General features: G+C 39.2%; 4 protein-coding genes across 6 annotated transcripts; all 4 read right to left on the bottom strand.

Annotated features, from left to right (window-relative positions):
* Window positions 1-8,644: 8,644 nt before the first annotated feature.
* On the bottom strand, window positions 8,645-16,171 carry LOC127653279 (ADP-ribosylation factor-like protein 6-interacting protein 1). Its single transcript, XM_052139920.1, has 6 exons — window positions 16,014-16,171; window positions 14,988-15,121; window positions 13,658-13,777; window positions 11,359-11,476; window positions 11,009-11,093; window positions 8,645-8,809 (listed from the first exon to the last, which is right to left on the bottom strand). The coding sequence occupies exons 1-6, from the start codon at window positions 16,047-16,049 to the stop codon at window positions 8,691-8,693; spliced, it is 612 nt and encodes a 203-aa protein (XP_051995880.1). The 5' UTR covers window positions 16,050-16,171; the 3' UTR covers window positions 8,645-8,690.
* Window positions 16,172-17,144: 973 nt separating this feature from the next.
* Window positions 17,145-67,872, bottom strand: LOC127652545 (serine/threonine-protein kinase SMG1). 3 transcript variants are annotated; one of them, XM_052138724.1, is made up of 62 exons: window positions 67,648-67,872; window positions 63,777-63,925; window positions 63,207-63,359; window positions 61,242-61,378; window positions 61,082-61,140; window positions 60,630-60,843; window positions 60,400-60,525; window positions 60,040-60,112; window positions 59,858-59,955; window positions 59,602-59,772; window positions 58,922-59,143; window positions 58,404-58,505; window positions 58,055-58,324; window positions 57,321-57,451; window positions 56,790-56,951; window positions 55,376-55,494; window positions 53,797-53,884; window positions 53,555-53,656; window positions 53,287-53,442; window positions 52,642-52,841; window positions 50,907-51,103; window positions 50,558-50,719; window positions 50,304-50,458; window positions 49,600-49,736; window positions 47,989-48,190; window positions 47,779-47,888; window positions 47,525-47,669; window positions 47,275-47,434; window positions 46,785-46,905; window positions 46,447-46,689; window positions 41,536-41,805; window positions 41,102-41,246; window positions 40,779-40,917; window positions 40,082-40,303; window positions 39,809-39,989; window positions 39,154-39,315; window positions 38,775-38,995; window positions 38,169-38,323; window positions 37,812-38,034; window positions 36,183-36,429; window positions 29,350-29,579; window positions 28,258-28,506; window positions 28,035-28,173; window positions 27,840-27,949; window positions 27,516-27,734; window positions 27,126-27,319; window positions 26,819-26,991; window positions 26,396-26,675; window positions 25,454-25,726; window positions 25,040-25,274; window positions 24,719-24,945; window positions 24,469-24,625; window positions 24,072-24,261; window positions 23,375-23,847; window positions 23,111-23,248; window positions 20,375-20,707; window positions 20,023-20,250; window positions 19,722-19,933; window positions 19,367-19,467; window positions 19,108-19,284; window positions 18,591-18,697; window positions 17,145-18,490 (listed from the first exon to the last, which is right to left on the bottom strand). In XM_052138724.1, the coding sequence occupies exons 1-62, from the start codon at window positions 67,722-67,724 to the stop codon at window positions 18,413-18,415; spliced, it is 10,929 nt and encodes a 3,642-aa protein (XP_051994684.1). In that variant the 5' UTR covers window positions 67,725-67,872; the 3' UTR covers window positions 17,145-18,412. The 3 variants fall into 3 exon arrangements, with proteins under 3 accessions (XP_051994684.1, XP_051994685.1, XP_051994686.1); XM_052138725.1 differs by having other exon boundaries at window positions 53,287-53,430; XM_052138726.1 differs by having other exon boundaries at window positions 53,287-53,427.
* A 10,145-nt stretch (window positions 67,873-78,017) lies between these two features.
* LOC127652556 (synaptotagmin-17-like) lies at window positions 78,018-97,850 on the bottom strand. The gene is made up of 8 exons (XM_052138749.1): window positions 97,782-97,850; window positions 95,145-95,162; window positions 93,785-93,933; window positions 91,693-91,844; window positions 90,415-91,031; window positions 89,074-89,194; window positions 88,786-88,941; window positions 78,018-83,445 (listed from the first exon to the last, which is right to left on the bottom strand). The coding sequence occupies exons 1-8, from the start codon at window positions 97,794-97,796 to the stop codon at window positions 83,249-83,251; spliced, it is 1,425 nt and encodes a 474-aa protein (XP_051994709.1). The 5' UTR covers window positions 97,797-97,850; the 3' UTR covers window positions 78,018-83,248.
* A 3,361-nt stretch (window positions 97,851-101,211) lies between these two features.
* On the bottom strand, window positions 101,212-105,055 carry LOC127652554 (inositol 1,4,5-trisphosphate receptor-interacting protein-like 2). The gene has a single exon (XM_052138748.1). The coding sequence runs from the start codon at window positions 104,857-104,859 to the stop codon at window positions 103,384-103,386; it is 1,476 nt and encodes a 491-aa protein (XP_051994708.1). The 5' UTR covers window positions 104,860-105,055; the 3' UTR covers window positions 101,212-103,383.
* Between the last annotated feature and the right edge of the window lie 11,336 nt (window positions 105,056-116,391).

Here is a 116,391-nt window from a genome sequence, read left to right as displayed (position 1 = left end):
GGAAATTAAGTTAACACAATAAAACAATTCAAAACGAATGGAGAGGGACGGCAGGAGTCTGCGCCAGATTAAAGTTTTCACTCTCGTTTCCACTCTCTGGTGCACTCTCCGAATAAACCACCCAGAGCTCTTTTACCTGCGGGCAACCAAACAAATATCAGAGGAGAAAAGAGGGTAAATAACAATAATATAAATAAAATTTGTAGAGGGACCTATAAGTTCGAGAATGTAACACCCCATCCTTAAAAGGCAAGCCCCAAATGAGAGTTTAGGGGATGCGAGACAATGCATCCACAACAATACTGTCCAATACTTTTTTGTATTTGATGTCCAGGACGCACTCTTGCAAAACAAGAGACCAGTGCATTAAACACTGATTCGAATAAACAAAGCTGGATAAAAACAACAAATTGTTATGATCGGTAAACACCATGATTGCGAAGGAACTACAGCCGAGATAAACTTCTAAAGTCAGTACTAAATCCAAAGCCTCTTTTTGTAATTCATTTGATTCTGTAATTCATTTGACTGGGCAGATATTTCTTGGAAAAATAGGAAACAGGATGATCAATGCTGAATTCATCCTGCTGTAATCAAACAGCTCTTACACCAGTTGAACATGCATCCACATCTAACTTAAATGGTTTGGCAAAATTTGGGGTTGCCAAAACATCAGTTCTGAAGAGGAGATATTTGCAGCAACACAATCGGGTACACGCAAATTTTGTATTTGCTCTAAGGAGGTTAATTTGTGGCAAAGCAATGGTGGAATATTGTTTACAAAAGCCATGGTAATGCCCAACCATACTTAAAAACCAGCATAACTCGTGTTTGGTACAAGGGACAGGAACACTCAAAATAGCAGACACTTTCTCCTGTACAGGACACACTTGACCTACCTGCTTTCTGAGATGCATTACAACCGATTTGCCGAAGGGGAGAGCTACCTACCTCAATGTCATGAAACAAGACATTAGTACAAGATGGAATATCAGTCAACAGTTCTGTGGAAAAAGTAAGTGTACCCTTGGATTTAATAAGTGGTTGATCCTCCTTCGGCAGCAATAAACTCAACCTAGCCTTTCTGGTAGCTGCAGATTATACCTGGTCAGAAGGAATTGTTGTTTATTGGAAAGGCCTCTTCAGCATTGTTTAGGGTCATTTTCCTGCTGCATCACCCAACTTGTACTGAGATATCTTGATAAGTTTGGGAATTAATTTTTCCCTTGATGATGCTCCCTCACTCTAACTTCACCATTAGGATGATGATTTCATGTTTCAAGCTGTGCCCTTTTTATGCCTTATGTAGTACTTTGTGGTCTCCCCAAACAATTCAACCATAGTTTCATCAGTCTACAAAACATTTTCCCAGTAGTACTGTGGAGTGTCAAGGTGGTCTGTGGCAACCTTAAGGCATGCAGCAATGTTCGAAAAGCAGCGGCTTCTTTTGTGGTGTCCTGCCATGGACATCATGCCCGTTTAATTTATTCTGTATAGTAGACTCCTGAATAGAGATGATAACCAGTTCCAGTGATTCCTTCAAGTCATAAGCTGTCATACTAGGGTTCCTTTTTAACTCATTGAGCATTCTTCTGTGACCTTTGTGTCATCTTGGCTGGACGGTTACTTTTTGGGAGAGTATCCACAGTAATAATTTGCCAGATGACTAAACTCTTCAATATGGAAGCCGTTGATTGCAGATTAAAAAAGAATGAAGAAATAAATGATCAAATTAATTTAAAATAAAAATGTGAATAAGTCAATTTATAAATGGACAAATAAAAATACACATTTGAATGTTTATTTAATTCATGTTTAAAAATGTAATTATATTAACAATAAAATTGTGCATTGATAAATGACATGTTAAAAAATAAAAACAAAATAATTAATGAGTGCAACAAAAATCCATCTTCCAAACCATGTCTTTACTCAAATACACTTTCATAAACCTACAATAATTATATTATAAATATTTTAGAGCTGTTGGGATGGATTTCGTGGGAAATTGCATACATAATTTATTCGCCTGTGTGTGTTGACTTCATATCCATACACAGAGAAAATAAAAACGGCTACTGTAGCACATATGTGGGAGTAGCTGAAGCTGAAAGTTTGTTGTCACAACGAACGAGAAAAACGGACCATGGATCATTAAAAATGGCAAACCTCCAGGGAATCACTTAGTTAAAACAAAGAAACCCCAAACAGAGCAGTCTACAAGCAAAAAGTGAAAGCGAACAAGTCCGTAATAAAACCTGAATCAACATTGGCTTGGCTTTTCAGAGGAGGTGACAACTCTGAGATCTTAAAGGATTTAAAAGTGACTGTTAGATAATTTTGTCATCCAATGTATTTAATTTATTTGTTGATCTGCAATCCCCGTCTCGATACGGCTCAGCTGAGAGAAGAAAGAAATGACACAGACACTCAAAGGTATCAAAACCCTCTTCAACGTTTATTGTTTCAGCATTCTGTTATGTGGTCCAGAAAAACAACATTCCACTGGACCCCCACCAATGAAATAGTTCTTTACCTTATATGGGGGTGACATACATGTTTGAGCTACATGTGAAACGTGAGAGTAGAGAAAAGAAACAGATTCTTAAGAACATCTTTAGAACAGGGAGCAGCTGCAGCTACCCCCAACAAAAGAAGTTTAAAAGAGGCCTTCATTATTCCACATTACATCACCAGAGAAGTTGTTGAGAAGCATTAATTATTCCACAGTGACCCAGAGATGGCGTTTTTCTTACTCAACAGATAAGACATTTTATCGATATGGTTTATGTATAATTGTGTAATCACACACACACACAGATGTGTGTGTGTGTAGTGAAATACAAATAATTAAACCGTAATCTGTGCAGAACTTTTCACTTCCTAGCACACGTATTTTCTTTACAATGGCAATAATGTATATAAATAAATCCTTTAGTCCTAGGCTTGCCAAATACAAGTGAGTGAAAGGATGTTGACCACAGTTGGTAACAATGACTATCTATAAATTAGTTACTACTGTGGTCTGTTTGGCCATAATATCCTGCAGTTATAAAAACTTTACAACGCTTGACCTTATCAGACTAGCAATCATTATGTCTAATGTTAACAAACGTTGCCTATCTTTCGTAATTTATTTCAAAATGTTTACAATAAGTCAAAACAACAGCATAATATATGGCACTTATCTGCTCCGATGACGTTTTCAGATATACGTCTTTTACTTTCATTCGTTATGTATTTGTTCATTCTCTCCGATAAGATGTCCTGTATTCTTGTGTACACCGTTGGTACAACCACAAACAAAATAATGTTCAAAAATGTACGTAGTGTAGCTTTAAAATGTAATTAAATGTAATGAGAATGACACCGGACCTCCAGGCTGCAGCGGCTGCGAGATCCTTTCTGAAGTGAACACTTCTCTGTGCTGCCTTCCAGTTATTCATCCATTTCATATGGCTTTACTCCAGACATGGGCAGCTTATTTAACATGCTCCGGGTTGCCAGATAAGAGATACCTCCCTACCATACATACATCATTCGCCTGTATGTGTTGACTTCATATCCATACACAGAGAAAATAAAAACGTGTTCCCTTTCTAGTTCTCGCTTTCCACTTTGAACAAATTTAGCGATTTCTAGAGCAATAATCTGCTCGAGGAAAAGCGTGACACAGCCACTCTGTGTCCATTCTTGAGGCTGCAAGTGCTGTTTGATGCTAATAGGTTTGTGAGCTTTAATAAAATTCAAACATAGATCTCAGGATTGTTGACAAATCAGCAAAAGCGAGAGACGAATATGTATTTTTATTTGTGTAATTTAGAAATTTTGTCTCGCACCTGTATGATAATCTAACTCCAAGTCATAATTTATTAAAGTCATGCAGCCTGTTTTATTCAGTTGTGTGCTTAACGGAAAGCCCCGCATCGTGACACTTTCAGTGCATAAACGGGTACTGTTTTGAGAAGAAAATAAGTAATCTGGCCCGTTTTGCGACAAACATAAAAGTTCTATAATTTTGTATTTTTGTTTTTAAATTAAAACATACCCCTGATGTAGAGCATGCTAAATTGAATAATAAATTACCAGGGAAGTAGAGATGGTAAATAAATAATTTATAATTATGCTCAGCCTTTCTAATGCTTGGTAGAAAGTTATATACTTTGTAGACTTTAGGCAATTGCAGAATAATCCCACCAGTGACATGCACTTCAGAAAATTGAGTACACAACAATTTCTGGACTTAAAATATACAATAACCAGATCAATGCAGAACATTGCATCTCAAAAGGAGTACAATGTGGCCCCCCCAATGTGTGCGGAGTTGTGAGGATTTTTACTGGTGTTGGAGCAATTGGAGCTGGAGGGAGGTCGTTTGGTGCATAAGCCCCTGCTTAATACAGACAAAGCGTCTAAATTCAGGTGGTCCTTCCGAAATCTATGGTTTCGTATGTTCTAAAAATTTTACATAATTCTTCAACAGGTGGCCATTTGGGTATCCAAAAATGCAGGCGAAGGTGAGGGACTGATTTTATTGGCCTGGTTGGTTTGGGGACGTGAAAGAGCTTTCTTTCCCGGCAAGACAAGACGGCAATCACAAAAGCGCATCAGCGTTGCCATGTTTTTAGCCTGGAAGATGAATGATTTTATATTGAAAACTTGCCAGTTGTTCATCGGGCCAACTGTCCCCCCAACCCTTTAAAATTATGAAGTCACCTCTGAGAACTATGGTTTGTCTGCAATATAAACTCTCTTCTGAGCAAATAATGCTTAAAATATTTGGTAAATATCACTAAACCAAACCAATTATTTTTCTGTAGTCGCATACATATGTTCTTGTTTAGTCATGCCCGACTAGTGTATGCCACAGCCTGCTCTAATCCATCCGTCTCCTGTGACAGAACCGCAGCAATGCATGTGTCTCTCGCATCGGTGTCAAGGATTAATGGCTTGTGTGGGTTGGGATAAGCAAGAACAGGCATCAGAGCTGCTTTAAGCTGCAGGAACACCCGCTGACAATCATCGTTCCATCTAAAGTTTCGCCCTTTTTCCTTAAGGCAGTGCAACAGCCGGGCTATTTTGACAAACCCCTTAATAAACTAACAATTCTCAAATTGATTTCTTGGTACTGATCACTCTCTCACAGCAAGATCTGCACACACACCCTCACCAGATATAACGTGGCCCAGATACTGAAACTGGGTGACAAACAGCACACATTTGGATGGCTTAACTTTCAAATTGCCATGGCGCAGCTTGCAAAGGACATCCAGCCATTGAAGATGTTCCTCAAATGTCCTGCCAAAGACAGTAATATTGTATAAATAGACTAGGCAAGAGGTCCACTGCAAATCCGCAAACACCAAATCCATAAGGGGCTAAAAAGTACTTGGTGCATTGCACAACCTGAAGCTTAAAACATTAAATTCAAATAACCCTTGCCATGTTATAAAACACAGTTTTATGCCTGTCTCTGGGATCCACCTCAATCTGCCTTAGTTGCATCATTTAAACTGCTTATAATTAACACATAACTGAAGGGTTCCGTCTTTTTTTCATACGGGGACGACTGGAGCTACCCACGAACTACACAACAGCTGTATAATGTAATTTACCTGCATGTCTCTAATATAATCAGACACTTCACCTTGTAAATGAAGAGGGACACGACACAGAGGCTTAATGGGCTTAGCATCACCGGTGTCAATCTGATGCCACCCCAAATCCACGTCGTTTTGGCTGAAAATTTAAAGATTTTAATATAAAAGCTCTCATTATAGCTTGCATACACCTTCAAAACACCTTCTCATGTAGGCTTGACCGATCTAAAAATGTAACAACAGAAATCTCTGTACTCATGGAAGCTCCCTCCCCACATGCAAAATGTGCAGTGCTGGGGGGCCTGCAGGCCAGTTTGAGACCCACTGTTCTAATGCACTCGTGATTCAAACCTCACTATGAGGAGGAACAGAGATATCTATGTAAACAACCACATCACAAGGTTCCTCGCCCTTACCAGTAATAGACAGAAGGGGTATTTGTTTTCCCATCAGCTGACAGCTCTTATCATCCAAATTAATAATGGTTGCAGATATTTACAAAACAAATCGATGCCATGCAGAATTTCTTGTAGCTCTAACTCTGCCACAAGAAACTCTTCAATCACGGCCAATTAATCAAATTGGCAAACAGCTTGCCAGTGTCCCAAAATCAACATGCTCCCCATATTTGACACCCTAACTGTGCCCTCTGGGGTTTGAGCTGCGACCCACCATTTACAATAGTCAACCATTTCTGTGTAGGAATTATTGAAACTTGAAACTGTATATACTAAAAGTTTTACATCAAATTCACCTGAATTTCTTTGAAAAGGAGATGAGGCCATATGAAAAAGATGCTCTTGACTCAGGGCAGGCATTTGGCCTACAGTGCCTGCCCCCTCCAGTTTCCCTGCAAATAACGGCAGTCTCTCCTAACATGCCGATCACACCCACCCAATGAGGGTTGCACATGTCTACCCCCCATTCCTGCGCCAATGGATTATTTTTATCGGGTACCGCTTTTACTAAACTTGGAACTACCATGCGCAATTGTTGTATGGACTTTTGTAATGAAAATCATTATGGAGCGCATCCACCTTATCCTCTGTCCAGGAACAATGTAAATCACACACTTTGGCATCAGAGGGAACCATGCACTGTTCTACCCCTGAATAAGATCAGATTCCTCTGCAATGTCATTGGCTTAATACTATGCAGTTGAATATTTGTCTTTCCATTGCCTACATGTGCTATAAAGTGGTGTCTGGCTAGTAAATCTTGGGTATCAGCTCCGACTGAAGAATACGTTTTTGTTTCTAGCCTCTGCAGAGCATTGCCAAACTCGCGCAATGTTTCATTTGGCATGTTAGAAAAGCTTATAGGTTTCCACTCTGCAGTCTTACATGGCTCAAAACATTTACACAAAGCATCTTTCAATAAAGCATAACAATGTTTGGCCTCTATGCCAAAGTTCATTGGTTTCTCCCACGTGTCAACTGTACAATGGCATTTTTAAACTTGATTGTCAAATGAAAAAGAAAAGCCAAAGCAAAACGAAAAACATTGGCAAATAGATGAAAAAAAGCAACCGTCAAATGATTGAGTTAAAGCAATTGCCAAATGCTTCTTTAAAATGCTAATTAAAGATGCATTTGTATCGGTAACCAGCTGTGCTGTGTCCTCACTTCCCTGGTCTCAAGAGGCGCTCTAGTGACTGATGCTAGTGGCTGTAGCATATAGCCAGAAACTAATTAGCAGATCCAGGCTACTTCTATTTAAATGAATGGGAGAAATTGGAATGCCCAACCAAGAAGCTTTAGCGCCCAACAGTCAACGGATGTAGTTCCCATCTTTCATGTAAAACAGCCTATCACCTTTTAGATACAGACATTGCCTGTCAATCAACTCCTCCAGAATGCACATGCACATTAGCCTCCCAAGAGCATTCCAAAGGTGGTCACCAGTGACCTCGCTAGAAAAACTTGACTTCGGTCTCCTCATTAGCGTGCCTGCCTCCCATACCAGAGACACTGGTTCGAATCCTGCTCGGAACGGGTCGAGCTGGACCAGTAACACTTTTAAAAATGACTTATTAACGTGCTGTTATATTTAAGTGCATTTTAAACATTAAATACACAATTAATTAATGCACAATCACATTTTTCAATGTGAATTAAACATTTAAATATTTGTCATTTATCAATTGGTTTATCCTCATTTTTATTTTCAAATTAATAGATTGATATCTTAATACAGATATCAATCTTTATACATAAATTCCAATAATTCCAAATGGTTCACACATTTTTTTCTTGCCATTGTATAATAAACACAGCAGCGACCAAAATTAGGTTTGAATAATAGTTTATTGTTGTGAACAAACACAAAAGATAAAATGACGGTTTAAAGGACACAGAAAAGACAAACTTAAGACAAGCCAGTGAAAACAATGAAATACAAGGAGAGAAAATGAACATGTATATTTACAGCTCAACAACAGGTGTTGGATTGGGAAGTTGCTAGAGCTATGAAGTCTACACAGCACTAGTACAGCAGTATGGGTCCAAGTTCCCCTACACAAACAAGCTTCTCACTCCAGTTGCTTCTGTTTTTCCAGTGCAATTTTCAGAACAGTGTGCAAATACATGTTTCCAAGCCGTCCAGAGGAAAAACAGGCTACATTTGGACTTCTCATAATGTGTTCTGTGCCTGATTGATTAAAATAAATGTAGTTTATTAGTTCAGCTCAGTAGTTGCCTTGCTGTCTTGGACTGCAAAAAATGGACTGCAAGCAATAAATCAGTCTTTAAATGCACAGACTTGACACATTTACAATGACATGCAAATACAAGGATGCAAGGCCGCTGAACTGAATGCATCAGTGTTGGAAAAAATGCTTCTGCCAATCATGGTGTTAAAAGATGGAAAACGCATCATTTAAACTGAAATTTAAAAACCAAAACAAAATTATGTGAAGTGATATCTGCAAACATTTAAGCCAGTTATAGGCTATTTTCACTTTATCCGCAATCAGTTACTGCAGGAGCTTTGAGTTGGTCTTCAGGTTGACTGCTGATAAGCAGGGGGAGATGATTAATGGTGTAATTGTTTAAACCTTTACTTTTGACTTGCATTTCAAAGCTTTTTCTTTTACTCATTCTTCTTCTCCTTCTGTTTGAGAAGCTTGTTGATCTCTCGTTTTACCATGCCAGCATATTTGGTAATGATGCCATGTTGGTTTAGTCCAGGCAGAAGCAGAAGGAAGCTCACTGTGAAATACAAGAGAAACGAACAGACAATTAATCAGTTCTTGTCTAATTACTAATTAAAGGGCTCAGTACATTGCAAAAGTTTGAAAAAGTTAAGTCTACCCAGTTCAGCTGCTCATACGTGGCACAAATGCTTCAGAGTTTTACAATAAAGTGTAGTCTTTTGAAGGGTTATATTATGTGAATTGTGCCATTGGACATTTCAATAGGCAAAAAGTGCCTTAAAGAAATTATAATACTCTGCCAATACTGGGTTGGCAGTCTGGCACAGTGGAGAAACATTGCCATTTTACAATCTGGTGACAGTAAGATCAAGATCACTGACTTTGGATTGTTGTGCCTTTACACAACCTCCAAGTGATCTAAATGACAAATGTACTGAAGTGGCCAAAAATAAAACAATTGAAACAGGGGAATTATCTCATTATTAAATATTTTTCTCCATAATTATTGGCCCCCTTTTATTCAATACTTTTTGCAACCTCCCTTTGCCAAGATAGCAGTTCTGAGTCTTGTAATGCCAATGAGGTTGGAAAACACCTGGCAAGGGATCTGAGTCTATGTTGGTGGACTCTCCTCTTCAGTTCACCCCACTTATTTTCTATGGGGTTCAGGTAAGGGGACTGGGATGGTCATGGCAGAACCTTGAGTTGTGGTCAATGAACCATTTGTGTGTTGATTTTGATGTTTGTTTTGTATCATTGTCCTGCTGGAAAATCCAACCAGGGCCCATTGTACGTTTTCTGGCAGAGGCAGTCAGGTTTAGATTTTTTAACTATAATGCCATGTATCCGAACAAGATGTCTAGGACCTCTGGCAGAAAAACAGCCCCACAACATTCAAGATGCAGCACCACATTTATCCGTGGGCATTGGGAACTTAATCTCTGTGTACGCCAAACACATCTCTTTTGTTTGCTGCGAAAAAGCTCTTGTTTTTTGTTTCATCTGACCATAGAACCCGATCACATTTGAAGTTCCAGTAGTGTCTGGCAAACTGAAGATGCTTGAGTTTGTTGTTGGATGAGAACGGAGGCTTTTCTTCTTTAAAACCTCCCCAAACGACTTGTGATGTAGGTGATGTCTGATTTTTTTTTTTTAAATTGTACAGTAGACTTTGACCCCAAAAGCCAACTAATTTCTGCAATTCTCCAGCTGTGATCCTTGGAGATTCTTTGGCCACTTGAACTAATCATCCTCACAGTGCATGGAGACAATATAGACACACGTCCTTTTCCAGGCCAATTCTTAACATCTCCCGTTGATTGGAACTTCTTAATTATTGCCCTGATGGTGGAAATGGGCATTTTCAATGTTTTCGCTATTTTCTTATAGCCACTTCCCATTTTGTGAAGCTCGATGACCTTTTGCCACACATCAGAACTATATTCTTAGAATTTCTAGAGGTGCCAATAATTGTGGCCAACGCGTTTGAGAAATTATTTTTTTTATTAATGAGATATTTCCCCTCTTTCAATTAAAAGGTTAGATTTTTGTGAATTATTTGAATGAAAGATCAAAAGGATAAATTTTTTCACAGCCTTCTTTGCTCATTATTACCAAGGGTGCCATTATTTTTGGCCACTATTTTACACCTGACACCAACCTTTGAAAAAGTGTTTCCTTAAAGTAGAGAAGACAAGCACTCAATTCCTACAAACACAATCTTGTGCACAGGAAAGTAGTGGTAGCATATTTCATGACCTAAATACAATGGCCTCTTTGAGTCGCCTAGTCAGGTTGCACACTACCATTAGCACACTTGACACAGTAAATGTGTTTCATGTGATAGATGGTACAGATTTAATCATCTATGTTGAGAATCACAACCATGTGCTTGATACAGCAAATTGTTCCATGACTGTGACTCCTACAGCCATTCAGTTGAGCATTTTCAAATAAATAGAAGTTGCACATAAATAAACAATACCTGATATTTTATGTTGACCTGGTTAAAAGAAACCTTTACAGACAAAACTTCTTACAAAATATGATATGCAGTAGACCCTGCCTGAAAGGTAACTTTCAGGAACCAGACTGAGATTTTAAAATCAACATAGATTTGCAATGTTTTAACAGTGTATTGCCTAATGTTATATGTAATCCCCGGGGGCCATTCAGAAAGGGAATTTTTTTTTTCATGATGTTACAAGTTTGCTTAACTCAGTAAACCTTTAGCCCAGATAAACAGTGTACATACCAATCAGGTAGGTGAGGAAAAGGTTGTGGACTTGTTGTCCAATCCAGGCCACAGCCACAAGACTGCTGATCACAGAGAGGAAATACTGTAGAGAAGTAAAACAAACGTGTTACATAGAGGCATATGGTGTTTGCATATTTTTGCAGAAGTTACATGATGTAATGGAAAGACAAGGGCGGGGCTCATTTTTGTTTGCTCCAACTGCTGAGTAACTGTGATAAGAAAGCAAACACAGTGGTCCGAAATGGCAGTTGGAAAACAACTTATGAGTCACTTGTGAGTTGCTCAGATGTGCAACAATGAAGGTGTTGTTCATGTCATGAAATGTGTGAAATATAGTTGCCATGTACCATTTTAGGCTTTTCTTCCTTCAGGGCAAACAGACGTTTCCACCAGCCGAGCACACGGCGCTGGGTCTTTACAAGGTTCCCACAAATCTCATGGAAACGCTGCTGCTGTTCTGTGGTCCTGTGCAGGGACAATAAAACACAGAAAACATGTTTAACATTGCCTTTATGCTCTATATGCAAGGAATAAATGTACATTCAGCTAATCATTATTGCAAAATAAGTTGCGGGGTACTGCATAAACTTGTCAGGAGTTATTCTGCGATTATGATCAGTTGACAGTATATTATACTGCTTATTGCACAGATATTAATCAGTTAAATAAATAAGGAATGCACAAATTAGAACATTTGTAGCAGATACCGATAAAAACACTATACGCCGTCCATTTTAACCAAAGGAACAAAAACCTCTTAATTTCTGTATTATGGATAATGCCGTCCAGACCGCTAGAGGGCGTGGCTTGCTCATACAGCGTTGGCTTAAGTGCTGAATGCAGATGATATGGATTCAGTAATCACGGAAGGCTATATTACGATTTCAATATTAATTAAAAACCATGCGGCATTAAATGGATATCACATCGATGTCTCAGAAGTCTCCTGTTTTTAAAGCGAGATTGTTTCCCTTATGTAGCTAATTGGTAAGTGATGCTTTCACAACGGTCACCTCCATTTAGGTTGCAGTCAGATCCTTTTTGCCAGTCAACCATTGTACACAGTCACAGGGCAGCCCATATAATATGCTCGTATAAGTGCCGGTACGGTGCCCTGTTCCCTGTTCCCATGGAATTCTCCCTATCAGATGACGAAATACTCAGGGAGACCCTCCATCTGCACCAATGTTCTCAAAGTGTGTGTGTATAAGCTAAAATTGCGTAACGCTTAAATTATAAAAAAAAAAGTAGAAGAAAAAAAAAGTAATACAGGAAAAATGAAAGTAGCACATCTATGAAATTATACAGTTTGGCTGTCATGTCATTATACAAAAATATTTTCAGATTAAGTGCTTTTCTCACTTGAAATTGTTAACCAATGGTCATCCTTAACTCTGGGTAAATGAAAACCTGGGTTATCTTGTCTCATGTTTCACACCTTTCATATTTTACACTGGGTTAATAATCAATCCTGGGTATTAATGTTCTGAGGTTTCACACTGTACATTCTTAAACCCTAGTGCTGGGTCAAACAATTATTGGACGAATTGTTAAAAAATTACAAGTTTGAAATGTTAAAAGCAGGGTTAAAAAACCATAACCTGGGGTGAAATCCCTATAATAAACTCAGAATTATAAAATGGATAGTTACGACTCTGAACTGATTGGATGAGCCTTTAATGCCATTTTAAAATGACTAAATTTAAACCTCTGACCACACATTCTATCCACCTTTTACCTGGATGCTGAAGTGCCCCCTGATTCTCACTGTAAACCTGTTTTCATTTTCCAGTCTCCAGTTTTCACTCACTTTGGCACATATTCTTATGTAATGTTTTGTGTATTAAATCTGTGTAATACACCATGCAAACATAATGAATGTTAACAAAATATTTAACAATACTTATGCACAAGAAATGCACTGAAACAATTATATTTAAATTGACCCAGTCTACATTTGCAGAGGCAATCTGCATCCATCTGTGCTTAGGCACTGCATTTTATTTCTGACCATATTTAAGGTTAAGCCTAAAGTCCACAGGACACTGCCAGACTCTAAAATAAACACCCAGCTCTGATCTAGACTTGCTCTGCAAAATAGGAGGTCCGTAGCAAGAACTCTTGGTGTTGCAGTGTCTCTGCAGAGTATAGCCTGGATCAGAACAGCAGATATCTGCTGAGTCAAACCAGCACTGTGCCTGACACTGGACACACAGCAGCAACTGCAACATGTCACTCAAGACTCTGGATCCAAAAATAGAGCAACGGAAATTGCCGGGGAAGACAGACTAAAACAAAACCAGAAAGGGCAAGAATGTGCATGCTGTGCAAATACCAATGCATGTTCTATGTAAGGGGATCACACGGGTTGAAATTCATTAGACTGTGAGAGGAAGACTTCTGAAGGCAAAAGTGCCACTCAATGTTAAACGCACAAGCAGTCCCTTCTCAAAAAAAAAACCACTGAAAGTGAATACTGACTGAAGCGAACATCTCATTTTGTGTTCCACAGAAGAAAGTCAGTTATATAGGTTTGGAACAACATGAGGATGAGAAAATGATGAAGTTTCATTTTGGGGTGAACTATCACTTTAGGCCCTGCTTTCAACAACAGTATCTTATGAAATGCCTTTTCCTTTCACCCACCATTTGTTGGAACCAAAGACACGGGGGGCAAGAGTGGGCACCAGGTAATCAGCCAGACACAGTATCATTACAATGCAGGATAAACCAGTAAGCACAGAAGGGTCCAAGTAGTAGACCAGCCTGCCAAAAACAGAAGACAAAACACTCTTACATTCATCTGATAATGTGTACGGTCAACAAATAACATCACAATGGAGTGATTTATGGTTACTTGATGCATGATTTACTGGCTATTCCTGAAAATGAATGGGGGTGGGTTGAATTTGTTCTCTTTACTTTAAAACTTCACTCAAACATCAAGTAATACTTTTAAACATTGCACACTTCAGCCATAAGAAATGTTAAAATTCGATATCTCATATTCCAGGTTAATATGCAGAGACAAAATTAAGGATGTAATTTGTGGGTTGCTTTCCCCAAAAAGTTATTTACAAAATTACTCGATGGTTCAAATGGTTATTGAAGCATCCTGCCGGACACAGCAACATTGGCGTTAAAAAACATTTAATCTGGAACTATCTGTTTGTTTGAAAAATGGAAGACACAGGGAGTGTTCCTGAAACATGCTTGCAAACAATAATTTTTGCAATTTGTTTGGAGATGCTAGTGGCACAGTTTAACTTGTTTAGCAATTTTAGATTAAAGGTTTCCTATAGATTATGTAAGAAACAAAGTGATAACATGCTAAATAGATTAGCCTAAATTATAAGGTTAAAATACATCTCACTGAGCACATATTTAGGAACTCTGTGGTCCTAATAAAGCACCTGACATGGTCTTCAGCCCATTTGCCACAAGGTTTGACATGTTGTGCATTTCATTGAAGTGCTTTTCTGCTCACTACAATTGTAGAGTGGTTATCAGAGTTACCGTAGTCTTTCTGTCAGCTCAAACCTGTCTGGCCATTCTCTGTTGTCAACTCTTATCAACAAGGCGTTTTAATCAGAACTGCCACTCACTGGATGTTTTTGGCACCATTCTGAGTAAACACTACAGAGTGTTGTGTGTGAAAATACTAGGAGATCAGCAGAAACAGAAATACTCAAACCAACCCATAAGGAAATGCATTTTTCCCCATTCTGATGGTTGATGTGAACATAAACTGAAGCTCCTGAGCAGTATCTGCAAGTTATGCACTAATGCCACACAACTGACTGATTAGATAATTGCATAAATAAGTAGATGTTCAGGTGAACCTAATAAAGTGCTCATTGAGTGTGTGTCACTGGAAAATAAGAATTTGTGTTGTGTAATTACCTCAAATCTGTGTGGGGAAAAAGGCAAGAAAATTATGATAAAGATAATCTGCAATAATGAACTACAGACTCACGTGAAGAGGATTGTGGTGGCACCCACTAATACTCCAGGGTACCATGGCCTGTCCCACCTCAGAAACTTATCTCCAGCCAGGATGACCTCTCCCCATGCTTGCAAGTGTTCTTCCAGCTGACTTGTTTCTTGAGCCTACATTAACGTTTCACAGTCAATGACACAATAAGAACAATGAATTCTGTTTCGACAGATGCCATTGCATTATATAAAGGAGTGTCATGAAGTCTTAGGATGGGCACATCCAACTGGATTGACGGGAATTTTAAATCGATGCTGAAACGAAATGGTAGTTGATATATATACACACACACTAGTTAAATATTTATAATGTAAAAGGGAGAGAAAACTAGAGAACACATGATTTTAAGACTGATATCTTCTGCTGATATGATTTTCTGCGAAATCTTGTATAACTGCTAACCAGTAGGCCAGCTCAGGCACTTCCTTTATCAGGGACACGGGTGAGATAATAACGTAATTTAGATTTTAAAATGCATAAAACATCAGAGCTCTTTGTAGTTTAACGTATAATTTTTTTGAGATCTATCAAATCAAAAGACGCATAAAAGAGTGTGTTATAAACATTATTTTCGAAGGCTGTTTTACCACGTTGACCTCCAGCAAAGCTGGAGCTATTTTGCAAGTTCAAGTATTTATCAAAGCTTTAATATCTAAAAATCTAAACACGAAGATGCAAGTTATGCGCTGGGAAAACAGAAGACAACCATTTGAGAGTAATCCGTAACGTTAGCAGTTAGCATGCTAACATGCCTTTTCACCCAATTAATTTCGGTGCTGTGTTTACGAATCGTTATTAGCCGTATACACCATTATTATTTACAAATAATAGACCGCTCAATCTACATGTATCGATACCATGTCTTTTTAAAATGTGGTCAAGAGCAGCACACGATTGTGTAGCATAAAGAAAATGAGCCCATTTCATGCACACACTCGGTCTGATTGAAAATATACTTCGACATAAGAGGAACAAGTGTGAAAGCAATGCTAATAGGCTACTTACCAACAGATTTGCGCTTTTGTTGTCGCCCTCAGACATGGTTTAGGCTGGAGTTATTCAGGATTTATGCCTTTGAGAAAGCACGGTTAAATGAACACGTCCCTCCTCCGCTGCGGCGGTCTGTAGATGTCCGTTATGTTCAGGATGTATTTATTTGAAACTCAATGCAGTGGTTCATGGGAAATGTAGTTGACGTCAAAAACAATGGGGGAAACATTGAGGGATTGATTACATATTGACGACAAATAATTAAACATTGATTGATGTTCCAGATTTGTTCAAACAGATGGGGTGACTTTTAGGGACCACTTGATCACAAGTGTGCATACTCATTATTATTATGTTACATCATACAGAGAAATTAAACAGACTTTGCTTCAGCTATTTGGACTATTCAAATTTGAAAGCAGAAAATCATGCATTCAACTCAATGTGATGCATAAATCATGCTCATAAACAAAATGCTTAACTCTGGTTTAAAGGAATATTCCAGGTTCAATACAAGTTTAGCTCAATTGAAAGGAGTTGTAGCATAGTATTGATGGGCACAAAACTTATAGACTTGTTCCTCCCTCAAAACAAACAATAAAAAGTGCAAAAATCTGGGTTACAGTGAGGCACTCATAATGGAATTGAATGGGGCCAAAACATATTAGCTGTTTCACCAGTATAACCACCAGACAAAACATGTTAACACTTTTTGTCATAAAATCACTTAACTTTACACAGAAAAGGTTAGCATCAAATTTTACAACTTTGTTGCCATTAAGACTTAATGCCATAAACCCTGAAATGACCACACAACGATTTAAACAGAAGAATGAAAGTGCTTTTATAAAGTTGTAAGCTTCACATTTCTGGTCCCAATCACTTCCATTGTAAGTGCCTCACTGTAATCTTGATTTTTTTTTTTTTAAGGGACAAGTTATTGATTTTAGTAGTAATCAACATTATGACAGAATAAGTTTGTCTGAGCTTAACCCAGAATATTCCTTTAACCTCGTGTTAAGGCCTCTTTTAACCCTGGATTATGAAGCTCCAAGACTTGCTTCAGTGTGAACTACTGGCCCAGGGTAAAGCATTTACAGTGTTAAACATGGAACAAAAAAAAAAAACAACCCAGGATTACTTTAACCTAAATATAAGAGAATCAGGCAATTCATGAACAAAGACAGAAATCCAAGCAAATGCTTGTAAGAACACCAAAACTTTTTAATTATGTGTTTATTTGACCAACAAAATGGAGTAAAACCATTAAGACAACAATTTAACCATCACCACATCACTATTCCAATACTTATTTCTCCCACTAAAAATGTAAAACTAGGTCAAGATCAGTAAAACGCAAGCTTTAATTGGGACATGTATCAGAACTGATACACTTCCACAGGCAAGTCAAAAAAGGAAAAATCTAGACAAAATCCATAGTAAAGAAGGGAGATAGAATCAACAATACTCAAACAAGATTAGAGATGCAAAAGAAAAAAAAAAACATTTAGAAACTGATTTGCACATCTCACCATATCAAGTCTGGGCCTCATTTCAGCATTCAACTTTCTAAAGGAACAAATCAAAGAGACCTCAGACTGAGCACTTACCAATTCAAAGCACATTATTCATTGTGCCAAACATTCAAAAACATACAAGTAAATGTTCCCAAAGCCACTTCATAATTTGCCTTTTTCTTGTGAAATCTTTGCATGACATTAGTGAAGGTGTAAAAAGTTTTTCAGCATTTTCCTATATATACTTAAGGGGAAAAGGGTTTTTTTGTGGTTAAGCACTCTAAGGTCTGCCACAGGCCTTCTGACGTTGAATGGAGTCCCTTGAGCCTTCTGGTTACACAGCCCTCCATACCTGCTTCAGAAGAACACAGCTTAGCTTTATCTCGGTGCCTGACCCCGAACCATCCAAAAACATAGTCCTGAGGATCCCACAATGACTGGATCACCCTTCCTTCCACTCTCTCACAAGTGTAGTCTAAAAACTGCCTAATTAATGCAGACCTCTGCTCTAAGACTGGGAGTTGGTTAAACTGTCTCCCGCAAATTTTCCTGCGGAAAATCCTATTAATTTTGATAGTTGACAGATGTTTATGGTTGTTGATACAGGGGTTGGTGGGGGGGGGGTAGTTCAAGTGGTGTGCCATGGCCCCCCACCCCGCCACCCCATCTTGGAGAACTACCCACAAATCTCAAGGAGACAGATGCAGACCCATTTCTTTGTGTAAGCTGGATCGCCTGATGCAGCTGTGCTACTACTGGGATCCGGTGTGGGCCCGGGGGAGGGTCTCTACACACCCCCTTTCCCGCATGGTGCTCTGTGGCTCCATTGCCCCAGACCCAGTGGATTTTGGTGGATTTCTAACCTCGCTGGACCAAAGTGATCTCCAAGGATCCCGTTCACACCCATGCAGTCCATCCTTCGTACAACTGTGCCAGGTTGTCCACATTTGTAGCCTCCTTGATGACATAATCCACCTGAGAAAGAGTGTGAAAACAATTAAGCTTAAAAAAAAACAACAACAAAAAAGCCATAAGTTATAAATCTCAAGAGGGAACACTTTTTAAAATGACGTACCTGCTCGGTGACACTCATTCTCCTGTTAGGTTCCACATCTCTCCCTTCCAGTTTGGCTTTCACTCTCTTCCACACACTAACTGCATAAGAATTCCTCTCTTGAACAGCTAAGGGAATATTGTTGGACAGTTACCGTCAGTTGTTACTAACAGAAAAGTTATTTCAAACTTCAACGTCAAGATATACTAAACATCCCATAGCCCAAAACATTGAAAATAAAGCCACTACTTTCCTAGGAGATAGTGGTTGTATATTATCCCAACAAACCATTGTCATGAGTACTAATTCTAAATTAATTGCTGACTAATAATACTTGTTTATTACCAATAGTTATTAATATGTAAAAAACTTGAGCAGAGTTAACAAGTATGAGAAAGCACTTTTGTAAAGACAGTTAATATACCTGCAAATTGTCCCTTTTAGGACAATCACAGCTTATCTAATGATCACAATCCCACATTTGAGAGCTTTTAACTGGAACATTGATAGGAAATCAGGGCATTTCATTAGGACTAACCTCTCCCAGTTTTAGGATCTCGCACAGCTCTTTTGGGGCTCGGGGCCAGTCCTTTACTGGTGATCATCAGAGTGCTGGGGGGAGTGTCCACCGGAGTCCCAAAGTTACGAGGAAGAGCTTTGCGGGCATTCTGAGACATGCAATCAGGCTGAGTTTTCAATCCACTGCAGCGCACTGCTGTAGTAAGAGATGTAAGAGTTCAATTAAACGGCACAGGAAAAAAATCCCCAAAAAACCCAAAGCAACATCTTAAACTCACCAGCAGCAAAGCTGGTCTGGACTGTGGAAGTGGGACTTGCACAGTCACTTCCTCTCTCAGTAACAAGGGGAGAGGCAAAGCCCACCAAGCCATTGTAGATGCTACAGAAAAATGAAAAGGCATTCTGAAATATACAAACCACTTCACAGAGTCTCACTATCAAAACATTAATGTAATTAAAAAGCAGCATTTGCGATGCCACACTGGTTTGTTATTAAAATAAACACAGTGTAGTAAAGTTACCCACAAACATTGTTCATTCTCCCAGGTAACCATATATTTTGCACATTTAATATAGATATATTAAGATCAATAAGCATAAAGGTATGCTTGAGAGCTTTTGGCGAATGCTCACCTCACGCTCTGCACCTTGAGTTCCTTCAATGTGGCAGGGATCTCCTGCAATAGCTCAACCTGATCTTGGCTGCAGGGTTGACCTGCTGCTTGCACAACAGTGAACAACACTATCTGTACATTGTCCTGCCATGCCTTGTATTCCGACAGGAACTGCCGCACACTGCCATCATAATTCACTTCCTCTCCCTCCGCAAGGGCATTTTCTTCATCCTGCCAAATTCAAATCCATCTAAAATTAGAGCCATATTTTTCCTCAGGATTGAGGTTTCCTAGATATTTAGCATTTGAACATTAAATACCTTTGCCATTGCACGCAAAAGGTGCTTCACATCAGCAAGCTGCCGATTGTGATTAGACAGAATGCCTTTAATGGTGTCCACCAGAAGCTGCAGAGACTCGGTCACTCTCTCCAGCTGTTGCTCTCTCTCCTCTTGCATGTCTCTCTGACTGGACATCTCCTGGGTGAGGTGATTCTGTGCAAAAACCAGCCACTCAGGACCACCAATGGACAGATCCATGGCAGGACTCTGCAAAGGCATGGTTCATGAATTTAAAGAGGTAGATTGACAATTCAATACAAAGCTGAACTTTCAATATTACTTAATTATACTTCATCAAAACTTGGCAAGTGAAACTGGGAGCAACACCAACCAGCCTGTGCAGCAGTTGAAGCTCCAGAGGTGAAACAGTGGTGCTGAACTGGGCAGCGTAAGAGCAGGTGGACTGGCATCGTTTAGCCAGTTCAAAAAGGGTGGCATCCATGTTCAAGGCTTCTGCTGTGCGGGTACGCAGGCCTTCAAAGTTGAGGATGGTGCTGCAGAGAAAAGTGACCTGGTTGGCACGCTGACTCTCCTTCATCACCAAGGCACGGCGCTCTGCTATAGTGGCCTCAAAGTCCTGCAGAACTGGAGCCAGGGCTGGGTTTGCACCACCAGCCCACTTCAGCCTCTGCTCTATGCTGCCCTCTAGAGCAGCCAATTTTTCCTGCAAAAGTTAAATCCCAGAGTGAAACAGTTAAAGGAATATTCTAGGGGGACAACTTTAGCTCTATCAACAGCATCCGTGTCATGTCAAATACCACAGAAAATAGTTTCAACTTGTCCTTCAGTAAAAATAAAATGCTCACTCTGGAATTCAAACAATGAAGGTATGATGGAGGGTTTAAAAGCACTTGCTTGAATTTTTCCCTAAAAACATTTATTTGACCTGTAGGATCTGAAGGATTGTATACACACTCAATGAGTATTGTTAGGAATACTATAATAATACTAGGTAGGGCCTCAATTCTTTGTGGCATGGATTCCACAAAATGTTGGAAACATTCCTTTGAAATTCTAGTCTATGTAGACATGACGGCATCAAGCAATTTCTGCAGATTTGTCAGCTGCACATTCATGCTGCGAATCTCCTGTTCTACCACATCCCAAAGGTGTTCTACTGAATTCAAATCCGGTGACTGGGAAGGACATTGAAGAACAGTGAACACATTGTCATTTTCATGAAACCAGTTTGAGATGACTTTTGCTTTGTGAAATGGTGGATTGTCATGCTGGAAGTAGTCATTAGATGATAGGTAAATTGTGGCCATGAAGGGATGTACATAGTCAGCAACAATACTCAAATAGGCCATCTGTGTGCCTCAGCAGAAATCAAGATTCAACCAACCAGGCTAAGTCTTTCCAGTCTTCAACTGTCCAGTTTTGGCCAGCTTGTGCTCACTGCTGCTTCAGCTTTCGGTTAATGGCTGACAGAAGTGGAACCAGATGTGGTCTGCTGTTGTAGCCCATCCGGCTCAAGGTTCAACATAGTGTGCATTCTGAGATGCTATTCTGCTCACTACAATTGTAGAGTGGTTATTTGAGTTACTGTAGTATTTCTGTCAGATCTAATCAGGCTGGCCATTCTCGGTGTACCTCTCTAATCAACAAGGTGTTTCTGCCCACAGCACTGCCACTCACTGGATGTTTTTTGCATCATTCTGAGCAAACTCTAGAGACTATTGTGCATGAAAACCTCAGGAGATCAGCAGTTACAGAAATACTCAAAGCAGCCCATCTGGCACCAACAATTATCCAATAATAATCACTCAAATATAATGTTTCCACATTTTGATGGTTGATGTGAACATTAATAGAAACTCCTGACCTGTATCTGCATGATTTTATGCACTGCTGCCACACAACCCATTGGTTAGATACTCGCACGATTGAGTAGGTGTACAGATGTACCTAATAAAGTGCTCAGTGAGTGTAATTTTACAGCAATTCTATCACAGTGTTATGCCTATACTTTCAAATGCAAAGACTAAACATGGTTCAGGGAACGAAAAGAAAATTAAACATTTAGCAGAACGTGACCAAAAACCGGAAAAGTGATTTTCAATTGTTCGAGTGAAAACATTATTTTTAAATGCTGGTAATGGTTATAACCAGTTAATTTTGTTCCGATTATTTTTTTTATGAGGCCAAAGGGTTAATCACAGTACATTTTTGTAACTACACTTCATATTGCCCGAAAAAATTAAACTTGTGCTTTGATCCTAAGGGAAACTGCTGCAACACACATTTCTTTGCCCAATTGCCTGTTGTGGATGTTCGTATTCTCTGAATGAAGAACTTTTTAACAACTATGTATTAATACAACAAACAGTATACCATGCATGGCTAATCCAGGAACAAGGAAAATATTATTAGAGGTAAAAAGTAAATTTCTCAGTTGTTTCCAAGTCTTCACTGAATTATTGTTAGTTATGATGCATTAATACAGATTTGATGCTGCCAGGTTTTGACTGAGAAATAAATCTGTAATGAAAATTATACTTAACTGTTAATTAACTGCTTATGATTTCTTTGCCGATTAATCCACTGCACAGGAAAAAAAACCTAATTGTTTATTTTTTCTTTTTTTGGTGAGGTAAGTGGCTTATTTTGGGCTTATTTTGGGCTTGTTTTATAAACCACGTTGCTTGTTTCTCTTGCAAAATCTGGCAGCACTGCGATTTGTATTTCACCCACCCCTTAGTGCAGAGTACTGTCATTTTAAAAAGCATGTTGTTAACAGTTTTGTTTAACTTTTATTTTGCTCTAAACGGTAACCTGGAAAGGAGACTTAGGAACTTCTGAACTGTAACGAAAAAATACTGTTTTTACTCAGAACTAACTGAAATGAATAACATTTAGTTTTTAATCCCTGTTCAAAAGTGTGATAATTGCATAATTTCAAAGGTTACTCTGGTGCTGTATGATCATTCTATAGACTTCTAAAGTTAATTATTGTGCAATGTTTTTCTTTTCCAAACTAAGGAACAAGCTGCAAATATTGTGCAAGTATAATAGGTACAATTAAAAGGCTTAATTCAAGTATTCTTAAAACATGCAAAGGTGTTACCTGGACACCAGCAATAGAAGCTTCGTCCTGACTGAGTTTGTAGAGCTTCTTCTTCATGTTGCTGAGGACGATGGTGCGAGGCGGGGGGCTAACCGTCATAGGCTGAGTTCTTGCACCAAGTATGTCCTCATGCTGCCACTAATAGGACAAATCAAGGGGTTACAACAGATGCCATAATGATGTGAATTGATCTGGATAAAAGGACACCTCAAATCTCTAAACAGTATGTTGACATACACACTAAAAGAAACTATGGGCTCTTACCTGGAACATAGCAATGTGCAGCTGAGTTCTCTGCAGGCTGACTTTACAGGCTTCGATGTTGACCTCCAGACGTCGGACCAGGTCCAGTTTTTTCCAGGCTGTGTCATAGGAGCTGGCCAGCACTGTAGCTCTGTTGAGCAGCAGTTGGGAGAGACGCCCTGCCTGCACCCCCTGCTCAACTGCTTTCTTACAAAGGTCATCCAGAGAGACTTTCCCCTCAGCACCAAAGTCCTTGGCCTCTACCTGGGCAATGAGATCCATTCCAAGGGCACTGAGAGTGCTGCAGATGGCCAGGCCTAGAGCCTGGGTAGGGAGGCCCATCAGCATCTGCCTCACAAAGTCTGCTGTGAAGGCTTTGATTGGCCGCGTCATCTGGTCCTCGCTGACCACAGTGGAGCCTCGATACAAAGGCTTCCCTATGGGGACTGGGCCATTAGAGGGTGGAGGCTCGTCAGTGGGTGTAGGGCAAGTTCCTGTAGAACAATGTGAGAAGGGTCCATGTCCGATCTAAAGCATCATATTACACTAAACATGCTAGTTGTTAGAACTACTGTATGTATATACATACATATATACACACACACACACATACACATGATGTACATTTTTGATTTGTATTCATATGTGCTGCTGCATTTTTAATTGTGAGTTACTTAAATAATTTATTGAAAGGAAAGTAAGTCCATTAGTGATTTACCAGAGAGTGTCTGAGCAAATGAGCTACACAGACAGAAGAAGTCTCTGATGGTTTGGAGTCTCCTCAGGAAGAAAATCTGCTCTAAGACCTGCCTTGACTCCACATTATCAAAGAAATGGACCTGAGTAGCTCTGGCCTCCCGGATCACATCCACCTTTCTCCAGGCAGCAGGCACATCCATAGAGTTAAGCTGCAGGGCAGAACAGGAATCATTTTAGTTCAATAATTTTTGGATTCTTTGAAAAAATAATAATAAAAAAAATGCAGGTTTACATGATATTTCAACTGCACAAGCAGGCTCAGCTAAACAGATATTCAATATTGTATTACACCTCTATCCCCTCAAGAAATTTAACTGATCTTATTAGCTAATAGATTCTACACGACAATGTTTTACCTTGTCTATCAGAAGTCCAAAGGCAGTCTCCAGCTGTGCAAACATGCCATCAAAAGCCACCAACAACATTTGACCAGCACTCATCTTTGGTGTTTCCTGAACAGAGTTCTCCATGCTGCGAGGCTGGATCAGTTCCGAGTACTGGGCCCGCAGAACCCTGACAAACACACACAATCACACAGTTAAGACCAAAGCGGCAATGCAGCTTAAATATGGCCAGTACAGCAAATACGTCTATTGTCCACGTTACCTGGTGACATCCAGATAGTGGTTGTCTGCATCCTCCTCTATACCCATGGCAGTGTTACGAAGGTGGGCCTGCAAAACCTCACCTAACCCCTGCAATGAAACTCCATCTGCACACTGATCAATAAGTGCATCCAGCTCTGCTAACATGGTCTCTAGCGTGCTCTCCCCCTTTAGCATATAGCGCAGAGCCTCTGGGAAGATAATCTGACGAAAGTTTGTGTTGAGCTCCTGCAAATAGGGAGGAGGAGATAAAGTGAAAAAGATGGACAAAAAATGAGGTCACTTACACAAATCATACCATTCAATGAAGGAAGCATTTTACCTGAAGGCAGGTATAGACGCCATTGGCCAGGTAGACAGCTTGTGAGGTTTCGGAAGGACTAAGGATGTCCAGGTCATGTGACAAGAGCTGGCACTGCTGCAACAGTTGCACGAGGCATGCAATGTTCCCACTCATACTGCAGAGCTCCTCCAAGAACCAGGCACCATCACGGGATGTCAGCTCCACCAGCTGCTCTCCTGCACTCGCTGCGGCTCCCTCCATCACCAGGTTACGTCTGTCAAAGCACAGAAACATTTAAAACCTAAAGAACTTTCAAAAAACAAGTTCTGGCATGGAAGATAGAAAAAATGTCAAGAACCTTTCTGATGATGAATTCAGGATTCCCACACCTTTTGACTGAGTTTTTCCAACATTTAAAATTGTACAGCTTTTTTTAAAGCCACAGATACAGACCTGGTGAGGGCACAGAGGGCAGAGACGATGATTCCAGCCAAACTGAAAGAGCCGAGCTCAGCGTCCTCATGCAGAAAGACTTTGATGCAGCGTTCAATCTCCTGCAGCTGCTCCTCACACACAGGCACACTGGCGCCCTCTGTCTTAAGACGCTCCACCTGCCGTAGAAGTCGAGTGTTGGTCTCTGCTGCGTTGTGCTGCAGCGCCATCTCGATGCTGGACAGGAACGGACACATGGCAGGAGGGGGCTGAGGGGCAAACTGCATTTCATACCTGAATGGTAAAAGAGACTTTTCTATAACTTAAGTCCTTTTAATGTGCATTTCTCAAATTATTATTTTACTGGCAATTTCACAAAAAAGTTTACACCATAACTGCAAGCTTAGGAGGTTAGGACCCTTTTCTGTAATAAATTATAACCAAGCATAGGTTTGGACACACGACTGAATTTGTAATTCTTTATTTTTTCTCCCCAATTTGGATGGCCCAATTCCCACTACTTAGTAGGTCCTCGTGGTGGCATGGTTACTCTAATACTTTCTGCAGCTTAGTATTTGTGCAATGCCATTTCGCAATTTCAGTCTTATCAAAATCCAATATGTATCATTGATGGATATCATACGGATGTCTCAAAGATCAAAGTCTACAAGTTTTTGCATTTTGGATGGTTTTCCCCTCGTCATTTAAGTGCTGCTTTCACAACAGTCACATCCACAATGAAGAGATGTCATGCCCATAACAATGTTTTTTCCCCACACGGGAACTCCTCCAAAACAATTTAAAAAGCAAAATCTTAACTATAATTTCTATAATTAAAGTCTCTACATAATTCCCATACTTCCATGTGTGCTATTTAGCAATAATGAAAGATGAGTAAGGTTGTCCAAGCTTGAGTGGTAGTGTACTTTTCTAACTGGAAACGCTAGTAGTTGTTGCACTCACTGGTGATAGATGTTCTGGCAGTGCTCCACGGTCATGTCACATACAAGCTCCTCCATCCACTGTTTCCAAGCGTGGACTCTATGCCTGTGCAACACTGCACAGGGGTACAGCAGGGCAACAGTGGCATAGCTGTGAAGATGCTCGAGACAACCACGCAGTTGCGAACGTCGCTGCTGTAAAAGAGCGCTCACCTCCGCCTCCAGAGCCTCACACTGGCTGATCAGGTGTGCCTGGCCTGCATTCTGCAGGAAGGAAGTAGCTGGCACATAGCTGGGAGGACCTTCAGTTTAAAAGGACCAAAACAACATTTTAGGGAGCTATACAATGGGTAAGCACTACTTGCCCTTCACTATTAATAAATCCCAGAGAATTCATAAAAAAATTAGTATTCTGAAAATGCATATTCCATTTAGAATTAAGTACCTAGATCAATAGGGCTACTGATCTCCTGCAGGAGGCTGGCAAGCTGGGTGGCCTCTAGACTGGCAAAGGCAGCCTGGTACTGAGAGATCCACTGATCAAGATCGGACAACTTCCCCTGAATGGCATCCTGTACAGTTCTCTGCCTGGACTGCAACTGAGTGTGCTCTGAGTACCTGTGGAGGGAATGGAAGAGGAGAAAGAATAAAAACCTGTAATCCATTCAATCAAATATAATCTATAAATCTTGTGTGCTTAATGATCAGGCAGCTGAGCCAAAAACTCAAACAGATCTCATTGTTCGGCTAACCTATGCTCCAGGGTGTGAACTGGATGATCTGCTCTGGTGTCAGCTCCCTCCAGGAACTCCATCTCCTCCAGCAGCTTGTGCTGCAATTTCTCAGCTTGTGTGAGCTGCTCCTGGATGCTTAGGTACTCATCCACAGCCTCCTCTACTCGTGGCAGTACACCGGTCATCTCGTCACGGTTTTTAAACCAGTTCACCTGAAAAACAAGAAAAATATTTGCTAGCAAACGCTTGCCAATTTTCTCAAACTTGTATACAAAAATTTTGTTACAAAGTTGCTGATGATGCAAGCTGTAGAAAAACATATGCAAATGTATTTTGTATATTAAAAGGCAATACTATGTTTAGCAGTGTTGTTTTCAGTTCTGTACTATATGCACTAGTATTTCTCACCTTAATCTCAGCTACACGGGAGGAAAAGAGGCTACGGGTGATGTCTCTCTCCATTTCTCTCTTGCTCTGCTTGTTCTCTGCCTGCTGTCCTCCTCCCCCATACACGGCCCCTGCAAACCCTACCTCCCCACCAGCTGTCCAATCCACCAAGGGGTCATAAACAAATGCCTCTAAGAGAGTCAAGAGTGTCTCTCTACCACGCCGCATTATCTGGATCACCTGATAATTCACAAGAAGGGAAGGAGACCAATTGAATTTGCACATATTTTCTAAATTGGTAGAGCATTGAATCAACAGGACAAAACTTAAAATGGCAATTCTCACCTGTTCACAGGAAAGTCTAAAGATGCCCTCCACTCCTGTGACCCCCAAAGCGGTCTCAATATTGTGTGTCATACGGAAAGGAACCTTCTCTGGAACTCTTAAGCTTTTTCCTGTGAGAATAATGTAACACTAAAATGTCTATGCAAATGAAACAGTTTAGACATATTTTGACGTAAACAAGCCCCCTAAACTCACCCTTTTCAAAACAGACATTGTAGTCAATGTGCACCACCTCGCCAGTCGTCATATCAATCAGCACGTTGTCAAGGTGACGATCGCCCAATCCAATAATATATCCCACCATTGACATCACAGCAGTGGATCTGGCATAAGACTAAACAGACACAACCATGTTTGGGTTAATTACAGCGCCATGCTTAAATTACACTTAATTTTGTCTCACAGTGGTTCCTCTGACCTGTGTGACACTCCACCACTCACTAGGGGTGGTACAGGAGCACCAGAGCTCCTTTGCCAGGAGGTTAGGGGGTGTGGCCTCCATCAGCTCCCGTAGCACATCTCTCATAATGCTGAGTGGCCAATCACGGCGTGATACATCCAAACTGAGACCGACAGCTTTCAAAGCAGGGCCGATCTTACTGTAGTACAGTTCACTGGGACGGGGGACCATGGGAAGGTTCTGGGGCTGCTGGAAGGAGTCCTGTGCCTAGTTGAAGGCACAATGTTAATTCTAATCTTCTTTTAAAATTCTTTATTTAAAAACCAAACTAAAAAACAGTTAGGTACCTAAACAATTAAAGAGATAGTTCACCCAAAAAATTCAATTGTTGTCATTTACACACCCTAATGTAGTTCCAAACCTGTAGAACTTTCTTCAGTGGAACACAAAAGGAGACGTTAGGTAGAATGACATCCTGAAGTCACCATTCACTTTGATTGTATAGAAAAAGTATACTATGAAAGTAAATGGTGACTGGGACTAATGTCTTTTTGTGTTCAACAAGGAAAGAATGTCATGCAAATTTGGAACAACATAATGGTAAATAAATGTATGGTTGACCTATCCCTTTAACAAAACTTGTTCACATTAACCAAGTGTGGCAAGCGAGGCGGGGCCAAGTGACAACGGGGCATAACGAGGCTGAAATGGACACCTGGGGGGTGAGGTAAAAAGCCGCAACCAGAGCAGCAGTCGGGAGAGACACAGAGAGAGACGCAAAAAAGCTGCGTGTGTGTGGTTGAGAGCTGCTTCTGAAGAGCAGAGTGACTGCATGTTCAGTGAGCTGAAAAGCCACTAGGGTGTGTGATGCTGAAAAGTGATGCGTCAATGGGAATACACTGAAGTGTGAAAATAAATGTTGTATGTTTGGTTGTGCACCTGGCTCCCGCTTCCTTCTTCTCAAATGAGCAGAGGTCTTTCACACAAAGTTAACCATAACCTAACAGGAAATGCATTATACAACTCGGCCATACAAGACAACCGTGTGTCATTGAAGACCACAGAGAATGTTTTTTTTACAAGTATATTCCCTTATTTTTCCACCCTCACCTTCTGAGCTTGAAGCACAGCCTCACGCTGCTGCCAGCGTTTGTACAGTCCGAATAGAGGAGTGGCTCCATCCACCCACTGGATGAGTCCTGATCTGGTGCCGAGTGGTGTGACCGAGTAGTGGCGGGCGTGGAACCGTGGGCTCTCCTTCTGATTCACCTTTGTGAACATGGTGTTGACTATGGACAAGAACTGCATAATCCTCTCATCCAAATGCAAGTCCTCCAGTCCTAAATCACAGAACACAAATTAATAAAGGTTTATAGACATTTTCACGGCTGTGAAAAGGCCAAAACACAGTAACTTCACATTTTGTCAATTAAGCTGATACCAAAATGGGTGTTCTTATGGTGCTTTTCCACTGTATGGTACAACTCGTCTCGACTCTGCTTGCTTTTTGGGGGTTTCCACTGTGGATAGCACCTGGTATTTTAGCCAAGCCAATATTAAATGTGAAGTCAAAAACCTGCAGATCACTGATTGGTCAGAGAGAATAGTCACTACCAGCGTCACTGGATTTTCAACATGGCACCCACTAGTTTTAAAGTTAGGTACAGCGATAGCAGTATCATTTGTTCACGTGACTTTCAAATTGTAAAAAGAAATGGTTGTGCGCAAAACCACGCCGTTGTTAATAAACGAGGTGCAGACGCTCCTCTCGTTAGTGATGAGTGAAACGAAAAAGTCTTTCAGGAAGTATCTCAGCTGTTGCCCGCACAGCTGAGACACTGCTACAACCAGACCTATCGACAGTATAGGGGAAAGTAAATTTTAAAAGTGACTACAGAACCATCATGAAAATGTGGAAGTGATTCAAGCAAATATCTACTATCTAGACCAGCAAGCAATGGGAGGGAGAGTGCCCTGGACTCCACGATGGAGGATGGTAGATTAACTCTATACTCCACTTGAAAGCTTCACTTTTAGTTGACCAGCTACTGGAAAGCTTGCTTCTAAAACAACCAGGCCAATTTAACTGTTACCCTTGTGTAAAATCACCATGCAACAACTGCTTTATGCAGCACAATGAGCTAGTAGCTAACAGCTAGCGGTCGTGTTATTGTTTTGTCACATTAAAGATGATGTCACGGCAGTAGAGGTGGCACAACTATGACGATCAGCCTACTGTATAATCCCACACATGTTGAGGCGGCACTAAACAGCAGTGGAAAAGCAAGCTCAGAAAAGCGAGTAGAGTCGAGCTGTAACGTGCAGTGAAAATGTGCCATTCTATTTTCTGCCTTATGACAGACAGATTTGGCTCAACTATGCTCAAAAATTGTGTGAAAATTCCAGTCAATACAATCTACAGTACAAAATGGGCAAAGTGTAGAGTAATACAAAGACAGACTGAATTATCTGCATTTTCAGGATAATGTCAAATCATTATTCATGGCATTTTAGGCACAATATTTCTTCATGTACATATCTAATTGGTGCATTATTGTGTGCAATTCCAACATATGGCTTGATATTCAAAAATGTTTAAAGCCAATTTTCTTAGTTAAGTGCTGACATACAGTGCATCCGGAAAGTATTCACAACACTTCACTTTTTCCACATTTTGTTATGTTACAACCTTATTCCAAAATGGATTAAATTCATTATTTTCTTAAAAGTTTTACAAACAATACCCCATAATGACAACGTGAAAGAAGTTTGTTTGAAATCTTTGCAAATTTAGTACTGTAGTAGCTTGCTTTGTAGGACTGCACATACATTAGGTAAAGTTCAAGTCAGAAGTTTACATGCACTTATGCTGAAGTCATTAAAACAAATGTTTTAAACACTCCACAGATTTCATATTAACAAACTATAGATTTGGAAAGTTTGAGAAAATCACAAAAACAAGTCTGGTTCAAACTTGGGAGCAATTCCCAAATGCCTGAACGTACCACGCTCATCTGTACAAACAATAGTATGCAAGTATAAACACCATGGGACCACGCAGCATCATACCGCTCAGAAAGGATACATTCTGTCTCCAAGAGATGAACATAGTTTGATGCGAAAAGTGCAAATCAATCCCAGAACAACAGCAAAGGACCTTGTGAAGATGCTGGAGGAATCATGTAGACAAGTATCTATATCCACAGTAAAATGAGTCCTATATCGACATAACTTGAAAGGCTGCTCGGCAAGGAAGAAGCTACTGCTCCAAAACCACCATAAAAAAACCAGAGTACAGTTTGCCAGTGCACATGGGGACAAAGATCTTACTTTGAGAAATGTCCTTTGGGCTGATTAAATAAAAATGGAACTTTTAGGCCATAATGAACATCGTTATGTTTGGATGAATAAAGGTGAGGCTTGCAAGCCAAACACCACCATCCTCACCATGAAGCATGGGGGTGGTAGCCAGAGGTTGACCGATATATCAGTTTTGCAGATTAATCAGCATCGATAACAGATTTCTGGAACTATAGGTTATCGGCAAAAATCCACAATGATAGTTCCCCCCCCCGTTGCGTCCACTGTCGTTATACAGTATTAGAGCAGCCTCTAGAGGCAAAATAAACACTGACGCCTTGTGCTGGTTGTTTTGACACCTGAGACTATACTCTGCATGGAGCAGAACACTTCAGATGTGGATTTAAAACATCAACAATGAAAACGTATAACGTAAACTACAGTACGTCATATCATTATAAAGTAATTAATTTGTTGACTAAATACTGTTGTTCTCTACTAATGCAGCATGTTTCCAAACAAGGCTGAGAGGACGCTAAAATTAAAGCTAACCTCAAGCTGTTAGAACAATGCGACAAAAATACACACGTCCTTCCCAAATGTTTAAATGTCACGATTGTTACCATCTTTTACCATCTATTTGCAGTAGTTTATATCCAGCTGGCCACATTTATGCATTTGTTAGCCAGCTAAGTTGCATATGAAAAGCTAGTGATGTGAGAAAGCAAATCAATATCTTCATGCAGCCAAGAGAAACGTATAAAATTGGAAACGCATCTAATTTCAATTAATATTTTTATCCTCACTGTAATACGATGACATCAGATAGATCACATTCTTGCACTAAAAAAAGGCTAGACACAGCGCAACAAATACAGTTTAACAGAAAGCAGGTGTCTCAATATGCTTTTTAATTAGACACATCTTCTAAAATAACAGCGCTCCTGCACAAGACGCTGAATAAACCAAAACAAAGGGAAACAAGGACATTCGTCTAGTGCGCGTTTACATACAAAAACAATTGGATTGTTGCAAAAGCGTTTGATGTGAACAGCCCCTTATGTGGAGTTCACATACAACGCAAATACAATTTTCGCCCCACTTTGCGCGCACGAGTTTGACCGCTGGAGGGGTTCACATACAATGCGAAGCTCGAGGAGAGGCTTCTACGACAACTTCTCTTTCCACCATCAACCATGGCTGATATCACAACAACTGCTACTCTGTATCTGTTGTGGAAGTCCCAGATACACCGGAAAACCAAACGGCATCATGTTTGGGTGCATGATATTATCCAATTATCCAAACATCAACATCAGACATCAAACAACATCAGCAAGATGGACAGCGCTGTTTTGTCACAGTATCAAATAATTTCCATATAGGCCTACGTTAAGCAAAAATATTTATTTGATTGCCGATTTTGCCTCTCTGTTTTCATCGTCCCTACATCAGTGGGAATAATGAGTCCGACATTTTGATGCGCACAGGAGATCGATGCGGGGCTACACGGTAGAAAGGAATAAACGCAAATCATCCTCCACCTGCAGCCTTGATTGGTTTTTGCTTTTAAGCAGGGTCAAAGCAGAAAACCCGCGCTCACATAAGTGGAGGTGAAGGTGATGAGGTGTTCATAGCCTTTCGAGAGGGGTGGGGAAACTCAGTCCTATACGTAAAGCAACGCAATATGATGCTTCAGTCACCTTAGTATTAAGAGAGCTAAAAATCTGGATTACTCCCTTTTGTGTTTGCAATTCTTTCGGCTGTCAAAAAATTCCAGTGGCTTGGCCATCAGACAAGAGTGCTTGGCCTCAATGTGATGCTGGAGCTTACAGGGTCTCATACTATCATATGCTAGAACCTCTTTGCAAATAACACACTTTGGCAGCGACGCACCATCGTCCACGCAGTGTCCACGAAAATTCCAACTTTAAATATTCGTTATCATACTTCCTCCGTTTCTGCTTGGCCCAGAATCTGCCTCCTCTCCAGTAGAATTTTGCATTGTAGACACTACAAAGTGATCCATTTTGCAACATGCATATGCATAACACAAACTTTAACTAAGCTAGCAGGACAGATGTGTACAGACGTGAACCCTTGTTTGTTATCCCCATGCTGTGCCTCCCCTGGGACTCTCTGGCAACCCCCAGTGGAGGTGCGCCTCACCAATTGAAAACCTCTGTTCTATGCAATAATATAATGGTGCTGAATGGTTTATGTATTTATTGCACCCTCTTGTGGACCAAGGAAACAATGTCAATTTAAAAATCAGCTGACATTAAAATTTTAATATTAGATCATATACATTAATATTTATTAATTAAAAAGTACAATACATTTTCATGGTTCAGTGAGTACTGTTTATTTTTGTAATAAAGTTCAGCACTATTGTGTGTTATTTTTTCCATCCAGTACAAATCAAAAAAATTATCGGTTGATGAATCTGTTATCGGCAGATACATCCCAAATTAGTTTTTGGTACAATCGGCTGACCTCTAGTGTAGGGTTGGGCGATGTCCCCTAAATTGGCAGTTGACGATGTTGACAGTAAAACATCGCGATGGATGATGATATCGTCGGTGGGGTGGGATTATATAATTTCATATAATTTTCAAAAATTATATGAAAAATTATAATTTCGTTATTTTACTAACCCAACTAATGACTCGTCGGCGCTTTATCAGTAGGTTGCACGACTCGTGAAGCATTTTTTTTTTAGCTTTCACTTAAGTGTTGTGCACTTTTTATTTTAATATATCTCTTTACATAAATACTATTTTCCACTTAAAAACTATAATTTCGTTATTTTACTCACTGATGAGCAAAAGGTTGAGGCAGAAATGACCATGTACCTGCAGGAAATGGCCATTGATGGGGAAGAGGACCCGCTGACTTGGTGGAAAATGAACGACAAAAGGTTTCCGTTCATGGCAAGATTAGCACGGAAATATCTGTGCATATGTGCTACCAATACTCCATCAGAGCGGGTCTTCAGCACAGTGGGTAGTGTAGTTACTCCAATCCGCAGCTTATTAAAACCAGATAAAGTGAATATGTTGGTATTTCTGGCCAGAAACATCGAAATTTAAACATGGTCTACAGTGAAAGATATTAGACTTCTTTACGCATTTTTCGCCAACCGTTGCAGAGCTATTCGATTTTGCATATTATTTTTTAAACGTTCATTTGTGTAGTTCATATGACCACTTTACAATATTTCAATAACATAATTTATTTTGTGGCCTGTGCTGAAGTTAATTGCGCTGCTAATTATAAGTGAAATGTTAATGCCGAGTTTCGATCTGAGTGTTGTTCCCGTTTTCTTGTTCTTTATTTGTTGTTCTTCTATGTTTTAATAAATGTGTGTTATTCATATTCACCTTGTTTCTTTCATTTGATTTGACATTATGGATTTATGGCCAAGGAAATTTTTCTTTAAAAGTATTAACCAGACAAAAGTTATTTGACGTTCGCTGGTCTGGGTTTATCTTAAACTGCTGCTTCAGTGTATACAAGAGCTATGTGACAATGAGCAAGATTTTCTGAGACACTACAACTACTAATAATTAATTAATAAAGGCTATTTTCTTGTAGCCTACAACATAAAATATTTTAATCTAAATGTACAGTGTAAGACATGTAAAAAAAAGACAAGAAGCTAACAATGTCAAGATCAATATTTGTGTAGCCTGCCTGACACGGTATTTTCACAGACTAACACGTCACGTCTCTGGCATATACTTAAAATAGCATATATGCATTAGTTATATTCTCAATTTAATTTACAGAGCAATCCCTGCAAAGTTTTTAGGTTAACTATAGAAGAGACTAGGATTAGTGAGTCACACTAGCAAGACTCGCAAAAGGGGGCGTGGCATCACGATGGTGGCTCTACATCGTGATGTTGGTCAGCCATCACGATGTACGATGATATCGTCCATCGGCACAACCCTACACTAGTGGCAACAATATGTTGTGGGGGTGCTTTAATGCACTTCACAAAATAGATGGCATCACAAGGAAGGAAAATTATGTAGCATATTGAAGCAACATCTCAAAAAATCTACCAGGAAGTTAAAGCTCGGTAGCAAATGGGTCTTCCAAATGGACAATTACCCCAATCATACCTCCAAAGTTGTGGCAAAACGGCTTAAGAACAACAAAGTCAAGGTATTGGAGTGACCATTACAAAGCCCTGACCTCAATAGAAAATTTGTGGGTAGAACTGAAAAAGCATGTGCGAGCAAGGAGGCCTACAAACCTGACTCAGATACACCAGTTCTGTCTGGAGGAATGGGCCAAATTTCCATCAACTTATTGTTAGAAACTAGTGGAAGGCTACATATGACCCAAGTTAAACAATTTAAAGGCAATGCTACCCAATACAAACAGTGTATGTAAACTTCTGACCCACTGGGAATGTGATCAAAGAAAAGCTGAAATAAATACTTCTATACTATTATTCTGACATTTCACATTCTTAAAATATAGTGATCGTAACGGACCTAAGACAAGGAATGTTTTCTACCATTAAATGTCAGGAATTGTGAAAAACTGAGTGTTAATGTATTTGGCCAAGGTGTATGTAAACTTCTGACTGTATGTAATGTCTTGGAAACATGCCCTTCACCATGTCCTACCTTTGAAGAGGTAAGGATAGTTTCTGCCATTAGAGCCAAGGAAGTAGAGTTTTTTGGGTTTAGTTTTAGTGGGTAGAATGGTGATGGTGTTGCCCACACTCTGGATGGTGACTGCATCAGTAGCAGACACCTCCCCTGGCAGTGCCATCTCAGTGTTTGTCATGGTAGCGAGGCGGGGGCTGATCTCATCCAGCCGCAGAAGGTAACTGGCTCGTTTTTGCGCCCTCTGCTGCAAGCTCAGCATGATCTGTGACCAGACCAGGTAGAATTACAAAATGCAGAGCATACATATCAGCATTTCCGAATTTCATCAGCATACATATGCATACAGCTGGTTTGACTAGGGATTGGTCACCAACAGGGTACGAAAGTAACATTGAACAGTGGCTGGTGAATGCCTAATTTTACCAGCCACATACATACATACATATACACATATATATACATATATATATATATATATATATATATATATATATATATATATATATATATATATATATAGCTGAGATCATTTACAACATTCTTATAGATGACACTATCCTTGCAAACGGTTTACAAACAACAATGAGCAGCAGAGTGCCATTGAACCTCTGAGCAAACTACAAATCAGATGAGCATCGATGACTTTTCTTTCATCTGTTGTGTTTCTTCAAGTGCCTGTCTTTTTGTCTAACAGCATTTCTTGCCATTTATCACTACGAGATGTCTTATGGGGTCGCCTGCCACAGTGGCGGGTAGACAAGCAAAACATCCCCGTTACTTCGCATGGAAAATGCTAATTTCATAGCATACGAAAATGCGAAAATCATACCCTGGTTGCAAAGGTTGATTAGTCATCCAACAACCAAATAGATAATTAGCAAGGTCAACTAGGCAATCTATTTTTTTTTATTACTTGAAATGTATTTAGAGGGGGCGCTTCAAGTAGCATGCTTTAGCTGTTAAACAGTTTACATGGTAAACCCCTATATGAAAATTTCTTTAAATGTACTTTTAAAGCATTACTGAAGAAGCTATAGATATGCACAGATGTTGTCACGTCTAGGGCTGGGTATCGTTCCAAAATTTTCGATATCAATAACGATACCTTGACTTCAATACCTGTTCCTAAATGATACTTTGGGTCGGAAAAAAAAAAAACTCTGCAAAAAACTAGAACAATGTTAGCAATGTTACTTACAACATTCTTTCTCTGCCCTGGAACTCAACCCATTTTCTGATACTATTGTTTTTCCTTGATGACTAAACACAGCCAATCACCAGCACTTTTAGATTTGGTCACATCTAGCATGCTTCATGCTTATCACTGATGTTGACGAGATGAATATTAATCGGTACTCGATTGTTTAGAGGCAATTTGGTCAGTGCCTAAAATGTATCGAACTAAATACCCAGCCCTAGTCCCATCTTGCACTGTTTTTCTAACGTCCCGCCACAAGCATTAAGTAAATTAATAATACTCCCCATCCCCCCAAAAAACATAACGTCATATGTAAGCAATTCTAAATGCATCCAAGCAGGGTCAGGTGAACCTAAAACCAGACCGATTAGTTAACTAGTTCTTCTAGCAACCCACAGATTAGTCAATTTTCAAAATATGTGGATTTGCACACTCCTTTTCCTGACCTGTTTGAAGGGCACCCAGCTGCTGGCAGGATTGGCTGGATTGAGAGGGTTTCTCAGCCTCTCAAGTGCATTGTGGATGGCCTGTCCGTATGTCTCATGAAACCATGCCTCATGAGGTGTCTCTGTTGCAGCAGCTGTGATGCTGCGAACGTGATCCAGTGCAAAAACCACAGGCTTCATCAGAGCTGAGTGTTTCTCTCTCATAATAGCCACCTTCTCATCTCTAATCAATAAACACACGAAAGTAGGGAATGAGAATTGAAATGATTGTTGAAGAAAAGTATGATTCATGGCCTCCAATGATGTTTGTATAAGCCTTGTCATAGTATTGGTTCCCCTGGCAGGGTTGTGACTCACTTGCGCAGAGTATTGTTGTTCTGGACCCTCTTCACCTCATCCTCCAGCTGTTGAATCCTGCGCAAGACGTGCATGTGTTGCTGCTGCAAGACTCCCAGCCAGAGCTCATCCCAGAGCAAAGTTACCCTCCTCAGCTCACCCACCAACATCTGCACCTGCACACACAAGAATCAACATACTGATTAAACAACTTTTTATTGAGGATTTAAGATGGACAGCAAAAATCAGACTTTTAGTGTACACAACTTAAATTTGTTCAGTTGTTATTAGTCGGAACAGCAAAAATGCATTTTATCTGATTTTTACAAACCTGATCCACACCACATCCATATGTGGTTGAGAATACACATATTTTTGCATACTCTTTGCACATATAGCCAACTAACTGACAATCACTATGCAGTGAAATGTTTTGGCACAGAATATGGATGAATGAGTAAATGCAGAAATGCTACATTAAAAGCAAGATGTTGTGAAAGACATGAGCACAGCAAAAGATTCCAGTTTTCCGTCCTCGCTTTTCATAATGTTATCTACTCTCAGTCTTAAACAAAGTCATCACAAAATCGGATGCTTAAAGAGACAGAAAAGTCCATTCTGCAATACCTGTAGCACCATGGTGGGTTTGGCAGCAGACAGCTTGTCTACAATCTTGCTGTAGCAGTCCTGCATCATTGCTTGGTCCTCACTAGAATACATCACCATCTCCTCCCCACGGCTACTCTCCTGAGAAGTTGGGCCACTGCCAGTCTCACTCTCTCCTCCACAAAGAGCCTCTCCCTGCATGTTACCCAGCAGGGTAGGCAGGGATGATGGCAGCTTATTACCTGACACGGGTGAATAGGTAAGAGCTTTCAGTACATTAGGTCATTAAAACAAACTATTTGTTTAAACTAAAACATTTGCACCAAATGTTTTGGATTAGATAACAGCATCCTAAATACAAAAGCCCTAACTGACAACTGAATGGAAGTACAGTAAGTACCTGCAGCCTGAGCCTCTCCCCCGAGAGAGATGGAGCCCACAATGGCTGGGTAGAGGATGAGGTGGGGCGAGTCTTGGGCCACCCTACACAGTAGGCTGCAGATGCTCTGGCGAATGTAGGCCTCAGGATGATTCAGCCTAGAGAATAACTGAGGGATGATACCTAGAGAGAAAATGGACAGTTCAACTATCTGACATACAACACTTCAATCATGTGACAAAAACATTGCTATAATTACCATCATGCTGAGGAAAATGTCCTGAATCTAAGATAAGTGGTCATTCAATATGTGGTGCTCAATGACCAATTTTTCAAACTTTACATTTGTATCCCCCCAATCCTTGGTATTTGGCTAAATTCACTGGATACCATTTACTGCCATGCATGGGCAAAACATAGCAATAACACATTTAGTCAAAATTGAGTTTTGCCAAAAATCAGGTCGGTCTTGTGAAAGACAGGCTCAACTATGCTTAGTTGTAGAGAACAGAGTGAGAAAACAAACATTCATACTAAAATAATGCGAAACGCAGTACTTCCAAGCCATTTTTCATGTTAGCATATTTTCTTCTATACAAGCTGTTATAAATTCCATGTGTTTTTAAGATTTATAGAGAATGGTGTTTGTTACGGTTTCAGATGTTCCTGTTCTTACCTCTCCAGGGTGCAGTGGGGGTGGATGCCAGACCGTGCTCCAGACTCTCTCTCAACTCCCCAGCGTGCTTCACCAGCAAACGCAACAGACGAAGGGTTGCCATGACAATTACATCATCGCTGCTCTGTTTGCTGCTCTGGTTGTTCAGGAGAAGCTTGGGATCATCTTCATCAATGGGCATCTGATGATCAGAACATCATGTCCCAAAGTCACAAAAACGACTTAAAACATGCACTTTTACTAGACAAATTTCTCCAGGAATAATTCTCTGACCTGTCCAGCATTGAGTTTAAGGAAGGTGAAGTATGCACTGCAGGAGACCCGGTACAGGCTGAAGATCCGATCAACCACTCGCCTCCACACCCCAATCAGCCCATCAGTCACACTTTCCTCTACCTCTGACAGCCATGGACAGGCACTTAGCAGCTGTCTGCCAATAACATCCACCATATCGTCCTCATCATCATCTTCATTCTGCAGAGCCATGTCCTCATCCTGCAGGAAGACAAAATATGATACAGATAAATAAACATCCACACACAGCAAGACAACACACCCACACACAACCCAGCAGGTACAGAATATAAACAACAACAGATAATCCATCAATACAGAGACAGACATGCAGAAACAATAAACTAGACCAATGGTTTTCAACCCATGGGCATCCTTGAAAGTACTACAGAATTTTCATGACATTTCTATCTATTTGAATGAACATCAAATATATGATTAAAAAATAATTATAATAATGTCAATTAATGTTTAACCAAAATTATCTCAGTGTTAACATAATCTAGCGAGTCGCTTGGTTGGCTGATAGTTAGGGTGGGGCTCTGTAAACCTCTGATCTAAACCCATAAAAAAAGACTCCCTTCTCCCCCCACTTAAGTCAGATGTAAAATGTAGCAATGAAACAATCTTGTGGAAATAAAAGCAAAAACCTGCATCAAACTACAAACTCTCTGACCTGAATTCCTGCTGGGCGACACATGGCCTGACCCAAAATGCTGAAAATGGTTTCCTTGTCCTCAACAATGGTGCCTGCTGGGAGCAACTCCTCAATTTCTTTCTTCTCACCAAGGAGCAGAGGGACCCCCTCTCCTTGGCTAATAGCACACAGAATAAAACAGCAGTTAGTTTATGAGAAACACAATGGTGGATTGTACAGTTTTAAATTCAAATGTTGCGTTTACATTGACTTAACAATTGTACGTTTCCTCTTCGACTTTAATTTTACATCAAAACAATTAATTCATTTTTGCTGACTAAATGAATCAGAGGAATAAATACCTTGCATTGTCAACAACCTTCCTGCCCCATCTGTACGCCCAGGTGGCCAGAGCAGCCCATGATTTTGCCACTTCAGGAGCCTGGGTAGTTGAAAGCTGGTACAGCTGCCCTAGGACAAAGTCTGGCTCCCCAACACCAACACTGACTGTAGACAAAAACAAACACAAACGTTTAATACACTTCAGATCATGACAGAGACACAAAGACAACACTAAAAGCCACTAGTACTGACATTGTTGCACTTAAAATAAATTATTTGTATTACTATTCATATTTATTTTCAACAGAATAAAACACCTAACACTGACTTTTCAGTGCTAGGCAATTTGCTTTATACACAGTTTAAGTTAAGGATAAAATCTGAACAAAATAAAAATCAACTAAATAAAAAACAAAGACATGCTGGTGGACTAAAGGGACTAGGCCTCTTTTACCTGTGGTCTCTGTAGTAATGTGTGGCATTCCCTGATCCTCTAGTGGCAGCTCCAAAAGGCCAGAGATGTTTCTGGAGAGGGTGGAGAGGCTGGTAGACCCAGAGTTCCTCTTCACCACTATTTTGAGTTGTGGTGTTAAATCCTTCCAGTCAGCCAAAAGCCACTTGCACAGAGTGAGCACAGAGCGACAGGCCGCACTCTCACACTTCCCAGAGTTACAGTAGGATAGTGCACAGGAGCTCAGCATTTCCATAGCTGATATGGATTGACCTAAAGACAGTGAGGAAGTGTTCACACATGGTCATGAATAATATTCTGTAAACATTCAAATAAGCCTTAGACTATGATTTGTTTCTTAAAAAAAAAAAAAGAAGCTAAACAAGTAAATCCAACCAAATGATTTGGCTGAGACCAACTATAGAGGGGACAAATATATACAGACACTGTAAGTACACTCACCTAAAGGATTATTAGGAACACCATTCTAATACTGTGTTTGACCCCCTTTCACCTTCAGAACTGCCTTAATTCTACGTGGCATTGATTCAACAGGGTGCTGAAAGCATTCTTTGGAAATGTTGGCCCATATTGATAGGATAGCATCTTGCAGTTGATGGAGATTTGTGGGATGCACATCCAGGGCACGAAGCTCCCGTTCCACCACATCCCAAAGATGCTCTATTGGGTTGAGATCTGGTGACTGTGGGGGCCATTTTAGTTCAATGAACTCATTGTCATGTTCAAGAAACCAATTTGAAATGATTCGAGCTTTGTGACATGGTGCATTATCCTGCTGGAAGTAGCCATCAGAGGATGGGTACATGGTGGCCATAAAGGGATGGACATGGTCAGAAACAATGCTCAGGTAGGCCGTGGCATTTAAGCGATGCCCAATTGGCACTAAGGGGCCTAAAGTGTGCCAAGAAAACATCCCCCACACCATTACACCACCACCACCAGCCTGCACAGTGGTAACAAGGCATGATGGATCCATGTTCTCATTCTGTTTACGCCAAATCCTGACTCTACCATCTGAATGTCTCAACAGAAATCGAGACTCATCAGACCAGGCAACATTTTTCCAGTCTTCAACTGTCCAATTTTGGTAAGCTCTTGCAAATTGTAGCCTCTTTTTCCTATTTGTAGTGGAGATGAGTGGTACCCGGTGGGGTCTTCTGCTGTTGTAGCCCATCCGCCTCAAGGTTGTGCGTGTTGTGGCTTCACAAATGCTTTGCTGCATACCTCGGTTGTAACGAGTGGTTATTTCAGGCAAAGTTGCTCTTCTATCAGCTTGAATCAGTCGGCCCATTCTCCTCTGACCTCTAGCATCAACAAGGCATTTTCGCCCACAGGACTTCCGCATACTGGATGCTTTTCCCTTTTCACACCATTCTATGTAAACCCTAGAAATGGTTGTGCATGAAAATCCTAGTAACTGAGCAGATTGTGAAATACTCAGACCGGCCCGTCTGGCACCAACAACCATGCCACGCTCAAAATTACTTAAATCACCTTTCTTTCCCATTCTGACATTCAGTTTGGAGTTCAGGAGATTGTCTTGACCAGGACCACACCCCTAAATGCATTGAAGCAACTGCCATGTGATTGGTTGATTAGATAATTGCATTAATGTGAAATTGAACAGGTGTTCCTAATAATCCTTTAGGTGAGTGTATATACACACATATATACATATACAGGTGCTATCATATAATTAGAATATCATCAAAAAGTTGATTTATTTCAGTAATTCCATTAAAAAAGTGAAACTTGGATAATGTATACATTCATTACAAACAGACTGACATATTTCAAGTGTTCATTCCTTTTAATTTTGATAATTATAACTGACAACTAATGAAAAACCCCAAAATCAGTATCTCAGAAAATTAGAATATTGTGAAAAGGTTCAATACTGAAGAAACGGGGTGCCACACTCTAATCAGCTAATTAACTCAAAACACCTGCAAAGGCCTTTAAATGGTCTCTCAGTCTAGTTCTGTAGGCTACACAATCATGGGGAAGACTGCTGACTTGACAGCTGTCCAAAAGACGACCATTGACACCTTGCACAAGGAGGGCAAGACACAAAAGGTCATTGCTAAAGAGGCTGGCTGTTCACAGAGCTCTGTGTCCAAGCACATTAATAGAGAGGCGAAGGGAAGGAAAAGATGTGGTAGAAAAAAGTGTACAAGCAATAGGTATAACCGCACTCTGGAGAGGATTGTGAAACAAAACCCATTCAAAAATGTGGGGGAGATTCACAAAGAGTGGACTGCAGCTGGAGTCAGTGCTTCAAGTACAACCACGCACAGACGTATGCAAGACATGGGTTTCAGCTGTCGCAATTCCTTGTGTCAAGCCACTCTTGAACAAGACACAGTGTCAGAAGCGTCTCGACTGGACTGCTGCTGAGTGGTCCAAAGTTATGTTCTCTGATGAAAGTAAATTTTGCATTTCCTTTGGAAATCAAGGTCCCAGAGTCTGGAGGAAGAGAGGCATAGAATCCACGTTGCTTGAAGTCCAGAGTTAAGTTTCCACAGTCAGTGATGGTTTGGGGTGCCATGTCATCAGCTGGTGTTGGTCCGCTGTGTTTTCTGAGGTCCAAGGTCAACACAGCAGTCTACCAGGAAATTTTAGAGCACTTCATGCTTCCTGCTGCTGACCAACTTTATGGAGATGCAGATTTCATTTTCCAACAGGACTTGGCACCTGCACAGAGTGCCAAAGCTACCAGTACCTGGTTTAAGGACCATGGTATCCCTGTTCTTAATTGGCCAGCAAACTCTCCTGACCTTAACCCTATAGAAAATCTATGGGGTATTGTGAAGAGGAAGATGCGATACGGCAGACCCAACAATGCAGAAGAAATGAAGGCCACTATCAGAGCAACCTGGGCTCTCATAACACCAGAGCAGTGCCACAGACTGATCGACTCCATGCCACGCCGCATTGCTGCAGTATTTCAGGCAAAAGGAGCCCCAACTAAGTATTGAGTGCTGTACATGCTCATACTTTTCAGTTGGCCAACATTTCTAAAAATCCTTTTTTTGTATTGGTCTTAAGTAATATTCTAATTTTCGGAGATACTGAATTTGGGATTTTCATTAGTTGTCAGTTTTAATAATCACAATTAAATGAAATAAACACTTGAAATATATCAGTCTGTGTGTAATGAATGAATATAATATCCAAGTTTCATTTTTTGAATGGAACTACTGAAATAAATAAACTTTTTGATGATATTCTAATTATATGACCAGCACCTGTATATATACAGTCAGGTCCATAAATATTGGGATATCGACACAATTCTAATCTTTTTGGCTCTATACACCACCACAATGGATTTGAAATGAAACAAACAAGATGTGCTTTAACTGCAGCTTTAATTTGAGGGTATTTACATCCAAATCAGGTGAATGGTGTAGGAATTACAACAGTTTGTATATGTGCCTCCCACTTTTTAAGGGACCTCTATACACCACTTTGTGGTGGTGTATAGAGCCAAAAAGATTAGAATTGTGTCGATGTCCTAATATTTATGGACCTGACTGTATATATGTGTGTTGTCAGTCGATTAAATATTTTAAAATCACGATTAAGTGCAGAAATTTCTGTCAAAATATACTTCCATCAAAATGCATTTATTTTCTTCTTAGGAAAGAAAACAAAATACGTAACAATACACAGGTCTGTGAAAAAGTATTTGCACCAATCCTGATTTCTTCTGTTTTTGTGTAACTACTAAATTCTTTCAAAATTTCTAACTAAATCTAACATAAAACAAAAAGGCAATATGAGAAAACAAAAATGAGTTTTATATAATAATGTTGCTTATTGAAGCAAAAAAGTTATCCAATACCAACTGGGCATATGGGAAAAAGTACTTGCCCCTTTAGTTACTAAATCCCCAAATCTATGAGACTGCATTCATAATGGGGTTCAGCTGGACTAGACATACCCAGGCCTGATTACTGCCAACCTTGTTCAATCAAATCAACACCTAAATATAACTTTTTCAGCAGCATGAAATTGGCTAAAAGGTCTCACCCAGTAGCACACAATGCCAAGGTCGAAATAAATTCCAATAAATTCCAAAAAAAAACCACAGAGTGAGCCATTATCTCCAAATGGAGAAATGGATTGATTTTCCCATGATGTCAAGCAAAGAGGCACTAAGTTTGAAGGTAGGCCTTGAAATAAATCCACAGGTACACCTCCAATTGACTCCATTTAGCCTATCAGAAGCCAATTGGCTAATTGCCTTAAGGCTTGACATAATTTTCGGAAATTTTCCAAGCTGCTTAAAGGCAAAGATAACTTGATGTAAACTTCTGACCCACTGGAATTGTGATATAGTCAATTAAAAGTGAAACAATCTGTAAAAATGTTTTGGAAAAATGACTTGTGTCATGCACAAAGTTGATGTCCTAAACGACTTGTCAAAACTATAGTTTGCTAATATAAAATCTATGGAGTGGTTAAATTAGTTTTAAAGACTTCTACCTAAGTGTATGTAAACTTCTGACTTCAACTGCATGCTGTGCTGGCTGATATGGTAGTCATTTGGACTTGTATTGATACCTTGGATGCCGCATCATGCGAAAGCATGAGGTTTTTGGTTACTGATGCCATTTTAGAAACATGCTATTCATTGTCAGCCATGATAATGAGAATTTATTTCTGTGAGGGTCCAAAAAATCTGGGGTTACAAAGATAACACTAGTATTCAGCAGGTCATCCCCCTTGAAACAGCCCAGAATCATGTAAAGTAAATCAGCGTTTATTTTGCTATTGATATTGCTGGATTCTTCACATGCACATGACTTAACATATTTTTCATTTCTTTAGGAGTAAAACGTTATAAAGACATCACTAAGTGCACCTTTAAGACTTATATTCACTCACCAGCAGCAAACAGAACTTTAGCCTTCTCAATCTCCAGCTCTGGTCCCCACTTCTCTCCCACAGTGCCTTCTAGTGACAGCTGCTTGAAGCGTTGCATCAGGTCCTGGCCTTCAGAGTCGTCTGATGGCTTGCTGCACTGGCCCAGCAGTCGTGTGGCCAGGGCGATATTACCTTGCTTACGAGCAAACTTCACTGCCGTAAGACAAAGCTCCATCAGATGAGAATCCACTGGAGCAGAGGAACCTGTTGGAAATATAAGAGTTAATGCAGGCTTTACAGAACACCGTCGCACCATATAACTCACACTATACACAGTACATAGAGGAAGGAGACCTTGCCTTTGAGTCTTTGGAAGAGCTGCCGCTGGAAAGCGGTGTATCGGAGAGCATGTAGCCATGGCTGAACATCCTGCTGCTTGCAAGAGCTCAAGGCTTCACTGAAAAGTGGAATTAGACAGTCCTACAGATAGCAAAAGAGACAGATAGAGATTTCTCAAATGAGTAAGAGCACATCTAATTATTTGTATGTACAAATTAATAAAGATGAATGAACTGTGGAGCAAATGGTTATATCACAGTGTGTTAATGAAGGTGCAGGTATGATCCGAGTGGGCGAGTGTTCATGGGATCGGTGGGGATAATGTTTATGTAGCTCAACTGGTAGAGAATGTTGCTAATAATGTCATTGGTCATGGACTTGATACTCAAGGAACATACTGATAAAATGTATACACTGAACCCATTACTTTTCACTACACAAAGTGAAGTGACTTTGAATAAGTATCTGTCAAAAGGATAAATGCAAGTGAATAAATGTGGCCACTCAGACCTCTGAGGGGTGTTGATTACAAAGGGAGTTCTCCAGAGAGTTGGCACAGTGCAGCTGTAGGGTGCTGAGAGTAGGTAGGGAGTCAGACAGGGTGAGAGTGGAGAGACGCAGGGGACCCAGAGAGATGCGACCAGTCTGCTTCAGGTACTTTACCAGCGTGCTGAAAGACAAGGCAATAAGGTCAACCACCATTAGCTTCAAACACTAATGACTTCCCACATGGAAAACATTACCGGCCTTATTTACTTACTCCGATGAGGCGAGAACCTTCTGGTCCTGTTCGTGATTGGTTGAGGTGATGGCTCCCACAGCACTTCTGAGCAGTTGTACCTCAATGGCTTTTTGAAGCTCTGAGGGGTCTGGACTCAACACAGCAGGCAGGAGCCTCTTCAGATCTGTCAACAACAGTGACCAAATTCATTCTGCATCAAATAACCACTGATCATAACAGCATGTTCAGCTATTCAGATGTTTACATATTGTTAATACAGGCTTTGATCATACCGATCTTGTCTTTGGTTGTAGAGTTGAGAAGGCCATAATCCTCCCCAGGCAACAACTCCAGCTGAGCACAACACTCTGCAAAATCCCCTTCCTCAAACCTGCTCAATGCTCTGGAGCACAAAGAGATTGACAAAAACAATCATTCAAAAGAAGAATTCACAATTCATCTAGAATCAGGTGAACTTCAGAAGCAGACTGTTTGCTGCATACCTGATGTAGTTAAAGTCTGTCTTGAGGTTCACACTGGAGATACTGCTGTTCTTTTTGAGGTTCATCATGCTGACCTGCCACTCCTGCACAGACTCCCAATCACTCAAAGCCACATAACACTCACACGCCTTATTAGCCAGAAAGCTCAGCACCTCTGGAGAACACTCACTGGGCTTTAACATAACAGTCTTTCTTCCATCTCCTATCAAAAAATCAGAACAATCAGCAACAGTCAACGTCACATAGTAATGTAGTGAGATAAACCTTATGCGAGGGATTAAAAGAATTCACCCATATATGAACATGTTCCTTATTGCCTCACCCTAATTCAAGTCATTATTCACTCTCAAATAATTTAATTATAAATAAAGTGCTTAAATAAAATATGGTGGCTACATCAATAACATCAAACTGTCACACATCTAGCCCAAAGACATCATTACTAGGCGGCCACCTCTGTCAAATGTCATGCCGCCCGGGCCGTCTACAAAACTCTGGTGAGTGTCTTCATGGAAAATAATAACCATTGCCACTCAGTGGATTGTCATTTGTAACTGCAAATCCCAGCGATAATAATAAAAAAATTCCATTGTTGAATAGTCACTTGATGTCATTTAACGCAACATGAGATCATATAAAACAAATGACACGCGAGACGAGAAGAGTGCTGCAGCTCGAGTGTCTGATAGAAACACAGATCACAGTTTGGCGATGTATCTTTATTTCATCCTTAATTAAAGTTCATATAATACGGGAACATGATATGTAAATAAGCACAAACTCCAAAACTGTCATTCTCTGTGCGGTCAGAGCTGTTCAACCAGTCGCGGAAGTGACCAAATCTGAGCGGGAGTAGAGACAGGAAGAGATATAAAGTTCTGCCTGCTGATGCGCACTAACACAGAGACGCTCGTCTCCCACCCCCGCTGTCTGCAGCTCGCAACAAGTTGCATCATTGATGAGATCAATCTTATGCGAAAAATAACACTAAAATGACAACAATAAAATGTGTGTGTATATTTATATATATTAGATTTTGGATAGACTAGATTGACAAATACTTATCAATAATACTCTTATGGTAAAAATTTCGACAGTTTTCATTGACTAAAACTACATTCAAATGCCCAAACTTTGTCAACTAAAACTTGACCAAAAAAAATAACTAGATATGATAAAAATTTGACACAGGACTAAGACTAAATAAAAAAACAGCTGACAAAACTAACACTAGTATTAAGTTGCCTGGTCATTAGGATTGTATTAATGCAAAGCCAACATTTACAGGTTTTTAACGTCACTTTTATGATCAGTATGGTACCACCTCCGCCTCATTTTGAGCCAAGAAAAACCCTGGACATGACGAGAACCATTGAGGTTTGATGTTATCAACGTAGCCACCATATTTGTGCTTTATTAGTGATTAAATTGTGAGTGAAAAACGTACATTTCCTTCTGTTCACCACAATGTGATTATATCACTTCATAAGACTTGAATTTGGCAAATTTTACATTATGCCAAATTATCACTGTGAACACTTTTCAAAAATTCACCATTTGAATTACAAAGAAGGTATTATTATTTAAGTGTAATTTTTGTAGACTCCTCACCGCTCATAGTGTGTTTTGGGCTAGAGGTGTTGGTGCCAGTGAGCTTGAGTAGGGAGGGATCAAATCCTTTAATGGAGCAGTCCATTCCTGTGACGGCACACAAATGCTCTTGGTACTCCAAAGCTGCCCTCTCAAATCTGGTTTTGAACACACAAAAATTCTCTTAAGGATAAAGATTATATGAATGGCTAACATGCTTCATGTCTCCAGGTACATTCACTCTCAGCCACTAAAAGCAATTCTCAATTCACTCTCTTTTGGTCAGCATAAGACAACTATAATGAAGATGACGGACACACAAAGAAAGAGTATTGGGAAAGTGTTAATATAAACCCTGCACTGAAGAGTTCTTAAAGAGAATGAGAACAGTTAATACCAGACAGAACATTTTTGGAAAGAATATTGTATACTTTACCTGTTTTCTGTTAGTTTTTACAAAATATTTAGATCTTTAAGGGGAGTCAAGTAATAATTTGTTTCACAAACCAGATAAAATATTATAGTCAAAAGATGTTTATTTTTTATTTTTCAAGGTCTAAATTAACAAATGGAATCGAGCCTCGAGTGACTGCATTTTCTTATCCTGACTGCCCACTCAACTCTCCTCTCGATGGTGGAACATGAACAACAACAAAAAAACATTTGACAAACTAGACAAATTGCAAAGAAAACTGGGTTCATTGTTTTTAGAAAAAATGACTTACTTTCCCTCTGCCTGAAGTGCCACTGAGCCCAGCCAGCACATGCTCTTGCCAGTGTTAGCAAGACTCCAGGCTGCCAGACCCTGTATGGCCTCAGGACATCGCAGCTCACACAATGCATCCACCAGCATGGTGATTGGCACCTCCATCTCTGGACCCTACATATCAACATCATTGGTGATTTAGTAATAGGTTTGGAGCAGTAGATGGATGTAATGTTGAGAAGAGAGATACACCGGTGAATAATTAAGTCCTACCTGTGCACTGCTATTTTTGATTTCAGTGAACAGGTCAAAGCCGTGACGGACTGTGACTGCCGGTTGACCAGAGAGAAGGCCTACCCTCATCAGAGCCAAACGAATTCTGGTGAGCCAGTCCTGGCACGTCTGTCGGTTTGTGTAAAAAAACGTTCTAATGCCCTAAATAAGGAGTGAGGAATGAGATGTCAAACAAAGTTGTGATGAAAGATTCTTAGATAACCTCTTATTTCATTGAAGATAAAAACATGTAATGTTGATGGCAAGCACCTAAAAAGCCATGAGACGGATAAGTTGGCACTTCACAATTTTAATGTCTAGGCTAGCTGCGTACATATGGAGGACAGACCTTTGGTGGTGCAGTTAGTGCGCTAGCGCAGCCTTCATAAGCGTTGTACATGAGTTTCTCAAGGTTCTCCAGGAACTGCAGTAGCAGTGCTAGGCGGAGCTGATTGGTATGGTGACCCTCATCACTCTCTCCTCCACTCCACTGGCTCAACTCCTGCTCCGTGTTTAAACTGTGAGCCGCCAGACTGCGGATCATACCTACACCAGCACAAGATAGTTGCTACATTGTATACTCACCGTTCAAGACAACCAACACTTGACAAAATCATTACAGACACATCCATCACCAACAAATGGAAATATATGTATATATGTATGTATGTACCGTAATTTCCGGACTATTGAGCGCACCTGAATATAAGCTGCACCCACTGATTTTTAAATAAAATATTATTTTAAACATAAATAAGCCGCACTTGTCTATAAGCCACAGGTGCCTACCGGTACATTGAAACAAATGAACTTTACTCAGGCTTTAACGAATCACGGCTTGTAACAAAAATAAATAGGCTTTAACGAAACACGGTGTGGCAGCGGGCGTGGTCAAGCGCCCATCCGGAGAGAAAAGCGGTAAGGCGCTTACACCTGAGCTAAATTATGTCTAACACCGGTGTCTAATTTCAGTAAGCATGGGGAGAGCGGCATAAAAGGCAGCAGCCACAGAGCTGAGAGAGTGACACACGTCAGTCTAGTGTTGGCGCATAGAAGAATTGAGAAACTTTATAAAATTGATTGTAAACATTGCTGTGGCCATTAAAAGCCTTACCTGGAGCGTCAAGTGCCCTGCTGAAAACTGTCACACTGGTGCCCGTGTGACAGTTTTCCCAAGAAGGACACGTGAAGCAGGGCACTTGAAATTAGACACCGGTGTTAGACATAATTTAGCGCAGGTGTAAGCGCCCTTACAGCTTTTCTCTCCGGACGGGCGCTTGACCACGCCCCCGCTGCCACACACGGCTTGTAATAAAACATTTGCAGTAAACAGTAGCCTACCAAGAAAGTCATTGGTCACTATCTTCCTCGTCCTGTGCACTGAAACCACTGAAGTCATCTCCTTCGGTGTCGGAGTTGAATAGCCTCAGATTTAGTTGTCTTTTTGCACTGAGTCAATTCCTCACGCTGCTGTTTCCAACGTCTTATCATCGACTCATTAAGACCAAGCTCCCGTGCAGCAGCCAGATCAATCGCCTTCAACTTGAAAGCAGCATCATATGCGTTTCTCCATGTCTTTGCCATGGTGAGGGTGACAAAATTACTACCGTAATCAGAATGATGGGAAGTTTGAGAACGCTCGATTTAATCTAAACAGTAAACAAAAACGTTGTTTTGACCTTAACCCGTTCGGCAATTTCATTGGTCTAATGAAGTGTGTTTTTTTAATTTTTTTATAAAATTTGAAAGCGGGAAAAATCCATATATTAAGCAGCGTCACTGTATAAGCCGCGAGGTTCAAAGCGTGGGAAAAAAGTTGCGGCTTATAGTCCGGAAATTACGGTATGTATGTATGTATGCATGCATGTATATAGTGGGCAACAGTGCTAGACAAGCGCTGAACATTTTCACAAACACTATACTGATGCTGTGAAAAATTATCAACCCAAGCACAAAATTAAGAAATCAAGCTTAAGATCACTGACTGACTACTTATCCATATTTGTTCCAACTCTTCTGATAATAAGAGTAATTCCAAAATGTATTAAACACAATTCCTATACTGAAAACAGCAGCTCACTAACCCTCTATGGTCTGGAAGGTGTCCTGGGCTCGCCCCAAAGGGGTGCGGAGCTTGGAGAGCACAGTGAACTGAGCAGCCTCCCACACCGCCCACTGCCACAGCACTGCTTCTGTTTTTAGAAGGGCACGAGGCACCATGGCCGAGTCTTTCTTCTCCAGCCGCTGACAGCTGTGGTATAGCCTCTCCAACCACGGCTCCTTACTGCAGATCCCATAACCAAACAATTAAATTAGAACAACCCAGAACACCTAAAAAAGTATTCTGCACACAGCTCAGAGTTCCAGACAAATTGCGAGTGAAAATTTAACCATAAGCCCCCCGTTTTTTTTTTTTTTTACCAAATGTACTCTGTATGTATAGTCAGAAGAAAAAACATCTTTATAGGTCTACTTAACCTCTAAAGAGAAAAAGCCCAGTATTGCATAGCAGTCATAGAGTGAATGCATCAACCGCCTGTGTAATAATGAAGTATACTTTGAAAGGTTAGACTGTAATCGCATGCTAGTCTTCATGTCATTTTCAAATACAAATAAAAAAGCAAAAAAACACACATGCACATGTGTTTATTTTTACCAAGGCGAGAATAAAGAAATGGAACTGTGCCAATCAGAGTGACTGTACACCGACGTCTCGGCCACCTACTCACCCCCCACGGTGGACAGTTCCATAGAGAATAAATCCAATGAGGTCAGAGAAGTCCTGTGGGTGGAAGGTGTTGCTAGGCACTTTGCTCATGTGTCGGCGGATGGCCAGAGAGATCTCCTTAATCTCAGAGTGAACATGGGCACTGCTGGGAGACAAGCTGAAAATGACCATAATATCAACTACAGATGGAGGTATAACTAGAACGTACATTTTCTCCCATGGTTTCTATTGTGTGGATTCTAGGCAGATAGGAGATAATCCTGGCTAACCTAAGTGCAACATGAATAGGAATGGATCTCAGCAATTTCCCGAAGGCCTGCCGCACTCGGACTGCAGAGTGGACTAGCTGAACTCGGCACACGTCCACACACCTGCACAGAGAGGGGACAGAACCAGTGCTGATCAGACAAGATGCTTCTCCCCAAGAGTAAGAGGAAGACAATTTTCAGCTCTAATAAATGTTCCTGCAGGAAGATGTGTCGAAAAGAGGAAAAAAAATGTGCGCAATTACCTCTGGAGAAGCTCTGTGGATAAGGAGGAAGACAGAACCTGGAGACTGTTGCAGGCCTGCAGACATATGGTGGGGTCCTCATTCAAAGCTTAAAAATAGGAAAACATGGACCGCACATGTTAATGTCCCTTCACAGAGTATTTATTCTCTTTATTGTTTATTCTTATGATGCTACAAAAATACCACTGAAATACTGACTATACTTATAGGCATAGTTAAAAACGTATGCATACAAGACTGTGTATTTACTGTGTAACTACATGATGTTCTGCAAAATTCCCACATTTGCTGCTACTGAGGTTGAGGTATGAGTAGGTTAGAGGTTAGAGTTACGTTTTGGGGTAAAGGTTGGGTTAGAGTTTAAGTTAACAGTGTAACTACAAATGTAATTAAATGTATGTAAATGTAATTACAATGCAACAACATGTATGTATATAATAAGTACATTGTATCAAATGGTTAAGTACATAGTAGTTAAGGCCACCTAATATAAAGCGAGTCCGGTATGCATTCTTTCATGGAGCACAAATTAGGTTATTTATAGCATAATGTTCAAGCTGCTCTTTTTTATACAATGACAGGGAATGGTGACGACAGCTGTCAAGTAAGACATTCAAGATATATAACTTCAGAGACTTTGATTATAATGGTCTTTTATGCTTTTTTTAAAGGGAAAGTTCACCCAAAAATTTTATAATTTCATCATTTATTCTTTCTTCTGCTGAACACAATCAAAGAGTTTTAGAAAAATATCTCTGTAGGTCCACACAATGCAAGTGAATGGTGGTCAGAACAGTGAAGGTTCAAAAAGCATATAAGGTCAGCATAAAAGTAATCCATTTGACTCCAGTGGTTAAATCAATTTCTTTAGAAGCGATACATGCGATGAAGATGAGAAAGACAAATATTCAAGACCCTTTTTACTATAAATTCTACTCTCTGCAAGGTAGGTGGCAATAGGCACAAAGAATGTGAATCACCAACAACAACAAGTAGTATGTGAAAATGAAAGTGGAGCTTTACAGTAAAATTTCTTTCATCTTGATCTGTTTCTCACTCACACCTATCACATTAATTCAGAAGACATGTATTTAAACACTGTAATATGGATTACATTTATGCTACCTTTACCTGCTTTTTTGACTTTAAGTTTAAAGCCAAGTTCTGTCCAACATTCACTTTTGTATGGACCTACAGAGCTGAGATTTTTTACCAAAAACTCTGTGTTCAGCAAAAGAATGAAAGCCATACACAAATGTGATGGCATAAGGGTGAGTAAATGATGAAATCATTTTCATTTTGGAGTAAACTAGATTATACCTTTAAAGTACACTTTTTTACTTTTTTGAGCTTGACAGCCCATGGTTGCCATTCACTTCTATTGTATAGAAGAGAGCTGCTCAGACATTCCGCTAAACTTCTTAGGTGTTCAATGGAATTAAGTCATATGGGTTTAGAATGAAATCGAGGTGAGTAAATGACAACAGACTTTTCATTTTGGGGTTATATATCCATTTAATGTTTTTGCCTTCATAAACTCAAATGTATAATATTAATAAAAACAGTGATTTTCACTCACAATTCACTAGCAACCCTTTGCAGAATTTTTTGAAGGATGGGAGTAAGAACAGGGGGGAGTACGTTTCAAATTTCTTCATCATCAGAGACACCTCAAAGGACCAAGTGAGTAACAGCTTCCTAAAAATGGATGTTAAAAAGACAGACAACCTTACTAGGGCTGGGCGATATTTACAAATTGTTTTATCGATAATCCCCTTAAAAACACTGTGATATCCGATTACATCGTCAACCCCCCTCCTGATGGTCGGTGCATTTTTTTTTGCTGTAAAAATGTAATTCATTTATTGAAATGTGAAAAACAAACAAAAGATATGTCTAAATTCAAATTAAACTAAACTAAAAAGTAATAAAATAACGAAGTGATCAAAAATCGTATTTAACCACCTCCCCAAATACAAACATTTACCACCTCAATGACTCCATTTGCCATGAAGCAAACATCAGTCAAGGATACCAGGTGAAAAATTACTAATAGCCTACAGATTAAGGACTAAAAACAATCATAAATGTAAAGATAATAATCATAATAATAAAGCCAAATAAATTCCCTTGTGTACCCAAAGTAATGCTGCCAAATGTGTTCGAATGTGTTTGTATTGCGTTTTGGCAAAACAGTTGATGCTGCCTAAACAAAAGAAAATAGAACTCAATTTTAGGTTCAAGCTGAACGTGTCTTGTATTACTTTATGATTTAACCACATTTGTCAGTTTCTTTAATAAAAATATATAAATCCCAGAACCTGCAAATGCGTTCACATGCTAACCGCATGGAAATAAAGCGAACTAAACTCACAGCACCTCCCAAGATGATCAGAGATAATTGGCAGCATTCTCACAGATGACATAATTCTTGCAAACAGTTTTCAGACGAATGAAACAGAAAAAAAAAGAAGAGTGAAAACTCTTTACATGCGCTTGTTCCACTGTCTGCACGCCGACCTGCGTGTGTTTCACATGACAGGCTTATGTTGCATGCATCTGAACAAACAGCGAATCAGACAAGCATTGACTCGTAGCATTTTGCGGGTGGCGGGTACTAGTTTCACACCCTGACCACTGTTTAATATTTGCCTACTTCCCAGATCAATGGTTTTGCCATTTCCCGATATTGTCGATCATCATCTGTTTGCAATCAGCATTGGGATCTTTGTAAGACATCATTGATATCTGATTACATATCCTGTAATTGCCCAGCCCTAAACCTTACAGCATGTTAATCCAGACAAATGCATATATTCCCTTAATTACATAAAACCGTTTGCCATACGCAAACAAGACAAACAAGGAATCTAACAGAAAGACATAATTACACTCAACATTGCATAAGTGATTATAGCAGCTGAAAGAGCAACTGGTACAGATTAATCAATCACATTAAGCCTTATTATAGAAAGGCGGTGTGAGCTCTGTACCTCGCCTCAGGGTTGAGATGATCCTTGCTGAGCAGCATACCCAGCAAATTAAGGAGCGTGCTGAAATGTCTTTTGGTTGCCGTGGTAACAGTGCTGATGACAGCACCATCAAAAAGTGATGGGGACGAAGAGCTCAGGCTGCTTGAGATAAAGTGATCGTGTCTTAGGAGACAGAGAGAGACAGCAGTCTATTAGTTATCACACTTGGGAGTGAGTGAAACTAAATTCAAGCTTGTCATGTGCAAATCGAATGACAAAGTGTTGCTTGACAGTTTTATGTACACTGGGCAACAAAACAAAAACTACACTTACAATCTATGATGCAAACAGAGAACTGCAGAATTCAAGAAACTATACTGTGACTTAGGAAGCATTTAATGCAATTGCAGTTTAGTAGGAGCATCAAAGCAGTTTAAACATTTTGTAAAACTGATCAAATTGTATTATTATTATTATTATTATTTACAGACTACTTTTGGATTTTGCTTCGGATAAAATATTTCACGGAGCATCTTCTCTTCATGTTGTTACCTGGTGCAGTGCGAGTATAGGGTGTAGAGAACTGCATACTGGACAGCAGGGTAATGAACCGCCAAATCAGAATGAACAACAACCAAATTCTGACTGAGCAGGGCAAACACAGTAGGAGACAATGCCCACATCTGCAACACACACATCCAAAAGTATGTTCACATGGTTACTCTTTCCCTTAGACCACTTTTACAGCTTCTCAAGTACTGCAAAACTAAAAAAAAATAACTGCTTTCACAGAAAGGATAGGAAATGGGTAAACATTTCCAACTGTGAAGGGAAAAACAATCCTTTTTGAATTACTGAGACTTGCCATTTCCCAAAGTGGTTCAAAAACAACATCACAAGCCACCTGCTAACCAAATACAGCTAAACATGTCAAACTTCATTCAAATCATAATGCTTACAGATAGCTCACTCATTATTTAATCACTCTCATGTTGTACCAAACCTGTATGACTTTCTTCCACTGAACAGAAAAAAGATGTTAAGGAGAATGTTGTGGGCTGACAGCGGCAGTCAAAATCAATTTCATTGTATACAAAAAAAATGCAATGAAAGTGATTCGACCGAGACTGTCAGTACCAAACATTCTGCCTTATATTTCCTTTTGTGTTCATGCAAGAAAGTTAGTCATATGAGGGAGAACAACATGAGTAAATCATTTTCAATTAAATTTGTATTGTTGGGTGAACTATCTTTTTAAATGCATAGCAGTATGGGTTAGTGCTGACCCCGATGAGGGAGTTCTTGATGTTGCCAATGGTGGTGAGAGCACTGAGGTTGAAGATGAGGATAAACTCTGCTCTCTGTGGGCTGAACTGCAGCTGGCTGAAGGCAGGGTGTTGTATATGAGGACAGGCATCAGGTAGACCCAGAGGACTCTGCAAACTGTTCAGCGCACAACCCATCTCACCCAACACCAGTTTATAAGCTGCCTCCAGGATGGGAATGTTCTTCAGGCTCAGCACAGCATGATACACACCATGTGCTGCTACCATAACCTGTGACACAAACCCATTCAAAATGAGTTAACTCAAGACACACTGTGTTTACATATACAATTGCGGTTAGTGATCATACCCCTCTCTCTCTGTGGAAACGCAGCTCCAAAAGTTGGGAATTTGGGGCCAGTAACTTTTCCACAAATGCGGCTGGGAGTTTGGTGTTTATCTGGTCTACAGTCTACAAACCCACAAACATAGAAAATCAATAAAACATAGTAGATGATCCAAGGTTCCTTTTGACAAATTAATTTTCATGACATATTGAAGACTTTTCCAGTTGTTTGTTCTTGTTATCACTGAATAAGGACTTTGAGAAATCGTTGCCAGATTAAATATTTTAAAGCAGAGTACGACTAGAAACATTTATATAAATTTGTATACATTTTAAAGACATTTCCAGGCCTGGACATCAAAATTTTAACAATTTAATTTAAATATCCCAGATATTTCCAGGTTTTCCATGACTGTGGGAACCATAACAACTAGACGGAGGCATTCTCCTCTCGTTTGCATCAAAGACAAATACATTTTAAATAAAGATCATAAAATCCAGAGAGGTCTGTTAATTTTTGGCTCAATATAGTCCAGTCTTACCAGTGTAAGCAGGGTGAGCACAGACATGCTGTATTCTGGTCCGCAGCATTGGCAGCAGTCCAGCTGGTCTAGGCCATAAGAGGTTATGGCATCAATAAGTTGGCTGCCTAAATCCATGCTAACCAGCAGAACACACACACACTCATTTCCTGCTGTCAGCACTGCCTCTGAGAAGAACACCTGCTTGGCTGTGACAACGCAAGCCAAGACACGGTTCAAAACCTGTCGCAAAGCAAGCAAGAAAATGCAAATGAGCTTTACATTACACTACTAAAGGATCGCACGTGTGTATTCTCAAAATGGAGGACCAACTTTTGCTTGATCTTCAGGGTTCCCACTCATTTTGACTAAAGAACTTCAATACATTTTCCAGTTGTTTGTGATTACTGGGTAAGGCTTATTAAAATAAATTTACAGAGATTTCCCTCACAAAGAGCAATTCATAGTTACTGGAAAATTTTTGAGAATAGCATAACCAAAAACTACACAAATTTTCATGCCATACAATAAAAACAAAATCCCTGAAATCTCCATGCTATGCAACTTTTAACATCTCTAGGTTTTCCATGTCTGTGGGAACCTTGATTTTATAATGACAGTGGTTTATCTTGGATTAACTATTTGTACCGCAGTTCCAGAGATAACTGAAACTGCTTTAGCAATGCATGTAGGATACTAACATCAGTGACATATGCCTCAGTGATTGGGGGTCCTCGGATAGGGTTGAATCGTTCTCCGATGCTGTGCACAACAGTGTTAAAGACTCTTAACAGGGCTGCCAGCTTTGGCAGAGATACTGTGGGAGGGGGAATGTCCTCATCGCCTGATTCTCCAGATACATGACTCAAATCCTATGAACAAAGAACAGTAGAACCTGAGTAACTCCAAACATCTCAATTGGAAAACTGAAAAACATTCTAAAGCAATTAGTTTTACCTCAGCATATGCTTCCATATCTTCCAAAAATTGACCCAATAATGTGGTCGAGAAGGTCAAATCCGCCACCCAAAACTGTTCAAGACTTTGCAACCAGCCTAAAAAGAAAGATTGAGACAGGTTAGCTCGTCAATTTAGGTTAGACAAAACTAAATTCCAACTAAAAATAAAAAAAATCTTACCAGACACCTGTTGAGTAAGATACTGTCTCTGTGTGTGATCTATATGCCAACCCACTAAAATATCCACTGTATCCTGGAAAACAGAGGCAGCAGTTCATATACACCTTTGTTTGTTCTAGAAATATTACATTGGTTGCAATTAACAGAAGGAACACAAGTCAGGTGTTTGGTTTCAGGTGCCAAAAACAATACTACAGTGCAGTGCACTAAAGATAAAACAAATCCAAATATAGTTCAGAAACTTTTCCATATAGTGCAGCTGCACTAGATGCACATCAGTTTACAAAAGCCATGCCACTACAGAGGAGCCAGATCACCAAGTTTGATTTTAGGACTGAAATTAAGAGCTGTCCTGCTTACTCTGAAGTTGGTGCTGAAAATGTGTGGATAGCAACGGGCCAATAGCAAAATGCACTTCACACTTTGGCACAACAGTTCTGGTGTGTCCAAGTTCTCCAAGATAGACTGAAGGCTGCTCATCACAAACTAAAAGACCAAAGTCAAACATCTAAGCAACATGACCACAGAAATGGATTACATGTTGGGGGTACAATTTATGTACGACCAAGTAGATCAAGCTAAATAAATACCTGCATTACAGTTGAAAAAGCCTTCTTTTCCCCTGCAGTTTCAAGTGCTTTGTGCACTGCCACCAGGTAGAGAAGCTTCACCTCATCCTTTGTGGACACACTGAACTTGAGGAACATCCACTTGAACATCCTCTCGGCTTCATAACTGAGGGCGGCACAGAGAAGTCCCAGACAGCATGCAGCCTCCTGTCTGAGCTCGTGCAGGAGCTTACTACTGTAAGACCAATGGCCATACATTTGATCAGCCTTTCACATTTGAGCTCAAGTAAACATATGCTCTTCATTGTTAACCTCAAGAACACAGCTACAAGATAATGGCCAGTTAAATGGTTTATTATTAGGATTCAGTGGGATGTTTGTAAGGCTTCATTAAAATTATGCACTAAATATACCCTTAAGAGAGTGAGCTCCGATAACACCCATTGTGTTAAAAATAGTGCACGTAGTCATACCTCTCATTCAAAATGTCATTCAGGGTGCTCAAAATGGAATCCAACTGTTTTACTAGGACCTGTAATTTATGCAAACAAACAATGAAATTAAATCAGTTCATTTCAAGAGCCCTCTACCTTCTAGGTACTGAAATAACCCCTATTTTATATTAGATCTCACCACTTTATTTTCTGAGTGCACAATGAACTCTCTCATTTGTTTCATTGTGGACAGTCTGCGTTCCCGGTCATCTTCCCGTGATGCTCTCCGCAGAAGATTGGCCAGACGAGACTCCTCAGAGTGAGCCAACGGTCGGTCTGCAAGATGAAAGAAAAATAACACTGTTAATAAATTAATGCAACAACCAGATCCAAGCAACACAGTTTCTCTCTTTTTTTACATTAAAAGTCCTAGTAGTTTAATTATGTGTGCTTAACAGAGCCAACGTACTGTTATTCTAAAGACTTTTGTGGGCGACAATCTGAAAGCCAAAATAATTTGTCGGCCGAGAGACTGAATGGGGGAAACTCATTGCCAGACGCGCTTGCTCAATGAACCTGAATCCAAAGACTGCGTTTTGTAGATTTATTTGTGTTAGAAATGAACAAGGTTGTGTGTCCAATACATTCCATAGTAATTGTTTCACTGATATACGAAATGGTGTCCAAACGGCATTAAACAACGTTAGAAGTGTTCTACAGCGGTCAACAAAATAAGACTTCCCCCCCTATATAAGTCACCCCCTCTCTTCCTCCCGAACCCCACAGGTGAGAAGATAATATAGTCTCACTTCCTCCACCACCACCAGGTGCCTTAATTACCGTAAGTAACCAAAAGAATGTATTCATAAAATAAAACAATACCAGCCTCTTACATTCCGGCCCCTAATTATTACAGCTATCACACAGTAATAATTACACATACGTTACACTTGCAGGGGAAAGAAAAAATAAGTAAAAAATTATTAATAGTCCATCATAAATTCTCTCAGACGAAAAAAGTCAAAAAAAATAGTCCAGTCAATTCAGTCAAAACAACTGGGCTTCCCTCGATATTGCGGAGCGCAGACATCAAAACTGTGACCAATTTCAATTCTAGCAAGACTTTTCTAGTTTAAAGTGTTACGGAGATTGTCAATTCGAACCTCTCAGTAGCAGCCCTGACATGCCAAACAGCACTGAGGAGGAAAAGAGCAACACTATGCTATGTGCCACTATGCTATGCTATGTAAAAGATTACACACCATTACCTTAACAAATTTGTTTCAGGATTTTACTTGAGTAAAAGTAACTGTTATATTTTGACAAAATGTTATAGTTTCATATGAAATAATCTAGGTAGAATCTCATTTTATATCAACAGTGGCAGTTGTAGTTAAAGTTTCAAGATTTGTTTATAGGAAATGCAACCCAGGATACATTAAATACAGGTTATGTTTAATCTATGGCAGGTCGACACTAGATTTCCAATGTTTCATGAAGAAAAACCAGTTGAGAGTTAAAGGTACAGAGAGGAGCAGTCTGGCTGTGCCATCACGCACCTACAGTATATGTTAACTGTTAATAATCATAGGACATTACTTTAAAAGCTCACACAGCTGATGTTATTTTTCATTTAGTTGTTAATTTAACATGCTATGCTAACATGTAAACTAACAAGCTTTAGTTATATAACATGTTATAGTTACATGCAATTTTTTATCATGTTTATAATTCTGTTAGCCTTCTTATTTTTTCTATTTATTTTATTTTCAAAAGGGAAACTTTTTTTTACACATACTTCAATAAAATAAATGGTTTCAAGTTTCAATTATAATAAAGTGTTTGCTCAAAAATAAATAGATAAATAAAATAACCCTTCTGTTTTCACTGATAATAGTAATTGTGTAATACCGTATACTGTGATATTTTCTGAGACGTTATCATACTGTGAAAATCACATACCGTTGCAACCCCACTGTGGACCATCAAATAAATAAATAAAAATAAAGAAAGAAAATCGCATAGACTTTTTAAAACTGCCAGACAAATACTTTAAGACAACATCTACAAGTTTCATCTTGACAAACTTTACCTATGTGGTTCAAAACATGCACTACATGAGCATTGAGAGCAGAAAATAATGACTTTCTTCATAGACATGTACCCTGTGATTTCCTCATGTCCTTTGTAGCTAAAGCACGGTTTCCATGCTGAAAAGTGGTTATATCAGTGGTCACATCATTGATCCTCAACTCTTGCCCCAGCGACTTCCAACCATAAGTATTTTCAGAGAGGCCTCCATCAGCATCATATCCACCTACAAAACAATAATCCTGTAAGTTTCCTTTTCCTTTAACAAAACGTTATATAAAAAGTAGTAGGCCATGAGGTTTACATTATACAATTTGCAATAAGGAACAAGCAGCTTAAAATCAAGGTTAATATTTGCCTAGCCTAGTTACAAGGAAACATTGAGATTTTCAAAACAAAAACTACATGCATTCCTAGAGTTAACTTTCTCTTTCAATTTCTTAGAAACAGAAACCTTAACCAGTGGGACACTCAAAAGATATCAAAAGCTCAGGTACTGGGCCAACAGACTGACATCTGAAGTGCCCCTATCATGGCTGCTGATGTTGCTAATCACAATAATTCAGATGAAGAACAGTGGGTTTGTTATTCAGATGATTAAAGAAAGGCTAAAAAGAGGGCAGAGACACATGTGGGTACACACCTCCTTCTTCTGCAGAAGTGAAGGCTTCATTGTGCAATGGTGGGGTGCCAGACTGGTCAGAGGGCAGAGTATCAAAAAGAACTCCTGAACAGTGGTCTCTAGAGACACTGCACTTCACACCTTCCTGGCTGGCTGACACACTGTCACCTCTAAAAAGCATTTGATACACCATTAGTGACACTGAGAATCACAGACTAACCTGTTTATGTCAAAAAGAATGATGATGTCAGCATGATTAAACTTCCCTTTGAGAATAGTGTGAACCTTTCATATGTTATGGAACTGGGGTTTGAAAGAGGTTGGAGGTAACTTAAAATTCGTGACATCACATATATACAACACCATCAAGCAACATTTTCGCTCCTGGGTGAAGAGGTTGGCTTACACATCCATTGTTTGTGTACTAGAGTAAAGCATGTATGCAAGAATAACACAAACTGCGGCTGAGTAAATAAGAATATTTTGTTAGCCTGTATAGATGCCAGGTTGATTAGCCTAAACACTGAATCAACAGGTCTCTCTTTATCCTATATTACAAAAGTCATACAGCTTTTAAAATTAATTCAATTTTGAACCGAGAAACAATTTATAGAAGTTTAATATTGATTATTGTGAAAGACCACCCAAAAAGACAGTGTTTTCTCACATATTAATTCATGATATACATTTGGCAACTAAAATGAGACTATTTACATTCAGACTATTTAATTTGCGGACAAGCTTGATACATTTTAAAGGGATAGTTCACCCCAAAATGAAAATTCCCTCATTATTTACTCACCCTCACGCCATCCCATGTAAATGACTTTCTTCTCCTGAACATAAATTAAGATTTTTAGAAGAATATCTTTGCTCTGTAGGTCCACACACAGCAACTGAATGGTGGCCAAAAAGCACAAAGCAGATTCATATTAAAGTTATTTTTTACTATTCACCTCCCTGTACAGTAGGTGTGATATGCAAGAAGAATGTGAATCGGCATTAAAAAGAATGTGAAAGCGATAGAGATTAGGGATGCACCGATACCACTTTTTCTCTTCTGTTCCAATACCGGAAATCTCAGTATCGGCCGATACCGATAACAGTATTGTTTTTTGCATAATCAGTTTAGAATATCTTTACATATTAAAGAGCACTCCCAATTAGTTCCACACAATAATGTAAAGAAACACAAACCTCTAACTACACATTATTTCAATATAAATGTATAGCTTATAGCTTATTAAGAAACATTTATTATTAACTAGTATACTGGATAATGTAGCAGCAAAATTAACAGTAATTCCAGTATAAGTCTTCAGTAGAAAAGAAACCAGTGTTTTATTTTTGCCTCTTTTTTTTTCCAAAAATGTTTCAACTTACATCTGGACTTTAAAGGATTCAGATCTCTTTTTTTGTTCAATTTAGTTGCAAGACATCAGCTCACTTTTCATTCACACAGTTATTTTTTTTTTAAACCCTATTTATATATTGTTATAAATTTTAAACAAATACTAATGATGACAACAATAATAATAATAATAGTTTTTAATACTATTATTATTATTGATTTTTAATTTTAAATACAACAGTAATATATTTCAGTCGTGACATTTTTAAACACTCACACTTTTATTTTGACATTCTGAACTCTCCAGGAAGTCCTGTAAGTGTTTCTGTTTGTAGGCAAGTTCACAGTAGTTTAATTCGCTTCATATTCAAATTCTGGTCAAATGCACCTCCAGTGCCGTTCTAAATGCATAAGTGAACCGAACTATTGAGCATCTACATCAGAGATGTTGTTCGCGAGTAGCGCTAAAATATTGCACACTGCGTGAAGGCTAAAAATAGCCGCGAGTGTATGTGTGTAATCAGAGCAGCACCATTCATTAAAGCGCTGGCGCTACGCATACTATATATTTACTTATTAAACACAGCCATGTGTGATTCACAGAGCTATCCCACATCTTCAAGTGGCTTTGAATAAAATGCACGGGTCATATTAACTAATTCAATGGTGTTTTTATGGTTCTTTTATGCCATTTTTTAAGCTTTACAGTAACAAACATGACTAACACACAGAATCGGATTGGGCTCGTCGGACCGATACCCAATTCGTCTAAAGCTTCAGTATCGGAGCCAATATCAATACAGGTATCAGTAGGGATGTAAAAAAAAAAAACTTTTATATATATAACAACGATTGATTAATAAGTCTGGCATAATAGTGATGAGGGATGAGCTGAAGACAGTCCAAATTTATGAAGGTTTTTGTACTATTTCAAGAATTAAAGTGATGTTGATGAGTTTGCAGGTTATTGTATGAAACTAGTGTAATTGCGCAAATTGAATGTTTAGAAATGGTGATGCTTATTATGAAATTTCTCTGAATGTAGCCTTGAATAGTTCTTTCATTCAAGCTGTCAAACCACAAAATGACATATTTATAACTGACAATACATTGCTTAGGCTATTTAAAAGATACATATACCGGTACACAATATATTATCCAGTGATGGCTAGCGTAAAAATATTTGCCTTTTGATAATGATTTGGATTGAATTTAGTAGAAAACCCTGCCGCTCACACTTTACTAAAGTTGTGTTCAGAAAAATGCTTGAAAAGAAAAACAAGACTATTGTGCAACGAGCAGCCAAATTTAAATATGAAATTATATATATATATATATAAAAATATAAAATCATCGTGAAATTCTTCTGATTTTCGATGCGTGAAAAAGGCATTGATCCAAAGCATAAAAAGTGTAGATTTATAGTAAAAAAAGGACTTAACTATTAATCTGTTTCTCAACCACACTTATATCGCATCTGAAGATATGGGTTCAACCAATGGAGATGACATTTATGCTGCCTTTATATGCTTTTTGGACCTTCAAAGATCTGGCCACCATTCACTTGCATTGAATGGATATACAGAGCGGAGATCTTCGTTTGTGTTCAACATAAGTCAGTTATACACATCTGTGATAGCGAGAAAATGATGGGAGAATTATTATTTTTGGGTGAACTATTAATTTAAGTTTAAAGCACTCGTTGGCCATTTCTCTTATCGGAATGCTTTACTGACATACATTCAGACAAGCGAAAGAGAGCCCACAATTTTACTGGCTTGTCCTTAAACTCTATGGAAACATTTAAATGTGCAATGAAAAACAACTTAAGGTTAGAAATCAGTTAACAGGTGATCAGCCAGGCGGTATGAAGATATAATGTAGATGGTTGACAAACTGACACGAGCGTCGCAATTTGTGTGGCAATAAAACTAATCGAGCTATGGCGAAAGGCGTTGAATAGGCATTAAATCGGTATGAGATTATTTTTACCTCGAGTCAACAATTGACAACACACCTTTACCGCAAATTTGAAATAAAAAACATTGCGTAGCTGGTGGCAAAACGTGTCAGTCCACATGCGTTTCCTCACACTCACAAAACCACAAATGAATGCCACGACACTCAAGATGCATCATGTCCGCCAAAGTCCCTAATATCCCCTGCATGTAGGGACACATTTATGCTCTTTTTTTTCTTACAAACAAGGCTTTCGAACACACACACCCACATGGTGAATATCGTGAGCGTTTGTTAGTAGGTTATCCTGTGCTAGCATTTGCTAACCAGCCTGAAAATTTTACACGAGCGTTAGACATTTGTCAGTTTAACCATGAGGCGTCTTTATAAAGATTTCCATAGCTTTGAGTACGACACTATCGTCATAAAGTGTGCTATGGGATGACGGGTTAGAAATTGTTCTTTTAAAGTATCCTCACGTTGAGAGAGCGCGCGGCTGTTTGATACATGGGCGCGAGAGATAGACCTCGTTGAAGCCTCGGCCTGTAGTGCGAGCACTTGAACGTGTGGTGCGCTACTGACCTGGGCTGCCAGTCATTCCAGCTTCGATGCAGTTTGTGGGCGCTGCTCAGCCGAGACCCGAGGACTTTGCGGCTCATTACCTTTACGAAGACAGCATGACCCGTCTAACACGGGAAGAGTCCACAAACAACCACTACTTTCGGCGTTCACTTAATGTCCATGCACGATTTGGAAATACACTGTGTGTTTGAAACTGAGAAACAGCGGCCTGACCCTCCCATCTATTTCTCCACTCATTCCTTTAGCGCGGCTGGTTAGTTCACTGAACGGCAGCGCCATCTATTGGTGCATAAAATGAACTACAGCTCCATTGTTATTTGAGCTGACGCTGAAACGAATGCATTCCCCATGGTGTTAAAGCAGTCTTGGTTGTAAACGCCCGCTGGTGGATGGCAGAAACAGACTTGTTGAGAAATGTAACATTTTCGCGAAACTGTTTTGAAAATGTTATTATTTAAATGTGAGATTTCCTCCTAACCTCACTTGAAGCTGAAAAAAGAAACATCTGTTGCTGTAGCCCGATTCTCTGACTGTGTGGTTGCCTAGTGACTGTAGAATGTGAAGAAAATAAGGAGAGCTCCAGGTGGAACCACAGGAACCATGACAACAATGCAAAGCAGACATGTTTAACCAGCATATCCTAGCAGTTTAATTGAAACTTATCTTGTAAATAGTTTCATAAAGGTAAAATGCATAATATGTCACAATTAATTTTCCCTCTTAAATGTTTACACACCTTAACACATCAGCGAGACAGGTTATGCATTTCAATAGCTCTATCTGTCTTCATGTAGAGGAATATAAAAAATATTTAGTGGGAGGGTGTCAGTTTTTCCTCCCTCTTTGATGTCTAGTAGAATTATTGTCTGGTCAAATTGATCACCCTCTCAAATAACACACACACACACACACACACACACACACACACACACACACACACACACACACACACACACACACACACGTATTAGTAGACATGCTCTGGTCTTTCCTGACTTTATGCAATTGCAACATAAATAGTTGTGATGCTTAGTTATCTCTGCGTGTATCTGATTTTGTGAACATGTATCTTGCAAGTTGGTGTGACCAATAGCATAGCTGTGACCAACTGACTTTAATCTTTCAGAATTAAAAGCATATAATTATAAATTAAACAATACACATACATTAATCTAATTAAAAAATTCAGTGGATGTGTTGTATTATCCAAAGAGGTTTCTTAATTTGTGGTTGTTTTACAAGGTCAAACGGGGGATATTTGCATTTCCAGCCACCACAACCTCATTGCACAATTGCATCACAAGATGGTAGCAATGAGCTGAGACAGAATGAGTCAGGCATCAGCCTCATACGAATGAATATACTTTTTCCCCCAGACTTTTCCCTCATTTCGCACTTAAGCAACAGCATCTTGCAATGATGCTTGTTTCAGCAATCAAAATTAGATGGTCCACTGAAACCCAACTCCTGCCCACCCCAATGCATCAAGTTGCTAAGCAACAATATGTGCAATAAACACTGTATCAATAAAGGGGATGTCAGAAAAGGAAGGCCACAGGAATGACAGCGGGTAATTTATAGAGGAGCCCTTTTGGTTAACTATGCCTTCTTATAATATAAGATAAATAACTATTCTGATATGCAACTATTGCAACTATAAACAAAACAACTTATTATTGGGCACCCTTTAAAGAAAATAAGGGGTTTCTTCAGTACACGGGCCCAATCTGCTGCACTGCAGAAGTGGTTGATGAAAGTGCCATTTCATGGGAAATTTTAGTTGGAGGTCAGCAGAATGCTCCAAATAAAGGAACACTTCACCTAAAATTTGTAATTCACTCATCTTTTACTCACTAAAAAAACCATCCCAATTGTGTAAGACTTTCTTTCTTTTGCTGAACACAGATTTTTAGAAGAATATTTTGGCACCATACAATGTAAGTAAATGGGTACCAAAATTTTGAATCTCCAAAAGCATATAAAGGCAGCATAAAATTAATCCATAGGACTCTAGTGGTTAAACCAATATCTTCAGAAGTGATATGATAAGTGTGGATGATCAATATTTAAGTCCCTTTTAACTATAAATATCCACTTTCAAATTCTTATTCTTTTGTTTTTGGCAATTCGCATTCTTCTTGCATATAGCCACGCATTCTAAACTCATCTGTTATCTCATCCACACCTATCATATCACCGCTGAAGATATGGATTTAACCACTGGAGTCTTATGGATAACGTTTATGCAGATTTACGTGTTTTGGGGAGCTTCAGAATTTTGGTACTATTCACTTGCATTGTGATGACCTACAGAGCTGAGATATTCTTCTAAAAATCTTAATTTGTGTTCAGCAGAAGAAAGATAGTCATACGTATCTGGAATGGAATGAGGATGAGTAAATGATAAGAGAATTGTCGTTTTTGGGTGAACTATCCCTTTAACAATATATGCAACTGCACAATTGTCCTGCAACAGGAAGTGCTCATTGTCACAGCTGTTGCTTAGATAATGTGCACTACTATCTGCAATACACCTGAGGACTACAACACATATAGGGAATTAAATCCTCCCATGAGTGTACATTTTTATTGTACAAACATTTATTTATTTATTTAGCCAGCTCTACCAACAAAACAGAGGGTGATATATATATTTTCTTATATGTGCACATCAGCTTATTTAAAATTCTTTGAACGGACTGCAAATCAATACCAGACTCAAAAAGGATATTTTTAGATAACTCACATTCTTGAGTTCATCTTCCTAACATGGATCATGGGTACAGCCAATGATGCACTGGAAATGTCCGAACTATTTTCTCATTTTTGGCTAGGTCTAAAGCTTTGTGATCCAGGAAATGGATTTAAGAGTGTGGCTCCATAAGAAGAGTTTTGAAGAACAACGCTTGACAGTGCAATGGTCCTACATACTGGTCCCACATGTAAAGACACTAAAATCTAATCTCAGTGGATGGAAAGTGGAAATATTTCTGCTCTCTTTTAAAAGATTTCTTTCCTACACTTTCCTACACGTCTCATTTTATAATTTGTTTTTCTTCAGTTGACAGAACACAGCAACAGGATATACTGAAGAGCTCATTTAGAGACCATATTTAGCAACATTGCTATCTGAAAATCTTTAGCCTTCTTCAGAACAAGAATGAGTCATATCTTCGCACGCTTGCCCTTAGCTGTTACAGGCAGAAGATAATAGGAATTCTGGGCCTTTAATATCACAGACTCTGTAGGCCTCAAGATAAAGTAGACACTCACAACTGCAAGACATTGTCAGGGGAGGCTAATGGAACTTAGCAAGACTGTGAAGTGGGTGTTCAATAAAGCAGGAAATCATGATCATATAATTACCGAGGGACATGTTTATGCATGAGATCACTCTGGGAATTTTCACATTTGAAGTTAGCAATGGATTAATGTGAGTGTTTTTGTTGCATTCATTTAACTTGTTTTGGAAATAGTTACGCATTTTTACCTTCTAAAATGTATCTGTTGACTGAGTTTTTCTTACTTCCTTAGTTGCAAAAAGGTGATTATAACTTTTAAACTGAATTTCATTATACAATTTAACTAAACTGAATGAGAATCTTAATTCTAGTGTAAAAATACAACTGAGTAAAATTTTATATTAGACAATTAGACACAAGTAATATTATTGTGACTTACACATATATGTATGTATGTATATATATATATATATATATATATATATATATATATATATATATATATATATATATATATATATAAGCCTATATATACACAGATCAGCAACAACATTAAAACCCCCTGCCTAATATAGTGTAGGTCCCCCTCGTGCCGCCAAATTAGCGCAAATCCGCCTCTCAGAATAGCATTCAGAGAGATCAGGAGATCTGCAATTACAGAAATACACAAACCAGCCCATCTGGCACCAACAATCATTCCACGCTCCAAATTTTTTTCCCCATTCTGATGGTTGATGTGAACATTAACTGAAGCTGTATCTGCATGATTTTATGCACTGCACTGCTGCCACTCGATTGGCTGATTAGATAATCGCGTGAATGATCGTTGGTGCCAGACGGGCTGGTTTGAGTATTTCTGTAACTGCTGATCTCCTGGGATTTTCACACACAATAGTCTCTAGAATTTACTCAGAATAATGCCAAAAACAAAAAACATCCAGTGAGCTGCAGTTCTGTGGATGAAAATGTCTTGTTGATGAGAGAGGTCAACGGAGAATGGACAGACTGGTTCAAACTGACAAAGTCTACAGTAACTCAGATAACCACTCTGCACAATTTTGGTGAGAAGAGTATCATCTCATATATGTATTTATATCAGTGGGGATTTCTTTAAGACTGCAAGGGAAGCTCAGCTTCCCCTATAATGTCAAAAAAATAATGGTCAAATATGTACTATTGTGTAAACAATTTATTGACTAAAAATGCGTTAGAACACGTTCATCTCGAAGACGAGTTAGTTCAGAATCAGCTACATTACATATAGCAGGTCGGCTGACTCGATTTACTTCTCATACATTCCCGTAGCGTCAGTGCATTTCCCTGTTGAAGCCGAGCGTCCATTGACTTCAATGGGGCTGCTCTGAACAGTTTTTTTCAGTGCTCCGAAAATAGACGGTCATTGGATAAATGCTGCGATTATGTCCCGCCCACGGACGCTCAGCGTCTCTGGGGGTGAATGAGGAGTGGGCTGGCCCGGACTCCGGGTTTCCGCGTGATGATTGGAGGATCTGTCGAAAGACTGCATCTCCTTTTGATTGACAGCGAATCTGTACTATAAGAAGTCACTGAAGCTATTTTGCGCTCAGTCCCATCGCGGATTTCTCAAGTGTAGTCGAAAGACTAACTGCTGCAACCTATTTCTTTATATTTGTTTGGCGAAATTGCTAGTCAATTTGCATAATACATTTCACACAATTATACACCACATTCCTTGTTTCAGTTTTACCAAGTTTAATATATTTTGTTTTAGAGCGTTCGTTCGTTCATTCATTCGTTCATACAGTAGGCTAGGCTAGCGTTGTACGGGTGAAACTGCGCACGATGGCAGACGGTGCTAATATTGTCGACCTGATTTTGGCGAAGCCATTTGAAAGTCTTCCTTACGAGGAAAAAATTAGAATTAAACAGCAGGGCAGATCAACACCTAAGATTGATTTAGTGCAAAAAATAGGGTAAATAAGTTTATAATGTAGGCCGAAAATGAGCTTCCCTTTTTGAAAGACCAGCAGCCGCCACTGATTTATATATATATATATATATATATATATATATATATATATATATATATGATCTGAAGTTCAGTCAAGAGTCTCTATAATGTAATCTCGGTAGACAGTCAGCTAGTTTTTAGTTTAGTTTAATTACGTCAAACATTTAAATAAGCCTTACATTGATGTGTTACTGGCAAGCTGGTCTCATTACACAAGTTAGCATTTACCCACCTCCTCCCTAGCACCATTTGACTAGATCTGCTTCTTGGCATCTCATTCATGTTTTGTTTAGCCGCAGTAGCATGTATTGCATCAGAAGCAGATCTGGTCCTCCAAGACCAAAACCACTAACTGTAATATTCATAAATAAACATATTTTAAGTTGTCATATATATATATATAGATAGAGAGAGAGAGAGAGAGAGAGAGAGAGAGAGAGTGAGAGAGAGAGTGAGACAGAGCAGAGAGAGAGAGAGAGAGAGAGAGAGAGAGAGAGAGAATAATAAAATATTCTATAATACATTCTTTCTAATATTGCTAGATTATAGTTTTTTTTAAATTTTGATATGTATAAATGATTTTTGATTTTTACAATATACAATTGTGTCACGTATGGTTTTTTTTATGTATGCGTGGAAATTACATAAAATAGTCTGACCTGACCTCACTTTAAAATGAATGAACATTGTATATTCGTCTGATATTATGACAAAAATGTACAGTATAATGTAAATTGTCCACCAAGAAAGCACAAAAATGTTGGTGCGGCTATCCTTATGAGGACTATCCATAGACATCATGATTTTTATCCTGTATGAACTATATATTCTATCCCTTAACCCTTCCCTAAACCTCACAAAACACAAACACACACACACACACACACACACACACACACACACACACACACACACACACACACACACACACACACACACACACACACACACACACACACACAGTTGTGTTTCCATGTTTTATGGGGACTTTCCATAGACATAATGGTTTTTATACTGTACAAACTTTATATTCTATCCCCTAAACCTAACCCTACCCCTAAACCTAACCCTCACAGAAAACTTTCTGCATTTTTACATTTTCAAAAACATAATTTAGAATGATTTATAAGCTGTTTTCCTCATGGGGACCGACAAAATGTCCCCACAAGGTCAAAAATTTCAGTTTTTACTATCCTTATGGGGACATTTGGTCCCCACAAAGTGATAAATACACGCTCACACACACACACACACACACACACACACACACACACACACACACACACACACACACACACACACACACACACACACATTGTGTTTCCATGTTTTATGGGGACTTTCCATAGACATAATGATTTTTATACTGTACAAACTTTATATTCTATCCCCTAAACCTAACCCTACCCCTAAACCTAACCCTCACAGAAAACTTTCTGCATTTTTACATTTTCAAAAAACATATTTTAGTATGATTTATAAGCTGTTTTCCACATGGGGACCAACAAAATGTCCCCACAAGGTCAAAAATTTTGGGTTTTACTATCCTTATGGGGACATTTGGTCCCCACAAAGTGATAAATACACGCTCACACACACACACACACACACACACACACACACACACACACACACACACACACACACACACACACACACACACACATAAACACACACACACAAACACACACATGATGTCAGATTCCTGGACTTGACCAAGGAGGAAGATTCCAGCAAAAAGTCTGCAAGAGAGGCTCACTCACACACCCTCTAATCTCCCCAACACTCTACATAGTCCTGTTGCACACATGCTTATATGCACATACACACACACACACACCAGATGACAATCTTGTCTCTCGTGCACTAAAAATGCTCTGTTGGGAATTGTGCTTAGCTCTATTGTTCACCGGCTTCCCAGTGTGGACTCTGCCTTCAACTAACATCAAGATCACACAAGGTGAGTGCCACCACAACCAAAAGCTATAACACAGACTGTTATTTTAGCATTCATTTTCTTTATTAAATGAGAATAGACAGCCTAAAAACCAAACTTGATTTGAGTTGCCAAGTTATGATAATCACAAAATTTAACTGTTATAGTTGATCAGTGCTGCTGTTTCTTATATGAGGTAATGTATAGTTTTCACAGCTCCGTTTTACACGGTTGCCATGATCCAGTTTTCCTAATAACAAATGAGTTGTTATATAAATTCTATGCTTGAAATACTTCTTACTGAGTCAGATTTGGTAAGGTGAGAAAATAAAACCTTTCTTGTAAATTAGACTAAATTGAAAGAAAGTTATGCCAAATTCTAGGTAGCCTAATTCAAATGTACAAATAAAAATGTCTTAACATTAATCACATTTATGAATCAGTTATTGAGAAAACTAGTTTCTGACTTTTTTTTCCTGATTTATCACACCTAAAATAATAATGTTAATATTTATAATGTTACTATTATTTTATTACATTATTGTTACATAATATCCAAATTCAACATATTTGGGTGACAGTGTATATTTACTTCTATTTGTTGTATAACAGAACATTGAATAGTTGCGTAGTTAGGCTCAAGCTAAATTGAAAACAGGTTGTTGCTGAGAAAAGGAAAGTATGACATAATATTTTGTAATCAGTAAGATACTTTCCAGATGATGTTTCAAATAATGTAATAATATGTTTTGTGGTCTTTTTGTCTGATAGGGCTATTACAGTTTGTCCTCCTATTCTACTGAACTGCTGAATTAAATGAAATTAAAATATTTATTATCATTACTATCTCTTCTAGCACTGCCCCTGCAACTGTCAGACTTAAACCAGCCTGTGACATGCCCACTCTTCTGGACTGAATTTGAGGGTTATTGCTACCGTTTCTTCCCCTTGAACCGCACCTGGGCTGAAGCAGACCTGTACTGTGCAGAATTCTCCAACGGACACAAATCAGCCAAGCTCACCTCCATCCACAGGTATGATTCCTGTTTGATTTTACAGACAGTTCGACAGAGGAAGGACAGTTCTGAGATGTCATGATAAGTCATACAATTTGGAGGATTTTTCTGTACTATTGGTTAAAATCTGCAGTTTCTAACAACTTTTTTCTTCATATTTTTATAGCTGGGAAGAAAATGTATTTGTCTATGATCTTGTGAATAGCCGTGTACCTGGAATTCCAACAGATATTTGGATTGGCCTTCATGACAGAAGACAGGTAAACATTCTGTTTACAATCTAAAATCAGATTTATTAAACTCCTTAATTCTCTGTTAAGTGAAACAACATAAACATTTATACACAATAGATTTACTGAAATTTCTTAACTACTAGTGCATCACTTGGCAGCAAAAGCATTGTTTCATCAATTTTAATAATATTTTGTATAATAGTTCACCTTAAAATGAAAGTTCTGTAATTATTTACTCTCCCGCATGTAGTTCCAAACCAGCACGACTTTCTTTTTTCCATGGAACACAAAAGTAGGGAGTGGGGTTGAGTGAATGATAACATAATTTTCATTTTTGGGTGAACTTTTCCTTTAACCATGATGCCATATGATGCAGTTAAGTCACACATTTGATACAGCTAATAGTTACCCATTAAAAGCTACATATCTGACATAAACTCATGTGTGTTGTAAAAAGTCAAGCCTAGCCTGTCAAACCTTTCACCATTAATCACATGAATTAAAAATTATAGTTTCCATGAGTGACGTTTAATCAGCTCCAGACACGGGTGAACTAACAGACTTGGTCTACCATTAAGTTGTGGTGGAGAAGAATGTACAGTATATGATATATTGATGACAAACCCTCTGATCTGTAAGGAGAATGCCCATAAGCTTGCTGTAAGAAGTTTCAAAAAGATTCTTGAGCAAATGAAATGTTACTTAGAGCTTTGTGTCTGGTAGGATGGATTTAATAGCCATTTCAGGGTTAAAAGGGCAAAGAGAAATTTTAAAATGTGAAAGCATTTTTAATCGTAGTCTGTCGATAGGAGGGAACTATGGAGTGGACAGATGGGTTACCCTATGAATACAGTTATTGGGATGGAAACCAGCCAGATGATGGCATCCATCGAATCCCTCAGGAGGAGGACTGTGTTGAGATCTGGTACAGGCAAAACAGTGGTGAGTTTGGATGGACTGTATTACTTTTTTGGTGTTTCTTCATCTATAGGCACTATTATCCCTAAAGGCTTTCAGAAAAAAAACCCCTCCCTTGAAACACTCTTATCACACTCTCAGTAGTTTGTTTAATTTTTCCAAGACCAAGTTTAAACTGTGTATAATTATGTAATTTTTTTAATGTTTCTGAAACGTCACCACAATGTGATTTCCACTACACCTCAAATTATCTTTTGTGTTTGAGCATTCTGTAGTGGAAAGACAGTGATTGAAATTACATTTTAAGCATTTTCTGAATAAAATGGCAGACTCTTTGCTAAACATTTTTGGCAAAATTGTTGAACATAATGGAAGTAATTCCACAACCAGTAGCGGTTCTACCTTGTTTGGCGCCCTGGGCGAAACCCGCTTCAACACGCCCCAAAAGTTGTTGACCAGGAAGGGGTGGGGGTGGGGGGGGGGGGTTCTCCTCGTGCCGCCCCGCAAGATGCTGCCCTGGGCGACTGCCCATATCACCCATGCCTAAATCCGCCTCTGGCCACAACTGAGGTACAGTTGTAATATGTGTGTAAATTTATACACATACTTTCACACGTCATTTTGAAAGGGTTTATGATTATTTTACACTATATTATTATTATCATTGTTTACAAAATATATATATTATGATGGATTTTCATATTCTAAGATTGCAAATCTGGGTCTGGGGCAAGGATAAAAAATGCAAATCTATACATAAGATGTTATACATGCTATACATGTAAACAAACAAACAAACAAAAGCAAAAATACAAAACAATTTGATGACAGTTGAAATCAGTTAGTTTTGTTTAAAATCAACCACTGTTACATAAAAGTGCCCGCTGTTGATAAAACACCCAGTTGCAAGGCATTACAAAATTCCAAAACTGTCTTTTGATTTCCTCTTTTGCAGCATTGAGATCTTGGAATGACAACAGTTGTGATAAGGCTTTTCCATTCGTCTGTAAGATTCCTACACTGGAAAACTAACCTCTCACCAAATCGATTGATTTTGCAGTTATTAATAGTCAACAATGACATCCCGACATCCCTCAATCACACAGCAACAAGGTGTCTTCTCGTCTCCATCATTGCAGTGACAATGAGCTGGCTCCAACCTGTTATAACTGCACTCCCCACTTCTCTCCCATCAACTTCATATTCCAGTTCCCCACCCCTGTTGTTGTTATAGTGCCAGGATTTATCGTTCCTCTGGGGCTTGTTCAGAAAACTTGAGTCATGACATACACATACTTTTGGGAATATTTTTCCCACTCCAGAAATGCTGTTGATTATTCATGTTGATAATGGATATTGATGTTAATGCTGTTGTTGTAAATTAAGTATCAGTCCATTCCCATTCCACCCAGACACCTACACTTTGCTGGTTTCCACACAGATAGTGAGTTGCACAAGAGACTTCAGACTGAACTCTGAGTTTGCGGATATTTTTTAAGGAAAACTGAGATCCCCGCCCTTCACCAGATGCCTATTCTTGCTGTGAGGACAGTATTTGCTTGTTTTCAAATTGTGTTTGCCAGGATTCGATAGCTGATAACGTCTCATTAATATATAGGTTGAATTTACAAATTAACATTAATTTCTGAATTAATCCATGTTATCCCAGCATGATTTGAAAATATACCTAAGAGCATCCTATGTGACTTTTCAAAGAAGAATTAATATTGTTATGTCCAAAATTTTATAAATTTCTTATTAAAATATATATAGGTATATATTATAAGGTATATCATTAGTCCTGACTCTTGCTTTAACCTGTCATCCAGAGTTCTGTCAATGTTCATTGGTGCACATTGATCTACATTGACCTAAGAGGTGAGATTTTGAAAGAGTAGGGATTTAAGTATTTGTTGACAAAAAGACAGAAAGAGCTTAACCTTAGTCTGGCAGATGACCTTTAATTCTTCTGTCTCCAGCTCATGGACTATGCCAATTAGTGATTGCAAAATCTTTGTTCCTTTCCATACAGCTCTGTCAGTTAACAGCCTTATTGGCTCTAAATACTTACAGCATGCCATACTGTATATGCATATCATTAATCAAGGTCCAAGTTTTTGAGTTCAGCAGAGAGAGATTTTAAAGTTGATTGTCACTGCCGATGGGGGCCCTTAACTGCCTCTCCAGCAGGGAATTTAGTAAAAATGTTTGCCCATGACACAGTGCCTGGGTATTCCTGTCATATAACATCCATTTTTAAATATGTTGAGTATTTTAGTTTTTAAATTTGGTCTCATATGCACGTGAACATGGTCATTTCAATCATTGTGTGCCAGACACAGACCCAGGACTCATGAAGACAGCAGGGTTAAGCTGTTCCCCTATTGCTGAAGAGAGCAATCAAATAACTAGTCTTATAGTCCTCAGAGGAAACATTTATACACAAACAAGCCCTGAATCATTTTAGTGATTAAATTAGTGCAATGCCTGAGTGATCTATGTAGTTGTAAAATGTAGATATTTTTAAATAACAGAATTCAGATACAATAACCTCAGTATTTTGTTGAACTCAGTAATCCATTTTTTAATGGCATAATTTTTCAAGTATGCAATACTAGAGAGTGTTTTCAAAAGTCTCTATTTTCAGTGGAGGAAAATCAATGCTTTTCAGTCAGAAACGTATTCATTCATTCAGGCTCAAGAAACAAGAAACATTAACATCGCTACATAGGGTGCTTTTCAATCAGAAAGCTGCAACCTAGTTAGACTGGTTATCTCAGCTGCTACATTATCAAGCAGCGTCAAAGGCCATCTCAGTTGTGAGGACCCTTGGAAGGCAGCCTCATTCCTCAGAATTCGTTTGCCATATTTTGGAGGATGCATAAAGTGCATCCTTCACTACCTTAAGTCACTCACAATCCCTTGATCAGATTCCAATTTATAAAGAAATAACAGAAAATGAGTTGGCACAGCGCTCACCCGAGTCTGTTAAGAAATGTATTGCAAAGTGTTACTTCATGTACTTATCTGTTTTCGGAGGTGGAGGCATTGATGCCCATAATGTATGACTGACAAACCACTGGTAATGTGCATTAGATATGCAACGGTTTCACAATATACCACAGTTGTTTATAGATGGTTGTCATATGACAATTTCCACATCTGTCATCTTGTTCTCTCTTTTCACTCTTCAAAGTTTTCACGCTGTGACCGTGGAGACAGAAATCTTTATGATGTAGCCATGCGCTCTTACTAGACCATCTCATTCTAGCACTGAATGCTGAGGAGGAGCCTAGCCTACTGCCTCAGAAGGACTGGTCTAGGAAAGACATTCTAATTAAGAAGCACACATAGCTTTCACTGTTATAAAATGTCAAATGTTTCCATTGACAACCTTGCACTGTCTGTCTAAGTAACACAACCTTGCTCCGTTGTGTTACGTGTGAGCATCCCGAGTTTGAATCTGGCTTGGGTTCATTTTAATTTGAGGTTGAAGCTTGGGTTTGGCGTAAAGCTTTCAGTTTAGGCTACAAATATATGGCTTTTTTATTAAAACCATATATTTAAATTATAAACAGATATGTGTGCAGAGAAAAACATATATCTATTATTATATGCATTTATAATCTAAATAAATAAATATCTTCACTGGAACAGCATCATTATTATTATGTATTACATTTACATTTACATTTATGCATTTGGCAGACACTTTTATCCAACGCGACTTACAGTGCACTTATTACAGGGACAATCCCCCCGGAGCAACCTGGAGTTAAGTGCCTTGCTCAAGGACACAACGGTGGTGGCTGTGGGGATCGAACCAGCAACCTTTTGCTTTACAGTTATGTGCTTTAGCCCACTATGCCACACCACTCCAGTATTATTACCACTCTAATCATTTTGACAGTCATCTACATTAACATTAACATGGTGGAATCGTAAAATTGACTCTTGACCTGAAACAACCACTTAGCACACACAGGTCACACAGGTCACACAAGAAAGAAGACAGATACAGAAACGTTTCTGATTGCACTTAGATTCTATGCTAAATATGTATATTTTCCCCAGTCACATCGTCCTATTTATGCCTATATAATGTATAGACAATTGACAATTGAGAAGAAAAGACAAAATACATCTCCAACATGTAGCTTATACAACATATGGACTGAACTTGGCAAAAGCATTTGACTAGGAGTGACTGTAACATAGTGAAGAGAAATACATGTATCTGCCTGCACCTTGTTGGCATGGCACTATATTGCCCAAAATATGTTCACTTTTGTAGACATTAACACTAATGCATTTTTACGTGTATACAGACCTCAGCTGCCATATGTGCCAATATTTACCAAATGCACACACACTCATAAACACTTAAAGGGATAGTTAACCTCAAAATGAAAATGTGTTCATCATTTAATCACCCTCACGTTGTTCCAACCCCATATGAATGTTAGCTTATTACGTGTTTGGAACAACATGAGGGTGAATATTGCAATTGCAATGTTGCAATTTTGGGGATGAACTGTTCCTATAAACACAATCTAAGGTAACAATGTGCATGGAAAAAAGTGATATAGATCCCTAAACACAATCTTTGGTGTAAAATGCTAACTTTAAATAATCAAACCTGCAGGAAATAAAAATATTGTGCCACCACAGGATTTGGACTGATTTCCAACTACTTCAAAAAAATGATTATCAGTAATCATATGAAATGATTATTAAAACACTGCATCTCAGCCAAGTGGTCTCGGCTGCCTACAGCTGCCTGAGCAGCCTGAATGTAGCTGAGGGTCAAATGATGATTCAATTATTGAGTTCTTGTGTAAGATAGTATCAATGTGATAAAAAGAAACCATGGACAGCAGGCTTCTGCTCACAATTATGAATGGAAAAACACTCTGAGGTCTTTTCTACCCTGCTGAGAAGACCACCTTACATGCTCACCAGCATATGTTATGTATGATGCTGGTCCCCATACTGATTGCTGGTGCCATCAGGCTTCTTATCTCACTTAATCGGCAAGATGTCCTTTGTCAACCAGCTTCAGCACTTAGGTTTTGCTCCACCTGCTACACCACCTTAAAGAGTTAGTTCACCCCAAAATGAAAATGCTCTCTTCAGCAGGAAACAAATGAAGATTTTTAGGATAATATCTCAGCTCTGTAGGATACAATACAAGTGAATGGTGACCAGAACTTTCAAGCTTGTAAAATAGCATTAAGGCAGCATAACGTAATCCATAAGACTGCAGTGGTTAAATTATGTTTTCAGAAATAAATATAGGTGTGGGTGAGAAAAATGTAAAAATAAGTAAGTCCTTTTTTACTACCACTTTCACAATCTTTCTCTCTCATTTATAGCAAAAAAGAATTGGAAATTGTATCTGTTTCTCACCCAAAGTGATTGAATCGCTTCAGAAGACATATTTTATACTTTATATATACTTTATGCAGCCTTTTTGGAGCTTGAAAGGTCTGGTCACCATTCACTTGCAGTGAAGGGACCAACAGAGATGAGATATTCTTCTAAAAATATTTGTTTGAGTTCAGTAGAAGATGGGGATGGCCTAAGGGAGTTTAAATGTTGAGAGAATTTTCATTTTTTGGTGAACCATTCCTGTAAACTAGTGCCATCCAGAATAACTCAACTAGGACCACCACAGGAATTCATACTGGTAGAAGCTGGTCTTTTCAGCAGAATATAATCAATATCTCCCCATTGTAATAATTGCAAGGGAGAGTGAGGTCTACATAAGAAAATACTGTAATTTCAAGACAAATTCCACCATTCAATGGAATCTGAGGAGTGGGATATTTGTTTGTCTTTTAAATATTAAAGGGATAATTCACCCAAAAATGTCATAATTTATTCACCTTCATGTTGTTAAAAACCCATATGACTTTCTTTCTTCAGTGGAACACAAACAGAGACATTCGGAAGCATGTTAGGATCTTGTTAGTCACTATTCACTTTCATAAAATAAAAAAAATGAAAGTCAGTTGTGACTGAGGCTAATATTATGCCTTAAATCTCCTTTTGTATTCCACGGAAGAAAGAAAGTCAAAAACAGGTTTGAAACAACATGACGGCGAATAAATTATGACATAATTACAATTCTTTGGGTGAAGTGTCACTTTAAAACTATGCAGAAACCTCAAGAAACTCTCAGATGTTTGTTACTCAGTAAATCCACAAAGTTCATTTCTGTATCTCTGTATCCCACCTCCTCTGCTGACAGTACTGTGTTAGTATTATGTGACCTCAAGAGAAGCCGGGGAGACACGGTCACATTCGGCACGGGAGTGCAGGCTGTGCCACTGTTCCACCGGGGTGCGCTTGGAGCTCAGCAGCCGGCGCCAGTGTGTGGTTTCCTGTGTGCCGGTTGAGAACTGGCCGATCACAATGCGACCGACAAAATCGTTGCTACTCTTCATGTTGTGCCCATAAACTATAAAGGAAAAGATGTTAAAATCAATATTACATTTCAGCAATATCATAGAGAAAGATGATTTATATTGTACTTAAAATCTTAATAGCTATGATACAGATGCTTCTATACAGATGTTAAAGTATTAAAACAAGTTAATATTGACTAGCTTGTAAACATTTTAGACAAAATATGGCCAGGTCTATTTTTGCTCTGCTAACGATAATAATTACACTATTTATAGTAACTATTAAAATTATACTATATTTGTAACTAAATAGTTAAAAATTATTACACTATTATAGTCACAAACTAACAGCCTGTCTGGAACACCGCAAACCAGCAGACAAGCAGAGCGATACAAACAGTGAAGTGTCCCTGTGCTGTTACACTAAATATAAGCTCTACTGGAATGCTGCTTGTCTAATTAGATTAGAGAACCAAAATATTACAAATCTGACAAGAGATAATTAGACTTGTATCTTTTTTTTTTTTTTGGTAATGGCTGCTTGTGGTATCCATTTTTTGCATTAATTAAATGACCCCCACCCCCGATCAGACCAGAGCTGGTGATACGCTGTCTCTAAGCAACATCAGCTCTTGAGCCGTGGTTTATCCTACCACTGCATGCCGAGGACTGCTTCACCTTGGTCTGGCTTAAGTAACCAACTAAATCTCTGGATCTTATTACAGTCTACAGGAGTGAACACAATATTTATGATGGCTTGACAAAACCAACATACTGTTATTCTACAGTTAATGTCTGTCTGTCTGTCTGTCTGTCTGTCTATATATCCATCCATCCATCCATCCATAGCTGTGTCCAAAATTGCTCACTCGTTCTCTCATTATTATTTCCTATAGTGGATGTCAGTGAGTGCACTTTATTCAGCAAGGAGTGAATTCGGACGCTGACATTTATGAAGAGAATCGGAGAGAGCCCTGGAGCTGTTGCATAAACAACTTTGTCACATATGTAATTTTATCTTTCTTGTACCTTACTTTAGACAATAATAATAATAATATATTATTTTTATAATAATAGATAATCATATAAAATGGTATACTGTACAGTAAATCTTAATTCTGTTTGTCATGTTTAATATATATTTTCATATTTTCCTAAAGAATATTAAAGAATTACAATCATCCACCAAATAAGCCAGAAGGGGAAGCCTGGACATTGAGAAGGAAAACTTTGTCCTTGTCTCCGATGCCCGACAGATTGAGCCTTAAGTGTCTCTCTGTCAATCCGGCCAATGGTGCGAGCCGTCTGCTTGGTCGCGCGGAGAGACAGATCCGTGGCTCGACGAAGCTCATAGAAAGCCTCTTCTTCGACCCTGGTGGCCGCACTCAGGTCCTTCAACAGATCAGCCTGGTACGCCTGTAACACTGCCATAGTGTGAAGCGTGGAGGTGGTCCTGCATGGCTTTGTGGGGATGGGTCTCTTCAGTGATGATGCCGAGCCAGGCCAGAGATAACCCGCAAGTGTCTCTTCTACCGGCGGCATCACTGAATACCCCCGTGCCTCGGCACCCACGATAGTCGAATATATCGACGTCGAGGGCACGATGACACGGGAAGTATACGTTTTCCTCCATGAACGAGAGAGCTTGTCATGGAGGTCATCAAAGAAAGGAAGGGACTGATATAGCGTTCCCTTCCTTTTTTATTTTTGGCCACCAGACAGAAATATGTCTTCTAGTTTGGAGCGTTTGGGGGTCTCTTGTTCGTGTGGCCAGTCTGACTGTAGTCTGGCCACAGCCAGAGTAACCACCTCGAGTAATTCCTCAGTGGCTTTATTATTGTGCATGGAATGTTCAGCGGTTCAGCATTCCCCTCGTGAACTGAAGAGGCACCGAAGTGTGCTTCAGGCTTACGAGAAGGATCTATGCGAGAGCCCCACAATGAAAGAGTGGGCGCTGGCTCTTGGAAGTAAGCGAGACAAGTGTGAAGCATATTGACTGTAAACAGATCGCAAAGCTCGGACCCGCCCTGCCCCAATGCAAGAGCAGCATACTCTTCCCCCAAACACACAAAACAAAACTAGTGTGTGTCCGTTTCAGCCATAGAATGTAAACATGGGAACACACACCACTTACTTTGTTTATCAGTCATTCTTTTTCTTTCTTCTTTTTTTTAAAGAAAAGAGAAAGAGAAATGTTTCTGCACACTGCCTAACAAAATCTAACTCCTAACAGAGGAAAGTTTCTGACAGGGTCATGAAGCACAACACACACAGTGTGATCTGAAAACAAATATCTGATGATGCACCTGTGACGCATCCAATGATGTTTCCAGCAGAGGCTATAAATCGTGGTCAAGTTCATTGACGTATTGCACACATATTCACAGCTGGTCACACCTAAAGTTGTTCCCAAAGCGCTAAATCAGCGCAGCATCAAAGTGTAGCTTTTTGACAGGGAACGTTTGGGTGCAAAATGTAGTTCCTGCATGAACTCTAAAGGCCGAAACATACTCTACGCAAGTACGCATCACAGACACAGACACATCATGTAGCGCAAGCTCGATTTCACGTATTGTTGTGTCCTAAAATGTGTCAGACCTCAATTAATAACTTAAAGCAACTACACATTGCATTCTCAACGTTGTCGCTCAAAAGTCAGTACATTTATAGCCACTTACCTGAATAATATTACATCCAATTTAATGGCACAGGCATTTAAAGGAAACTTTATCGCCGCCTTGAGTACTGATGTATTTTCCCACCACAGTAACTCAAGAACGCACGTTAAGCATGTTCAACCAGACCACGCGTTGGATATGCAGTGGTCAAGAGCTCGCATATACATTCACGTACATGCGTAGAGTATGTTTCGGCCTTAAGGACTGTAAACTGTTCCTTCAGTAACCCCATTCTAAGGGAAAGACTTTGAGGAACTTGAAATCTGTATTGAATTTCCTTAAATACATAAATAGGACATTTGAGGTACATTTTTTGGCATGCAATTTTTCACACCACATTTAAAGGCTCACATTTCAAGCACATACAATAGACTAATTGCAAACCATTATTTTACAGAAAGCCCCCCAAATTTCAAAAGAAGATTTGTAAATAATACTTTACATGTTTTCAAACTTATGATGAACACGACGCAGCTGAGCACTCGTAGACATCCAGTCTGTTTTAGATCGCATGCATGTTCCCCATTGTTTAATTGAATATATCGGCCCCTAAATGGACTATAAGATCGATCTAGGGGTCGTTGGCAACAAAATATACTGTTCAGTCACATTCCTGTGAATGAGAGCTTTTATTTCATATATGACTTGCCTATTTAAGTGCTATGTAAAGTTTTTTTTTTTTGTATATTCATACTGATATTTCCACGTCATCACAGTATGGTGATGCAGAGATTTTCCAGGCTATATTTGGTAATTTATGTAAGATTGATGCACAAATTATGGTATTTGGTAAGCTTTCAAACTATACCACATATGTGTGACTTATGTATACAGGGACTTTTACAATTTATGCGTACATTTATAGCACGTTTCTGGCCCTACCCGCCTCTTTTAGAGTTTAAGAGGTTAAAGGGTGTCTAGAGGATCTCCAGAGGGTTCTTCCGGTGTTGCGTCAGAGGAAACCAAAATGGTGCCTTGAGTATCGTGAGTCTCTTTATTTTTTCAGTAATATTACACTTCTCATTTGGCATGGCTTGGCTTCTGTGCCCCCTATTTTTGCACAAAACTTAAACTCCCCTTCTGTGCATAGCTGTCTGATGGGATTCATGTTTACCAGAGCCAGGAGATCTGTTTCCACTCACTGCTTCAGATAGAATATGGACATAACACCATCACTAAACCCCCATTACCTGCTCTGCCAAGACAAATATGCGCAGAGAAATAAAAGTGAAATAATTCACAAAAAGTGTGAGATAAAGAGTGAAGAAGAGTAGAGAACCAGGGATACAAAGAGAGAGAAATACTCTTCAAACAGGCAAAAAGGGAAAGACAGAGGCCCGGCAGGGGTGAGATTGCAGGCAACGTTTGATTGCAGGTCTTTGTAGTCAGCAACATCAGAGAGAAGCAGTGGGCAGACAGCCCTGGCTGGTACAACTGGGAGAGACACATGGTGACCAGCCTAGCTGGGACTTCACAGCACTCACCCTCTAGTGTTCAGCCAGAGAATGAGACATACAGTGGCCCCAAAAAGTATTTAGACAACGAAGTTCCACATAAGTATGTCTAAATGTCTTCGCTTTAGATAACAAAATATCAAAACGATTGCATTGATTTTAAAGAAATATAGTGCAAACACACTTTTCAAAATTACTTTAAGGTTTAAATTATAAAACAATAGATTAGATAGTAGATATTGTTCAAAATTAAGACAAAAAATTATTGTGACACTTTGTAGTTCTCAAAGGATAGTGGAAGATGTCCATAGATAATCTGATGAACTACACTTGTAGTAGCTCTGCTAAGGTACTTGAGAAGAACTAATTTTATATATCCACTTAATATCACCTTGAGACCAGTTTGTTAAATGTCATTGCAAAAATTGAACTTTTTGAAAATATTATTACTGACTGAGCACTGATTAATCCTGAGGAAACCAAAAATGGTTAATGGAAAACTGTAATGTTGGGCTATGCAACCAGTTACATTTGTAGCTCGCTGTACTCTACTATTTGAAATGGCAGATTATGAGAGTAGGTCAGTCTCAGCTCTATGCAATCACAGTGCATGACTGCACCTGGTTGACAAGTGCAAATATTAAATGTCAGTGTGTGCCCATGCATGGAATCTCAGCATGAGCAACTGTCCAGGTCAGCCGCTGACTGGCAGCGTAGGTAATTCAATAAATTCTATTGGAATTTAAATGAACCATAATGAGGTGCCCCATTGCAGCCCTAGGTCACAACCAAGATTTCTCTAATTGTGAAGAATTGCAACATCACCTGGTTAAGACTGGCAATGTCCTACCTGATATGTTTTTTTTCAAGATTTATTTGGGGTCCATCAAGATTGAATAGTTGTGAAAATAATTACAAATAATTACTGCAGTTGAGGCGGCATCATTTATTGTGCCTTTAATAATTAAACAAAAATGTTAAAGGTGAAGCAGTTACTTCACCACTAGCATCACCAAAGGGAATGGAAAAAATAAGGACTGTTAAAAAAAGCTGAACACTCTCCCTGTCTTCCATTAATCAGCCAATCAGATTGTCCCGCCCCACACTCACACCATTGGTTGAGCTAATTGTGATGAGGAGGAGGGCATGGATGGGCCGAAAGGATGCACTCCCGGTGCTGAGTTGCCCAATCAGTGGCAGACACATTTTATTTTTGTGTGTGCATATTCCTGTGTAGTCATCTTTATGTTCAAAACAATACCTGTGAATACAAGGCTGACTTCACTCAGGTCCTCTTGAGGTACACGGAAACTGAAGGACTCATTGTAGCTGGGGTCGATGGTGCCCCTCATACAGGATGTTTTCTTGGTCTTCACCAGCTTTAGACCTGTCACTAACTGCACCTTCACAAAAGGATCTGGAACCAGAAAAAACAAAGCTATCAACCCCAAAGAAAGCTTTTTCTGATGGCCATACAAAGGCAGCGGACAGACAAACATGAAAACATGTTATAGAGTATATTGAGGAAAACACATTAAACTACATTTACCTGAACCTTGGCACATGTCTGTCTGAAGCAGTTGCTTTGCTCGGATAATATCCACATTCAGCCTGCCAGCACTGGGAAGGTAGTTTAAGGATAGCAGAAGCTCACCCAGCTCAACCTCATTCTGAGAAAGCAAATATTGGATCAGTAATACAAACTTTTAGCTCATACTGTCTTTTAAATGGTCATAAGACCTTAATGCTTAATGCAGCATTTCTTGTGCTTTGTCTAATTTTACAGCAGCAACAGCATGTCCACATGCTTAACTCAGCATGCCTGTGTATGTTCTAGTAGTAGCAAGACTTCATACTTGTTGTAGCAAAGCAGATCTAGTCCGCCAAGATCAAAATCCTTTTAATATGTCATACCCGCCACATTAACTAAATCTTTCAGAGAGTTGACATTAGTGAAATGTCTTTTTCCAAAGCCATGGATCTCAACATCTGCAGGACTTAAAGCAAATGTGTATAACACATCATAAATGTAGGTCTGATAGGACATTCAATATTTTGGAGTACGTACTGTGGTGTGCATTCATTTAGGAACTTGTAAATGGAAGGATATTTTGACATTTGTCATCTTGGACTTACACTGACACTTAGTGACTTGGATGCAGCATCATTTAAAATCAGTAGTTTTTAGTTTCAGATGCCATTATAGAAATTTTGTATTCATAGTCAACTATGATTACTTTAATCTATGAATGAAATTGTCAAATAACAGGACGGTTAATAAGCGATTAGTATTCGGCTGGTCATGTGATTCTAACATGACAGCTCTCATGTGCGGACCCTCTCCATGTAGAATAAAACCTCTTTTATACGATTACTGATATGACTGGAGTCTTCATTTTAATGTGAGTGGAAATGATTTCCTACATATATTGCAAAATTACAATTCATGTCTTTAAGAGTTAAACTTTTATATTGAGAAAAAAAATTACTGAGTGCTCCTTTAAGTGAGTTATATTTGTGGCATTATGGCATAAAAATAAAATAATGAATGTTTAAAACAGATTATTCCCAAACACCCCTTTCTCATCTTCCATTGGTCGAACAAACTGATAGCCCCACCCCAAACTCACATCACTGGTTAAATCAATGTTGCTATATTGAGCTGGTATGGATGCTCAATTTTCAGGGAAACCAGCCAATAAATGGCTTATTTATAGTTGTCTCTGCATATTAAGCATGGAAAAGGAGAAACTGTTTTAACATGGAAATAGTTACACTTCAGCTTATAGCAAATAACTTATTTTAGTTCTATGTGACATCATTCTTTAGTCATTGTGCAAGCACCACACCTAAATTAAAAAAAAAAGTACAATATGACGAGTGGTATTACCTGAGAGCTGGGCACCAGGGCCTTCCACCAATGTCCTCCTTTTACTAAATCAACCTCATTAAGAGAGAGAGACACTTTTCCAATGACACAGTGCCGTGAAAACTTGTCAAAGTCAACCACAGAGAGCAGCAGAGTGCGCCTTTGGGCCTCTAGAAATGGGACCTCAAAAGTGAATCGTTCCTCAAAAACTGGGTTTTGGGTCTTGCGTTTGACCCCAGTCTGCCTGGAGTTCTTGTGGTCAGGCAGTAGGCTCATCTTCACATAGGGGTTTGAGTGGGCCATGTCCTGGCGAGCACCATCACACGTTACGGGTGGGGGCAGGTCCCGGGCCTCGATGACTCGCACACTGAGGTGGCCGTTGATGAGATCATACTGTGTGCTGAAGTGCAGCATGCCCAGTTGGTATCGTACCAGAATCTCCTCATCAGTCAGAGAGTCAACATCATCACTACATGAGTCTAAGGAGTACAGACGAGGCTCCAGTTTGTGGAAATAGTCATCTGGTGGTGTCGGGGGTTTACGCAAGGGCTGCACCACTTCTTTCCTGGGTCCAATGGCCCAAAATTCTATAGGCTTTACATCTACCATAGGGGAGCTGGGTCTTCGGGCATTCAGACCTGAGATATGTGAGAGTCAGACTAGGCATCCAACAATGACAGTGTGCAATGACCATTACTTGAAAAGCCATAAAATAATTTTTTGGTCTGTCATTTAAATTTCCGTGATGCTTTTGGAGCACTTTCTTGAGAAATAATGAAGAAACAAGTGAAATTTAAAGGAATGGTTCACCACAAAATTTCAATTCTGTCATTATTTACTCACAGGTTGTTTAAACTTGTATATTTGAATTCTTAATGAATCTTCATGCAGCTCATTTCCAAACAACAACAGTTCATAGTGACCACATTGGTCAAGCTCCAAAAAGACACACCTGAAGGACCATAAAAATAGTCCATATGACATGTGAACTATATTTCAAGTCTTCTGAAAGTAAACAGTAGATTTTTGCTAGAAACATAATGTAGTGTTATTTAGATCAGTGTTCACTAAAAATCGATGGTGTTCTTTGGTCTTTTCTGGAGCTTGACCACTGTGGTCTCTATGCATTGTCCTTGAATGGAAAGTGCTGTGTTTTCAATGAAACAAACAAACAAACAAACAAACAAACAAAACAAACAAACAGCACGCATTTTCAATATACTGTAGCATGATGGTGAGTGATGTCAGAATGACAAAATGTTTATTTCATATTTTTGCAGGTCTGCATAAATCACTTACTTGCTAGCTGGCCGACCAGGCTGAAAGTGGAGCGTGAGGTCTCTGAAGTGGATGGCCTGCAGTTTGTGGCGGTTTCAGATGGAGCAGATGAAGAAGGGTCATAGGCCATGATGTGAGAATTTGAGCCTTTCTCGTCATTACATTCATTGACACTGGAGGAGATTACTTTGTTAAGTCTATGTATACTGAGAGACACTGATACATTATTTAAGTACAACTCTATGATGTTTTATAAAACACTCTGCATTAGGTAATCGTACTGCTATAATTTCGTTTCTATAAAAATTTGATCGCTCTAGATGCATCTGTCCATTAAGTCATATTATGCTACTTTTCACCGATGATGTTCACAGACATTCATGCCAAACCATTAATTAAAATCAGCATTCTTACAACATGTGCCAATTTATTGAGGACAAATGTTGAAGAGGAAACAAGCTGTTGCATGGTAATACTATCCAGATATCAATTCATGCAGTCACTTTATCCTCTACTGCTGAAAAATATGACGAAATGGAGGGTTTGCTGACCAACATGGGCTGGCACAAATCTACAAAGGACATTCAAGTCATAACTGAATAGGCTAAGAAACAAAAACATTTTGCATGAACTGGCAAATGACAGTGGAAAACATCTTACAATGCCTGATCCATAGCTGATCCCATTTCTGATGCAATGGATACTAATAAATTGCATTAACACTATTGCCCAGTGTTATGCAATATATATTGCAACATCCTCTTCTAATTTGGCTGTTTTTAACTATTAAGCCATACATTCTGTGCTGGATTTCTTTGTGGAGGTCTGATTCCGAGTCATCCCTTGTGGATCATCATGGACCCTTTGTGTCCATGACTATAGTTCAGAGGGTGATAGTTGTCATAGCAATGAAGGATTCTAAAACAAATGGCCTTAGGAGCCGGTAAAAGCAATGAGAGTGGCTGGACTCATAAGGTGCGGTATATGTCATGATGTAATTTGCAGTTTAAATTGTATTCCCCCCAAAAAAGCATCCCTTGCATTAGCATTGTGTTATAGATTGAGGATAATTCTAAGTATGATCACATTGTTTTTTTGATGTCTTTAGAGATGAGAATAAAAGTGGAGTCATACTCAAATGACCCCAGTTCTGAGAATACATAGGCTCATAATCGAAAGCCTTGGAAATCAACCAACCATTTGGTCTATGTTTTGGTTTAACACAGACATCCAATTTCCACAAAGCAAGAGCTCAGTTTGACCAACAAAAGCCACATTAGTGACCACATCAGTGTAAAGCTCCATCCCACTCCAAGTGTGGTTGATGTTTCTCAACAGGAATTGCCGATTGGTGATAATGTTTATTGCAAAATGTAAATGGAAATAAAACACATGTACTGTATGGCCAATCCTTGTTTAGGCCCCATCACACTCTCTTGTGTGCTTCAGATAATGTCATCAATAAAGAATCCTTAAAAATAGCTTAAAAGCCTGTGGTGAAAACTGTACATTCATGGAACAAATTATCCCTGATTATACATGATTCACTAAGAATAATTCCACAACCCAACCCCTAATCAGCTTACATATTAATACAAAAAAAAATATGTTCCTTAGAAGGTCTAGGGAAATCTGTCTGTTATGATTAATCAGACAGATTAGGAGATTAATCAGACAGATTACCTTTAGCCTCCTCGTAAGTGCACCCGCTTCCCATGCTGGAGACTCCAGTTCAAATTCCACTTGGAGCAGTTCGAGCAGGACAGCTTACAGTGGTGCCGTGACCCGGATGTGAGTGAGGTTTAGGGGGATGAGTGTAATAGTAGGCAGCTGGTAGGTAACAGGGCAGTGTGTAAAACCTCACTCCCCAGGCCTCAAGAGGCACACTAGTGACTGAAGCTAGGGGCTGTAGCCTTTAGCCTCCTCGTTAGCGTGCCTGCCTCCCATGCCAGAGACGGCGGTTTGAATAACGCTCAGAACGGATCAAGCAGGACCGGTTACATATGCATACAGACAAGATTCCCACTCTATATTGCAGCTACAACTATTCCAAATGTCTCTTTCTTGACTTATAATTTCATTGGACTGCTAAAAGTGAACACATTGCACTCACAGCCATGATGGAGTCTGAGCTGGGAAAGGCCCCAGAATTTCCAACTCCTCATCAGTGGTTTGACAGCAGCAACACTCCCAGCACCACTGCCAACAGGACCGGCATGGCCAGTGACACAACAGGAAGTCAGACAGTCTGGACAGAAGACCCTGAGAAGAAGACAGCCAAGGGAAAGAGTCTCCAATAATTCAAAAGAGTAATTGGTTCAGATTGATGATACATTTCGACCCAGTGCTTCAATTGCGCTTGAGGGGGCATAGGGATAATTTTGAGGAGCAAAGCCCACAGAACCCCCCCTTGATCCAGCCCTTATTTAGTTTATGTCTGGCAAATCTATTGTTTGACTAATTACTTTTACTAGCTGGCTGAAGATGGTATTTTGGTCTCTAACAAAAATCTGGAGTTCTAGAAAACCAATGTAGCAAATTTGTCACAAATTTGTCACTCATTATTTTCAAAAAGCAAATGAGCTTTGTGCCAAACTCTTTATTGTTGCCAAAGGTTTGCCAGAAGAGGCAAATTGTCCATTCTTGCTATGTTTGCTGTATGGTCCCACTATCGGTGAAGAGCTGCAAATTACTTTTGGCAATAATTTGCAGTAAATTGTTTTGTTTGCGGCAAATTTACCACATCTGAACTGCCATGTCTGAAAAGAGACACAATGACTGTAAATTGTAAATATGTATATCAGCAAAAGGTTTAGCTTGTAAACTTTTAGGACATCTATGTGGCTTCAAAGCTCATAGACATGGACATAAATTCCCAAACTGTGTTTGGTACAATTAAACTCCATCTAAAAAGACAAACAAACAACAGGACATTAATTAACAGAGAGAGAGAGAGAGAGAGAGAGAGAGAGAGAGAGAGAGATCCGTGAAACACCACTCACAAACGTATTGTTACCCTCATTAGGAGTGACAGATTTAGAGTTACTCCAAAGAGACAGGAGGACACAATAAGATCATGAAAATGACTTCTGCCAAATAACCAAGTCATTCTCATCTCTGCTGAGGCTGAATATGTGCCCACAGTTGCTTAAGTACTGAATGAACACAAGGCAGGATGCAAAAGGCATATAGATAGATAGATAAATAAATAGATATATAAATACATTTAAAACAATTGCCCAAAACAGAGAAGGAAAAGTTCAAGATAAACCTCTTAATCTTAATACACATCCTTTTTACTGGTTCCCGATAGATATGTGTATGTTTCAAAGCATTTAATAATCTGAAAGGTTTGTAGGTGTATACATATTTGGGGTCATGCCTGGATAGGAGTTTCCCACATCACTGTTCACAAACAGATACAAGTTAGGATAGTGAGTGAATAATTTATTTATTTGTGTGATTGCTCATACCTTATTGATGGGTTCCAACTGTATGTCAAAAGTTGAGTGAAGAGGGTCGAGGTTATGTGCAGGAAAAAAAGGGAAGAGAACCACAGAAGTTTAGCATGGGGTACAAATACACAAATGACATAAAGTACCTTTACTGAACTTTTCCTGTTGAGATGACTATTTGCAATAAAATCTAAAGACGACACTTGGGTAACTGAGAAATCTGTGAAAAATCTGTTAAATCTGTAAACCTTTCGTTTTCACAACCAGTAGACAGTCAGTATGCTAGGCAAAAGAAAAACACAAAAACTACACATTTTATCAAAATATCATATGGTTTGGTAGCATATCGAAGTAAAATAAATAGATAAATAAATATGTGAATCAGGCCCAGCTCTGATATGCTCAGCGTGATAATCTTATCCTCACCATCAGTTTAATTAAAAATGAAACCATCTTGTTGTTTGGGTCTTTTAAACTTCATCACATTGATCAGAGGGCAAGCTAAAAAGCCTCCTCACAATTTTACATATGACACAATACTTCTAATTGGTTTTGATAAAAAATATTCTGATTAAAAGTCAAATAAAAAAATATTATTTCCGTAGAATACATATTTTTCCCTTAAATATGTATTGTAGTAACATTTAAAGGATTTTAATAACCAATCAATGTTAATTTCCTTTAAAAAATAGTACTGAAAAATACTTTTTCATGCTCATTTTTCTATGATAGCTGATTGATTTTGGTAAATTAGTTTCCCGAGATTCTTATTAATCCTAAAATGTTTGATTTATCAGTACATACTATACAAATCTAAACATCCTTAAACCAAGATACATTTACTTGAAAAGTACAATTGTCTATGTAATAACAATTTGTTTTTAGCAACCTAACCCTAACATCATAAACTTGTGTTAGATTTATGCTTAAAACAAGAAGAAAAAATAAATAAATTTGCCAACGGAGTAAAACAACCCACATAATTCAAAATATATTCTCTATAAACAAGTATTCTGGTTTTCCTTCTAAATATTATATCTTATTTTTTTCCCCTCAAGTAAAATGATTAATTATTTAACTATTTCTCACCTACACCTATCATATTACTTCTGAATATATGGATTTAACTACTGGAGTCATATGGATTACTTTTATGCTGCCTTCCTATGCTTTATGGACCTTCAAAGTTCTGGCCACAATTCACTTGCATTGTATGGACCTACAGAGCTAAGATATTTCTTCTATTAATCTTTGTTTGTGCTCAGCAGAAGAAAGAAAAATCAGGGATGGCATTAGGGTGTGTAAATGATGAGATCATTTAATTTTTAACTATTTAACTATTCCTTTAAGGATGTATAGCGATTCTCACTGGCAAACAAGACAAAAATTCTGATCAAGAAATATTGTTTTTGCAGTGAAATTGCTAATGCAGCAAAGCAATTTATTTTCGATAAGCATCTCTGCAAGGGCCACGCTAACTTACAGTATGAGTTTCACACTGTCAGGTTTCTGCATTAAAAAGGCAGACGCCACCGTATAATGGTCAGAATTTATAAGCAACCAAAAGATCAAAACATCTGACTGCTCACACACTCATTCTTAAAGGAGATTGTTTGTTTTCACCTTCCTGTCAACACTAATGAGTATCTACATGTTGATTTCTCCCCTCTTCCCCACCCCCACCCCCATTCCCTATTCTCAACCTCGGCCCGGCTCTCTTGCTCCTCATCAGTGGCCCAATGTTGTCTAAGTCATTAGCTGTGGTTGAAACCATGGTAACAGTGATCCAAGCCCCTGTTGCTCCCAGCCCGCACCTTGATGCCACTGGCTCAGGCAGAGATGATGCATTAGGGTCACTATATGGGGGGTGACTGTCCCTATTCCACCCCAGACCACATATCCAATGCCAGCATCTGCTGTTCCCGTATCACACTCAGCTTACCAGGCAAAGCCAGGGGCTTGGCACAATATCATGAATCATAATAAAGCCAACATAAACACAGATACACTGTCATAGAGATAAAACATCATACACACAAAAGCAAGCAAAATTATCAGTGTACCTTTATATGACAAAGCTAACATTCATTGTTACACATTGTTATGATACTGTCTGCTTTGATTGAACATTTAAGTATTAATAATGTTTTACTTATTTGCATAAAATAAGTAGGCCTAATGTTATTTCATGTTATCTGCAGAAATTTACTTGCCTTGAGAAAGTAAATATTACATGATAGAAGACAGTCTATGTAAAGTGGTGCAATATCTCAAATCATCCACAGATATCAATAGGTAATTAGTTACTATGTACTGTATATACAGTAGTACAAGAACAATAATGTCCCCATAATACTTTTGAGAAGTGCATGACCAAAGTTTATATTATTTAATAAATAATATGATCACAAAGTGAATACATAACAGTTCTATAAACACAAAGCATGCTGAAATGGTGCAAGGCCTCTACAGGAATAAGATTAGCTGGAGAGCAAAAATAATCATGCAGGCAAATGAAAAAACAACAACATCTGATTGCAATAAAATGTCAGAAGGAACACAAAAATGAAGAGTGTAAATTGAGTATTGATAAAAAGTGTAATCTAGAAGGATTTAAATGACAGAGTGTGTGTGGCAATAGTGACTGGGACTTACCTGTGTGTACGCCATTCTCCTCCTACGTTCGACCCACTGTCTCACATCCCATCCAGAGCAACATACCACTGTCTGGATCCAGATTTACTCAATATAAAATAGAGAAAGAGAGAGAGAGAGAGAGAGAGAGAGAGAGAGAGAGAGAGAGAGAGAGAGAGAGAGAGAGAAAAGAATGTGTAGAAGTGACTCAAGTAATGAATTCAGTTCTCCATCGACTTGGTTACATTATCCATCCTATCAAAATCTACTTCAGAAGCAATAATGAACATCCCTTCCACATACAAAACAACAAATATCCCCCTTTCTTTCTCTCTCTCTCTTTCTCTCTCTCTCTCTAGCATCTATCTCCTCTTCCTCCCCATCATCTTCAATCCCACCCACCCAGATGCACCTAATCTCCCTCTCTTTCCTGGCTCCCTCTCCACTCATGCCTACTCCTCAGAAATGAGACGCAAGACAACCAGCTCTCCTCTCCCTGGAGAGAACTGCACCCTCCTCCCCTCCTCCTCCCTCCTGCCCTGTGTTGCTTTCAGAGACCAGTGACTCATCCAGGTTTGCAAAAGCACTGATGGATATCAAATCTGTTTTGTGCATCCCTCCCTCCTCTCCAGCCTGTTTTTACAGCATCTCTCTGGCTGCAGCCACTAGTTGTTTCCTTCACCACAAACACAGCGAAGAGGCTGAGGAGATACAGGCAGACGGCAGGTGAAAGGGCAAATTACTGCTTAGGCAACATATTTCACAGGGAGTTTATGACTGCCAGGGTCTGTGCGGCCATCTGCAGGTACTATACCGATGTGCTGCTGGATCAGAGAGCAAAGAGCCCTTCGGGACACACACACATCATCTTTAAAATGTAATGCTCAAGTTGTTATAATAAATTGTAGGAAGGTTTACAGAAGTCTGTAGGCTGTATACAGTAGTTGGTATTTGATTGAATGGTCATGTTTTTGGAACATTGGGTGGATCACACACGGAACTTTAAGGTAAGTTTCCTTGGAAACAGCAGGAGCACATGACCTGTTGCTGTGCCAGCTGTTTTGACACAAAATGGCCTTGCTTTCTAGTTAAAACTATTCATGTAAAGAGCATGTCATGTTCTAGGGTGTAGAGTCACACATAGAGTATATTGTTTGAAAAATATCATATGAAATAGGCTAATTGAATAAAATTTTAGTTGTGCTTTTCACAATGGTCCTCCAACCGAGATGAAGAAGGGTTTCTACAGCCCTTACTTCATCGTACCCAAGAAAGGTGGTGGCTTACGACCGATCTTGGACTTGCGAGTTTTCAACCGGGCTTTGCACAAACTCCCGTTCAAAATGCTCATGGGCACTGGTCAGAGGCACCTCCCTGGTAGACATATGCAGAGCAGCGGGTTGGGAAACACCTAATACCTTTGCAAGATTTTACAATCTCGTGTTTTCTCAGGGCGCTTTTTCTCCCAGGAGATCCCACTCTCTCAGCTCCCTGGATGACTCCTCCCTAGCCCTCAGGGTTCGCAATTCAGCTGAGGAATTCGCCGACCCAATCTACTGCGGGTACTCAATCTACCCTGTTCTGGAATAGGTGCTCCACAGGTCAGGGCTCCTATGTGGACTTCCCCCCTGTGTGTATTTTCCACGATACGGTCCCCTTATGAGCGGACCCGCGTCTCCCTTGGGCAGTTCCCACTGTCCCCCGGTCGCCGTGTCTGTAGCAACTCCACCCTCCAAAGAGGCGGGATCTACCACCGTGCCAATTCCCACATGTGACCTAAAAGCCCATGTGGTGTATGTCACCACTCTTACCTCCCCCTCTCTGGGCAGGTGTGGTCTCCGCAGGGTCTTTTCCCCCTGAAAGAATAGGAAACTGGGTAATACCTCCTTCCCCGATGCGTGTAAGGGTCCCAGCCGTTGACTCTATGCGAGAAACATAGAGAGAAAAGAGGCCCGGCTAGGCTCGCATGTTCCCAGGTTGGCAAGCGTCGCCTTGTTCCCCTGTCTAAGGTAACTATAAGGATTCCGACGACTTTATGGGGCATTGGGGAAGGGTACGTGCAGTCTGATACAGCTGGTCGTTTTGGCACGTCAAGTACCTTCCCGCTCCTGTGACAGCAGTACACGTCCACGGCTCAGTGCATGGCGTGATTTAAATTGGACCCCTAGAGTCACTTCTTTGACACAACGTTGAAGTGAGCGACAGACGGGGTTACATCCGTAACCTAGACGTTAGCTTGGGAAGACCTCCTTTTGAAGCTGACATATTAATTTGAATTGAATTGAGTATTCCATTGAACCACAGCATTTGAAATTAAGAAGGCATTGATATATGTTTGAAACCAGTAGGAAACAGCAGGTATTCAGGGGGGAAAACCATTGTTCTCATGCAAATACAAGATTGGTATAATTCATGTTTATATGATAGATGGATAAAAAGATAAACAACTGGATGCCGAGAATCAGAGTGTGAAATGGTTTGATTTCAGCAACTTTATTTGTTTTTTCTTTTGAAAACGTGTTGGAAAGAATAGCTGATACATATATGCTGATAAACAGACTTACAGTGACCTCTGCTGTTGTCATTTCAGACATCGTCTTGGTCTGCTTAAATTGTAGAAATGTACCTACATATAGATCTAAGCTCCAAATGACTGGTTTCAAGGATAATGTTTGGGCAAATCTATGTACACCCAAGACATCTGCCACATTTTAGAACACATTTTAGAGAGTAAGGGATTACAGATTTATTTACATTTCATTAGACAATTAAATGAATTGTCAACTTAATTTTAATTTTATATCATTATATTATTTATGATGAAATTTATATTATTTTTAAATTTTGTTTATTATGAATTCTTTGTTTATTTTATGTACAAAAATACCTAACTTTATATCTTTATTTTCCAAACCCAGGGTTTTTAATGAGGGCATTTGCAAATATATATATATATTAAAAATATATTTCTAAATGTTCAATTGTTTTAGAGCTTGTTTTTTTTTCATTAACGATTTTATTGAAACGGATTATACAGCGTTACAGATAAAATCTAGTATTATTGGCTTAGAGTTTGGGTGGGGAGTCCCTGGGTCAGAATTGGTTGACAACCCATGCTCTAAACATATTTTGATTTCTTGTGGAACACACACAGTGCATATAAAATTTTCATCTAATCCGTCTCCCAAAACTTTATTTTACAGATGCTCTACCTCCAACAAACCAAATATTGCAAGCAATTGGATAAATTAAATGATAATTAGAAGGATGAGGCTGATTTACTCAAGATAGAGGGCACACTGTAATTTAGACAGAGCCACAATGTGTATAATGCATAGATAAAAAATAATCAAATAATAATTTTATGGTTGATCTAAAAAAAAAAATACTTATGCTAAATTTAGTTTTTGAAACATGATATTATATCTACAGTTGACTTCTTTTGCCTGCATACAATTACACCACCTGCTTATGGAAAATTATGTCATGTGCCAGTCCTTCTGTTCTTGTTTGCAGTACAAATCTGATTTTGTTGTTAATTTTCTATGTCCCTATTTCTGGCCTTAAAAGTACAAAGATACTCAGATAGCTATAGATGGTTGTAAAGACTTTCAATGGAAAGGAGGAGGCGAGAACCGGCTTGGCAATATAAATAATATTTTTAATGATAAATTTAAAACAACACACACACACCAACACACACGCACACACACGTGCGAGCACACGCACACACACGCACGCACGCACGCACGCGCACACACACACACACACACACACACACACACATGTTGGTCTACCTATCATTATGAGGACTTTCCATAGACATAATGACTTTTATACTGTACAAACTATAGATTCTATCCTCTAAACCTAACACAACCCCTAAACCTAATCATCACAGAAAACTTTCTGCATTTTTACATTTTCAATAAAACATTGTTTAGTATGATTTTTAAGCGATTTGAATTATGGGGACACTAGAAATGTCCTCATAAATCACATTTATAGCATAATACCCTTGTAATTACTAATTTGTAACTTACAAAATTGTCCTCGTAAATCACAAAAACACGCGCACACACACACACACACACACACACACACACACACACACACACACACACACACACACACGTCCGTAAACTATCTCTCTCGTCGCACCACCGTCTGCCATCGGCCTTTATCCCTCTCAGAGGCTTAATTAGCCTGATAATTAAGCCCTCTGCCCTGCCACAATGGTGTAAGGTGAATACTGTTATGACATATTCAAGTATTATATTCATACACGAATTAAAGACCAGTCAATTTTTATCCCTGAACATGCTACTTTGTTTAAAAAATAAATACATAGCAACCAGCTGTTTCATTCCAAAATCACTTTTATTTTGACAAAGGACAAATATACAATAAAACCTTGTGCAGTCCAAAATATATATTTCTTTCAATTCATGTATTGAAATACATGTATAAATTATATTTACTTTATGTACATAATTGCTCTCCTTTTGCTTTTATATGTACATAAAGTACAATGTATTTTACAATCAAATTTACATCCAAACAGCTTTATATTGCTTGCTTTGGACTACATTTAAGACTTGTTTTCTGAGAATTTCCTGTTTTATTTCCTTATTTCATTTTCTGTTCTGGTTTTAAGCAAAAACAAGAAGAAGCCTCAGAGTCTGTTGCTTAAGTTCCACAAACATTTCCCTGTGAGGTTGATGACACTAAACCAAGGAATTAGAACCTGGGCCTCCCTTTGCTATTCACTGTATCAGATCTGTATAACATAAATGGCCATGCTATGTGAACACTTTGTGTAAGAACAGGTCTGTGTTGATAGATGAGATGTCAAGCAGGAAAAATAATAAACTGAGGGAATTTAACTGAGGTGGACTAAAACGCTTACAATTCGACTCATCCATGGAACACAAAGTATCAATTAAGCAATAATGTAATTGTTACAGTTATTGTTAATTATTTCATTTGATTGATTTTATGTATGAAATGGGAAAGTTACTTTACAAATAAGTGGTCTCACTCCACTTTTTTCCTCCAAAACAGGATGTTAAGCCTGGCATTACTAATGCTGTGGGGAGTGTGGAAAAAATGCTTGTTACCCACAGACTATGTCTACTCCAGAACCATGACATCATGGTCTCCCTGAATCAATAAAAGCCAAACAGCTCTCAGATGCAAACTACAGTCTATACTTATATCATACTCGTCTTTAAAACAGGTAATAGGCTAAGTCTTAACAAAATGCTTCTCTTGGAATGGTAACTAAATTTGCAAAAGCAGAAATCAACAAAAAAAAAAGTGAAGTCTAAGCAGCATTCAGGCTTTTTGAAATAAGTTCTGTAATTGAAACACTCCTAAGTTGTTCCAAAACACATTTTATACAAGTATTGTTGTACCTTTTGAATATTTTATATTATGCTGTAATCTTGTGCTTTGAATTGTATTACTTTATGATACTCAGATCTTTGGGTTGACTGCTACTTTTTGGTACACTTTTAAAAAACAGTGAATTATGTTAGCAGAAATTAATGTCAGGTTGTATAAACAACTAGATGTTGCAACCCATGGCTGTGTGTTCAGCAATACCATTTATAATGAACCTTTACTCTGTATCTATATATTTGCAGTGAACACCTCTGCCCAAGCTGGTCCTCTGTGGTCGTCCAAGTCGAATAAGGCGAGGGAGGTGGTTCCAGGCGTAGGCCAGTCGGGCGGAGACCATATCAAGGGTGACATCACTGAATTCATTCCAAAGGTTGGAGGGTATCGTTTCCTTCATGAGCTTAGGCAGGGCCACTGAGTCAGGCAGAAGCCCATTATCACCACCGAGGAGTAGATGGCTGAGAGCCCGAGACTGTAGGCTGTCCCTTAGACTGCGAAGAAGATCATCCAGTCTGTCCACGAGGTTGCACTCTTCCCAGGCCTCATGGGGCGTACTGAGCAGCAGGCGAAGCCATGCGGTCTTGAGAGCATAGGAAGAAAGGACTCCTCCCCATTCAGCTCTGGCCTGCTGGTCCAGCGTCTCCCCACTAAGGTTCCGCACCTCTTTCAGAAGCTGAAGGCACTTCAGATGACAAGAGCTGGAGGGCAATCTGCCTTTTAGCCATGCCAGCAGTCTCTGCTCCTGTCGGGGAAAATACACTGTCCATAGGTCCTCTCCTCGCTGTGCATGTTGGGATGCCACCAAGAAGGCACCGTCACCTAGAGGCAAGGCTGGGATCAACCGAACGCCCATGGAGATGTGGCAGCAGACATAATCAGAGCGGGGTGTCAGATGAAGTAGTACCTGCTGCTCCTCACTGAGAGACAAACTGAGTGAGCAGCGTTGCTCAAACGGGTAACGCACGGTAGCAAGGCAACGCTGGGTGGCTGTGTAAAACCAGCGCTGGACAGAGTTTGGACTCATCCTGAAAGCACTTTGTGCATTGTGTAAGTGCATGAATGTGTCAGTGAAACTTCTGTGACGGCGTGTCCACTCTGCTTTGCGAGGTGTGTTCAGCGTGCATAGTGGTGGCCCCCCATGTTTGTCAGAGCAAATACTAGTCTCCAGTTTTAGCCCCCGAGGGGCCCGCAGTGGCACCAGGATGTCAAAGCAATCCGGCGAGCCCACTTTGTGCTCCTCATATGAGCTCCCAACCTGGATGGAGTCACCCCGGAAGGCCAGGGAAGACTCAGGTGGGACGTCTGTGCGCCCTACCCTCACAAGTTCACTCACTAGCTTGGCAACATGGGCTTTACTGTGTCCCAGAACATGTGGGGAAAGACGCACATGCTTCTCATAGTGATCGTCCAGTAGTTCTCTCTTAGATACTCCTGATTTTGAGTGTAGCTCAGAGGGCTTTTGGAAACCCCCCGTAGCAGAGATAGGCTGAGTTGAGAAGTACTTAATGAAGAAGTAGCATAATATAAAAGCCAAGATGTATTTAAGCAGTGAGACAGCAGCAAGTCCCTGGTCAGTACAATCATTACCTTGGTCCTCTGAACCGATGAAGATGAATTGGTGCAGTAGCAGAAGAGCAGTGAGGATACAAATGACCAGAGGCCAGAACAACTTAAGATTGAGTGTGTAAACGCTCATCCTCTTCCTCGTTCTCTCCAGTCCACTTCAACTGTATGGGAAAGTTGGGGCTAGCCCATGTTGAACTGCTCTTCCAGCTTCTAAAATCCAGGCCACGCTGATGTTCTTTCTGCCCTCTCACACAAAAACTGAAACCCAGCTTGTCTTGTCTGTTGTGTAAGGGGAAGCGTACTCTGTACAGTTTATTTGCAGATGCGGCGTGCGCCCAAGGCAAGAGCAGTCCTCTCATTCAGGATGTTTGAAAATCCCCCCTTTTGTCGCAAGCAAGTGCTGTGTGAAACAGGAGAGCGGGCTCTCAGTGTGTGAGCTCAGAGGAAATGCCAAACTCTTGAGAGAGGAATTTCTGTTTAAAAAAGAGGCGTTCAGAACCCAGAGCCTGTCTACACTCTTTTCTCTCCTCCCTCCTCTCTTAAAGAAACACAGAGCTAAAAATGGGAAGTGTCAATTGACAAAATGGGCCTTAGAGTTTTGTCTACCACTAACAACATTATAGAGATTAAATCCAGAAACCAACACCATGATCAATATTTGTCTCAAAAGTTAATAGTAAAAGTTAAAAGTTTAATGGATATTTCACCCAAAATTTTTTATTCTGTTATCATTCACTCACCAAAATATCATCTTTTTTGTTCCACAGAAGAAAGAAAGTTGTGTGGATTTAAAACAACATGAGAGTGAGTAAACTGAAGTAAATTGAAATTGAAACTGAGGATGATGCTATGCTATTATTTCATTTCACAACACCCTTTGCTAAATTCTGGGAATTAATTATAAAAGATGACATCAGTAGAGGTGTGTCCCCTGTAAACCACAACACAGAAGACCATTGAGAAGGTTTTTAAAAAGATTGCACACATACATACAAATTATTTCACTTTGGTCTCTGTGATGGGGGTGAAACAGTAAGATCTCTGTACCTTTGTTGACCCACTGCCAACCCCTAACCTCGACATAAGCCCTCCCCTGATCACCCCTGACCCCTACAACACTGAACAAGAAACCAATGTCACAGTTTGTCAACAGTCATTCATGTTGTGTTCAAAGAAGTTGAATGTCTTTTTTTTTGGCTTTGTGGAAATTAGCCTTTAAATGTTTTATTGGTTTATGGACACAAGGCTTCAACATGGCTTATTCAAATCTTTGTCAAATACAATTGTGTCACCTAAACACTCTGTAATCGCATCTTTTCTGAATGCATAAAGTCCTGAACGGTCTACAGAATTTGAATTTAAGCAAAGTAGCCAGTCAGTCTGCTGCACAGTTATCATCAGGTACAAATTCAAACAGTGAGGTGGTACCACACCTTTTCTAGTACAAGTTTAAACCACTACTCTCAGATTTTTCAAAACAAACACTACCCATGTTCACAAAACAGTGCGTCAAGTACAGAAAACCACAGATGTACACAAAACCATGGCACAAGGCTCAGTCCGGCAATGATCCCATCAGAGAATAAACACAAAGATAGCTCATTCAACATGGCTGACTGAACAGTGTTTAGATAACAATATGACGGTCTACTGGGACTTAGGTCACCAACTAAGCAGCTGCCTGAGGAAGGAAGTGATATTCATTCTAAGGGGAGAACTTGAAAGGCTATGGACAAGAGGCATTTACTGTTGTGTTTCTTTCCAGTACCTTCTTATCAAACGTCTCATGCTATTTTGATCTATGTGGCCCACTCTAAAAATACCAAACTATCTCAAGGGTTCAACAACCACAAAACAACAGATAACTGGTCTGATGATTTGCATTTACCATTGAATTGAATTCAGCCCTTCCCCTAGAAGAAGATTGTCTTGTGGTAAACTTATGCTGCCTTGGGGAAAACAGCACTGTGAAACATTCTCACAATTTTACTTGATTCATAATACTGAGTATGATTATACTGATGAAAATCATAATACTGATCATTGTCCACAGTAAGCTTCTGAGCACAACACATACACTGTAGTAAATCTTTATAGTAAGCCAATGTTAAGAGATATACAGTCATGGTGATGAATTAACCAGTCATAACACCGTCCGCACAGTTTTTCAATTGCTTTCCTAAACATGCACTAGACGTTGCGCCATGTCATGCTTATTTTCGTTTCATTGTCTAGCGCAGTAGCACCATGATTTTAGATGCTTTGCCATGTAAAAAAGAAAACTAACTGTTAACTGTTAAAAACGCATCTTAAGACACCTGCGTTCTGCTCATTCATGGCGCCGCATCTAACTTTTTTATATAAGGCCTAAGGGGCAGTTCACACCAAAAGCTTCCTTTAAAATAAAAAATATATATATATATATATATATATATATATATATATATATAATTTTTTGCAGCAGGGAATTGAGAATAATTCAGTACCACACAATCAACATCCTGTGCATATATGTCTATGTAAAAGAGCATTATCACCAACTGGCTCTCAGAAACAGTGTTTCTATTAAGGTCTAAAGACATGTGATCTGTTCACAAAGAGTAACTTATGCAGTGTTTCCAGATGGGTCAACTTCCTCTGACACAGACTTATTATGAGAAACAACAGTTCATGTGGCAGCTTCTGCATTAAATGCATCAACTTGTCACACATTGCAATGCAGCCTTTAAGGAGTGAGTAGTTGAAATAGTCTGCTTTTGTAAACCTCAATGTTCAGAAACTTTGCAAACTTTGAGAAGTCCTTTATGGGTTACATGTGGTTAAAAACGATGGCAGACTGTAAGCTGATGAACACTTCAAGTTACATAGGGATTGCATCAGCTTCTCCTCTCTCTCTCTCTCTCTCTCTGAGTGTATGAGTAAACGGTAGCTCTGCCCCCTCACAGAAACAGCCAAAGTAAACAGACCTTTCATGAGCACATAACCAGCACAGTCAGTCTAAAGGACTCTTGTCAAAGAGGAGGAGGGGGCCAAGAGAGTAATTTGTGCACTACTCATGGTCCGTCTTCTTAAGTCTTCATACAAAACTCCCAAACTGGAAACAGGGACTGAATTTTCAACTTAGAGCGTTTTAAAATAGTGAGGTGCAAAAAGTACACTATTGAAAATGCTTCTATTTAGCATTGTTTTATTATTTTATACAAATATTTTCATAATAAATTATATTATTAGCATGGATTAAATTAGCATTAAACAGAGTTGAAAAATGTACATGAATTTCTAAGTGTGCACCTTTTGATTTAATTACAGCATACAATCAAAATGGCATGGACTCCAAAAGTTGTTCAAAACCTGATGATCCATGTTATCCCAGCATGATCTGAGAACGTTGCAAGGAGAATGTTGTGTGCATCAAAGCAATCAAGGAAATCAGACATTTTGTACAAACTAAAGGAGTGGCCAATGTCATAAATTTGCATAATTAACTTTTTGTTTATACCAGCTGAATGTTATTGAAGCAAAAGTAGTACATTCCAAATTCAAAGAAACTGTGAACGTTAATAAAGGAAAATACTTATACTTAAAAGTTCTCAACCTTGTACTTAAAAGAGCAGACGCAAAAAACATTTCACAGGTGGGCTCAGACTTTTGCACCTCACATTGAAAGGAAACTGAACCGCAGGCCTGACAGAGGCTCTTTCGGTATCTATGGACTCTAGAGGCTGAGAGCATGCTCTGGGCTGGCACGTAGATTAGGTCATGGGAACCACAAGGAGAAAGTCTTTCAAGACCTCCCAGCCAGCTGTTCCCTGTGTCTCTGCTCCACATGTTACGTTACATGTTTTTATAACGACTCGTGTGATAATTTCAACTAATAATGTATGTAAATATCTCTGGCATGACCAGCATCACAGTTTGAATTAAGAAATCAGCATGTGTGACAATTCCCTAAAGGCTAAATTAATAATATTTACATTTTCATTGCATTTAAAATGTATAACGCTGTGTGTGGGAGGGTAGGGACACAAAATATTTAGGTATAGTAAAAGCAGTATAATAAATATACGTATTGCACTTTGAAAGGCCAAGCTCTGGTTCCTCACAACTGGATAGACCTCTGCCTACATATATCTCAATTGTGGGGCTCAGGCTTTACCCATTTTCATGAGCTTGAGAAGACTGCCCTCTTATGCCGCAAAATAGAAATGCAATATAATTGTTCAAGTAGTCTTCAAAAACACAAAAGTCTGTTTCAACAAGTTAACTGTCTGACTGCCAAAGTCTTATTTGCTGTTACTAATGTTAGGATTAGATTCAGGGGTGGGATTAAGGTTAGGAGTAAGTGTAGGGTTTCTGTGAGACTCAAAATAAACACAATAAACACAGTGTGGGAATGCCACATATGAGTAAAAAAACTTTCGGCAGCTGGATAGTTACATTCTAGACAAGACCCAAAAGTAATGTAAAGACATATGACCTCCATTTGAACAAAAAGGCTATTGCTGTATTATTGTATAAAGTTACAATACATCATTCTTAATTTATTCAATTCAAATAACCCTTTGAAAGAAGTCCAACCATGTTTAAAATCTTAATAAAAAAACGTAAAAAAAAAAAGCATTTTCACAGGTGGGCTCAGACTTTTGGTATATATGGACTCTAGAGGCTGAGAGCATACTCTGGGCTGGCACATAGATTAGGTCATGGGAACCACAAGGAGAAAGTCTCGGATGATTGTGCGGGAGAGAGAGATAGTTTACGGACATGTCCGTCATGTGTGTCTCTCTCTCCCGCACAATCATCCGCAGTCGGCCTTTATCCCTCTCGGAAGCTTGATTAGCCTGATAAGGGACCGGGTGAGTATGATCACGATCCGGCCCCGCCCTCCACTCTGCCACAACCACCTAAACCAAGACCAGAGTGTATTAAGACCAAGACAAGACCAAGACTTTGAGGTGTTGAGACCAAGTTGAGACCAAGACCAAGGAAGGGCGAGACCGAGTCAAAACCAAGATCAGACCAGTGGGAGTATAACACTGCATGACACACTCACGATAAAATGTGGAACATGCATACCATAGGCACCCCTCAAATTGACCTGAAAGGTCCACATTCCCATAAAAACACCCACAGAAAACAATTTCCCCTCTTTTATTGCCATATATGTTTGATTGTGTGTGTGTACCATGAGAAATGTCTTGATAAAATAATCAAAAGACATTGCAGAGGTGAATTGTATGTGTGTACATTTTCCTTTGTTTTCTATGTGTAAACAATTACAAATAAACACTAAAGAGTTGAAATCAATTTAACCATCTTTATTCAACACTCCTTTTCCAAGTTCCACCTAAAACAATACATTTGTTGTGCAAGCATCGCATCACATTTTCTGGATGACTCTTCCCGTAGAAACATTATTAAATACAGGACTCAGGCGTGGCGGTGACATGGCATGGAGCAGACCCGGGGTGGCGGTGACATGGCCTGGATCTGACTCGGGCGTGGCTGTGACATGGCCTGGAGCTGACTCTGGCATGGCTGTGAAATGGCATGGAGCAGTCTGGGGCTTGGCTGAGACACGGCATGGAGCATGCTGAGGCGTGGCTGTGACGTAGTATGGAACAGGCTGAGGCATGACATGGCATGGAGCAGATTCAGACATGGCTGTGAAATGGTATGGAACAGGCTGAGGCGTGACTGTGACATGGTATGGAACAGGCTGAGGCCTGTCTGTGACATGGTATGGAACAGGCTGGGGCATGACATGGCATGGAGCAGACTCAGACATGGCTGTGAAATGGTATGGAACAGGCTGAGGCGTGACATGGCATGGAGCAGACTGAAGCTTGGCTTTGACATGGCATGGAGCAGACTCAGGCCTGGCGGTCTGCCCCCAGGGCTGTGTGCTCAGTCCACTGCTGTTCACTCTGCTGACTCACGACTGTGCAGCAATGCACAGCTCAAACCACATCATCAAGTTCGCCGATGACACGACCGTGGATGGGTCTCATCAGCAAGAACAACGAGTTACCATACAGAGAGGAGGTGCAACGGCTAACGGACTGGTGTAGAGCCAACAACCTGTCTCTGAATGTGGTCCAAACATAAGAGATGGTTGTTGACATCAGGAGAGCACAGAGTGACCACTCTCCACTGAACATTGACGGATCCTCTGTGGACATCATCAAGTGAACCAAAATCCTTGATGTGAGGATCCTGGAGAACCTCACCTGGTCCCTCAAAACAAGCTCTATTACCAAGAAAGCCCAGCATTATCTCTACGTTCTTTGAAGGCTGAGAAAAGCACATCTCCCATCCCCCATCCTCACTACATTCTATAGAGGGACTATTGAGAGCATCCTGAGCAGCTGCATCACTGCATGGTTTGGGACTTGCACCGTTTCGGACCGCAAAGCCCTGCAGAGGATAGTGAGGACAGCTGAGAAAATCATCGGGTCTCTCTTCCCTCCATCAAAGACATTTTCACCAAACGCTGCAACCACAAAGCAACCAGCATTGTGGATGACCCCATACACCCCTCACACAAACTCTTCTCCCTCCTGCTGTCTGGCAAGAGATACCAAAGCATTCGGGCCCTCACGGCCAGACTGTATTACAGCTTCTTCCCCCAAGCCATCAGATTCCTCAATACTCAGAGACTGGACTGACACCACACACACACACACACACACACACACACACACACACACACACACACACACACACACACACACACACACACACACACCTGTACACCATCCAACTTTTGCACATGTCCAGAGTGGCACTTAATTCATTGTCACTTTATACCTGGCTGCTACCTCAATAACTGCTATGTCCATTTAACACTATTTCATTGTATGTTATGTTTACATTTGGCATTTTTAGAAAGTATCATCTTTTTGCACTACTCAAATTCCAAATGTGTACTGGTCGGCACTGCACTGTCTCTTACTGTGCCTATTGTCCTGGTCCTTTTGAGTAATTATTGTACTGTCCCGTACTTTTTGCATATGTATGCACGTGCACTTTATGTAGAAATGTGTTGGTCTTATTTAGTCTGTGTAGACTCATGTAGATCTGTGTTTGTGCTATGTTGTTTTATGTAGCACCATGGTCCTAGAGGAATGTTGTCTCATTTCGCTGTGTACTGTACTAACTGTATATGGTTGAACGACAATAAAAAACACTTGACTTGACTTGACTAAAGCAGCCTAATTGTGAGTTGAAGGATAAATTTGGTGTATGCCTGGCTAAACAGATGAGTCTTTAGTTTAGACTTACTGAGTGAGTGTGTCTGCATCCCGAACAGTGTTATGGAGACTATTCCATAGTTTAGGAGCAAAGTATTTTGTGATCGTAATGAACGTGATGGAATATAGCGTGTCAGAAGGTCACTTAAGTACTGTGGAGCTAGAGCATTCAAAGCTTTGTATGTAGTTAACAGAATTTTAAAGTTAATAAAGTATAATACAAATTATACATCTTTTCAAAGGTCTAAGGGTTCAACATTGATATCCGATCTCTGTTTCATGATAGCAATGCTCCATAAACAGTAATTTAGTTATTTGTGCCAGGAGTATAAATGAAAACATGCAATATCAAAACGGGACTTCATACCTTTGTTATGAAATCGCGATTGCCAGGTGAATCCAGTTCGCCACACTTGGGTCAATTGTCCATGTCAAGCGTTCATTGAAAAACATCCAATAGCACTTTTTGTCCATAAAAGTGATACATCTGAGATATATTGATAATACTGATTACATGCGATCTCGCCTGAAAGAATTACCCTTTGTCATCTTTCTTCAACAAACTATGCAATCTGAGCAGCATTCATGTTGTAAACCAGTATATGATCTTATATGTTAGAGTGCTGTAAACAAAATGAGCCTGTCTCCAAAGTCTATTTTAAAAAATGCGGTGTAGTTTTATTCATAATAGCCAGGATGTGCTGTCAAATTTTGTGCCGTCTTGAAAGGTGGAGCCTTAATTTGACTATGCATACCGGCAGCGATTTTCAGAGAAAAAAGCTTGCAGGAACCACATTTTTTGTAAGATCATATTTGAAATTTGAAACGTAACTTCTTTAGACTTGTGGCTTTGAGAACATTGTATTTCTGGGTTGCCTTGGCACTTTTATTATTGTTTTTTTTTAGATTATAAAACATGTTCAGCACAAAATATTTCTATTACTATAAACTTCAGCTTCTCTAACTTTAAAAAATAACAATATATATTAATTTTGAAACTCGGGGAAATAAAGCTCAAACTGTCAGAAGATACTACAACTGTGTCCATACTCCAAAGGGTCCAGAAAATACAACCATTTATGTTCAGGTATGTCATTTTCATGGTTTGTGCTCAAAATGGGGGTGCATATCAACAGGTTAAAGTTTATTGGGACATGTTTGAGGTTCTGAGATTCCTGGGAATACCTCTTTTAAGAGCTTAGTTGTTATTGGATCTAAAATACATGTTCCACTCACATGGCTTTTGATTTTTGGATTGAAGTTGCTCATGAGCAAAATTATGAGACACTGTTTTCTGAGGTGCTGTTCCTAACCAATTTAGCCACAGTACTGAATAAATATCTTGGATTTTTGTGGTTATTTTCAAGGAGTTTTCTAAAATATGCTAACCTGGCAACTTTTAGTGCCTGTCAGTAGCTATAGACACTAACCTTCCATGCACCACAAAATAGCTCTCATTTTGTATTCTTCCATTTGTGCTCCATTTTCCTACCTGCTATCTTGAGAGCATGAGTTATCATTGTACCACAATGCAAGGCTTTTTTCTTTAATTTTCTTTAATCGAAGGGACATGAGTGCTAGAGAAGATTGTTTTTATATTTCTGTTATTTCATCAAGTTTTTTTTAGACTTTTTGTCTTACTGAGTATGTGAGACAATTCTGGAAGATTATTAGTGAAGCTATCTTTAGTGTCTGAAAGAATAGTTTTACCTGAACGACAGCATGCTATAGAGTGAGCGACATTAGCTGATTTTAACAAACAAGAAACGGAGTAATAATCTGAGATGTCATCATTCTGCTGTAGAATTTCTATAGTATCAACTCTGAGATACTCTGCTCAACAGCCATATTGCAGGCTTCTTCCTTTCCCAAAAGAGCAGACCCAGAAAAACAGCCATGTTACAAACATCACACTAAATGGCTTGCAAACATACATATATTTTGTGATTTTTATTTATTTATGTACACCTACATGGGATGATTGTAGTCATGTTAAATGGTATGTAGTCGTCTTAAAGATAACCTGTTCTGCTTTTGGGGATTTTACCTAGGGAGTTACTCTCTCCCACAGAAAACACTGCTCTGAACTGATTGAAACACCTGGTTTGCAGTCCAGACATTACTTCCGTGACTTAGCTATGTCACTATGTATATTGCATAATGCCCACTTAAGGGCTACTTCGATTATGGTAAGGGATGTTACATTTCGGACACACGCTCAAAGCAGTTGACCAATCACAACAGAATTGGCTAGCTGACCAATCAGAACAGACTGGACTTTTCGGATGGGGGGGCTTTGAAGATACAGGAGCTAAAACAGAGCATGTCTGACAGATGGTGAAAAGAGGTGCTACAGTAATGTACAGTATGAGAAAATGTTTTGTGTTTTTTAACTTTAAAGCATGTAAACCTATTCTAGTAGATCCCAAAATAAAAGTATAAACCTGTAAATGAGCATAATATGGGCTCTTTAAAGAAAAAGCTGATTTATTCTAAATTTGGTGCTGGGTTCACATTCATGAGTGCTGCCATGTTGAGAAAAAAAAAGAAAAAAAAAGAAGTAGACATCTGATTGAACTTTTCTTTTATAAGAAGTTTTCTCCCCACCTTTAAAATGATTAACTGTTCTTGGGGAATTTCATTTGCATAATGCTAACATCTCTTCTGTTAAATTTTTTTTAATTTATTTTATGATAGGCCTATTGAATGACTGTTAATAAAGAAAATATGTACACATTTATTGTTTAAGTCGGGTTTCATTGTATAAGTTTATGCTGCCTTTAAGTGGAAAGCTCAGATCTCCAGATCTGGCATCCGTTCCTATGACATGTTACGCATTCAAGTGAAATAGCAAAATAATATATATTTATTTATGTATAAGTACCAAAAGAGACCCTAGGTATGTGATATTTTCTGCGTTTCTTTTTTGCACTTCTATAAATTATATGATTAAGATTCATATTTAATTTCTAAATAAGTTTACTATCACAGGATATATAATTATTTATATTTATATTTCTTTCTTATTACAAGAGAAATTAGTACTATATTAATACAAATAAATACTATATCATGTTGATTTTCTGTGCAACAAAAGTGAATTATCATTATTCCATATGTGTACACGTAAAAAATATACATGTTATTTCTTACTCAAGGTGCTGCTGTTATTTCAGTAATTGACTTGATTTACATTTGACATTGCTATTTGATGATGAAACAACATGTATATTTATATGTAAACTATAGCAGGTACAACACATTAGGGCTGAACATTTAGACAAAGATAGTGTTCGAATAGTACAGATGCAATCCAAACTTTCCAAACAACTTAAGGTGATGTAGATTGCAAAGTATTAAGGAATTATAAAAAATACAAAATGAGAAAATACAGAAGCATCACAGTTATAGTGATATTGTGTAGATATTGGGGCAAAAGGTATAAAGCACAATTTGTCAACTAATGCAAATAAATTTGAGACAGCAAGATGCTTTTTTGAGTAACAAATTAAGATAAAGCTTACTCAAAATGACTACTTCAGGAAAGGGTGCATGATTTCCTGTTATTTTCAAACACATTTAGCATTTTATTACGTCTCAAGTATTCTATAATCAAATGAATCCACATTGTGATTGAATAAGTCAGTGTGAGCCCACATTTAACATTTTTCAGAACAAATCTATTCCCCTCACTTACAAAACAACATGTTTTGCCTTTGGCCCCTGCAAAAGGAGGGCTTTTTACCCTAAATACTGTTCTTTCATTTGTTGGACAGCTATTAAAAACATTTGATCTAATGACCTTGAACAAAACTAAAAATGACAAATAAATATTTTGTCTCAAAATAAATGTGTGAATTTCAAGGACTTTTATTAGATATATAAATTAGCAATTTGCAATTTTGCTCTTAACTTAAGGCACAAGCTGAATTGTCGGTTAATAGCTTATGATTAATTGTTACAATATTGCCTGAATAGTTGAATAATCAATCTAATAAACATTAGATATTTGATTATCAAAATAATCATTAGCTGCAGTCTTACAACACATGAACAGTATAGCCTATATAACTATTGTCATTTGGGTGTACTACTGAAATTATGTAAGTTGTCCATCTATTTATACACAATAAGTGACTGAAAAAATACTTAAGTGTAATGCATGTGTAGCTTACAGTATGTGTTATGTGTAGATCAAAATGTTTCCACGGAGAACGCCCACTGTCCCCTTTGGTACTCCATGTCCCAATCCCCAACGTGGGTGAACGCTCTACCGCACAAATGACCAGATACAGGTTTCCCCCAGTGAAACAATTCTGTTGGTCATGCTGAAATGGCCCAACCAGTCCAGGTTTCCGGAGATGATAGAGAAACTAGAAGGCCCTAGGAAATACCTCTGAGGGGGGACT

The sequence above is a fragment of the Xyrauchen texanus genome, chromosome 12 (assembly GCF_025860055.1).
Source record: "Xyrauchen texanus isolate HMW12.3.18 chromosome 12, RBS_HiC_50CHRs, whole genome shotgun sequence".
In the NCBI taxonomy this organism is placed as follows: Eukaryota; Metazoa; Chordata; class Actinopteri; order Cypriniformes; family Catostomidae; genus Xyrauchen; species Xyrauchen texanus.
The sequence above is the reverse complement of the archived record's forward strand: the minus strand, read 5'-3'. Positions and strand labels throughout refer to the sequence as shown.

What these genes read in the sequence shown, in the direction of transcription:
- LOC127653279 (XM_052139920.1), bottom strand. Translation starts at nt 16,049, where the DNA reads ATGTCTGAGGGCGACAACAAAAGCGCAAATCTGTTG. An exon ending in GCCACCACAATCCTCTTCAC is followed by an intron (nt 13,778 to 14,987) that starts GTGAGTCTGTAG and finishes TGTTTTTGGCAG; the next exon opens with GCTGGTCTACTACTTGGACC. An exon ending in AGGAAGAAAAGCCTAAAATG is followed by an intron (nt 11,094 to 11,358) that starts GTACATGGCAAC and finishes ACTTCTCTACAG; the next exon opens with TATTTCCTCTCTGTGATCAG.
- LOC127652556 (XM_052138749.1), bottom strand. An exon ending in CCCTGGTGCCCAGCTCTCAG is followed by an intron (nt 89,195 to 90,414) that starts GTAATACCACTC and finishes TTGCTTTCTCAG; the next exon opens with AATGAGGTTGAGCTGGGTGA. An exon ending in AGACATGTGCCAAGGTTCAG is followed by an intron (nt 88,942 to 89,073) that starts GTAAATGTAGTT and finishes TTCTGGTTCCAG; the next exon opens with ATCCTTTTGTGAAGGTGCAG.
- LOC127652545 (XM_052138724.1), bottom strand. Translation starts at nt 67,724, where the DNA reads ATGAGCCGCAAAGTCCTCGGGTCTCGGCTGAGCAGCGCCCACAAACTG. An exon ending in AAGGTTCTCGCCTCATCGGA is followed by an intron (nt 47,435 to 47,524) that starts GTAAGTAAATAA and finishes CTTGTCTTTCAG; the next exon opens with CACGCTGGTAAAGTACCTGA. An exon ending in GCTCTTCCAAAGACTCAAAG is followed by an intron (nt 46,690 to 46,784) that starts GCAAGGTCTCCT and finishes TATTTCCAACAG; the next exon opens with GTTCCTCTGCTCCAGTGGAT.
- LOC127652554 (XM_052138748.1), bottom strand. Translation starts at nt 104,859, where the DNA reads ATGAGCGTTTACACACTCAATCTTAAGTTGTTCTGGCCTCTGGTCATT.